General features: G+C 41.5%; 2 protein-coding genes across 7 annotated transcripts; one reads left to right on the forward strand and one right to left on the reverse strand.

Annotated features, from left to right (window-relative positions):
* Window positions 1-19,757: 19,757 nt before the first annotated feature.
* On the forward strand, window positions 19,758-68,590 carry LOC145356842 (nuclear transcription factor Y subunit alpha-like). 6 transcript variants are annotated; one of them, XM_080209770.1, is made up of 11 exons: window positions 19,761-19,897; window positions 42,160-42,289; window positions 42,864-43,004; window positions 44,425-44,556; window positions 49,674-49,767; window positions 52,646-52,812; window positions 54,000-54,173; window positions 55,768-55,860; window positions 57,563-57,605; window positions 63,435-63,478; window positions 65,674-68,590. In XM_080209770.1, exons 2-9 carry the CDS (start codon window positions 42,218-42,220, stop codon window positions 57,581-57,583), a joined length of 894 nt encoding a protein of 297 aa, XP_080065896.1. In that variant the 5' UTR covers window positions 19,761-19,897; window positions 42,160-42,217; the 3' UTR covers window positions 57,584-57,605; window positions 63,435-63,478; window positions 65,674-68,590. The 6 variants fall into 6 exon arrangements, with proteins under 6 accessions (XP_080065899.1, XP_080065893.1, XP_080065896.1 ...); XM_080209772.1 differs by having other exon boundaries at window positions 19,764-19,897; window positions 52,664-52,812; XM_080209773.1 differs by lacking the exon at window positions 42,864-43,004 and having other exon boundaries at window positions 19,758-19,897.
* Window positions 68,591-70,821: 2,231 nt separating this feature from the next.
* Window positions 70,822-94,736, reverse strand: LOC145356976 (ras-related protein Rab-21-like). The gene is made up of 7 exons (XM_080209998.1): window positions 94,327-94,736; window positions 89,089-89,148; window positions 83,864-83,971; window positions 82,132-82,195; window positions 81,949-82,003; window positions 74,922-75,010; window positions 70,822-73,887 (listed from the first exon to the last, which is right to left on the reverse strand). Exons 1-7 carry the CDS (start codon window positions 94,453-94,455, stop codon window positions 73,748-73,750), a joined length of 645 nt encoding a protein of 214 aa, XP_080066124.1. The 5' UTR covers window positions 94,456-94,736; the 3' UTR covers window positions 70,822-73,747.
* Between the last annotated feature and the right edge of the window lie 11,182 nt (window positions 94,737-105,918).

Below are 105,918 nucleotides of genomic sequence, written 5' to 3' on the forward strand. Positions count from 1 at the left end.
AGTCCCCCTGACACTAGGGGGCAATTTATCATGGCCAATCAACATCTTAGGAGAGTGGGAGGAAACCGGAGCACCCAGAGGAAACTCATGCAGACACAGGGAGAACGTGCAAACTCCATACAGACAGTGACCTGAGGTTGGAGTTGAACCCAGGTCCCTAGTGCTGTGAGGCAGCAGTGCTGACCACTATGCCACCATGCTGCTTTCTGTATGGGCTGTTGCACACCCTTCACTACCTTACCCTCGCCCGTTACCCAGGCATGCCTGTTACCATCAGGCAGTGGAGGTCCCCAGTGGAGGTCTCTCTATGTGAAGGTCCTCCCCCTCACCATTTGAGATCTGGGGTGGAGGGGGTTTGCATGCAGCTGTCCTATGCAATAGCAGATTACATCAGTTCATGGACACTAAAATGCCTGTGCCTTTTGCAGTTTTGGAGAGTCTATCCTTTCCTTCCCTAAAGGACATTAGTGAACCAGATGGGTTTTTCCAATAATCAACAATTGATTTGATTAATTTGATTTGATTTAATATTGTCAGATGTATTAACATATGGTGAAAAGTATTGTTTCTTGCACGTTATACAGACAAAGCATACCATTTATAGAAAAGGAAATGAGATAGTGCAGAATGTAGTATTACAGTCATAGCTACGGTGTAGAGAAAGATCAACTTAATGTGAGGTAGATTCATTCAAAAGTCTGATGGCAGCAGGGAAGAAACTGTTCTTGAGTCAGTTGGTCTGTGTCTTCAGACTTTTGTATCATTTTCCTGACGGAAGAAAGTGGAAGAGAGAATGTCCGGGGTGCATGGGGTCCTTAATTATGCTGGCTGCTTTGCTGAGGCAGCGGAAAGTGTAGGCAGAGTTAATGGATGGGAGGATGGTTTGTGTGATGGATTGGGCTACGTCCATGATCTTTTGTACTTTCTTGCAGTCTTGGGCAGAGCAGGAGCTATATCAAGCTGTGACACAGCCAGAAAGAATGCTTTCTATAGTGCACCTGTAAAAGTTAGTGAGAGTTGTAGCAGGCATGCAAATTTCCTTAGTCTTCTAAGAAAGTAGTGGCGTTGGTGGGCTTTCCTAACAATAGTGTCAGCACAGGGGGAACCAGGACAGGTTGCTGGTGATGGTTTTATGGTTTTATTAGTAGACTCTTAATTCCAGATATTTTTTACTAAATTCAAATTCCACCATCTGCCGTGGTGGGATTTGAACCCAGGTCTCCAGAATATCAGACCATAAGATATAGGAGGATAATTAGTCCATTCAGCACATCAAATCTCCTCTGGCATTTGATCATGTCTGATAAATTTCTCAACACCAGGTTAAAGTCCAATAGGTTTATTTGGTAACCTGTTGGACTTTAACCTAGTGTTGTGAGACTTCTTACTGTGCAATGTCACCTAGTCCCAATCCTGGTATCTCCACAGCAAGTTTCTCCACCCCATTCTCCTGCCTTTTCCCCATAACCTTTGACTCCCCCTTACCAATGAAGAACCTGTCTATCCCTGTCTTAAATACACACAATGACCCAGCCTCTACAGCCTTCTGTGGCAAATGAATTTAGCGGAGTTTCTGGATTATGGGATGGGATGGATAGGATAGAGGTGGAGAGGCTCTTCCCGCTCAGAAAGGACAGTAGGGCTAGAGGGCACAGCCTCAAGATAAAGGGGGGGGCGGTTTAGAATGGAGTTGAGGAGGAACTTCTTCACTCAAAGGGTGGTGAATCTCTGGAATTCTCTGCCCGTTGAAGTGGTGGAGGCTGCCTCGTTAAATATACTTAAGACGCTGGTTGATAGGTTTTTGATAGGCAAGGGGATTAAGGGTTATGGGGAGAGGGCGGGAAGGTGGAACTGAGACACGACAGATCAGCGATGATCTTATTGAATGGCGGGGCAGGCTCGAAGGGCTAGGTGGCCTACTCCTGCTCCTATTTCTTATGTTCTTATGTTCTTATTAATAGTCTGGCGATAATACCACTAGGCCATCGTCTCCCCATAAATATGGAAAAGAGTCAACTATAAATTTGGAATAGAAATAACTAACACAAAATGGTGTCACAATTTGGATTTTTAAATATAGTTTTTCTCACAGCAATTTTCTTAAGTGATCCTCATCAGTCTTTGAAGGCCATCACATGACCTGATGCAAGATTTGCATAGCTGCAGTATCCTGCCTGCGTGTTCCTATTTGTCTGATGATTTCAATAATCTCAGTCGCGAACATGAGCATTCCATTTGGAAATTTAAGAAAATGAATTGCTAGGTTTATATTTACAATTTATAGAGCATTCTGAAACAACATTGTAATTAGGCGGTGTTTTACCACAATAATCAATCATGAGCATCCACTGTACAGCCCACGGAGGTTAATTATTCTCTTGAATCGTCTAAAGAAAATGTGAAGATAAACTGACAGCTTTACTACACAAATCTGCTGCAGCCAACAGCTTCTGTTTTCAAAATCCCTCCTGCACAATGCCTTGTTAATGAACATTTCCAATACTAGTCATGATATGTAGAGATTAATTTTCCACAGTAAACCAAGGGCCTGCTTCTAACGCAGTATTTCTCTTTGATGTTACATTTCCAGTCAAGCTTTGACAATATTAATATTCATCATTTTACAATCACCAATACTGGTCTGTGGCTAGCCAAGTTGAGGTCTTCTGGTGCAGTAACAGCACTCCTATCACTGGGCCAGAAGCTCTGGGTTCAAGCCCCATGGATGAAGTGTTCATAATGTGGCCAGCCAGATTGATTATCAGCCTGTAAATCTACCTGATGGCAAGAAGTAGGAGAGGGAAAAACGCAGAAATGTTACAGTACAGCAATAGGCAGTTCTGCCCATCGAGTCTGCACTAGCTCTCTGAATGAGCAATTCCCCAAAGTGCCATTCTCCCCGTAACCCTGGGTATTTTTAGATAACAATCTCATTCCCTTTTCAATGGAACCTGCCTCCACCACACTCTCACGCCTTGCATTCGAGATCGTAACCATTCACTGCATGAAAAAGTTCCTCCTCATGTTGCTTTTGCTTCTTTTCTGTATGGTGGCACAGTGGTTAGCTGTGGTTTGATTCTGGGTTTGATTCACAGCTCGGGTCACTGTCTTTGTGGAGTTTGCACATTCTCCCCGTGTTTGCGCCAGTTTCCTCCAAGTGCTCCGGTCCCCTCCCACAGTCTGAAAGATGAGCTGGCTTGCTGCGTTGGTCATGCTAAATTCTCCCTCAGTGTTACCTGAACAGGCGCCAGTGTGTGGCAACTAGGGCATTTTCACAGTAACTTCATTGCTGTGTTAATTTAAGCCTACCTGTGAAACTAATAAATAAGCTTAAACTTTTAACAATTACTTTAACCTTGTGCCCTCTTGATCTCAAGTTCCCCAGTTAGCCAGACTGCAGGAGGCAATGAAAGTTCCTGCAGCACTTTACCCAGCATGATCATGGACCAATCCAACATAAGTCTGTGGTAGCCAATGCCCTCTTGTAATGTGGTCACCTCCACAAAGCTCTGACCATATAAATGAGCTCAGGATCACAAATGCTTTATTAATTGCTTTAGTAATCTGGCCTGCCACCTTTAAGATTTGTGCAGAAACACCCCAAATGTTTCTCTCTTCTTGCACCCCCTTTATAATTGCGCACCTTAGTATTCGTCACTCCTCATGCTTCTGACCAAAATTCATTACATCATACTTCTCTGCAATTAATTTCATCTGTCATGTGTCTGCCCGTTCCACCAGTCTGGGTCCTGAGGAAAGGTCATCGATCTGTGAAACAAACAGGTCAGAGTTTTGAATGAATATTTGGCTGAGTGCCAAATTCTCTGTCTTCACTTGCAGCGGGGCATGAATGGCTGGAAAATTCTGGTCACTATTTCTCTCTCCACACATGCTGCTTGACTTGTTGAGTATTCTCAGCAGTATTTCACTTCTGTCCCCCAATCTGTCTACATCCTATTGAAGTCCATTACTACCTTCCTCACTGTTTATCAGATTTTGCATGGTCTACAGATTTCAGAATTATGTTCTACGCCCAAAATTCCAAGTCATTAATTTAGATCAAAGTGGTCCAAGTATTGAACCTTAAGGAACCCCAAAGAATGCCTCCACTCTGAGAAATGGTCGTTCAACCACACTCTCTAATTTTGAACCCTTTGCCAATTTTGTATCCATATTGCTACTGCCCCTTTCATCCATTGACTTCACTTTGCTAACAAGCCCGGTACATGTATTTTATCAAATACCTTTTGCAAGTCCATTTATACAACTATAACTGCGCTGCTCTTATCCACTCGCTCTGTTAGCTCATCAAAAACTCAATCAAGTTGGTGAAAAACAATTGCCTTCAATAAATCTGTCTTTTATTAATCCACGTTTGTCCAAGTGGCTGTTAATTTTTTTCCAAGATTATTGCGGACATTGCATGACTGGCCTCTAATTGCCAAGGTTATCTTTTTCCCTGTAAATGAACAAGAATAATGCCTCAATTTTTAAGTTGTCACACTTGTATATGAATCTCTCCATGGCTTCATCCCTCCCTACTTCTGTAACCTCCTTCTGCCCAATAACCTTCCAAGATCTCTGAATACCTTCAATTCTGGCTCTAACATTTGCAGCTGTGTCTATTTGGACCCAAGCCCTGGAATTCCCTCCCAGGCCTCGCCAACTCTGAACTGCTTTAATATGGAGATGCCAGCATTGGACTGGGGTGGGCACAGTAAGAAGTCTCTCAACACCAGGTTAAAGTCCAACAGGTTTATTTGAAATCACAAGCTTTTGGGGTACTGCTTCTTCACCACCTGATGCTCTGAAAGCTCATGATTCCAAATAAACCTGTTGGACTTTAACCTAGTGTTGTAAGACTTCTTACTCTAATGCTTTAATTTTGTTCCAAAAAATCTACCTTTTTGACGAAGCTTGTGGTCACTTTTTCTGACATTCCTTTATGTGGCTTGCTGTCAGAGTTGATCGAAAAAACACTCATGTGAAGAAAGTTGGGATTTTTTACTGCATTAAAGTGCTACATAAATGCAATTTGTTAAGCATTTACACTTCTTTTTGTTGTGCTTGTAACCGACCAGTAAGAATTACGATCCTAATATTTCAAACGAGGCATTTATTTATTAATTAACATTTAATTGCAACGAGGATGCACAATGGAAGGAAAATTAGTTGGGTTCCACAGTAGGATACCAGCCAGGGAACAATGAAAAAATGTTCCCCCAAATCTCACTCTAGATTGCATTATCAACACAATTTTCTGGATGTACATCCTGCAGGTACCTCTCCATAGCTATTTGTAAATAATATGCTGATTCTCTCATGTGGTTTACCAGACTGACATCTCACTTGTAAAAATAAAGCACAGAATGTAGCTTAACTTTAACATTAGATTTTGAACAGACCATCCATGTAGTTTTCTTAATTCTTTCATGCGGATGTTATTGGCTGTCATTTATTACCCATGGTCTGGCGCCTTTTCAGAGTCAACCACATTGCTGTGGGTTTGGAGTCACATGCAAGCCAGACCAATTAAGGATTGGAGAGTTAGTTCCCTGAAGAACATTAACTAATGTCAATCAAATCATGTCATCATTAGAGGTTTTTATTGAATTCAAATTTCACCATCTGCTATGATGGGATTTGAACTCTGATCCCCCGGGTCTCTGGATTCAGTGACAATACCACTATGCCACTGCCCCTGTTTATATAAGAGCTACATAATGCATGAAGAAAAGAAAGGTCTATATTTATGCAGCACTTTTCATGACCTGCAGTCATCACAAAGCACTTTACAGTTATTGAAGGATGTTAGCAATGCAATCACGCTTGACTTGAATATTCCAATACATTTCTGGCCAGCCTCCCACTGTCTACTTAAATTTGAACTCATCCAAAAATGCTGCCCATGACCTTAATCACACCAGATTCCATTCATCCATATCCCTCAGCTTGCTGGCTTCCAGTTAAGCAGCACCTCGATTTAAAAATTCTCATCCTTGTTTTCAATTCTCTCAATAGCCTTGCCCTTCCCTATCTCTGTAATCTCTGCCAACTCAAAAACCCTTGGAGGTACCTGCACCCCTCTAATTCTGGTCTCACAAACAACCCTGAGTTTAATCGCTCCACTATTGGTGGCCAAGCCTTCAACTGGTTAAGTCCTAAGTTCCAGAATTTCTCCATAAACCTCTCAACCTTTCTATCTCTCTTTTTTTCTCCACAAGATTCCTTCAGACCTAGCTCTTTGTACAATTCTGTGATCGTCTGACCCAATATCACCCTATGTGGCTCAGAGTCAAATTTTGTTCTTAAAATTCTCATTTGAATTGTTGTGGAGTTTTTTTAATACATTAAAGGTGCTATATACCCATACAAGTTGTTGCCGCTGTAAAGTAGGAAAAGCAGGTGCCAATTTTGTACACAGCAAGGTTCTACAGCAACAATGTCATAACGCAAAGAAGGGAGGTGCCGATATCTCAAAGAGTGATGGAGGTTTTGTCCAAATCAAGAGTTGGCACAGCTGGGGTTGGGTAGAAATGAAATAATGGAAGTGTGTATAAGGGAACTGCCATTTCATGACCACAAACCATGTGCTTGGGAACGGCACAGATTATGAGAGGTAACTCCCAACACCCTTCTCCCATGCAGGATGAATTCCAGTCAATTCACAAAGTCATTTTTGTTTTAAATTCATTTATAGGATGTGGGCATCCCCGGCTAGGCCAGCATTTATTGCACATCTCTAGCTACCCTTGAGAAAGTGGTGGTGATCTGACTTCTTGAACCGCTGCACCCACATTGCTGTTAGGGAGGGAGCTGCAGGGCTTTGACCCAGCGGCATTGAAGGAACAGCAATATTTTTCCAAGTCAGGATGGAAGTTGTTGATGATGGTCATTGCCTGACATTTGTGTGGTGTGAATGTAACTTGCCACTAGTCAGCCCAAGCCTGGGTATTATACAGGTCTTGCTGCGTTTGGTCACAGACGGCTTCAGTTTCTGAGGAGTCATGAGTGATACTGAAGATTGCGTAGTCATCAGCGAACATATCCAATTCTGACCATATGATGAAAGGAAGGCCATTGATGAAGCAGCTGAAGATAGTTGGGCCCAGGACACTGCCCTGAGGAAGTCTTGCAATGATATCCTGGAGCTGAGATGATTGACTTCCAACCACTACAACCATCTTCCTTTGTACCAGATATGACCAGTGGAAGGATTACCCCTCCAATTCCCTTTGACTCTAGTTTTGCTCCTTGATGCAACCTTGGTACCAAGGACAGTCACTCCCACCTCACCGCTGGAGTTCAGCTCTTCTGTCCATGTTTGAACAATGCCTGTAATGACGCCAGTAGCTGAGTGACCCTGGTGGAACCCAAACTGAGCATCACTGAACAGGCTATTGCTGGGCAAGTTCTGCTTGATAGCACTGTTAATGATCCTACCATCACTCTACTCTTGGCCATCAGTAAAGTGATGGGGCAGTAATTGGCCAGATTGGATTTGTCCTGTTTCCTGTGTGCAAGACATACCTGGGCAATTTTCTATGTTGCCAGGTAGATGTAGCCATACGAGAACAACTTGGCTATGGGGATAGCATATTCTGGAGCATGAATCTTCAAAACTAATGTTGGAATATTGCTACTGCCTTTGCAGTGTCCAGTGCCTTCAGCCATTTACTGCATTGAATTGATGAAGGCTAAGATCTGTAATACTGGGGACCTCTGGAGGAGGTCAAGATGGATTGTGCACTCACACTTCTGATTGAAGATTGGCAATGGTAACAGTTATTGCAGCAAGCAGCCATATTTTTGATGATTGGCTTCTATTTCCTCACAATTTTTTCACAAATCTAAGGCTGTAACCCTGTTCGCTAAATGGTCTGTAGTCACTCCTGCACTTAGATGTCAACGAAACTGAGGACCCAGGCTTGTATCCCACCGTGGTAGATCGTGGAATTTGAATTTAATTTTAAAAATTTGGAATTAAGATTCTGACCTGCTTGCAGTCTATCAGAATCTTATGAAGGACCTAGAAATAAAGTTTCCAATGAAATTTCTCCTTTGAGCTGAGTAGGATAAGAGGAGATATAGTAGCTGCATGTAAAATCATGAAGAGGGGAGGCGATGGCCTAGTGGAATTATCGCTGGAGTATTAATCCTGTATGTTAATACATCTGACAATAGCTAATGTTCTGGGGACCTGGGTTCAAATCTCACCAGGGCAGCTGGTGGAATTTTAATTCAAGAAAAAATATCTGGAATTAAAAATATACTGATGACCATGAAACCATTGTTGATTGTTGAAAAAACCCATTTGGTTCATTAATACCCTTTAGGGAAGGAAATCTGTCCGCCTTACCTGGTCTGACCTACATTTGACTCCAGTGCCACAGCAATGTGGTTAACTCTCAACTGTCCTCTGAAATGGCCCTGCAAGCCACTCAGTTCAAGGGTGACTAGGAGGGAGAGACAATGCCTATGTCCCATAAATGAATAAAACAAAGAGTTTAATTGGAATAAATAATGATAAACTGTTTCCATTGGCTGAAAGCAGTGACCAGAGGGCGCAGATTGAAGATGTTTGGCAGAAAGACCAGAGCCATCTTGAGGAAAAATTATTTTACGCAAATTATGTTTAGGACTTTGGAAGAAATTGCCCGATAGGCTGGTGAAAGACTCAATAGAAGTTTTCAAAAGAGAATTGGAAAAATAGTTGAGGGCAAAGGATATAGATCTCTCCCTTAACGTCAACAAAATGAAGGAGATTGTCATCGACTTCAGGAAGCGTAAAGGAGAACATGCCCCCGACTACATCAACAGGGACGAAGTAGAAAGGGTCGAGAGCTTCAAGTTTTTAGGTGTCTGGATTACCAACAATCTATCCTGGTCCCCCATGCCGACACTATAGTTAAGAAAGAACATAAGAACATAAGAAATAGGAGCAGGAGTAGGCCATCTAGCCCTTCGAGCCTGCCCCGCCATTCAATAAGATCATCGCTGATCTGAAGTGGCTCAGTTCCACTTTCCCGCTTTCTCCCCATAACCCTTTATCCCCTTGCCTACCAAAAACCTTTCTACCCGCGTCTTAAATATATTTAGCGAGGTAGCCTCCACCACTTCAACGGGCAGAGAATTCCAGAGATTCACCACCCTTCAAGTGAAGAAGTTCCTCCTCAACTCCATTCTAAACTGCCCCCCCTTATCTTGAGTCTGTGCCCTCTAGTCCTGCTGTCCTTTCTGAGCAGGAAGAACCTCTCCACCTCTAACCTATCCATCCCTTTCATCATCTTATACATCTCAATAAGATCCCCCCTCATCCTTCTAAACTCTAACAAGTACAAGCCCAGTCTATTCAGCCTCTCTTCATAGCTCAACCCCCTCAACTCCGGTATCAGCCTACTGAACCTCCTCTGCACTCCCTCCAAGGCCAATATATCCTTGCGCAAGTGCGACGACCAAAACTGCACACAGTACTCCAGCTGCGGCCTCACCAGTGCCCTGTACAGTTGCAGCAAGACCTCCCTACTTTTATATTCAATCCCCCTCGCTATGAAGGCCAGCATCCCATTTGCCTTCCTGACCACCTGCTGCACCTGTAGGCTGGGTTTTTGAGACTCATGCACAAGGACCCCCAGGTCCCTCTGCACTGTAGCATGCTGCAGCTTTTCGCCCTGTAAGTAGTAGTCCTTCCTACTATTATTCCTACCAAAGTGGATAACCTCACACTTGCCAACATTGTATTCCATCTGCCAGGTCCTCGTCCACTCGCTCAGCCTATCTAGATCCCTCTGTAGACTTTCTACACCCTCCGCACAATTTGCTGTTCCACTTATCTTTGTGTCATCAGCAAATTTCGACACCTTACATTCGGCTCCCTCCTCCAGATCATCTATATAAATGGTAAATAGCTGAGGCCCCAGCACCGGTCCCTGGGGCACTCCACTAGTCACCAACCGCCAATCTGAATAGCACCCATTGACACCCACTCTCTGCCTCCTATTTGACAGCCAATCCCCTATCCACACTAACACCTTACCCCCAGCTCCATGCCCCCTAACCTTCTGTAACAACCTTTTGTGCGGCCACCAACACCTCTACTTTCTCAGAAGATTGAGGAAATTTGCATGTCAGCTACGACTCTCACCAACTTTTACAGATGTACCATAGAAAACTTTCTTTCTGGTTGTATCACAGCTTGGTATGGCTCCTGCACTGCCCAAGACCGCAAGAAACTACAAAAGATCGTGAATGTACCCAATCCATCACACAAACCAGTTTCCCATCCATTGACTCTGTCTACAGTTCCTGCTGCCTCGGCAAAGCAACCAACATAATTAAGGCCCCCATGCACCCTGAACATTCCCTCTTCACCTTCTTCCGTCAGGAAAAAGATACAAAAGTCTGAGGTCATGTATCAACCGGCTCAAGAACAGCTTCTTCCCTACTGTTGTTAGACTTTTGGATGGACTTACCTTGCATTAAGTTGATCTTTTACTACACCCTAGCTATGACTGTAAAACTACCTTCTGCTCTGCCTTCTCTATAAACAGTATGCTTTGTCTGTATAACGTGCAAGAAACAATACGTTTCACTGTATGTTAATACATCTGACAATAATAAATCAAATCAAAATCAAAATCAAATATAGGGAATGCAAAGAGTGAAACTAACTGGATGGAACTTTGAAAGAGCTGGGGAAAGCTTGATGGGCTGAATGACCTCCTTCTGTCCTATACGATTCTATAATTTCAGGTAACAGGAATGTTGTTCGGAGTTCACTGTCATCCTTTCGGGCATTTTCAGAGAGTGAGTCCAGCAACTTCCACATATATCCCCACAGGCCTTCTGACATAAAAGCCATGGATATACTGAGGAATAATCTAACTTTATCCAACCTGGTGGCTGTAGCTGTAGGAACATCGGAATCTCTTGCACTGCTGTGTTGTAAGTCTGGCTTACCACCGTTCCTTCAATTGTTCCTCTATCAATAATTCATGAAGAGGGAAACCCCCAAGGAGAAGACAGGTTTGCAGCCTTCCTTCTCTCTTTAGAGATATTCTTCAAACGATAAAACTGTCTCACGGGAGACTTGGTAGCTCGGAAACTCCAAGGTAAAGCACTGAGAGAATTTTGACAGAAATGCCAAATCTAGGTACTGTTATGAGCTTCTATTAACAAAGAAATGCATTAATTCATCTTTAAAGTCTCAATGCACTGCCAAAACTCACATTTAACTCAGAGGTATAGAGACACAAAGGAGTCCCTAGTTGGGCAAGCAGCATCTTCAACTTCAGCTCGTCTCCACATCAGGCTCCTTCACTGTAAATCACAATCCAACATAACCTAAAGTCAGCTGACAACATTTTGCGAAGAAGGAGGGGCACGGAAGCTACGGAATGAATCATAGAATCCCTACAGTGCAGAAGGAGGCCTTCTGGCCCATCACGTCTGCACCAACTCTCCAACAGAGCATCTCACCCAGGCCCTATTCCCGTAACCCTACATATTTACCTCACTAATTCCCCTAGCCTTCTTGGGACACTATGGAGCAATTTAGTATGATCAATCAAACTAACATGCACATCTTTGGATTGTGGGAGGAAACCGGAGCACCCAGAGGAAACCCATGCAGTCATGAATGTGCAAACTCCACACAGACAGTAACCTGAAGCCGGAATTGAACCTGGATCCCTGGCGCTGTGAGGCAGCAGTGCAAGCCACTATGCCACCATGCTTACTGGTTGGTTTCTGGTTGTTCCAATTGACCCAGGTGTGCACTGGTTATTCCTGTTAGGATGTGCCTCATTTCAGCTGGTATTTTCCCTTCTGGTTCAGCCTGTCTTGATGTGGAGATGCCGGCATTGGATGGGGGGTAAACACAGTAAGAAGTCACAATACCAGGTTAAAGTCCAACATGTTTATTTGGTAGCAAAGCTACTAGCTTTCAGAGCGCTCACTGCTCCTACAAAGGAGCAGCGGGCGCTCTGAAAGCAAGTCACTTTTGCTACCAAATAAACCTGTTGAACTTTAACCTGGTGTTGTGAGACTTCTTACTCAGCTTGTCTTAGCAGCTGTCCTAGGTTATCACAGTTTTTGTAAGTTAGACAGGGCACAAATAATGAAGTTAGAACTTGTGGAGTTAAATTCCATGTGGACCATAAAATGAATGGGCAAGGGGTGGGGCATGCCTTGCACTGACTAGTCAGTGGGCAACACAAACTGTTTGGAGTTGGGTTTCTCATGAAGCAGTGACGAACTCCCAGCATAAAATATGTTCCACAATAGACAGCTTGCTATCCGTAGCGAGGCGGCGGCGGGGGGGAGCGTGGTAAATGAGGTTGGGCAGTTGAATTAGAAGACCCTGCAGCAACGCTGAGAGATGGGTAGAAGCAATCAGGAGTGAAAGAACCACTCTAAAGCAGCAATCAACATTCTGTGTACAACAGCAAGGTCAATAAATATGGAAGCCTATTGTATGACTTGGTCTTTGTGTTATCCATTTTGTACTCACTTCTTGAGCTGGTTTAGTTCTTGTCACAATATCGCAAGCATATGATTCAATGCTGTCTGAGGCACTTCTGTCTCTTAATGGCTGATTGTAAAATTAGTTTCATTGGTTTTAATGAGCTTTTGTTTAATGCAGAATATTGATTTTTGTAGGTTGAATGATGTTTGACTGCAAATCGTCACTGTGCCATGAACGATAAAGGAAAATCTTCGAGTAATTATTTTCCTCTACTTCTGGATTCTATTAAAGTCAAGAAAGCAAATACAAAAGTTACGTTGTCAGGAACTTTCAGATATACTTCACTGATCTCTATTTGTGGGTATCTAACGTGGCTTCCGAACGGGCATGTCATGGAAACAAAATGCATTAACCATCTTCCTCCTGCTCTTCACAAAATAATTCACCCGCAACTTGCATTCGAATAGCACTTTTAACAGTAGGAAAATATCCCAAGCGCCTCTCAAAAGCACATCAAACAAGAATTGACTCCAAACCAAAGAAGGCAGTATTAAGAGGGGTAACTGAATAATTGTTCAAAGTGGTAGATGTTAAGGAAGGCATTTGGAAAGAGGGAGTGATGGTGGGGTAAAGAGATTTAGGGAGGGAAGTCCAGAGCTTAGGGTGCAGTTTTAAGACCAATGGGTTGATCACCAATGGTGGGGTGAAGGGAATGCGGAACGGACAGCAGGGTGAAGAGAGATTTCTCAGAGATAGGGAAAGAGAATTTTAAATTAGGGGATTGGGAATGTTTTATTAACCACTCTCTCAACCTTCAATGACTAATGCAAATACAAACCAAGATCCCTCTGTTTCTGTGCCCCCTTTAGAATTGTACCTTATATTTTACATTGTTTCCCTATGTTCTTCCTATCAAAATTATTCAGTCCACACGTTTCTACATTGAACTTCATCTACCATCTGTCTGCCCATTCCACCAATCGGTCTATGTCCTTTTGAAGTTCTACACTTTCTCCCTCACAGTTCACAATGCTTCTACCATCTGCAAACTCTGAAATTGTCCCCTGTATTCCAAGTCATTACTATATATCAGGAAACGCAAGATCACAATACTGACACTGTGGATCTCCATTATAAACGTGCTTCAGCAAGAAAATCATCCATTAACAAGTATTTTCAGTTTCCTATCACTCAGACAATTCCGCTTTCAAGTTGCTGTTGTCCCTCTTATTCCATGAACTATAACTTTACTCAGAAGTCTATCCTGTGGCACTGTATCGCTACCTTTAGTTGATTACATCAAATATATCACTGCAACGAAGCCCTGAAATCATTTTGAAATATTGTGTTAAACGACCTAGATTTTGTGATTTTAAAATTGATGGCAGATGACAAATAGCAGTCGATCCTTTTGAGTTTTCTGTTTAGTTTGCAGCACATTTTTGTAATCCGATTGTTTCAGAGTGTGTGGATAGGTAGCGCTTTGCAAGGTTGGAGCTGCCGATAAATTAATTTTTGTAAAATTGTTAAGCAAAATTGGTCATATTCTGACAAGCTAATTTTCTTTTGTAATGGTTTTTCGGATGTAGTCATCGCTGGCAAGGCCAGCATTTATTCTCCATCTTTAATTGCCTTTGAGAAAGTCATGGTGAGTCACCTCCTTGAGACATTGCAATCCATGTTGTGCAGGAACACCCACAGTTCTGGTGGTTGTCCCATTAAGCTTATCTGAATTGCAAGACTTATTCTTTGTTCTTTGTTCCGAAAGAGCATCTTACCTGGACCCACCCTTCTGCTCAATCCCCATAACCCTGCACACTTAGCATGGCTAAATCACCTTACCCGCACATCTTTGGTCTGTGGGTGGAAACCAGAGCACCCGGAGGAAACCCATGTATACACAGGAAGGACAGGCGGCACGATGATTAGTACTGCTGCCTCACAGTGCTAGGTACCCGTGTTCAATTCTGGGCCTTGGGTGATCGTCTATGAAGAGCTTGCATGTCCTTCTCATGTCTGTGAGGGGTTTCTCCAGGTTATCCAGTTTCCTTCTTTTACTGTCCTTTATTTTTCCTTTTTTCCTCCCACTTGTTCCTCCTATTTTATCCCACTTTTCTTACTTTTTCTCCCACTTTGCTTCCCTTTCCCCCTTTTTCTCAATTTTACCTCTCTCCCACCCCCAATTCCCCCTCCCTCCACAGCTTCATCTATCACAGTTTACCCCCTGATTTCAGTTTCTTTGCCGTTTGGCCATTCACACCTTTCATTCTCTCTATGAACTGCCATGAGCACCTCTGCAATTGCAAAAGAACAGATCTTTTAATACAATTATTTCAAAATCATTTCAGGACTTGGGTGAATTGCTAAAACTTGAAATAGCTAATTCAGTTAGGCGTACTCTGTCACTCTTTCTCTGGTAATCTATAGCAGTTTTTAATCTTCAGATACTTATCCAACTCCCTGATGAAAACTGTAGTCCACTCCTCCATTATACCCAACAGCTCTCCCATCACCGTGGCACCTTTCCATGCAATCGCAGAAGGTGCAACACTTGGCCCTTTACCTCTTCCATGCTTACCATCCAAGGGCCCAAACATTCGTTCCAGTGTTTCACTTGCATTTCTGTCAATTTAAACTAGTGCATTCACTGCTCCCAATTTAGTCTCCTCTATATGGGGGAGACCAAACGTGGACTGGGCGATCACTTTGCTGGGCACCTTCAGTCTGTGCGCAATCAGGACCTTGACCTTCCTGTTGCTTGCCATTTTAACGCACGATCCTGCTCCCATGCCCACATGTCTGTCCTTGGCCTGCTATAATTTTTTTTTAAAGCTTATTTATTAGTCACAATAAGGCTTACATTAACACTGCAATGGGTCAGATCTCAAATGACGATGAGACAGAGTATAGCAATGAGGTGGAGAATCTGGTGAACTGGTGCAGCAACAATAATCTCTCCCTCAATGTCAACAAAACGAAGGAGATTGTCATCGACTTCAGGAAGCGTAATGGAGAACATGCCCCTGTCTACATCAATGGGGACAAAGTAGAAAGTATCGAAAGCTTCAAGTTTTTAGGTGTCCAGATCACCAACAAGCTGTCGTGGTCCCCTAACGCCGACACTATAATTAAGAAAGCCCACCAACACATCTTTCTCAGAAGACTAAGGAAATATTTCATGTCAACTACAATTCTCACCAACTTTTACAGATGCACCATAGAAAGAATTCTTTCTGGTTGTATCACAGCTTGTTTTGGTTCCTGCTGTGCCCAAGACCACATGGAACTACAAAAGGTCGTGAATGTAGCCCAATCCATCACCCAAACCAGGCTCTCATCCATTGACTCTGTCTACACTTCCCACTGCCTCGGCAAAGCAGCTAGCATAATTAAGTACCCTATGCATCCTAGACATTGTCTCTTCCATCTTCTTCCATTGGGAAAAAGATACAAAAGTCTGAGGTCACGTATCATCTGACTCAAGAACGGTTTCTTCCCTGCTGCTGTCAGGCTTTTGAATGGACTTACCTTGCATTAAGTTGAGGTTTCTCTACCCTAGCTATGAAAGTAACACTACATTCTGCACTCTTTCGTTTCCTTCTCTTTGAACAGTATGTTTTGTCTGTATAGCGCACAAGTAACAATATTTCTCATTGTATGTTAACAATAAATCAAATCAATTAAGTTACTGTGAAATTCCCTCAGTCGCCACAGTCCTGCGCCTGTTCAGGTAAGCACATCTTTCAGAATGTGGGAGGAAACCAGAGCACTGGAGAAAACCCACGCAGACATGGGGAGAATGTGCAAACTCCATACAGACAGTGACCCAAGCCGGGAATCAAACCTGGGTCCCTGATGCTGTGAAGCAGCAGTGCGAATCACTGTGCTACTGTGAAGCATAATACAAGCTGGAGGAAGAGCAACTCATCTTCCAGCTGGGCACATTACAGCCTTCCAATCTCAACCATCAAATTCAACAGCTTCAGATGATTAGCTGTATCCTATCTCAACGCCTTTGTTTTTATTTGATTTTATTTTTACCTGTTCTCTACTTTTTATTTATTTATTCTCCTCTTAATTATTTTCCCCCATTCTTCTCCCATAATTTATCCCCCTTGTTACCTTTTCTCTCCCTTTGCTTTCTTTTTCCCCATTTCTCAATTTTACCTCTCCCCCATCCAATTCCACCCCCCCCCCATCTTCATGTCACAGTTTACCCTCTGATTTTCGTTTCTCTGCCATTTGGCCATTCACACCTTCTACTCTCCCTATGAACTGCCATTAGCACCTCTGAGCCTTTCCCCTTGTTTTTGTGGCTATGACTCATCTTTCATTCCCTCATCTTACAGCGTAAATATCTCCCACTTTCTATGCCTTTTAGCTTTGATATCTGGACTTGAAACATCAGCTCTTTTCTCGCCTTAAAGATGCTGCAAGACATGCTGAGATTTGTCGCCTTTTTCTTTTTTGATTTTAGGTTCCAGCACGTCTTTTGGACTGTGGGAGGAAACTGGATCATCTGGAGGAAATCCTCATAGACATGGAGAGGACGTGCAGACTCTGCACAGTTATCCGAACTCAGAATTTAACCCAGGTCCCTGCTGCTGTGAGGCAACAGTACTAACCACGGTGCCATCTGTTCTCCCCGTGCCTACATGGGTTTTCTCCGGATGCTCTGGTTTCCTCCCAAAGTCCAAAGATGTACAGATTAGGTGGATTGGATATGCTAAATGCACAGGGTTATGGGGATAGAGCGGAAGGGAGGGTCTGAGCAAGATGCTCATTTGAAACAAAGAACAATACAGCGCACGACCAGGCCCTTCGGTCCACCAAGCCTGCACCGATATATGGTTTATATCCCTCTGTTTGCCTGTCATTCATGTATCTGTTAACATAAGAACATAAGAACATAAGAAATAGGAGCAGGAGTAGGCCATCTAGCCCTTCGAGCCCGCCCCGCCATTCAATAAGATCATGGCTGATCTGTTGTGGCTCAGTTCCACTTTCCCGCCCTCTCCCCATAACCCTTAATCCCCTCTCTTATCAAGAACCCATCAACCCGCTTCTTAAAAATATTTAGCGAGGCAGCCTCCACCACTTCAACGGGCAGAGAATTCCAGAGATTCACCACCCTTTGAGTGAAGAAGTTCCTCCTCAACTCCGTTCTAAACCGCCTCCCCTTTATCTTGAGGCTGTGCCCCCTAGTCCTACTGTCTTTTTTGAGCGGGAAGAGTCTCTCCACCTCTATCCTATCCATCCCATTCATCATCTTATACGTCTCAATGAGATCTCCCCTCATTCTTCTAAACTCTAACGAGTACAAGCCCAGTTTATTCAGCCTCTCCTCATAGCTCAATCCCCTCAACTCCGGTATCAGCCTAGTAAACCTCCTCTGCACTCCCTCCAGGGCCAAAATATCCTTGCGCAGGTGCGGCGCCCAAAACTGCACACAGTACTCCAGCTGCGGCCTCACCAATGCCCTATACAGCTGCAGCAAGACCTCCCTACTTTTATATTCAATCCCCCTCGCTATGAAGGCCAGCATCCCATTCGCCTTCCTGACCACCTGCTGCACCTGAGATTTGGTGTAGTTGATATGGGTTGAATGGCCTCTTTCTGCACTGTACGGATACAATGAGACCAATATTCAACGGTGAAACCTCCCCCATTGTGAGAAACACAGCTCACAGTCAAACAATTTAGTCGAGTCAAGTTCGGAAGGAGCAAGATATTTTATTTACTGTTCTTGCAAGACCGGGTGTCCAAAAAATAGGCACACCTTACATCAGGTTTAAGCAAGTGTTTTATACTATTCTTATAAGCATACTAATCAATTACACAATATGTTGTTCTCCCCTAATTGGTGGTCCCTATCCCATTTATGTGTTGTCATTCCCCTATTGGCTCAAGGTACCCCAAGTTCCCATCCCCTCTACTCCCCTTCTAACCATGTCTCCTGTTATCACAAGAGTGCATGTTTGTAGTGTTGATTTAATGTCCTTACTTGATTAGTCCTTATGGGTACCCATCCGTCTTATCTAAAACTGTTTACATGTCCAGTTCAGACCAGCTGTAATCAATCTTTTGCCAACTTAATCACTGCTGTCCTGACTATCTCAGTGACCTTTTTCCCCTTTAGGGAGTATGCTCAGTTGTAGAAACAACACATCTTGCATACCATTTGTTTTTACAACCTGGACCTTATACATTTCTACAAGATGTGGTGTATGCTTCACTGCACACTACACATCTGGTGTTATTCCTACACCACAGGCAGTCTCTTTATTGTCCCTGACTATTGCTCTGTTAGCAGCAGCGAATTGTATGTCCTGTGTTTGTGACTAAAATCACAGTTGTTCCCATAATGTGGGTTATCAATGTGCCTGACTATATCCAGCCTACCTGACTTTAGGCAATTTTTCTATGGCGTACAGATGTGTTAACAGCATCTTTACAGGTTGGTCACACCATCATTGGGCAAAACAGCCATCACTAGCTCAGAGGAAGGGTCATGGTGACTCAAAACACTGGCTCTATTCTCTCTGATGGGGCGATGCCAGTGTGGGACTGGGATATGCACCATAAGAAGTTTCAGTCTGTTGTTGTGAGACTTCTTACCGCGTTATTCTCTCTCACGACACCAGGTTGAAGTCAAACAGGTTGATTTAGTAGGAAATTTGGTGGCTTTCCCTCAATCTGGATGGCCATAAAACATTAGACAGGGGTCGTGGGTAGAGAGGTGGACTGGTGGTGTTGAGATGGCGGCGTGGGCTCGTTGGGCCGAAGGGCCTGTTTCCCGGGCTGATTTTGTTCTTTGTTTTCTGTACTAGCAAATAAACCAGTTGGACTTTAACCTGGTGTTGTGAAACTTCTTACTGTGTTTACCCCAGTCCAACGCCAGCTTCTCCACATTACTCTCTCTCCACAGATGCAATCAGACCTGCTGAGATTTTGCAGCATTTACTGTTATTGTTGTTCCATTACCAAGATGGCGGCCGCAGAGCTCCCGTCACCAGTCGGTCACGTGCCCATCCAGTGAGCGACCACGTGATCCGCTCGCCGCCCGTCCTCTTCCCCCCCCTCCCGCGGCTGCGCGGTAGTGACTATCTGTCCGCCCGCCCCGCTAGGGCGTCTCCGATGGCTGAGCATGCGCAGTGGACCTTGCCTCCCGGGGGCCGGGCAGCGCATGCGCACAAGGCCTGGCCGGCTCTGGTCGGGACGCGCATGCGCAGTGGGCCTGGTCTGCCCGGGCCAGGTAGCGCATGCGTGGTGGGCCTGGCCTCCCCGGGCCAGGCCGCGCATGCGCGGCGAGCGGTTTCGCCGAGGAGAAGGCCGCTCGCAGTTGGTCGCCATCTTGTGCTGCTGTGTTCCTATTCGCCGCCGGGGCATTGTGTTTAATACCGGAGCCAATCAGAGGGGCAAAAGCGCGGGGTAAGTCCGGCAAATTGCTGCCAACAGGCTGAGAGCTGGAGTTGGACAGGGAAATGGGAGTGAGAAGAGGCAGTGATGCGACGTGGGGGTAGTTTATTCCGTCCTCAGGGATAGGAGAACGGGGAGGGGGGAGAGAGAGAGAAAGCAAATATATTCAAAATTACCCGAGCGAACGAGCGGCAGGAATGGGGTTTGGCGGGAAGCGAGCGCTTTCTTCCTTTCCCCTCCTTCCCGCTCCTCCGGCGTTTCCCCCTCCCTACCAGCGGTTCACCCTTTTGGGTCCGCTTTGCCTCTCGCCCTCCGCGGTCCGCATATCGTCACCCCCTACCCGGTCCGCCTTGGCGCCGCGACCCCCGGAATGGAGTGAGGTGGGGGGGATAAAATGGCGGCCGTGTGGGGTCCCACTGAGGTAAGAGTGGGGGGGAAATCATGTATTCCGCCCTTCCCAATACTCGGGGCACCTTTTTATATGTTGGGGAAAGGGGTGATGTAGATGTTTATCCATGCGGTTATTATCAGAGTAATTTCCTTCGTGATGTTGTTCATGACAAATGATCCTGTTGTGAAATGGCGGGCGGGATTATGGGGGGGTGTCCAAGAATGCAGTGTTACTGTCCTGCCCTCACTTCAACAGATTCTGTCTGTACGCTTGATTGAACTTTTTACCTCCCCCGCCCCCAAGTTGATTCAGATTTTTTTTTTACATTTATCTTCTTAGTGTCACAAGTAGACTTACATTAACACTGCATTGAAGTTACTATGAAAATCCTCACACTCTGACTGACACCTGTTTGGATATACGGAGGGAGAATTTAGCATAGCTCAATGTGCCTAACCAGCACGTTTTTCAGACTGTGGGAAGACACCAGAGGAAACCCACACAGACACGGGAGGAATGTGCACATTCCACACACCGATGCAAGCCAAGAATTGAACTTGCGTCCTTGGCCACTTTGAGACAGTAAGAAGTCTCACAACAACCAGGTTAAAGTCCAACAGATTTATTTGGTCGCAAAAGCCACTCCTTGAGGAGTGCTGACCACTGTGCCACCATGCTGCTGAAAATGTCTAATTGTGCCAGTGGTTAATACCATTTTCCCTTGTTTCTTTGTGCCCCACCCCCCCCAAAAAAACACACACACTCCAAGCCTGTTTCGCCGCCTTTGGGCAGTACCTTCTCCTTCAGTGTCCTGGTTGAGACCCTTCTTAAATGTGAGAAGTGCTATGGTAGTGCATGTTGTAATTGTTTGCAAATAAGAGTTTATCTTCTAAAAACATTACATTTCTGTCTATTAAATGTTGCAAAGTCTAGTAAGAAGTCTCACAACACCAGGTTAAAGTCCAACCAGTTTATTTGATAGTAAACCCACAAGCTTTTGGGGTTTGCCCCTTTGTAAGTTTATCAAATAAACTGATTGGACTTCAACCTGGTGTTGAGACTTCTTACTGTGTTTACCCCAGTCCAACGCCAGCATCTCCACATCGTGACTAGCAAAGTCTAGTCACGGAGATGGGCGGATTGTTCGACTCTTGGTAATATGGAACTTGTGTGCAAGAAAAGCATTAATTTAACGTTTCCAAGTCAAGTTGTTTAATCTTTGCTATTTTAGTTAAATTTGTCAGTAATTCATAGAAGGTTTTTATAGAAGCTTTTTCAGGTGGCAAATTGTTGCTGTTTGGCTGACAAATTGCATTGAAAGTCGTTCTGATATTACTAGTTTGTAATTATGGATGTCTGACTATAATAATTAATCTATTTCCCTATGATTAAGTACCTTCAATGTGAAATATAAATTAATTTTTGAATTACCAATCTTTACAGACTCGTTTACTTTAACAGATTTACGTATTCCTGCTTCCTTTCTGAATCTGAACTTAAAGGTGGTTTGTCCTGTAAAATGTTTAAGCTTTTTCAGAAAAATTCTGCAGTAAATTATCTTCAAAAGCTTATAATTCTGAAGATAAAGTTGGAATTAATTGTTTAAAATACTTAGTGGTCAGATGAAAGATTAAGTTCAGGAATTAAATATAATAAATGTGGTCAGGGATGTGAGAGTAAACTAAACTGAGTTTTTGTTCATAATTTCAATTTCCGATGGATTATATCCTTTCCAATTTGGATAGTTTGAGGAAGGCAGTTTGAACTGTACAGTAATTGAGATGAAGTATTGGTGATAGTGATGTCAGTTTGATATGAACAGATGTCAAACTATTTGTTTAAAAAAAACACTTCCTGCACGTAATTGAAGAATGATCTGTCTGCCAGTAGTTTGGAAGATGCTTTGTTTAATATGATTATTTACCAAAAAAAAGTACTAATGTTAAAACCATGGTTTTGTAACCATGGTGACTTTTAAACTTGTATTTAAAAGTTCACATGAAAAATGAGGGGCCATCAACATCAGCTCTCCTATTTTGCTCTATCCTCCATGTCTCTTGATTTCTTTTAGTATCCAAAAAATTAGTGATCTCTGTCTAGGATTCCCATTATTTGAATTTGACTTCTTTAATCTCTTTAGACTCTTTGAAAATAAACTGATTAGAAGTAATCGAAGCCTGATGGTAATAAAGTGTACTAATAAACTAATATGTTTAAATTTTCATACTTATTATGGATTAATAACGGCATCCATGTTGTTGTATCCTGAACTCCACTTTCCCACCTACTCTAACTTTTCACCCCTTTGTTTATCAATAATCTATCTCCCTCTGCATTAAGAATATTCAAAGACTCTGCTGCCACCACCTTTTTGAGGAAGAGCATTTCAAAGACTTGATTGTCAGAGAAATTCTTCTAATCTGTCTTAATTGGGCACCCCACCCATTTTATTTTTTAAAGTGATCTCTAGATTCTCCCACAAGAGGAAGCATTCTTTTTATATTCACCCTGTCAAAAACCCTCATGGTTTTACAGATTTCAATAAAGTTGTGGATACAAGCTTAGCCTTTCCTCTTCAGACAACCTGCCCATTCCAGGTGTTAGTCTAGTTAGTAAACCGCAACTGCTTCTAATGCAGTTTTGTTAAATAAGGAGACCAAATTGTACACAGTGCTCCAGATGCAGTCTCCTGTGTAACTGCAGCATAATCTCCTACTTTTGTATTTAGTTGCCCTCACAAACAATAACATTTTGTTAGTTTTCCTAATTATTTACTATAGCTATTACTGAGTGCAATTAATACACTAGGGCACCTAGATCCTCCTGTATTTCAAGCTCTGCGATCTCTCACTATTTAGATGACATGCTTTTTTATTCTTCCTGTAAAAATGGATAATTCTGCATTTTTCCACATAATACCCCCTTTGACAGATTTTTACCCACTCGCTTAACCTATCTATATCCATTCCTGTGGCAAACCTCTTGTTACATATTGCCAATCAGCAAATAACCCATTTATGCCTACTGTTCCATTAGCCAATTTGAGATGTTATTTTCCACAGTAGCCTTTAACGTAACACCTTTTCTAATGCCTTCTAGAAATCTAAGTGCAGCACATCCGTCAGTTCTCCTTTTGTCCAAGATTTGCTGTAACGACTGGCAGTGGTAAATGTGAGGTCATCCATTTTGGTAGCAAAATGGACTATTATTTAAATGGTTAAAAAATTGCAGCATGCTGCTTTGCAGAGGGACCTGGGTATCCTTGTCCAAGAATCACAAGGAGTTGATTTGCGGCTGCAACAGGTAATTAAGGCAAATGGAATTTTGCCCTTCATTGTTAGGGGATGGAGTTTAAAAACAGCGAGGTTATGTTGCAGCATATAAGGTGCTGATAAGGCCACACTTGGAGCACTGTGTACCGTTTTGGTCTCCTTAATTGAGAAACAATATATTGGGACTGGAGGGGGTGCAGAGGAGATTCACTAGATTGAGTCTGGAGCTGAGAAGGTTGGCTTATGAGGAGAGACTGAGTACACTGGGGGTATACTCATTGGAATTCAGAAGAATGAGGGCAGATCTTATCGAAACATATAAGCTTATGAAGAGAATAGGTCAGATAGAAGCAGGGAAGTTGTTTCCACTGGCAGGTGAAACTAGAACCAGGTGGAATAGCCTCAAAGTAGGGGGAAGCAGATTTAGGATTGAGTTGAGGAGGAACATCTTCACCCAAAGGGTTGTGAATCTGTGGAATTCCCTGCCCACTGAAGCAGTTGAGGCTATGTGACTGAATGTTTTTAAGGCAAGGATAGATAAATTTTTGAACAGTAAAGGAATTAAGGGTTATGGTGAGCGGGCGGGTAAGTAGAACTGAGTCTGTGAAAGTTCAGCCATGATCTTATTGAATGGCGGAGCAGGCTCGACGGGCCAGGTGGCCTATTCCTGCTCCTAGTTCTTGTAATGTCTTTATAATAGCTCCTAATGTTTTCCTTGCGACAAATGTGAAACTAACAGGCCTGTAGTCTCTGCTTTCTGTCTCCCTTTTTTTTGAATAAATGTTACATTTGCTATTTTCCAGCCAAATGGAGTCTTCCCTGAGTATAGGAAATTTTGGAAATTAAAATTAAAAGCAGTGCATCAACTATCTCACTTTAAGACGCCAGATGAAGCCCTAAGAACTGGGGACTTCTCAGCTGCAACTCCAACAATTTGCTCTGCATCACTTGCCTGGTGACTAAAATTTTTATTCCTCCCTCCCTTCCATTTCCTGATGTATAGCTATTTCTGGAACGTGGTGGAAACCAATGCAAATTACCTGAACAATTCATCTGCCCTCTCCTTATTTCCCTTATTACTTCCGCTCGCCGTATAGGACCAACATTCACTTTGTTAACTCTTTTCATTTTTTTAATATCTAGCAATTTAAAGGTACCTGCCTTATACATAAGGTTATGAGGAGTTTGGTGAATCTCTTAATGTAAAATACCCAGCCTCTGACCTGCTGTAATAGCTCTGTATTGACTACATCCGAACTAACTACATTTGATTTATTATTGTCACTTGTATTAGTATACTGTGAAAAATATTGTTTCTTGCACACTTCAGAGAGAAGGAAAGGAGAGAGTGCAGAATGTAGTGTTACAGGCTTAGCTAGGGTGTAGAGAAAGATCAGCTTAATGCAAGGTAAGTCTGTTCAAAAGTCTGACAGCAGTAGGGAAGAGATAGGATTTGGTTGACACTTCAAAATTAACTGTAAAGAACTTTAGGGAGCCTGAAATTGTGAATTTGCTCTGTAAATACAAGTGTATTTTTCATTAGCGGTTCCAAAATTAAATACTTAAATACAAAATTGCAAAATTGGTGATAGATATTGTAACTCAAAATAGAATTTGTCTAAGTTGCATCTTATCCTTGTTCTGTAACAGAGCAGCTATTTGTGTATTTCTGAAGATCTGTTTGTAATTTAAAATTTAATCTTTTTTTACATGGTTAATTTATGATTGAATCCTCCTATTCTTGTTTCACTGCAGTCAGTAACTTGTTTTCACTCATTCATTCTACAAACAATTTGAAACAATTAATGTAGAAAATCGAATTGTGGAGGCATCTACCTTGTGTGGAAAGTGTACTCCTTTGAAATACGTTCTCTGCCATAATCTGCTGAGTCAAAAAGTAACAACACTTATTTTCTTTTTGATCATTTTTATCAAATGCAAACCAAACTTATAAGAATATTCTTAAAGCAGCCTGTTTTTAAATATAGGAAATTTCTATTGGTCAGTAGTGAGTTGTGCATGTATAAATAAAATCAAGACATTTAAGAACAGGCATAGGTTGTTCACCCCTTTGAAACTGTTTTGTCATTCACTTAGATGGTGGGTGATCTGCACTTCAAATCCTGCTTCAGTGTTTTATAGTGCAGAAAGAGGCCCTCCGCCTATTGTATCTACACCAGCCATCAAGTACCTCTCAAGTCAAATCCTATTTTCCAGAACTTGGTCTGTAGCCTTGTATGCAATGCTGTTTCAAGTGCTCAACTAAATGCTTCTTAAATGGTCAGTGTTCCTGCCTCTATTACCCTCACAGGCAGTGAACTCCTGATTCCTACCACTGTCTGAGTGAAATAGTTTTTCCCTCAAAACTCTTCTGAATCTCCTGAACCAGACCTAAAATCTATGCTCCTGGTTATTGATCCCTCGATTAGGGGGGAAAGTTTCTTCCTATCAGTGTCCCTCATGATTTTGTGCACCTTGATCGGGTTCCCCCTTCAGCCCTCAGCTCTTAGAAAAGCAACCCCAGCCTTTCTTCAAAGTTGAAATGTTCCAGCCCAGGTAACATCCTTTGAATTTCCTCTGCACCCTTTTGGTGCAATCACACTCTTCCTATAATGTGACAACCAAGACTGCACTCAGTACTCTAGCAGTGACCTAATGAATGTTTTATGCAGCTCCATAATAACCTCCCTGCCCTTATATTCTGTATAATGGCTAATAGAGGCAAATATCCCCATATGCTTTCTTGGCCATCTTATCTACGTGCCTGGCTGTCGTCTTGGATCATTGGACATGCACTCCAAGATCCCTCTGGTCCTGTTGGCATCCTGCCATTCATTATGTATTCCCTTGTCTTTTTAGTCTTTACATCAGTTATATTCCATTTGCCACTGTAATCTAAGACTTTCCTCCTGACTGTTTACCACACTACCAATTTTCATGTCATGTGCAAACTTACTGATCATATTCCCCCACATTCATATCTAGATCACTGACGTACACAAACAGCAAGAAACCCAGCACTGATCCCTGCCAGTAGACGCAGGCTTCCAGTTACAAAACAACCTTTGGCCATTGCCCTCTGCAACTTTGCATGCCTTTGATTTCTACTCCTTGATCCCCATTATATGTTAAAAATTTGTTACTCACAGTCTTGTAGATTTTTTTGGCGAAATCCATATTTCTGTTAGCCTTTCGAGGAAAAAGTCCTTCTGGCTTCACTGCCATATGGTTGAGCTGAAATTGCTGAGCTATAATGAAGGAATACCAAAAATGCCCAAATAAATAAATAAATCCCTACAAGTTCATGTACAGGTACAAAAGATAATTATAAAAGCTAACAATGTTGACTTTTCTCCTAAGGAAGGGCTGAAATAAAGGAATGTGATGCTTCAGATTGGACCCTTGGCTATACCCCATCTGGAATACTGTCTTCAGTTGTGGGCACTATACCTCAAAAAAGATCAATTGACCTTGAAACGGATGCAACATAGATATGACACAGGGGTTAAGTTAGGTTAGGACCAATAGCTTAACCTTTCATTCCCTCCAATATAGATACAGCAATAAAAAGATTGAAGTATTCAAAATGATCTTTCTTTCTGCAGTTCCGATAATGTGGTCATGAAGAAAATTTTCCAACTTGTCTTTGAATTTAAAGAGAGCAACCTCACAGTTGTGCATGTTTTTGTGTACTTGGTCTTTCATGTCCCTTTGTAATTTTCTACTCCTTATTCGTGTAAAATATTGTATTTTCTAATTGAGTGTCACTTTTAAACTTAAATAAACCTTCCAAGTCTTGGCCATGGTTCCGTGGTAGCATTCTTTGAGTCAAAATGTTACCTGAGGAAATGTTCCATTTTTAATTAAAATAATAAAATGAAGCCCAGCCTGCCTGTTTTGATGTGTAAAAATCTCATGGCACCACTTGAAGGGGCATGTCCAGGACAATGTGGAGAATGAGAATGTATATCCCTCAACTAATATCTAGGGAAAAAAATGCCTGGTTAGATTCACATGGATGTTGCTGTGTGCAAATTAACTGCCACTTTTCTGCAGATTAATAATCACCAAAATACAAAGGTATTTTGTTGTTTGTAAAGCACTTTGGTTCATGAGCACAAGTTTAATTTCATCAAAGTTATTGAAATACAAGATGAAAAGCTGAGACCCCAGCACTGATTCTGAAGGAACATCATTTGTTCATCCTGTTATTTGGAGGCGTATTCCCTTTATTTCTACTCTTGAGTCCTTATCTGAGGAAGGATGCCCTTGTTATAGAGCGAAGGTTTACCAGGTTGGTTCCTGCAGTGGCAAATGTGTCACATGAGAGACTGAGTTGGTTAGGATTATATTCACTGGAGTTTAGAATCTCATAGAAACTTATCGAATTCTAACAGGGCTAGACAGGGTAGATTCAGAAAGCATGTTCCTGATGCTGGAGGAATCCAGAACTAGGGGTCATAATTTGAGGATAAAGGTTTGTAAACCTTTTAGAACTGAGGTGAGGAGAAATTTCTTCACCCAGAGAGTGATAAATATGTGGCATTCACTACCATAGAATGTAGTTGAGGCCAAAATGTTGTCAAGAAGAAATTAGATATAGCTCTTGGGGCTGAAGGGATCAAGAGAAAGGGGAGGTCAGAATGTTGAATTTGGTGATCAGCCATGATCGTAATGAATGGAGGAACAGGCTTGATGGGCTGAATGGCCTACTCCTGCTTCTAGTTCCTATGTTTTATATCTGTGGGTGGGATTTTACGACAGAAATTCTAAGTGTCTACCTAGTGTGAAAACGAGAGAGTTGCAGATCCATTTCTTGGGCGAGTTTTTATTCTCAATCTTATGCACTTAGTGCATGAAAAAAATAGGCTAGACAGTTTCTAGTTACCAGAGACAGTGGCAGGGCTAAAGTTACCAGCAAGCCTGATCAGGAGATAGGGGGAGCTATTGTGCATGTGCAGACCTCCGTGGCTGTGCATACACAATTGCAACAGCAGAGGGCTGAACAAAAAAACAGACTCAGGCCTCTGCATCAGCTAACTTTAACCAGCCCAGCGCCCTGCCACCAATCGCAACGCAAAGCGGCAGTGAGCCCCCTCTCTGCCCCACTAATGGCAGGCAGGGTTGGCACCCCTGCCCTCCTGATTGGGCACTGCCCCATAACCTCTTCACCCTGCCCACTGGATTGTCAAGGTGCTTGGTGGACATTGCCAAAGTGCCTGGCTGGCAGTCCCCCAGGGCCACTTGACCTCCCTGGGAGTTGGGGTCGGGGGGGGGGGGGGGCTTCAATGGCCTCTGGCTCTACTGGGGAGGACAACACGACTGCTCCGTACTCATGGGGAGTAGCTGTTCTCCTCGCCAGAAAGAACCTTTCCTGGTGAGGCCACAAAGGGAAGTGAGCCTGAATGATTGAATACCGGGGTCACTGAACAGATGCATCTCTACTTAAATAAAATAAATTATTTAGTCTCTCGCCGGAAATAAGCGAGAGGTTGATCCTGCCAGAAATCGGTGCTCGTACGATCATATGAGCTGATTTCTCGCCTCACGCATGATTTTATCAGCTCACTGCCCATCCATGTCCATGGACGAGCCAATAACATCGTGGCCTATGTTTCTATATAAATTTTAGTTATGCAGAAGATGAAAATACCAGCAGAAATAAGTTGACATGCCACAACCCTAAGTCTACATTTTAATCATTTATGGCATCCAAACTCGTGAAAGATTCACTGTCTTCAAAGTGATTGAGTTCAAGCTGACAAAATTTAATTTCACTTCACAACACAACGTATGCCATCAGAGTAACTACCATGTGGCTGTTCTTGAAAAAATATTCCTGTACAAAGCTACATACTGATATTTCAGAAGACCCACAATTAGTGCTTTAATGAAATTCTGTTGCTATGCCTGGATGTGGTGGATTATCAGTATCACAAAGGAGATGTCATATGCAACGTTAATAGGAAATTCTTCTCGTTTCATGTGGATACCAGTGTTCTGAGTGCCTCTTTACAACAGTGCCGGATTGGATATTGAAAACATTGAAAAAGCAATAAATGCAACTAGAAATGAAAATACAATGTGCTGGAAATTTGTTTTACATTTCCACCTTCTGCAGTGTTTTGCTTTTGTCATAATGAAACTCAACTGTATGTTGTAGAACGTAAACAAGAAATATGCAGGTGCCTTCTCTTAGTAAGTATAAAACCAAAGTTTCCTGAAATGCTTGCACCTGTGGATGATGCAAACATTTGTAATAATTTGCAAACTTAATCTTTTTCAGTCTCTTCTGTTTAGTTTTCCTGCGCCTGCAAATTGTTCTGTAACCAGCAGCAGCAATTTGTAAATAATATTTTATATTTCATGAGTGCTCCATTACTAACTAATTAATCAACTTCACATGCATTAACGTGAAATTCATCAACAAACTTATGAAGACTACATTATTTTTGCTGCCCCTGTTTGTACCTTTCTCGTCCACCCCCTGCTGACATCTTGCAAAGACAGAATAGAAAATGCAACAGATACAGGGCAGAATTTGTGTTGCTTGGGGCAGGTGCACACCCGACTCAGAAGCACGTGAAATCATGTGAAAAAATGTTGGGGGTGTGTTCTGATGACAAGAGCACAGACCAGCAATCAGGCAGGCGATTTAGCCCATTAATGGGCCAGGGGGCACAGTGGTTAGCACTGCTGCCTCACAGTGCTGGGATCTGGGTTTGATTCCTGGCTTGGATGACTCTATGGAGTCTGCATGTTTTCCCCATGTCTGCATGAGTTTCCTGTGGGTGCTGTGGTTTCCTCCCACTGTGCAAAAGACATGTTGGTTAGGTGCATTGGCCATGTTAAATGCTCCCTCAGTGTACCCAAACAGGTGTCAGAGTGTGGCGACTAGGATATTTTTACAATAACTGCGCTGCAGTGTTAATGTAAGCCTACTTGTGACACTAATAAATATTTTTTAAAAACCTAAACAGTTAAATGCAATTTAACGTGGTGGGTCGATTCACCAGGCAGCCTTTACGTTTTAGATCCAATCTCAGCCCAGGGTGGGATGAACTATCTGCTGAAATAAAGTCAGAGGTGTTTTAGGACTGAAGTTTATGTTTGAATGTGCTGCCTAGACACTGCATAGTTTTTCCGTTGCTGTTTGTTTTTCATGGGTCAACAGCTTTCTGAGACAGCTCCACAGTGGCAGCCCTCCTAAGGGAGGGCATTGGAAAGGCCAGCTTGCAGTGTCTCTTTTCTCAGCACCCACCTCTTCCTGTCCTCCCTAGCTCAGCCATTTGGAGCCGTTTCACGCTGGCTTCCGTTAATTAGCCAGCCAGCGTGAAATTGCACTTCAGATTCGACTGTGGATGAAGACGTGTTTCGTACCTCCTGAGCCCACCATGCAATTCAGGCCCAAGATTTGGTTAAATAATTCAAATTGAAATCTGTGGACATCTGATTTGGTTTAATTACTACTATGAGTAGTAATTAACTACTAAATTGGTTGTTGCCTGCACCAAGCTGATAAATTAGAAGGAAAATAATCACAAAAAAAACGCTGGTGCAGAGTACTTTAGGCATTCTAAGCACATCGATAAACAGATGCTGTCACCCGTGATGTCTCTTTTTTGCAACAGTTCTTATATTTAATGCATTCGTCAGACCAGAAAGATTCAGACTTTGAACTGGTCACATTTCCACTTGGCTGATGTAAATGCTTTTTAAACAGAAATGATTGACAGGTTACTGATCGTGCCAATAAACAAGTAACATACATTGACACAAACTGGCAGTCAGCAAACAACTACCATTAATTACTTTTTCAAAAAAAATTTTGGAAATTGTTGAAACTACACTAATTACCAGTTTTCTATATTAGTCTGTTTTAGATCAGTGTGTTTTTGTCACACTTGCATGTGTGTCTTGTAGCTTGTCAGCTTAATTTTCATATTTTTAAATAAATGACAAATCAGAATTCCTTAGAGCTTTTCCTTCAATATTTACAAACTTTCTTGTTTCTTTTTGAACATTTGTGCAAATCAAAGCCTAGGGACTGGTATATTATCTTTCGGTCTCTTTCCTACCTTATTATTATCCTCAACCCTTGTCCCCAATATTTTCCAACCCTATTTCCTGTACGTTCACTTTTGGCAACCTCCCCTACCTCATTTACAACTAGCTAGAATTTGGCCCTCCATTTTACAGCTCCCTTTGTTCACCCTGTTCTTGTCTGTCTATTTCCAATTGTCACCTCTTTCAGCACTGACAACCACCTTCATAGTAAAGAGTCCCTACGAATGGATCATTTTCAGGTTGATAGACTAACATAGTACAGGACAGAGATAGAGAATCTGGTGAACTGGTGCAATGACAATAATCTCTCCTTCAATGCCAGCAAAATGAAGGAAATAGTCACCAACTTCAGGAAGCATAATGGATGGCATGCCCCTGTCTGCTTCAATGGGGACAAAGTAGAAATGGTCCAGAGTTTCAAGATTTTAGGTGTCCAGTCACCAACAACCTATCCTGGTCCCTCCATGTGGGCGCTGTAGTTAAGAAAGCCCACCAACGCCTCTACTTTCTCAGGAGACAGAAATCATAGAAAGCATTCTTTCTGGTTATATCACAGCTTGATAGACTCCTGCTCTGTCCAAGACCACAAGAAACTACAAAGGGTCTTGAATGAAGCCCAGTCCATCACTCAAATCAGCCTCCCATCCATTGATATTGTCTACGTTTCTGCTGCCTCAGAAAAGCAGCCAGCGTAATCAAGGACGCCATGCACCATGGATGTACTCTCTTCCGTCAGAAAAAGCATAGAAAGGTCTGAGATCACATACCAGCTGACTCAAAAACAGCTTCTTCCTTGCTGCCATCAGACGTTTCAATAGACCTACCTCACATTAAATTGATGTTTCTCTACACCCTAGTTATGACTGTAACACTACATTCTGCACTGTCTCCTTTCCTTTCCTATGTACAGTATGCTTTGTATAGCATGCAAGAAACAGTACTTTTCACTGTGCATACTAATACGTGTGACAATAAATTAAATCCAATCAAATCAAAAGCTGCATTTGGAGTATAATCTGGGAAAATGTGAGGTTGTCCACTTTGGCAGGATGAACAGAAATGCAGAAAATCGTTTAAATGGGGAGAGACTGCAGAATGATGTGGTAGAAAGGGATCCAGATGCTTTTCTATGCTTGATTGATGCTCTGTAATTACAAAGCTGAAAAAATAAATCTTGTTATTAAGAGTTCCATTACACCGAGGAGGCTTCAAGCTAGTCCACATACAACAACCTGCACTGAAAATTCTGTTCATATTTTGACAGCTGAGACATCCCCTCAGGGCAGCACAGCGACACAGTGGTTAGCACTGCTGTCTCCCAGTGCCAGGGACTTGGGTTTGATTACTGGCTTGGGTCACCATGTGAAGTTTGCACATTCTTCCCATGTTTGAGTGGGTTTCTTCCAGGTGCTCTGGTTTCCTCCCATACTCCAAAGATGTGCTGATTAGGTTGATTGGCCATGCTAAATTGCCCCTTAGTGTCAGGAGGACTAGCTAGGGTTATGGGGATAGGGCCTGGGTGGGATTGTGATTGGTGCAGGCTTGATGGGCCGAATGGCCTCCTTATACACTGTAGGATTCTAGGATTCTAACATTCTTTTTAAAAATATCAATTCGCCCTATCCCTCAATCGTGACAAATCCATTTTGAAAAAAAATCTTGATGCGCACCTTTGCCAAAAACAATTCTTCTTTGGGCTATACCCTATCTGTGTACCATGTTTCATTGATGTTTATCCATTAGTTTTTGAAATATATTTGTAAATGGTGGAATGAACATTATCTCTGCCCACCTTCTGTGATAGAGGTAATTAGAAAGGCAAATAGAATGCTAATTTTCATTGCAAGAGGGATGAAGTATGTAAGTAGTGAAACCTTGCTACGCTACACAGACCTTTAGTGATGCTGCGTACAATTGTTTACAATCGACACAATTCAAAGAACGATCATTATGCTGATTCCTGGGATCAAGATGTGTCTCATGAGGAAAGATTGAGAGGTTGGGGCTATATTCTTTAGAATTTAATGAAGGTTGATCTTACTGAAGCATAAGTATCTAAGGAGCTTGACAAAAGTCGATGCTGAGAGGCTGAAGGGAAAATTTAGACCAAGGAGGCATAGAAGACAAGTGGGGTCCCATTTAAAATAAAAGTGAAGAAGAATTTCTTCTCAGAGGGCCTTCAATCTTTGGAATGCTCTTCCCAGTGATCTGTGGATGCTGGTTCATTGAATATATTCAAGGCTCAATTAGATTTATGATTGACAAGGGGGTTAGGATTTAAGGTCAGGCAGGAATGGCCACAATCAGATTAGACATGATCTTATTGAATGACAGCAGGTTTGGTGGACCAAATGGCCTACTTTTCTTTTTTTTATTATCTTAGTCTGCTATGACCACAGCAGGTGTTATTTTTGAATAAACTGAATCCTAGAGGGATTTTTTTCTTACCAATCATAACCTTGTTTTTGCATTCTGAGAATGAGAAAAAACCACTGATTTGGGTCTGATTTCAGAAGCATGGAATTACAGTATATTTGGGGATTAATGAAAACATAAACACACAAGATTAAAATCACACAGTTTAAAAGGGCCTTAGAAAATATTCCCCAAAAAAACTCACTTGGTCAGAACATACAAGTAAACATCTTCTCAACAAAGCTCCCTTTAAAAATCCAGTAATATCACCCAAGGCAAACGGCAGTCACTTCAGTGACGATGCACCGTTCAACATCTCAAATATCTCCATTCTGCTGTAGTTATCAAAGAATATTCAGAAATTGTACTGCTTTCTGCAACAAAGAATTTCTGGGTTCCTGGGCAGCTTCTTCAGATTTCACACTTTTTCTCAGCACAGAGCTGTTCTCAACTCAGCTCAACGTCTTTCCTTAAATGTCCTTTTCCCTTCCATCTCCAATTCCATTATCCTCAGCACCGCATTGAACTCAACTTTTCCAAAACATAAAAATATTTAATGTTTTTGTCTGATCTCATCTTTTGGGCCAAATAAAAATGAATAACCTTCCCTTGTTTACTATGAAAACCAAATCCTTTGCCCACTTTGAAAATTAGTAACTGAAAAACCAAGTCCTTATCTATTTCCTAATGAACTATCCAAACCCAATCCACTTTAAAATCCTTAAATTTGCTTGCAAATCCACTTCACTATGGCCTCTTATTACAAATGCACGTATATAGCAGCGTTATCCCCTTTATCTCTCAACTCATCCAGACAAGTTATCTCTATTAACCTTTTCCCAGCTTAACTCAATCATTAACACCCAAACAGCCTTCATTACAGACTATTTTTTTTAAATTATCTCTTTCTACCTGTGAAAAGTCACCTTGGGAGTTCTCCAAGCCACCATTCTTAAGCCATGCTCTTTCCTCATTTACATCCTGCTCCTTGATAACAACGTGCACAGATATGGGCCAACTTCCACATGTATTCTGATGACACCCAACTGTATCTGTCATCACTTCTCTTGAGCTCCTCCAATGCGTCTGTGCTGTAAGGTGTGGGGGTTTATGTTGATTGGCCATGCTAAATTGCCCCATAATGTTAGGGGGACTAGCAGGGTAAATACGTGGGTAGGGCCTAGGTGGAATTGTTGTCGATGCAGGCTTTATGGGCCAAATGGCTCCTGCACTGTAGGGATTCTAAGATTGCTAGTTCAGTGTCATCCTGGATGGAGCAGTTTTCAACCATTGGGAAGACTGAATCTGTTGCCTTCATTCTTCACCACCAAATTCTCACCACTGTCTGAAATTGAGCCAGGCTGTTCACAAATTTGAGATTTTAGCTTTGAGTTCAACTTTTAACTCTCTGATGTGATTCCAGGATGGGGTGGTTACTCCTTGGTGCCAGGATCAAGGATGTCACTGAAGGGCTCCAAGATATTTTGAAGAGATTGTGGTTCACACTGGTAACAGCAACATAGTTAGAAAGCGGCATAAGGTCCTGCAACAAGAATTTAGGAAGCTAAGTGGGGACAGGGGTGGTGGGGTAGTAGGTAGGTAGGAAGGAGTTGGTGGCATGTGTTACAGTGGACGTTCAGTAGGGGGTGATACACACTCATAAATAGAAGTAAAACCAAGTCAGTCTGGAAGGCAGAGCAAATACAGGCATGTTATGACACAAGGGAATATAGCAAAGCTGGATTGCAATTATCTTAATGCAAGGAGTCTTGTGGGTAAGGCAGATGAGTTGAGGACATTGATTAACTGGTGGGAGTATGTTATTGCTATCACAGAGACTTAGTTGAAGGAGCAGCAGCTCAATATTCCGGAGTATAGAATTTTCAGGGGAAATGGGGCAGTGTAACAGTGGAGGTGGTGTTGCAATATTGATCAAGGAGTCAATTACTATAGCGAGGAGGGATGATACCTTACCTATTCCTACTTCTTACCTCATCCGTCCATACACTATGTCCATCTATAACAAAATGGATTGTAGTGTACAATTTGGCTCAGCTCCCAATAGTTTCAGAGTGAAGAATGAGTTAGCCAGTCTTGGCCAAAGCAGATGGAAGAGATGTGAGGGGAGCCTGTGGAGAAGGAAGGTAAAATCAGATAAAGTTCCCACCGGCAAGTGCAAATATGTTGATTATTTTTTGGGGATCACATTCAATTCCGTTACAAAACACTTGGAAACTGTATTTGTGTGATGCATTAAGGAATGTCATGAACTATTCAGTATCAGGCAAGATGGAATAAGAGAAGAAAATTGAGAGGGGCAACATTTTTTTGAGAGGTCCCTCTGTTAACTTGCAAAAATTTGAATTCTCCTGGCAAAGAAATTATTGTTATCTGTATTCAGGCTGATGTCTCATTTACTTGCATAGTTTTTTAAAAGAGGGAACCTTGCAAATGCCCTACAGCAGCAAGCTAGTAATAGGCCTCTTATCTCACAGACAGCTGTGTGAGTTGTACCTGCTGTTACTAATGCACTTAATTTAAAAACTAATTTACATGAAATCTGCAATATATGTGTGTGTATGTATATATATAGTACTCTGAGTTATAGATTGCACATCTGAGCAAGTTTGAATGATATGGGTCACATTCCATTGCAATAAATTGCTGCTATTTCAGTCTATAAGATGTACATAAATCATATATGAGCTTACAGTGTAAGTGGTAATTTCAAAATAATGGTCATTTCAGGTCCAAATGTCTATTCTGTTCCTTCCAAGTAGCATTTATCCAGTCAATTTGATCTCTAGTTGAATTACCAACCCTGCCAGTGAAATGTTTTATTAAATAGAAGCAATCTACTTCTAATTATTAGTAGAAATGGAGACTGAAAGAGATTTTTTAAATAGCATACTGGGCTAAAAAAAAAGGAAATTTTACCACACTTGTGCTTGTGTCTTGTTTTCAGAGCTGCGCAGAGTTCCCTCATGTGTTAGGAAGTAAGTACTGCAACAGTCCCACAGTCTTGAAGATCTGAACATAATTAAAATTGTCCCTTTGGAATTAATATTTCAATACAAGTTGCTGATAAACATATCTGCACTTCCTTTCCAACCACTCATTTAGCAATGCACACTGCGATTCAGTAAGGGAACGTTATTTTGTTAAAAAGGTATATGAAGGGAATGTGTATTAATATTTCCAGGACAGTTTTCATTGGAAATCTAATAGACATGAGAGACACAAGTTAAAAATCTAAAGTGGATGCCATTGTGGCCTACTTCCGTTTTCCTCGGTCCTTGTTTTCAATTTCTTCAAACTCTAGATTTGGATAATCCATCCCATACTGACTGCAATTAAAAATGGATATTTAATATTTTTAATCAGTAGTAATGAAGTTTGGAAGCTGCTGAATCAGAACCACTTCGGACCACCTCGAAATTTGCGATCATGAAGGAAGTGGTAAAAGCAACAAAACTTTTGACTGGTTTAATGCTTAACCTTTTATTTGCCTAGATTTCATACATCTTAACAGCAGTGGTGAAGACAACATAGCACCCTAAAAGAAAAATGCTAATGTTAACTTTTATGTTACAAGGAATAACAACATCCTTTGAATGCTAGAAGCGTAAGATTCAGAAATGTCACCTTTTGTGCTTTTGAATTCTCAATTTCTTAAACCTGTTCTGAATGTCCATTCGCTTCTGCAGTGATGAATCACAGTGTTAATCTTCCTGAACTGTCTGGAAATTAGACTCCCAGTCCGCCCTCACCCACAATACTAACAAACTATTGGAAATATATTTAAACCTGAAATCCCACTCAGAATGAGAGGTGAAAGCCTCTAGTTCAAAGGTGAATTTCTTAACACGACAGCTGCAGGTAAGCGAGAATTGGAATGAAGAAAGCTTTCTACTTTTCAAAGTATTGGCAGGGGAGTAGGAGACAAGAATTTAGAAATGGTTGTGATAAATTAGAAATTGCAAATAATCAAGTATGACGAAGTTTGTCAACAAATGGAACAATTTTCATAACTTATTTGCGAAATGCTTTTTGGTGAGTTGAAAGAATCCTGTATGATTGTGAATTACTCTTAGCAAGTTTGCAGATCTTGCCCTCGCCAGTTGTACACTTGTGGTGAAAATAGATTTTTTATTTTATGACACATATATGTTTTACATTGAAGTTAGTAGCTCAAAGTTTATCACTAGAAAGTTCAATCTCATTGGATATCATTTGTCTGTTTTAAGAACCTAAAAAGTTTGATTATTAATCAAATTAGACATTTTCAATTAGTATTAGTAAATGGGTCAGTTGAAATTAATTTCTCTAAGTCATATTGCTTGCAACTGTGGGATGGTATTCATCAGGGATGGAGCAAATGACCTTTATTCCCATAATTGTAAGGAAATGGTGGATCAGTGCAAATTGCGGATTAGAATAGACATTGTAATGGATAACATCATTAAAGTCAAAGTTTATTTATTAGTCACAAGTAAGGCTTACATTACACTGCAATGAAGTTACTGTGAAATTCCCCTCGTCACCAGTTGGTCAACCTGAGCAGGTGATAAATAATATAATTCAGCAGAAGTCTCCACTTCTGAAAGTTTAAAATCAGCCAGGGGTATGTGCTGTGATTTCTTTTCGATGATACCTGATGGAAAATACACTTGCTGTAGATGCTATGTCAGGATGGCCTTAGGCTCAGTAATGACCATTGCATGTTGGGGTCAGCACCTGTTGGGGTCAGTGCACCCAATCAGACTGTGGGAGGAAACCAGAGCACCCAGAGGAGACCCACACAGATATGGGAAGAATGTGCAAACTCCACACAGACAGTGACCCAAGTTGGGAATCAAACCTGGGTCCTTGGTGCTGTGAAGCAGCAGTGCTAACCACTGTGCTGCCCTTATTGCTTTAAAGTTTAACGTAATCAAGATTGTAGATTATAGTATCCTTAATTATCTCAACATCAGAACAAAGCCATGCTTATAACCTCGAGACCTCTGTTCTTTTTTTCTGTTCTTGTGTCGCTAGCTCGAGTGGGCATGGATTGAGATCCATAAGCATAGCCTACGTTTGGAACATTCAAGCATCTGAGGGCTTGGAAAAAAGACTTGTGATGACAGTGAATGTGACATTTCTTTTTATTTGTCGTTGAAATATGTGACATGAGGAAGACTGCATTCATTACCTATTTATAGTTGCTGTGAAAAACCTGTTTTCATGAACAGCTAGCTTCATTGTGAACACGAGTAGTTTACTGATCATGTTAGGTAGACAATTACAGGATTTTTGCGCAACCACAATGAGGGAGAATTGATGTAGATCCAAGTTAGAAATGGTGTATGATTTGATGGGGAAGCTGGAGGTGATAGTATTACATATTTCTGCATTTTCCCTTCTCAGTGGTAAAAAGTTACAGGATTGTGTGGTGCTGTCTAAATAAATTTGCTGAGTTACTGCAATGCATCTTGCAGTTATTACATACTGTATCCACGGCATGTTGGTAGTGGATAGGTTATATATTATGTCCAATGGCAAGGATACACATGAAGCTGGCCGTTCTGTCCTTGAATATATTTGTAGTTATACCCATTCATGTAAGAAATGATTACTCCATTGAATGAAACCTGGTAGATAATAGAAATTTTGAGGATTCAAGTGAGCCATTCAAGAGTACCTAGCCTTTACTGAAATTACCAGTGTTTGTTATGGTTGGTTCAGTTAGGCTTTTGGTCAGTGATGATCCCCAAGCTTGTGAAAGTGGGGGATTTGTGCTGCAATTGAAGGTCAATGCAAATTCGTTGGAGCTGGTAAAAGTCAGCATTTGTTTGGCACTGATGGGAGAGTGACTGCTCTTGACATCAAGACAACATTTGACTGAGTGTTGTATCAAGGAGTCCTGGCAACATAGCTGTGGGAGAAGCTCCCCACTGGTTGGAGTTACATCTATCATAAAGAAAATATATGTGGTTGGTGGAGGCCAACCATCTCAGTCCCATGACATTTCTCTAGAAGTCCTCAGGTTAGTGTTCTACACCCAACTATCTTCAGCTGCTTCATTAATGACCTTCCCACCACCTTAAGATCAGCAGCAAGGACGTTTGCCGATGATTCCACCACTTGCAACTCTTCAGATATTGAAGCAGTTGGTGTCTGGGACAGGATTTGGAAAACGGTCAGGCTTGAGCTTATAAGTGTCAAATAACATTTGTGCTACACAAGTGCAAGATAATGATCATTTCCAACAAAGGAGTATCTTAGCAACCTCCACATGATATTTAATAACATTACCGTTGCTAAATCTCAACTGTCATCTTTCTGGGAACTATCTCTGACCAGAAACTGAACTGGACCAACCATATAAATATTATGGCTACAAGAGTAAGTCAGGAACTGGGAATTCTGCAGTGAATATTTTACGCCCTGACTCCCCAAAGCTAGTTCACCATCTACAAGGCACAAGTCAAGTCTTTGATGGGATGCTGTGTACTCACCTGCTGAGTGCAGGAACTCCAACAGCTCTCAAGAAACTCAGTGCCACCCAGGACAAAGCAGTCCACTTGATCCATGGTTTAAACATTTATTCCCTCCACTACTGAAATACAGTGGCAGTAGTGTGTACTATATGGGGGTCAGTTAGCTTAGTTGGCTGGACAGCTGGTTTGCGATGCAGAGTGAAGCCAACAGCATGGCTTCAATTCCCACAATGACTGAGGTTATTCATGAAAACCTGCCTTCTCAACCTTGTCCCTCACTTGACATGTGATGATCCTCTGGTTAACTCACCACCTGTCAGTTCCCCCTCTCAAAAGGAAGAGCAGCATATGGTCATCTGGTACCATGGCAACTTTATACAGGATGCACTGCAGTAGCTCACCAAGGTTCCTTTAACTGCACCTTCAAATCCGTCACGAATGTCACCTAAAAGGACAAGGCCAGCAGATGCAAGGGAACGCCACAACCTGCAAGATTCCCTCCAAACCACTCATCATTCCTTCACTGTTGCTAGATCAAAATCTTGGAATTCTCTTCCTAAAAGTACTGTCGCTGTACCTATAGTACGTGGATCGCAGCAATTTAAGAAGGTGGTTCACCATCATTTTCTCACAGGCAATTAGTGAAGGGCAACAGATGCTGACTATGCCAGTGATGCCCACATACCATTAATGAATATATAAAAATGATGAATGCCATTTGTCAGCCCAAGCCTGACAAAGGAGGTCACACTATGAAAATGTCCTTTAACCCCCCCATCTCCTTAATATTTTGATTATTAATGGATGCTCAAACTCTGCACAAATTGAAACTTAAATGAAGTCTTGTACAACACCCCCTGGTTTCACTACTGCCACTGTGTTTCAGTAATGGAGGGAATAAATGTTTAAACCATGGATCAAGTGGACTGCATTGAGTTTCTTGAGTGTTGTTGGAGTTCCAGCACTCAGCAGACAAGTACACAGCATCCCATCAAAGACTTGACTTGTGCCTTGTAGATGGTGAACTAGCTTTGGGGAGTCAGGACGTAATCAGTCCAAATCCTGCTGCAAGCTGGCATGGGCTACTTCATTATCTGAGAGGTTTGATTTGAGCTGAACACTGGAATAGTCAATGCACGGACCCAATTCTGGTCTTAGATTGGAAGGAAACTCATTGATGAAGCAGCTGAAGATTTTCAGGTCACGAACACTAGCCTGAGAAACTTGTGCCTGCTTGCCGGCTGACCTTTGACCATGATCACCTTTCTACATGACGACTGTTTAGGCTGGAGGCCTAGGGAAGGAATACAATAGCCAGGAGGTGTTGTACAAGACTTCATTTAAGTTTCAATTTGTGCAGAGTTTGAGCATCCATTAATAATCAAAATATTAAGGAGATGGGGGTGAAAGGACATTTTCGTCGTGTGACCTCCTTTGTCAGGCCCCTTCCCACAATATGTTTGGTTGGGTGCACTTGTGCATATTTATGTATTAAACTCTATCCAACTTGTATCTCACTATCTTGCCTGTCTTACCTACAATATTTTATATTGTAGGTAAGACAGGCAAGATAGTAGGAAACAATATATATAACTGGGTTTTCAAAATGTAATAGAATTTAACTTTATTGCTGTAACTTTCTTTCAGATTTTGTTCAATCTGAACAACATTCTGCCAAGAAGCTTCTTACGTATTCAAGTTAATAATGGAACAGTACACGGCAAATAACAGCAATTCAACTGAACAGATAGTGGTTCAGGGACAGATTCAACAACAGGTATGAATCAAATGGGTCAAATACTTCCATTTGTGCATATGATTTATATTTACGGATTGTACTCTACTGCCAGGATTCAGGTGGAATGTAAGAATAGCCTGCCTTTTTAAAATACTTTTCCCTGTCCTTTCTCTAAATCAACTGCAAGACTAGCTATTTGCTGTATGGCTCATGCTGCCAGTTTGGAATTTGGACAGCATTTACCCTCAGTATTTCTGGATTCCTCTCTTTTGGCTGCTGTGCAGAAACTCCTGCTAGAAGTTGTCTGTCTCAACTTTGATTTAAGGATCAAGTTTGTTTTTGATTTCCTCAAGGATCAAGCCAGCATCCGTTACTTGAAAACTGAGCACTTGGGAGTGGTTAAAGTGGACAACTGTTCCTTCCTTTCATCATGATCAGAACTTTGAGGAGAAAACTGCAAAGGGAAAATAGAACTTCAGATTTTATGATACTGATTGTGACATTGAAAATTATTTGGGTGTTGTATATATGTAATGCATTTTTGTATATGTAAGACAGTACTAATCTATTTTTATCTTTCTGTGTTATCCCTCTCTATTGTTCACTGGTCTAGAGTCAGCCATTAATGGTCCAAGTTAGTGGTGGTCAGCTAATTACTTCCACTGGTCAGCCAATCATGGTTCAGGCAGTACCTACAGGTCAGGGGCAGACAATTATGCAGGTTCCTGTCTCTGGAGGACAAGGTATACAACAGGTCAGCATATAGTTCGTTCTTCTAAAATAATCTCTTTTCTCCTCTCTCTTAATTTCTTTGATTTAGAGATAACATTTCTGTTGTATTGATCTACAAGTATTATTCTTATGTTGTGTATGGGTATACTAAGCTATTCCAATTAGGTTTGATTCCTACCCCATGCTGAGTTGGTCAACCTCAGCAAGTGATAAATAACATAATTCAGTAAAAGTCCCCACTTCTGAAAGTTTAAAATCAGCCGGGGGTATGCTCTGATTGCTTTCTGATGACACCTGACAGAAAACACACTTTCAGTAGATACTATGTCAGAATGGTCTTACGCTGGTTAATGATCATTGCATATTGAATAGCCAAACATTTACTATTCACACATGAAGAATGGTCAGTAAGGTAAAGTCCCATAAGAGGGTTACCACTGTCTGTGTAAGCAAGAGACTGCACTTTCAGGGGAGGATTAAGGAAATTGCTTTGTTTTATATATATAGGCATAATAATGACATCTGAATTGGCTGGAGTGTATTTCCAAACACAGACTGTTATAATAGTTCTTTGATATGATCATTTAATTTTTCGTCATGTCACCTGATAGATTACACGGGCAAGCAGTAACTAACTGCAGTGAACATATTTCTGAACTGTTAGGTTTACTTTGGTTAATAAATTGGCTGTTCCACAAATACATAATTTCGTACCCTGTTAACAACTTCCTTCTATACACCATGTAATAAAATATTCCAAGACATCTCATAAGAGCATTATCAAACAGAATTTCACAATACAATATTTGGACAAGTGAGCAAAAACCTGACCTAAAAGGTAGTTTTTAAGAAGCATCGTGAAGGAAGAGCGACAAGTAAAAGGTATTTGCAGGACTTTGGAAAAGGCGCAAGGGTTTGGGACTGATTGGTGGCTATTCCGGAGAGGCAGCACAGGCACAGTGGAATGGATTAGATGGAACTAAGTTTGTTTTTATTGGGCTATTGACTAGTTAAATTATATTTTTATAAGCATGACTTTGAGTGCCATCCTGAATATTGAGAATTTCAATTTGGAACAATGTGATGATAGATGGGAACTTTGAGGTAAAGGGAATCAGTGAATAAGGCCATCTGCAGCAATGATCTCCTTGACAAACGGAGTGCCTTTTCTTGCTCCATTTAAAAAAATCAATAATCACTGACAGCAAAAGTAGCTCAGTTCACTCTGCTATCCACTAGGGGATCCTGTTAATATATCATTGAGGACCGTATCCTGTAGCTTGCTGTTTGTAAGAGAATTTTTGGTATGATTTGCCAGAAGTGAAGAATTTAAAGGACTGTCCAGTTTATTCTAACCCAGCTTGTTCTAACCCCACAAGAAATGATTGCATCTTCATATAATTTGCAGTCACAAATATGGACTGTTTATGCATTCTTTTTAGATCCAGCTGGTTCAACCAAGTCAACTCCAGCTACAAAGTGGACAGGCTGTTCAGGTTCAGAACCAACAAGGTCAAGCGCAACAAATTATTATTCAACAGCCTCAGGCAGCTGTGACAGCAGGACAAACACAGGTGAGTTACCTTGGTACTGAAAGAGAATTGGATATATACATAAAAAGGAAACATTTGTAGGGCTCTGGGGAATGAGTGGGGCGCTGGGACTAATTGATAGTTACTTAATGAAGCAGTACAGGCAGATTGGACTGAATGGCCACATTCTGTGCCTTATGTTTCTAAAATGTAGTCAGGTGAGGAGGTGGATAGTACAGGAGGTATTTATATTGGGTAGGAATAGGATTGATTATGGAAATGAACTTTTCTCATTCCAAGATTTATTGTGGTTGAACACTAGATGGCATAGAACTGCCAGCTTGCCCAGTCCAGACCCAACAGGTGGTATTACTTTAATAAAACAGCTTTGCATATGCATGCATTTTTTAAAAATTGCAGCATTCAATAAAGTTGACTGCCCACTTTAAAAGAAAGACTTGCATTTATATATATGGTAAATTCAGAAAATCCCAAAGCACTTCACAGCCGATTAAATAACTTCTGAAGTTTCGTCACTGTTGTAATGTAGGAAAGGTTGCAGCTAATGTTGCACATGGCAAGGTGCCACAAACAACAAAGTAATAATCACCAGATAATCAGCTTTAGTGTTTGGTTGGGGGACAAAATATTGGCCATAAGAGGACTCATGTCCATTTCAAAGGGATGGGAGGGCATCTGTTCATCATAAAATCACTACAGTACAAACATCACATTCAACAGTGCACCGATTGTTGGCCTATATTTTGTGCCCAAGTCTTGGCATGGGATTCACACCCACAGAGTGCTACCACTGACCAAGATCCCTGATCATCCTAGAATTAATCCAAATTCTGCTTACTATCCATATTTTAAAAATTCTTTTGTGGGATATGGGATATGGGCATCGTTGGCAAGTATATGTTGTAAAAAGTCTGACAACACCAGGTTTTAGTCCAACCTATTTATTTGATAATATACTCACAAGCTTTCGGGGTTAGTCCCTTCATCAGGTGAATGGAGAGTTCTGGCCTCAGACAGAGCATATAAAGCACAGACAGTTTAGAGATTACTGATTCTATCTGAATCAGTAATCTCTAAACTGTCTGTGCTTTATATGCTCTGTCTGAGGCCAGAACTCTCCATTCACCTGACGAAGGGAGTAACCCCGAAAGCTTGTGAGTATATTATCAAATAAATAGGTTGGACTAAAACCTGGTGTTGTCAGACTTTTTACTGTGTTTACGCCAGTCCAACGCCGGCATACCCACATCAAGTATATGTTCCCCATCCATAACTGCCTTCGAACAGAGTGGCTTGCTAGGTTGTTTCAGAGGGCAGTTAAGAATAAGCCACATTACTGTGGATCTGGAGTCATGTTAGTTTAGAGGGAATTAGTGAATTAGGTGGGTTTTTCAACAATTGGTGATCATTGTCATGGTCACAATTTCTGAGACGTGCTTTATATTTCAGATTTATTAATTGAATTTAAGCTCTACGAGATGCTACAGTGGGATTATGCCCCCAGAACATTAGTCTGGTCTCTGGATTACTAATCCATAAAATTTTAAAGTTTATTGATTTATTATTGTCACAATTGCTTACATTAACACTGCAGTGAGGCAACTGGAAATTCCCTGATCACCACACTCCAGCACTTGTTCAGGTTACTGGGGAAGAATTTAGCGTGGCCAATGCAGTTACCCATTTTTAATTTCTCAGACCTCATTACTTAATTCCTGCTTAGACAAAAGCCAACCCTCTCTTGGAGGTTACAGCATGGAAACAGGCCCTTCAGATGCACTGCTCCATGCCACCCAGTTTTTACCATTTAACCTAATCCTAGTTGCCCATATCTATCTCTCTGTATAAATCTTACCCTTGTAACTGTCTAAGTGCTTTTTAAAAGACAGTTGTACCTGTCTATACTACTTTCTCTGGCAGCTCATTCTAGACACTCGCCACCTTCAGTGTGAAAAAATGGCCCCTCCGGATTCTTTTGTGTCATTTCCCCTCTCATCTTAAACATATGCCCCCTAGTTTTCGACTCCCCTACCTTTAGGAAAAGATGTTCACTACCTTATCTATGCCCTTTATTATTTTATAGCCTTCGATAAAATCATCCCTAAGCCTACTATGCTTCAGGGAAAAAAGAGTCTCAGTCTATTCAACCTTTCCTTATAACTCAAACTCTCAAGTCTTGGTAATATCCTAATAAATCTTTCCTGCATTCTTTCTAGTTTAATAATATCCTTTTCTATAATAGGGTGACCAGAACTGTACACAGTATTCCATGTGTGGCCTTACTAATGTCTTGTACAACTTCAATAAGATATCCCGACTTCTGTATTCAATGTTTTGAGCAATGAAACAAAGCATGCCAAATGCCTTCTTTACCACCCTGTCCACCTGTGACTCCACTTTCAAGGAGCTATGAACCTATACTCCTAGAGCTTTTTATTCTATCACGCTCCCTAACGCTGTACCATTAACTGAGTAAATCCTGCCCTGGTTCAACCTACCAAAATGCATCACCTCGCATTTATCTAAATTTAACTCCATCTGCCATTCATCAACCTACTGGCCCAATTGATCAAGATCCCATTGCAATCCTAGATAACCCTCTTCACTGTCCGTTATGCCAGCAGTCTTGGTGTCAAAATTACCAAACCTATATCCTAAATTCTCATCCAAATCATTGATATAAATGACAAATAACAGTGGACCCAGCATCAATTCCTGAGGCACAACTCTGGTCACAGGCCTCCAGTTTGAAAAACAACCCTCTACAACCACCCTCTAACTTCTGTCACCAAGTCAGTTTTGTATCCAATTGGCTACCTCACCCTGGATCTCGTGAGATTTATGCAACAATCTGCAATACATCGTCAAAGGCCTTGCTAAAGTCCATATAGACAACATCGACTGCATTGTCCTCATCTACCTTGTTGGTTACACCTTCAAAAAATTCAAATCAAATTTATGAGAATTTTTTACTCACAAAGCCATGCTGACTGTCCCTAATCAGTTCTTGCCTCTCTAAATACCTGTAGATCCTGTCTTTAGGAATGTCTTTTAACAACTGACGTACTGCAGTACCACTCTGACTGACTTGAGAGGTGTATGAGTGTGAAAATTGGCAACTCATCATTCCGTTTTCACTTTGTCTCTTTTATATGGAATTACAAATCCAATTGTGCTGCCATATTTTCATATAATAATGAATCATACAGATTTTTAAAATCATTGTTGGTACATGTTGAAACCTTGCCAATACTGACATTATGTTTTGACAATAGTGTTGTTAGCTATCAAGAGTTTTCAGCATCCATCTGTAATGTTGAATCTTAGCTGTTACAATATTAATGCCACTTAAATCTTGTGAATGTTAACCGAAATGACAAAGATAAATACTTAAACTGGTTTCAACCTGATTTTTGTTTTTTTATTTGTTGTCTCTCAGTTTCTATACTTTGGTCTGTTTCTAAACTTTATTCTTATTTATAACGTACTTTTTAAAAATAAACAGCCTTAGGAATGTTAGTTACCTTTTTATCTGAACCATCCAAGTTCTACAGTCTATTTCAAAGATGAGAGTTGGCCTTTTTGTCTGAATGTTTCCAGCTTGACTCAATTAGTATCACTGTCACTTCTGACTTAGTTTCTGGGTTCAGACCCTACCCTAAAATGAGGGGGAAAAAACAGATCTGGCAATACTAGTGAAGAGAGAAACAGAGTTAACATTTCAACTAGTTCTGATGTCCTACTCTAGGTCATGTAAACTTAACTGAGGCTGACACTGTGCAGTGTTGAAGAAATGCTGCACTAGTTTTCAGATGAAACTTTCAGTCATGATGCCCCCCACCCCTTTTTACTGTTAAGTTAGATGGTGAGAATCCCATATTATTATTTGAAAAAGAACAGGGATATTTCTTGGTTTTAAGCCCAACATTTCTCCCTCAGTTGGCACTATTAACAATGTGATTCATCTCACTATCGTTGGTGGGAATTAGTTTTATGTACCAAATAGCTACCACATTTTCCTGCATTTATTGCATTTCAAGGCCAGTCATTTGTATCTGAAACATTTTGGGCTATTTCTGAAAATTGACATATTACAAATTACTTTTTTGATACTAACGCCAAAGGTCATTATTCAACCAGTTACAGTTGCGACCTTTTAAAATTCCGTAAATTGACCGGGTCCCATTATAAGTAAAGTTAAGTTGATCTTTGCCATCTTCAGTTCTCAAAATGTTTCAAACTTATGTTTTAAATGGTGCAAATAGAATGATTACACTAGCAATTGCTTGTCAGAATCTAAAAGCTTTTTTCCCTATCAATCCATTTAGCCTAGATGAATGATATCAGCAGCTTGTGGTGCAGATGGATGAATAGAAACAAAATGTCCTCTAGCACTTTATATTAAATGATGCTATTAGAAGCCAGTCCCAACAATCTTGGAGAAGACCATATTAGAACCATTTCCCAATCCTGTGGTTAAACTTGCAATGGAAAGTGTAATGCAAAGTCAGAGAAGAGTTGAAAAAGATTATGTTGGGTTATTTGATTTATTATTATCACATGTATTAACACACAGTGAAAAGTATTGTTCCTTGCGTGCTAAACAAAGCATATCATCCATAGAGAAGGAAATGAGAGAGTGCAGAATGTAATGTTACAGTTATAGCTAGGGTGCAGAGAAAGATCAATTTAAAGCAAGGTAAGTCCATGCAACAGTCTGACAGCAGCAGGGAAGAAGCTGTGCTTAAGTCGGTAGGTACATGGTACACATGCATATCGGTTGGTGCATGTAAATTTGAATATGATGTGTGCATTGAGATTGAGCCAGAAGAAATTCTTCCAAGTTATTTGCCAGTTTTGATCTACTGTCAGCATAATTACAACATCTCCAATTTCCATCCTACTTATCTGTTTGACTGACCCACTTTCTTCAAACTTCAACATCACTACAACTGGCATCTACAAAGTTATAGCTTTAAATTAAGTTAAAACTGACTATATGCTGTCCATAATACTTGTGTAAGGCTCTCTCCCTGATGCATATTCTGTAGACTATAAAATAAGTTTAAATGTCTGTTTAACTCAGAATAGTGGTAAAATAAAATTTAATTGTTTTCATAATTGAATGTGGTCAACAGCAAATAGTGCAAGGACAGCAGGTGGCACAGACTGCAGAGGGGCAGACAATTGTGTACCAACCAGTTAATGCAGATGGCACCATACTCCAGCAAGGTAAGAGCAAATTTGTTGGAACCTATTTTTTGATATTGATCAGAATGCTATGAGTAAACAGCTTTGACTCGATCAGCTGATCTCCTTCCTCTTTCCTTTCTGTCACTGTATAACTTCTGGTGGGTCTCTTGGCCACATTTCTTTGAATAGCTGTTCATTTGAATTATATGCATTTTTTCCTATAAATGTATTACGAGCTGCTACTGTAAGTAAATGTTAGTTTCTCATGCGTTCTGATAAGAGTGAGCAATCATTAGCACGTACAGGTTCAAAACTGTCATGGCTTATACATACTGGCTCCAATAGTTAGTTGCTTGATATGTGCTTTGAAATGCATTGTATGGCTAGTGGAGTAGTGATTAAAACTATGTTGCTAATGGTTGAATTGGTGATCACTTGTATACTACTTGGTGGAGTACATCTTGATATTCAGAACAGTGTCAACCTTTATATAATTGGAATTGCACTGTTCCCAAGTCAAACAATAAACAGAGCAGGGAAAGAATGCAATTGTGGCTTGAGATTTGATGTTGTCTTTGCTAATGGGGAGAGTTGTTTGATGATCAGAATGGTGGTAAAGTATTGCAAAGCAAGTAGAAAAGGTGGATTTTTATAATATTTAAAATCAGACTTTGAATGTCTTCAAGAAAATCGACAAGAACCTGTTATGCATTTTCGATCACAGGACTATTTGAAAAGAAGGAATAATAAAATCAAAAGATGTGAAGGATAGAAAAGTAAAATTTGATAATCCCTGCTCATTCAAGGACCACCTTCAAAAGTAACACAATTTACTGCAGTCAGTAATGAGAAGCAAAAAGTAAAACAATAAATTTAGGAAAGCAGTTACGGATATTTAGACTACGTCAATTTTTTGGAATTGACAATTAACACTGGCTTTCACACTTTTCACTCCAGTTCATATTGATTAGGAATTTTCCTCAATTGAATATGATGGTCAGTGGCACCCTTAATTTTCATATTGCTTCTGCTCAGCAAACCAAATGGCCAAAGCGTGTTCAGTCTCATCTCTTCAAATGGAATGGGACAGGTTTGCTGTAACTAGGGTTTGGAAACGCAGGAGGCTATAGATGTCATTTTCCAAGAAAGTCCTGTTAATGGTTCTGTGCACAACTGATCCAGTTTGCTGCAACTGTTAGATGTTAATTGAAGCGATGAGCCCTCCTCACCTTTTGCAGCTGCACCTCAACTGTGCCACAGTTTTCCTTCACCCTGCATCTTATTTGAGCGGATTTCCTGGGTACAGCTATTACAGGAAAGTTGATTAGCGAGGAATATATGTACAAACGGAATCTGTCTGATATTCTCATATTAATTGTTTCCAGACTACCCAAAAGCTCCAGGCATAAGAACAAGAAAACCTGCTTCGTTATTCTTGCATCAATGAATGCACTAACGAGTCTCCATTTGTTTGTATGAAGATATCTTGTTATTAACACCTAACAGAGTTTGCTTGCTTTGCATGTTTCTAAATCACACTGAAAATTTGTTACAATAATGAGGCCACCCTTGCAATTGTGGGTGTGTCAAACCAAGATCTCTTTAATACTGCTAGTGTGAAATGCTGATTCGAAGCTGGAAGCTTCCGTACATTTTGGTGGAAGAGGAGAGTTGAAGGACAGACCATGTAGTGTCACGGCTCTTGGCAGCTAGCTCCAGAAAAATACAGCTGGTGAGCAAAAAGTGATTAAAAAGAAAAAGTCACAAGTAGGATTGGGGGGCGAGAAGGTCAGCTTTGTTGTTGTAGCCTCTTTGGACCACGCTAGCACTACAGGATACAGGAAATTGTGCAATGCTAACTATTGGGAGCAGCAGCATTTTGCTCTTCCTCCAGTTCTTATTTAGGAAAAGTTTCAACATTTAGTTGGAATTGTAAAAGTTCAAGCAAAAGATGAAGTGATAAGCATTGACATTTACTGCAGACTATTTAAATGAGTTATATGCATTATTCAGAGCTGCCATTTTGTTATTGGCTAAATATATCTGAATACGATTTAATGTGCTGAGTTAAAGCAACCATGGATCAAGCTTCCTGCAGCAAGCCATTACTCACTTTCCAATATATATATATGTACGGGTATAAACATTTAGTTTAGAAAGCAAAAATCACTCCATTACAAATAGGGCTATTAATTTTAACTTGATAAACTCCAAAGATAAAATACAATGTGTTTCTTTTAATTTGCTTTAAATTTCCACAAAAATTTGTCATGTTCCGTCTCTTCCTCCAGTCCTTTATTGGGTCTTTTCTTTTCAGTAAGGCAAGTAGCCTTTTCAAGGTCTCTACTGTTTTAAATCAAATGATCAATGTGATCAGGGTAACATACCCTCCAGTTCATTTTTTTTCATTTTTCTGTTTAGTTTCTCTTAGTTTAATTTACTAATACGATTCTAAAGCATGAGATTGGAAGCTTACTTCATTTTGATCAAAAATTGCTAAATTTACACTGTCATTTATGACCACAAACTCTGCAAAAAACGCACATGGAGCCCAGATTATGATATTGGATGTTCGCAACAGGATTAAAGCATATTAGCTACGTATTTTAAAATCCGGATCATTTTTTATTTGCTATGTTTTCTGCTTTGCATTACTTTTAGACCAATTTTATTAAAGAAATAAATCTTTCTGTGCCAGTTTGCTTTTACATTTATGCTTTTTACTCAAAATTTGAAAGATATTTGTTGTTTTCTTGAAAAGTGAAGGGATTAATCTTGTTCCTTTCATTTTTCTTTTTCCCTCTGTTCTCTCTTACATCTCTCTGTCTGAATCCTCATCTCTGTTTTCACTCTGCCCTCTTTTTGTTTGTCTCCTTTTTGTCTTCTCTTGTCTTTCTCTTTGTGTTACGTGCTAAAGTTGCAGTCCCTGTTACAGGCATGATCACGATTCCTGCTGCCAGCCTTGCTGGGGCCCAAATTGTCCAGACGGGAGCCAGCACAAGTACCACAAATAGCAGCCAAGGCACTGTAACGGTAACACTACCAGTTGCTGGAAGTATGGTCAATGCGGGTGGTATGGTGATGGTAAGTCTAATTTGTGGCAATCTTCTGAATAGATCACAATGTTTGCAGAATATTTATTCCTACAATCAGAGCAAGGCCTGTTTAAAATAACAAATATCAGATTCTATCCTTGAAACAAATACATTTTGAACCACTGGTTATATTCTAACTTGTGTGACAAAGATGTATCAAGCTGTAAGATGGTAGGATATGAGTTCCTACCCATTGTTCTCTTCTAGTCAACCTAAATAGGCAGTGTACTAAGCAAAGATATAGTGATATTTCAAGTGAAGGCACAGGGGAATTTCAACTATGTTATATATGTTGGCTGTCCTGCTTGCCTTAAAGTAAACCAGACCAGTTATGCGTTATAAGCACAGGCAAGTTGCCCACCCACTGACCCCTTGTTTTCCAGCTTTCTAATTATGAGTAACGTAATGTGAAAAATGTACGTTGCCACATTATCATTAATGTCATCTTCTCTGAAAATCTCTCTTGCATACAGTTGTCATTGTTTCCTACTTCCTGACATCTCTAGTGTCTCTTGGCGTTGTCCATGAAGATATACAGTCTACTCATGAGTTAATACCAGCTTGAGCAAGCTGCTTAAGGCATGACAGTGATGCAGGGTGACTTTCATTTCAGTATTCCAAACATGCGCAGATTAGGTTGATTGACCATGCTGAATTGCCTCTTAGTGTCCCAGGATGTGTGGGTTAGGGGGATTAGTGTGGTAAATATCTGGAGATATGGGAATAGAACCTGGTTAGGATGTTCTATCGGAGAGTCGGTGCAGACTTGATGGGCCGAATGGCCTCCTTCTGCAATGTAGCGATTCTATGATACCATTATCCCAGCAAACCATTGACAGGTGTCCCCAATGGCTGGTTAATATTTTGCCTTGTTGGCATAAATCTACATTTTATCATTTCATAATGCTGTACAGGAAAGCCTCTTGCTATAGCTTCGAGTTTGCTGAGGAAATGGTACTACATTTCTTATAGAATTAACAGGAACACCTCTTGTTTGTGTCACCTAGGCTGTGGTATAATGCAACTCTGAGGTTTGCTGGTTTTCATAGGATACACTAACTTACTAAACCATGGAAGGTATATAGCATACATAACGTTGCAACATTAGTCATCTGTAGTGGCGAGTAAGCTACTGGATCAATTTTTACAATGGCTTTTTTATGATAACTCATGCAGATGGTACCAGGGGCTAGTACAGTTCCAGCTATGCAGAGAATCCCTTTGCCAGGTGCAGAACTACTGGAAGAAGAACCGTTATATGTAAACGCTAAACAATATCATCGAATCTTAAAAAGGCGACAAGCAAGAGCCAAACTAGAGGCAGAAGGCCGAATTCCAAAAGAAAGGAGGGTAAGTAACAAAGCATGATGGTCTCAAAGGGTATGGGGGGAAAGGCAGGATCAGGCTATTAAGTTGGATGATCAGCCATGATCATAATGGAGCAGAGCAGGCTCAAAGGGCCAAATGGCCTCCTCCTGCTCCTATCTTCTATGTCTGCCTTCTTGACGTGAATAAAATTTTACCACAGTCAGTTGTTTTTAACTAAATAACCTTTTTGCGGTGATTTAACTCTGTGGCACATTTTTACTAATGTATGTTCTGGTAACAACGTGTTAATAGTCATATTTTAGAAGACTGGGGGCAAAGCATATTTGGTCTATGCTTTATTTTCTTGCATTTTATGCTTAAATTACCAACTTGAATCTCATTGCAGCTGGAATCTACTTATGTTTGCTTAAAAAGTAATTATCATTTGTTGATAATTTTATTTAATTTACATTTTGAATGCGTGAACAGTGAAACTCTCAGCTCTGTAGAATTATCCAAAAACCATGTTTTAATCTTACATGTTCTAACCACTCAGTGTTAGGCTGAAGTTGACCTGGCACTATACTGTAGCAGAGAGAAATACGTTAACTCTATCCATTTTGCATTGAATCGGGCCTCCTTCCGCACTGTAGGGATCCTGCGGATGTCACAGAAACTGGCCAGTTAGTCCAACTGGTATCTGCTGCCAAATGTGTCCCACGTGAACCTCCTTCCACCTGACATGACCTCCTATTTGTGAGAATTCTCTCCAACCAGCTGCCAATAGGCCAGATTTTCTATGATGTCCCCCTTCTTGTTAAATATGTGTCCAAATGATACCTTGCACTAAAACTAGAAATATGGGAAGGATACAGTTAAAGAGTGATTAGAAGTAAATCCTTTTTATCCGAAACCTTGGTCTCTGCTCCTAGGGAAAATGATTCGAGCCCAAAACACGTTTCTTTAAGTTGGTAAACTAAGCAAGTAACTTGCCAGAAGGGAGAGACAGGGCCCTGCATTGAAGCTGTACAGGGTGCAGGAGGCTGTTTGCCTTTGTCAGTGGGGGGTTGGTTAACCCAGCTAGCTAATGGCTGGCGTATGTTGCAGAATTACACCAATGACATTGCTTCAATCCCTGTACTAGGTGGTTCATGGAGGCCTGCCTTCTTGCGTTGCCTCGTGCTTGATGCAGAGTAGTTCCCCTTGAGCTATGTAACCACTTGTTTATCTCTCATCAAGAGATACCTATGGTCCCTCGTGACTATGGTTAATCATCTGTGTTTGACATACCAAGATCTCACCCACCCAGCCCACAGTCGACAGTTTAAAATACGTATGAATACTTAAATAGCATAATGTGAAAGTAACTATGGATAATTTTAAGTAAATGCATTTTATAATGAGTATAAAAAGGAAGTTAATTTGTGTGACATGACCATCTCTCAAAGAGGCGATGCTCCTGTGTTTTTTCTGTCTTGGGAACGTGGGTTCAGTTATGGTGCGTAAAGACAGCCTGCAAAGCAGAAAATCGACTTCAATCTGCTGGTGTTCAGTGGGCTATTCTTTTGAGTTGAAGTTGTCTTGTTGTAACTAGTTATTTATTGATATATCTGAAGCATTTGTTTCTTTTTTACAGAAATACCTTCACGAGTCACGTCATCGCCACGCAATGCAGCGAAAGCGTGGAGAAGGCGGGCGCTTTTTTTCTCCCAAGGAGGGTGATGAGATTGTAAGTCTTGTTTATCTAGATGAAAGTGTTACGAAACAAAGGTTTATACTCTCCAGCAATGGCTCTCAAACCTCTACTGGCCCACCTAATCAAAAGATTTAGAAAGCCTCTACTTTCTCACTGTCTATACATGTTGACATTGGTAATATTACTTAAACATATTTACTCCTATTGTGACTTTGACCATTTTGAATAGTGTACATGCTGTGTGATTTAAAGTAATTTCTACGGTTCCTAAGTAAATTAAACATCAAGACTTGACAAAGCTTTTCTAAATGATGTGTTGTGTGCTCTTTTTTAAAACTTCCTTTTGCAGGAAATAAACCAATGCCAACTGGCATAGGAATAAACTTTCATTTGGAATATTCAAACTGTATTCATTCAGAATGGCCCATATTATGTTTTACAATTTGAGAATCATTGCTACAAAGGTTGAAGTGAAGAATTTAGCTGTTAGGAAGGAACAGTATGGATTCACATGAAGGTACCATTGCCCATTTACATTGCAGCAGACCCTTATCTGTGGTTCAGTGTTTCTGTAGGGCACATAATCACTTGAATAGACTTATCCCTATAGCTTATCAGACCTTTGCTGCGGCACTATATTTAACAGACCTATACAAATCTGTGAAAGATCATTCTTCTATAGGTAATGATACCCCAGACATTGATCGCTAATGTTACTGTTTTCGAGTATTAAGGCAGGGTGCTTTGTTATAAGCAGGCACTGGCACCAAAAGTATTCAGTGAAACATGATTTAAAAATCTATATTTTGAAGAGGAAGTCTAATTTTCAAGAAGCTCATTATAAATTAGTCTATTAAGAATTTATACCTACCTTGCATCCCTTTGATTTCTGCCAGTTGTGATGTTTATTTTATGTAAACAGTGAAAGTTGAAGTTTTTCCTGGGATGGTTGAGAGGTGCTGGTTTGAAGGCATTGCTGATCCCACCACCAAAAGAATTGAACTCACATTCAATCCTGAATTATCATAGAAGAGTAATTTCAGTTGACATTAGTACAACTCCAACTGTTGGCTACCATACCACCTTAAAGAAGGTACTTCTAAGGTGCCATCCATTCTTGTTAGTTAATCTCACCAGCAAATTTGCAATGGTCTGGCTGATACTAAACCAAAAGATAGGCTGAAACAAAACAGGATAGATCATCTGTAAGGAGGTATGTCCAGGGGTTATTTATAGGTTAGCAGGTACTTGTAAATACTCTGCTTCTCCTGAGGTCAGACAAATAATGTTTTTCTTGAATGTGACATTTGTGATAATTTGCATGACAAGCATTTTTCAAGTTTTTTTTAATGATCAAGACACAGCACAGGATAGAGCAACAAAAAGCTTTTCAAATAAATCATAATTCTTTGTGTGTTGTAATGATGATATACCGTAAAATTTTTATCTAGGCCTACTTTGAAAAGGTGCAATGTAAGCGTCAGGCTCCATTGCTCTGGTAGTTGCTGTCTTAGTATACCCTCTCCGTTCTCCCTGACTTTGGCCTGGGGGTTAAAAACAAAATAAATTGTGTATGCTGTCAACCTGAAATAAAAACTGATAATACTGGAAACATACAGCAGGTCCGTCAGCATCTGAAGTAAAGATAGGTTAGACTTTTGAATAGAGTCCCATCATCAGAATTTGATTATTTTAAGCAATTAAACTTTTTTGATACTTTTTTCTTTTTATAAAGGTCATCTCAGTCAGGCTGTGAAAAGGCGTAAGACAGAGAAAAGGTGAGTAAAACAGCTCATAAATAGAAGGGAGTGTAGTGGAAGATAAATAAACATTTGAGTGGAACCAGCCAAATCTGAAGGCAGAATCTATGATAAAGGGCTATGATTGATCAGAACAATATTAAGTTGTTAAGCACAGAAAGTTCAAGGGATGGGGTTGGTTGTGGCAGTGCACAGGAAGTCAGATTGTACGTTAAATCATGTTGGCATTGTCGAGTAGAAGGGCTACTTGATCAGCACTCGACACATTACAGAGGAGATTGAAAATTTTGGTATTTAAAATAAGGTGTGCTAGTCTTGATGAATTTCATCCAAACCACTGTCTGCCACAAGAGGAAAGCAACGCAGGGAGAAAGGATTTGACAGATGTTGTAATTGCTATGATGGGTTTGAAGAAAAGAAAGACTTTGATTTTATGCAGTACTTTTTACAACCCCAGGCGGTCCCAAAGCACTTTACAGGCAATTAAGTACTTTCTGATTGTGTATTCGCTGTCAGTAGGTAATGCAGCAATCAATTTGCACACAACAAGCTCCCACAAATAGCAATGTGATAATGACCAGCTAATCTTTTTATGATGATTGACGGATAAATACTGACCAGTAACCAAGGATAAACTTGCCAGCTCCTCCACAGAGTAGTGCTATCATCAAAACTCATGATTTTCTGTCTCAGTTTTCCAGGGGGAAATGCCCCTCCAATAATATATTCACTTTTTATCACCTCAGGAGCTCTTCCATGGGTAATTTAATTTTGAAATGTCAGCCATTGCTCAGTGAATAGCATTTTCACTTCTGAATCAGAAGGTTGTGGATTCAAATCCTATTTCAGACCCTTAAGGACACAAACATTGGTGGACATTTTAGTGTAATACTGAGAGGATACTGCACTGTTGAGAGGTGCTGTCTTTTCGATAAGACCAAAGATCCCTGAGTGCTCTTTTAGGTGGATGTATAAAATCCACTAGAAACAAAACTCCTGGCAGGGGACAAAGAATTAATCCAAGCTGGGTGGGAAATTGGACTTGAGATGGTGTGTTTTCACATCAGAAGAAAAAAATACAACTAATTGTGAGCATTCATAGAAAGGAACATATGGAAGTGACTTGGCCCATTGAGTTTACACCAATGAATTCAAATGTTGAACATAGATCCAAATTGAAGAACTATGGAAATAGTTGCTGTGAAATCTCAGCCAGGTTGATGTTTGTACATCTTCCACTGATTCTGAGCATCAATCTTTTACTTAAATGATGGATATTGGAAAGTGTATTTTTTCCCAGGTAAGGGTTGCAAAAATCTTTTTCCATATTTGAAAGCGAGTTACTAGACTTTGTTCTTCCTGTGAAATTAGGTCAGATGGCTTGTTTTAATGTTAAATATTGTTTCACGGAACATGTCACCCAACTCAGCTATTTACAGTGTACTGTGAAGCTGGATCAAGCAGCAGTGAGGGGCTATATTTAGTTATCTATGATTCTTTTAATGTAATTTATTGTGTTTTGATGTCGGATGGAATTCTGATTTTTGTCTCACCTGGAATGACTGGCTGCTATGGATGGAGATTTTATGTGATTCATACAGACACATGACCTCAGTGATGAGCAGGGTCATTATTGAGTGCCTAGTTTCTCCCATCACTGAAGTTTCTTTCTTCTTCAGAGGAAGTTCAGTATCCCTTTGCTTGGTTCCAATATGTGTTTAGCACCACCTGTTTTCTATATAAATTTAGTTCTGTATTGAATAGACTGAAGGTGTGAAAATCTTGCAAGAGCCCAGTATGCAGTCCAGCATATTGCGGTTTAATTGTTAGACCTGGACTACATTATCTTTACCAGGGCAGTAAACAAAAGGCACATATTTTGGTTGGGTTGAGATGTTTTGCTTCCAGCAACTTTGGGCCACTAGAATGAAAAAAAAATTTAAAAATCCCAAACTTGACAGTTCATTAAAGGTTTTTAATTTTTTTTTCATGTGGGCATCACTGGCTAGGCCAGCACTTTTATTGCCCATTCCTAATTCCCCTTGAAAAAGTGGTGGTGAGCTGCCCTCTTGAACCACTACAATCTATATAGTACCATTAGGGAGGAAATTCCTGGATTTTGACCCAGCGACAGTGAAGGAATGGTGATATATTTCTAAGCCAGGATGGTGTGTGCCTTAGAGGGGAAATTTCAGGTGGTGGTATTTCTATGTATCTACTGCCCTTATCCTTCCAGAGATCACAGAATTGAAAGGCAGTGTTGAAGACCGTGGGTGAAGACTAGCATCTCAATGGCAGAGATCAAATAAATTCCACTTTTAACTATTTACATGGATTAAAAGCAGTGCCACAAGTATCTGGTCAACAATCAATTGAAATGGCAAGGTTGAAAATGCAGAGAAATCTAAGGGAAACAAGAGCATATCAGTGTGTCTGGGGAAGAAAGAACAGATTTATTTATCCATGAGAAGACAATGTAGGCTAAAAGAAGCTATGTTATGCTATAAGGGATAATACCAGCACCAAGCTGACACGGCAAGCACAAGTCAAAAATAATGACAACATAAACTATAATTGCCAAAAGAAGCCATGCTACTTGCAAGAGTGGGTTCAGCACATTATTTGGTACATGTTATCGTAATTAAGTCTAGCCTTATTTCAATTCTCAAGAAAGGCTTGCCTTTGAACTGCTAGCGAACTAACATAAATGAGATAAAGAGATATGGGTGGAGAAGCTGATACAATTAGTGAGTGGTAACATGCTTCACATTTAGCTCCACTGAATACTTGGATATGATAGAATTAACCCATGTGAACTCTCCCCAGTCCCACCATTATTTTGTAAGTGCCCAGTTATCACATCCTTTATAATAGATTCTGACATTTTTTCCTGCCACTGAGGCTTACAGGTCTGTAGTTTTCTGTTTTATCTCTCCCTCCTCCATAAGTAGTGGGGTTACTTTTTGTTACTTTCCAGACTGCAGGCATCAGAATTCATAGAATTTTAAAAGATGATCGCCAATGCATCCATCATCTCTTGTGTAACGTCTCCACAGCCATGTCTTTCAACTCTGGGATGTAGACTTTCAACCCTATTATTTCCCTAGCACTACTTTTTTACTAATACTAATTTCTTTTAGGTCCTCTTGGATCTCCACTATTTTATGGAGATTTTTGAAACTTACTCTGTGAAGGTAGATACAAAATATTTGTTGAGTTTCTCTGCCATTTCATTATTACGTAGTAACATAGAGCCCCTACAGTGGAAAAGGAGGCCATTCGGCTCACGAAGTCTGCACTGACCCTTCGACAGAACATTCCACCAAGACCCAGTCCCTGCCCTATTCCTGTAACCCCAAGGTTTTACCATGGCCAATATCCTAACCTAGATATCTTTGGTCATTAAGTGGCAATTCAGTATCGCAAATCCACCTAACTTGCACATCCTTGGACTGTGGAAGGAAACCGATGCACGCGGAAGAAACCTACGCAGACACTGAGAGAACATGCAAACGCCACACAGTCGCCCAAAGCTGGAATTAGACCCAGATCCCTGGCGCTGTGAGGCAGCAGTGCTAACCGCTGTGACACCATGCTGCCCTTATACATTATAAATACTTCATTCTCTGCCTGTGATTGGCCCACATTTGTCTTTACAAACCTTTTCTTTTTTACGTGCCTATAGAAGCTTTGATGGGTATTTTTTATGTTCCTCGCCAGCTTACTTTCATATTTGATTTTCTGTTTCTTTATCAATTGCTCTCCTTCACTAAATTTTAAAATGCTGCCAATCTTCAGACTTGCTACTTTTTTGGCAGTTTTATATGCCTCTTCCTTTGATCTAATAGAATCTTTAACTTCTCTTGTTAGCCGTAATTAAATAATTTTTCTTGCTGGCTCTTTGTACCTTAAAGGGATGTAAATTTGTTTCACATGTTATCATAGTGGAGGAAGGAGGTCTGCTGTGTCACCGTGTTCTTGGCTGCTTTCACATGGCAGCTGCATCACTGTGGGAAAGGTGAGGTGCCTTGCTGCATTATTCTGAATCATGTTGTTAACTAACTGAGCTGTGCAGCACCTACCCTGGTCCATATTATTTTTGCAAAATGCAAAATACGACAGTTCAGGAACTTAAGAGAGATCGGGCTGAATTTGATGTGGATAGCAGTGGTTCTGATGGCAGGCTGGAAAGCCTGGGGCAACTCCACTTCTGCCATTTCTGAGAGATCCGACCCAATTCTTCACCCTCAGGCAAAGGCTTCTGCCCCTTTAAGGACAGATATTTCACCTCCAAAAGCTACCAGCCAGTTTGACGGTTGATAGCTCTTCAGGCAGTGCCGGCAGGAGCAGTGACCACTGCTGGGACTGCACCCAGAACAGAACAGCTTCTTGGACACTGCCCTTAACTAGGTAAATGAGGTCCAGCTTTTCAAGCCCAGTCCAGCAGAGCTTGTTGCGGAGGAGAAGTTATTGGCACAGGGAGGAGTGCCCTTGGGGAGGTCACCACCCCTCAGTGATGAGAAAAAACACTTTAGCCTCCCTAATTTTTCTCTGCGTGGACAGACCATACATGACCTTCCCCACCACTGGGTAAGTTGCAGGCAGAAAGACAATGGGCATTTCATCCCCCACCTTCCCTTCTGATTCTATACATTCCTCATTTCCTACCCATTTCTGTGGACCAGGTTAAATTCCACCCATCCATTGTCTCTGACAGCACCTTTCTTTAAACCTTTCAACAAAATAGTATGTTTTAAAGACTGAGCTGTAAAAGTGCCTCAAAATAGCAAAATACAGGCAATTTGGAATGTGGACTTAAAAGAATAAGGAGAAAAGTCAGAGAGAGATAGCTTAGAATAGGTAAACAGAGTACAAAACGATTGATTTGGCAGCTCCCAACAAACAAAGGGAATGCTACAGGTCCAAAAGGACGCTGGAAGAGGAAATGGAAGAGCTGTGAAGAAAGAGCGTAGAAATGAAGATAGCAGAAAAAGAGCTAAACATCATGTCAAACCTGGTGAGGATGTCAAGAGCACAAATTGTTTGGAGTGATAAAGAGAGAAGATTAGACAGAGAATGTAAAAACCTAGCACAAGTACCATTGAACAACATTGGTGCTAGAAAGACAAAAGGGATCAGAAGAAATTGAAAGGGAAGAGGGAACAGGCTCTCACCCATTGAGCAAATTTGAGGATTTCTTTCTGATAGAAAAAAGAATGTAATTTATTAAAATTGGCAAAATTTGATCGGAAACTGAAAACTAGAGTATTGATATAGACATGCAAATGCTGGAGAGAGAAATCAGTCAAGACAATGCATACAAAACTGCCCATGATAGAGATGATGAATCACATCACATGGCAGCTATGGTGGAGAAAGTGATCATTGAGAAAGCAGAAATAGTTTGAGTTCTGACAAAGGGTTTTTACCCAATGCATTAACCCACAATTTATTTTCAGGACTGACTGATCTGCTGTATATTTCCAACATTGTGTAACTGTTACCTAATTAACCTGGCTTTTTGTCAACTGCATGTTATAAACTTTGTATGCATTAATAATAGAACATGTAGACATGTGAGCATGTATGAAATGCAGTATCGATAAGGGAAAATCCTATCACACGTTTCTTGAGATTATGCAGTTCACCTTGTCACTTTTGAATGTACACAGTAAAAGGGAAAATATCGAAAGCTGTACATAAATCGACAATACAGTTTATTTTCTTCACCCTCAAGTTATATCCTTGTGCGAAATGTAACCCTAAGAATATGTTGAAAACCAGCTCTTACAGTTGTCGCCTGTGATTTCTGTGATATTTATTTGTATATTTATATTTATCCAACAGCCTGAATGATTTCTGGGTAGGCTGTAGAAAAAAACAAAAAAAAGGTAAAGTATTATTCTGTTACATTTTCAGAGTGGTGTAGGGAGTACCACCTTCACCCTGCACTCTGAGATTTTCCTCAACTAAAGTTCCCCTACAGTGTAATTTCAGTCAAGGTGGTATTGACTATAGGCCAAATAGAATGACAAATCTATGTTTATGCACACATTTGAACTTGTTAAAGTCATCAGATTACAGAATCTATCTCTTTGCCTACAGAAACTTATCACATTCACATTTTTGATCTGGAACCCTTATCCAGAATCCACATTAATAACTGCTCACTGCCTCTGATTTGAGGCCGTGCATATAGCATTTAGTAAACTGAAAGACCCAAGTAATCTAGAGAAAAAACAATTTTAGTAAGTGCTTTTTTTTCTTGGTAAACCAACAAGCTGGCACTTAGCAAAATAACACATCTGTAGACCTTTCTCCCTCAGTCAGCGGCCTTGCTTCTGTTTCTTACCTTTTCTGGTCTTGATTGTTGCTGTCTGATCACTGTCCCTGGATGCTATCTCAGCTTGACACCCCACTTAGAAGAAATTGAACAATAATAGTAGCAGCATTTCACGGTACTGCTCACACAAGCTAAACAAAAGGTAAAATACTGCAGACATTGGAAGTCTAAAAGCAAAAGCAGAAAAGGCTGAAAATGATCCACAAGTATTGCAGCATCTGTAGAGTAGCAGAAGTTATTCAATCAACATACCAGGTCACAAATTGTTCTTCAGTCCGAAAGAAGAGTTTTGCACCTGAAACATTGATTTCTGTTTCTTGACAGATGTTTCCTGACCTCAGTATTTCCAACTCTTTCTGCTCTCTGTTTTCACATGTACTGCAGCAGTTTGTTTGTTCCAACAATGTAAACAGTGGTATTGTGTTTGCTAGTGATGCATGGTATCAGCCATCTTGAATATGTTGTGCTGAGATCATTAATAATCCAGCAGATTTTGAGGTATTGGATTGACTTGGATTAATGTGGGTGGGTGATAAAATGGGAGACTTTTATCACAACAGTATTATAAAATATTAATGAAGTGCTTGAAAGTGACAGAAAGCCTCGCAGAGTCTTTTCATTGAGAAGCCAAGATTGACAGCACCCCTATGAAACGCCACTAAGGTTGAAAAGATGTTAGAGAACAGGTGAATGGAACAGTTATTAGGTAATAGGTGAATCCAAGCCTTGATTTTTAAAAAGCTGGAAGATTGTACGGAGGTGGTAGAGAGAGGGGGAGGAAAGTAGTTAACACAGTTTTGATTGCATTACATTAGGAAAACATGATGTCTTGATTGTAACAGTTAAAAAGTAAGGTAGTGAATGCAAGATGATATATGTATGTCTTAGAAAAACTTCAGCGCACTGGCCAGAGTGACACTGATGTAATAAAGAAAGGATAGAAGAGACTTGATAGAGCTGGTGTGCAGTAGTGAGAAATAGTCCACTTATCTGATAACGAGGTATTAAAGCCTTCTGAAGTATGAAAATGTTCAGGCCTTGGACTGACTTAGCTATCATAGAATATTGAGTTCTTAGGGAAGCGGGGGAGTAGTGGGGGGAATGGAATTTGGGACTCCCGGAGGCAGACACAAATGATGGAGATTTGCTAATTCTATTAAGGATCGGAAAAGATGGGCCAAGAAGGATTAACGATAGAGAGATTGAGGTAAAATGTGTTTGCTATTGGTTAGTTTTGCAAGAAGCATGAAAAAGCCTTGAAAGGGAGATTAATGCTGTTAGGTCAAAGAACATAGACTGCGGGAGAAATAGAGGTTGTTTTTAAGTGAGGAACTATAATCAAGAAGATTGATCAAACATAGAATGAAATCTTCAGCTATAGTGGATAAGCATCAATGTGGAGATGACATTATGAAATGGAGCCGAGTAAGTCAGAAGACAAAGTTACAAGGAACCCCTGAGTTAGTAGAAAATGCCAGAGAATTCACTAACAATTACGGCCCAGGTAATGTTATTTCAGAGACATAAACTTGGGACAGATGATCTCTGTAGCTCAGCTTATTCTCTGTCCTTATCCCTTCCCCATGAATAAGCTATTTAGGCCCTTCAATTCAGGAAGAATATACAAATCTGTTGGGAAGCGTTACTTAACTAGTAGTTTTCTGAATCAATTGTTGCATCAAAGTTATTTGAGATACTTTTCAGAGACTAAAATTAATCTTTCTCATTTTCTCTTCTCTGCAGAAACACCAGCAGCAGAATGAAGAAATAGTAGGTCAGGTGATCAGGGTGGCCTAATCTTCTGCCTTATGCAAGTCTTTTGAAAGAAGCACCGGGTCAAATTGATGGCCTCTCTTCTGTCTAGTATTCCTACATTGACTGCCTCACCTGCATTCCTGAAACAGAGCTTTACAACAAAATGGTCTTCTCCAGAGAAAGAAAAAACCTTTCCGTTGCAAATATTTGAGAACTTAGACTAAAAAGATACTGGAGTGTGAATATTAGGGACAAAACCCACTTCAATAGATTAAAAAGTCTTTGGGTAACTATACTAAGTCTAGATGGAGAAAACCAATTTTTGCAACTGCTTTCAGTGGTGATGGTATGTAGTCTAATATTTTGGGATGGGGTGGAGGAGGGGTGGGGGGACCCCTCTTGATGCTTTGTCCACTTTTAGAGAGTTGGCAGAGGTCAGAAGTGTAGTGTTCTATAAATTTATCAAAGACTTCTGGGGTAGGGGTGTTGGGTGGGTAGGGAGGGGAAGATACAAGTGGAATAAAGTTACCTTGTAATGGCTGAGGGAAGGGAGGGGTTTACCTGATTCATTTGGTATGTTATTATGAAACTTAAATGATTTTGTATTTTTTCCAGTGTTTGTTAATTGAGATAATGTACAAGTGCATTTTTTTTAAATTTTCATTGTGTACCCAATGCAAATACTCAGTAAAATGTAGCAGAAACACTGCTTCCTGAGAGACAGTAAACCATTTTGAAAGATAAACAATTTATTTTACAAAGATGGTGGTAAGTTAGATGCAATTTCAGTGCTTAAAATAGGGCTTTAAGGCAGAAAAAAAACAGGGTGACAGAATGTGTTGCAATATAGTAAGTGAGGGCTAACACTTGAGCTGTACCAACCAGATGTTCCAACATTTGATCATTGGTACATACTAAGGTGAGTGATCCCAGCCAGGTGAGCAGTAGACCGTAAACTTGGGCTGTTGAGGTGGTAGGTGAGATCTCAAGACATTAAGGTAGGGTTGCTGCTCCTTGCCATCGTCATGGCTTGTAGAAGGAACAAGTGTCAAGAGAGGATAAGTCACTGACTCCCTCCACAGCTGAATGACATACCATTGTATAGCATCTCAGCCCTTGCATGAAAAACTGACAAATTTGGTTTGATCATAGAAGTGTGCTGCTGGTAATTAGACCATACACGTGTTAGTGCTTTAGGAGACTTTTTAATGGACTGGGGAGATATGTTACAAAAAAATGGTATTTTCAAATTTTTCTCATTTAAAATTGGATTACTCTTCTCCCTTCCCACCTGAGAAAACTGCTGCATGGGTTTTAATCCTATTTTTAAAACAAACACAATACACTGTATGTAGCAGCACACAAATTATATCTAACTATAAAATACCATTTCCTCTAGTGTACTTTGATTGCAAAGTGGAATTTATTTTACTGTTTTGGCATATGCCAGTTACTGCCCTCTAGTTAAGAATATCCTTTTTTAATTGAAAAGGAAGTCTATTGCATTCAAAAGCATCATTTGGCTTACATTTTATTTTTTTCTTTAAAGAAATCCTTTTTCACCCAGGACTTGTATTCAAATCCAGCAGGAAGAAAAGTAAAGTTCAATTTTCCCTTGGGCTCTCAAGCTGTGTTAAAACACAGGACTTTGGTTTCTGAGGATTGGGTTCAAATTGCCTGCTGGATGATGCCAGTCTATTAGAATAAAATCCTGTAACGTCCATGTAGATAAGGAAACAAAGAGCTGCCTTCCAGTGTGTTTGTTCAACATGCTAAAGGAAAAGAACACATGGCAGTCTTTATGTAGCACTTGATCCTGGCCTGGTCCTTCAGTGTGTGTGTTGGAAATGCAGTATTTGTTAAATCCAAGCGAGACAGCAAAAGAGTGTTTCTGTCTACCAGCATGGAACAGATTTCAAATGCAACCTGTAAACTGGATGCAAGTCTCAAAATATAATTCTAAATTAAATGAATTTAGGCATTCAATTGATTCATTTTCTAGTGAGCTCAAGCCCACAAAAAAAATCTTGTGTATTAATTGGCCAACATAAGAACCATTAATGCTGGAATGAAAACATCATAGTTCTATTCCATATGATTCTCCACCAATGGACAATTGATGACAGGCATTAACACAAGTTTCCTCTAAAACAGCCCTGGAAGTTCCAAGCACATGTGAATTCTTCAGTGTTTGGGAAATAAGGCACATTAATATAGTGAGAGGGAAAAAAAGACAAACTGCTGGAAAATCTCTGCAGGTCTGACAATACCTGTGGGGAAGGGAATAGAGCCAACATTGAGTCTGGATGACCCATCCTAGACTCGCAATGTCAGCTGTATTCTCTCTTTGCAGATGCGGTCAGAACTGCTGAGATTTTCCAGCATTTTGTGCTTGTTTTGGATTCCAGCATCTTCAGTGCTCTGCTTTTAATAAAGCAAAGTTCATGAAACACCCCTGCATCCAGCCCACATGTGCTCGACCAGGGCACTAAATTGGAAGGAACTTTGAAATAGCAATCAACCCCACCATCCCCCCCCCAATTTCCAGATTCCTAACACAGTACCTTCCACACACACACACACAAAGAATCAGTCAGATAATTGCCTTTTTACCACCTACTTCGATTAACTTAAACAGTGACTGAGTCACAGAAACTCGGTCTTAAGGGCTTTGAATATCAGGTAGAACATTTTAATTGTTGCAGATATTATAAAAGTTATGCCGATTATAAATATTTCAACCAATGCATTGAAATGAGTGCAACTTTTTGTATATAGGTTACAGATTTATAATTTTTATATACTGCATTTGGTTTATAAGCATGAATCTATGAATTTAGCTGTAGAAAAAGAAGTACTGTGTACGTGGTTCAGCTAATAAAACCTTACCATTTTAGTATTTTAAGATGACTTGTTTACATCTTGATAACCTTTGTTTAGCACACGTGGATAACATGTTAAAGTCTGCTTCCAGCAGTATCTGCTAATGTTGGATTTTTAGTGCAAACTGTATCACTGAAGAATTGGTGTTTTATTTCCAATGGAAACATTTGGAGCAACAAACACTGGGATAACTTTAGGCTGTTGCGATGGTGAGCGAGATCTCAAACATCTATAGCAGCTGGACAGTTAACGGACTTTCAAACATCTGTGTTTGGAGATTCTTATCTACCAATACAAGTCTCAGTCACATTAATGAAACTTTTTTTTGGGAAAACAAACATGTTTGGAATAGTTTCTCTGAAATATCATTGGTACCCAATTGTTGTAACGTTGCTCTGGTGTCTAAAAACTCACCATCACCAGGTTTGACAGTTAATAAACAATGGTTTTTATAAAATGTATTGAAGTCAATTCAAAACAAAATAAATCTCCAAGATAGAATAGTTAAATAAAAACTCCTTTCGTATTAACCGTTTTTCAGGATAGCTTGCTATTCCTGGTCCTGAACTTGTAAATTCAGTTACCTAGGTTCTCAGAGATAGTAAAGAAATTGTCTAATAATTCTCCCATTTTTAAATTTCATTTATGGGATGTGGGTGTTGTAGGCTAGACCAGCAATGTATTGTCCATCCCTAGTTGCTCTTAAGGTGGTGGTGAGCTACCTTGAAGCATCATCATCCATGTGGTGTAGTTACATGCAGTACTGTTAGGGAGGGAGTTCCAGGATATTGATCCAGTGAAAGTGAAGGAATATTTCCCAGTGAGGATGGTAAATAACTTGAAGGGGAGTCTCCAGGTGATTCTGTTCTCAGTTCATGTTAAGTTTCATTAGGTGCAATTGAATCACATTCTAGTCCAGTGATATTAAAAAATATTCAAACCAACTGGCACATCAGGAATTTATCTGTGATTAACAGGGATTATGAGCTTTCATCAAGAAAATTGGTCCTAAACAGGAGAATAAAAGATGTTTTTTTATGGTATTTGAGCAAAGCACATTAGGACAGATTAGTGCACCAAATCAAGTTCTGCTTACCAAATATGGATAGGGATTTCCTCAAACTTTAGGCACTGTTTAAAACAAAACATTGAGGACAGAAAGGAAACATGCTATTTTACAGGTTACTTTATAATAAGCTAAAAGGGTCATCTGGACTTGAAATATCAGCTCTTTTCTCTCCTTACATATGCTGCCAGACCTGCTGAGATTTTCCAGCATTTTCTCTTTTGAACTTACATAGAAATTTAAGGAACTTCCTATTCTGTACTCAAGGAAACAGTATACAGGCTGAAGTCTTTTTGTTGCAAATTTCATAAATTGGGACAAAATTGGTATCCACTCATTGCAAACTGGAGGCCTGTGGCCAGCGGTGTGCCTCAGGGATCAATGCTGGTTCCACTTATTTCTCATTTATATTAATGATTTCAATGAGAACATATAAGGCATGGTTATTAAGTTTGCAGATGACACTAAAATTGGTGGCATAGTGGACAGTGAAGAAAGTTATCTCCAATTGCAACAATCTTGATCAGTTGGGCCAGTGGGCTGACAAATGGCAGATGGAGTTTAATTTAGACAAATGCAAGGTCATGCATTTTGGTACATTGAACCAGGGCAGAACTTTTCAGTTAATGGCAAGGCATTGGGAGAATCACAGAATAAAGATCTAGGGGTGCATGCCAAAAACTCCTTGAAAAAAGTGGAGTCACAGGTGGACAGAGTGGTGAAGAAGGCATTTGACATGCTTGGTTTCATCAGTCAGAACATTAAATACAGGAGTTAGAATGTCTTGAAATTGTACAAGGCCACACTTGGAATACTGTGTGCAATTCTAGTCATCCTATTATAGAAAGATTATTAAACTAGAAAGAGTGCAGAAGAGATTTACTACAATGCTCCCAGGACTTGTTGGATTGAGTTATAAGGAGAGGCTGGATAGACTGGGACTTTCTTCTCTGGAATGTAGGAGGCAATCTTATAGAGGTCTAAAGTAATGAGGGGCACAGACCAGCTAGATAGTCAATATGTTTTCCCAAAAGGTAGGGATGTCGAACACGAGAGGGCATAGATTTAAGGAGAGAGGGGAGAAATACAAAAGTGTGCAAAGGGGCAATTGTTTCACACAGGGTGGTGAGTGTCTGGAACAAGCTGCCAGAGGTAGTAGAGGCAGGTACAATTTTGTCTTTTTAAAAGCATTTAGACAGTTACATGGGTAAAATGGGTATAGGAGGGATATGGGCCAAATGCAGACAATTGGGATCAGCTTACAGGTTTTAAAAACAAAGGTCAGCATGGACAAGTTGGGCCAAAGGGCCTGTTTCTGCACTGTAAACCTCTGATTCTAATGACTCATAGCAGATCTAAAAAATGAATGAAACACAAAATGCATAAACAATATTTTAATAAGAAATTAATCACAAGTGTTTAAATTTCCCAATCAACCATCTATTCTGGGGCAAACCTCTGTAAAAAGCATTATTGCTACATATAATCTGTCCACAACACTAGTGTATTCCTGTTGCCAAAATGTTACCAACATCTACAGGTATGTTTATACAGGATTTCTGCCACAAATTCAAACCTAATAAAAGGAGAGAAAGTGAGGAGGAGGATGTTATTTCCACTTAAGTGCAAGCCCATAAAATGACATTAAACATTACTACTTCCAAATGTACCTCACGTTAGACAAGTTAGTCCACTTATTACTACAGCTGACAAATCTTCAGTGTCCCCATCTTGAACAACTTGGGTGTTCAAGTATTTTGCTTGTTTCACCTGTTGTACATGAAAATCTAGGGATAGAATACAATCCACCTCAAATTGTACAAATATCTCCCATTAAGGTTTGTGCATCAAACTCCATTACAAGCAGTACAGTGAATAAACCTACTGGAGATTGATCCACAGGTTAAAAAAAGTTGACTTTAATTAATGTTGAGCAGTATGATGCTGTGATCTACTTGCCTGAACAGCTAGATTGACCATGATACCAAGAGGAATAAAACAAACTCAAGATGTGAAGTCTGCGGTATTGGAGGGGAAAAAACATTTATACATTAGCTAGTGTTAGTCCTCTCTAAGACAGACAGCAGGTTAGAACTCCATTACTCCCCATGGGAGGAACAAATTGATCTTTGATTTACCACCACTGTAACAATTGGTGCAACACCTTGACTTCACATGTACTTGAATCTTGAATTTCAACCTAAGATTTCAATGGACAAAGCTGAATCATACACAGGATGAACATTTCCTTGCACCAAATCATGCTTGCTAATGCTCCTCCACTCAAATGGGAACGACATCTTGGCTCACTAAACTACTGCATCATATTAGCAAGATAAATATGTTTTCTATTCGGCATGAAATAGCATATGGCTTGGCACTGCAAGTCACACAAAAGAGGGGGGAAAATGTAGAGTGACAAAAACAAAAAAGTTAAAAAACAAAAAATGCACTTGAAAGAAATCAGTGATATTAAACCTGACCTGTTCCAAGGGTGAATTAGTGTGCCTCCCTGAATGTTCAATCCATTTTAAGTTACCCAATGTTAATGAATTAAACCTCAAGCAGCAAATACAGTTAAATCTGAATGGTTACATTTAGCATCAAGTGACTTTGAATAAATACATGTGTTGGGAGACAAGAATCCTATCTAGTCAATACAAGCAGCAAAATGCCCGATCACAAATGCCAGAAATGTTTGTCATGCTGCACGTGAAAAACCTGTTTAGCACATAATTCGGCAAGCTGCACTCATGTAACAGACTCTGAGCTGAGCTTAGAACCTAGTTATTTTTAAATGCTGGCTAAATAGAGGAAACAAACTACAGTAACAATTTAATCCCAAATAGCCAGTGGTTTGAAATTGGATTCGCATTTCTTCAGTTTAAATATTCAATCAAGTCAAAATTATAGTCACCTATTAGGGGAGAGGCAGATTGTTGAGTGTAGGTACTATAATCAGAAATATCCAGTGCACTAAGCATCAATATGGCATTTAATCCACCTTGGCTACTTTCCATTAAGGAAGTTGCTTCATCTATAACTAGGGTGCTATGTTTTGAGTACCCACCACACCTTCAAGTTAAGAGTCACAACAACAACTTGTACCCATACCATTTTCCAGTAACAATATTCCATTTTTATAGCACCCAAAAAAAGTTTGTTCACGAAGTAGACTTATAGGTTAGGTTGAACACACTGCATTGGGCTAGTTTTATAGGAGTCTGCATTGTAGAAGGTGGAGGTCAGAGAAGGTCTAAGCTTACCTTTTTCCACACCAATTAGATTACAGGTCTCAATTGAGTACATGTTAATGGTGTGTAACTCCTTTAAAAGCACAGCGCCAGACATTTCAACAGGAGTGTTAACATTCAAGACTAATTAGCACCAACTCAAGCCATCTCACCAGCAAGTAAAGCAAAGTGACACAGGTGCAATATGTGTTTGCCATGGAACAGTATTTGGTAAGATGTCAGAAATAATCTAGAAAGACATCTGTGAAACTTGTTTTTTTTAAAAAAAGACTGCACTTTGCTAGGCTCCTTGCCTCACCGGCAAGTATTTGGATTGGATTGGGGTGTAGCTGGAGTGCATACTCCAAAGCATGGTTATCTCCTTACATTGAGGAGCACCATGTTATTACATCTTTCCACAGTGTCACATCTCCAGGTAGTGTGCCACCTGCTATGGACAATCTCAAAGGATTACAGTGGAGTTATGTCCAACTGTTGTGATATTGGCTGAATGGCAGATAGAGACAGGATATGTACATGACCATCCGTTCAAAACTAAATGTTGCCTCATGCAACCTTTCCGTTCATCATTCAATCCAATCCCCACAAGAGCATAGGCTTTTTACTTCTGCAGAAGCCATTTTTCCCCCTTTAGATTTATTTTCCTATTTTCTTCTTTATAAATAAGTGCAACTTTTACAGCCAGAAATAGATCTTTGTCCAGCAGCTCGGCTTCAAAGCTTGCATCACCACAAAATGGCACCTCCAGTCAGTTAATCCTACAGCGTTCATTTGTTAATGGAACTCTGGTCACATCCAGTGCTCCAGTGTCACTACAGTCTCAATCTCTGCAAAGTGGCGGGTTTTGTGAGGCTTCTATTTAAGAACCAGAGCAACAGCCTCCATTGCTCAACGGCTGTGGTTCGTCATCAATGATCTGTACACCTCTCCGTGCGTAGGCTGCCCTACTAGGATCGTTCTCTCTTGCTGCTTCCTCAGCTTGGGCAACTTCAAGCATCTCTGAAAAGAGGAGATAAAATGAGACCTTTTAATTAACTGCAAGTACTGACCAAGTCTGTAGGTCAGGAGATCCAGAAGGTTCACAGTGGAAAATGATTTGTATTTATATAGACATTTTCACAACCTCAAGTATTGTTTCAACGATAGAAGGCAATGGTAAGACTGCACCTGGGAGTATTGTACTCAGTTTGGCCTCCTTATTTGAGGAAAGGTGGTTCAGAGAAAATTCACTAGATTGATTCCAGAGATGAGGAGCTTTTCATAGAGATTGAATGAGGGGAGATCAAATTGAGGTATACAGTGATAAAAGATATGTGGAGATGCTGATGTTGGAATGGGGCAAGCACAGTAAGAAGTCTCACTACACCAGGTTAAAGTCCAACAGGTTTATTTGTTAACACAAGCCACAAGCTTTCAGAGCGCTGATCTTTCATCAGGTGAGTGGAAGCTCACCCACTCACCTGATGAAGAGGCAACGCTCTGAAAGCTTGTGCTACCAAATAAACCTGTTGGACTTTAACCTGATGAATGAAGTAAATGCTTCCTCTTATGGGACATTCTGGGACAAGAGATCATAGCCTTAGGATAAAGGGACAGCAAATTTTAAACAGTTGAGGAGAAACTACTCCCAAAAAGGGCTGAGAATCTGTGGAATTCACTACCCCAAAGTGCAGTGGATGCTGTGACAGTGACTACATTGGAGGAGTTAGACAGATGTTTACTTGTAATGCGCTGAAGGGTTATGGAGAGAAGGTAGGAAAATTGGGAAGAGGAACACATCAGCCATGATCGAATCGTGGAGCAGACTCAATGGGCGTATGGCCTAACACTGCTCCTATATTTTATGAGCTGCAGTTACTTTTATAAATAAAAGCAAAATGGCAACTGATTAGTGCATGGAAAGCTCCCATAAACAGTAACATGATCATGGGTCTTTGGCGTAAATCTGTTCATGTCTTTGCTCAATGAATGAGTATTAAATATTGACAAAGATATCACGTTACATAGCCAGAGTTGGAGAAATGCTTACTCACTTTTACAGACATCAAGAAATAATTCCTCAATGCCCTTGTTCACTTTGGCAGAAGTGTGGAAATGCTTCGCTCCTACAGATGCTGCATACCTGTTGGGGGAGGGGATTTATTAAAAGTCAAAAGAGATATTTAACATCCAAAGATCAAACGATCTGGAGGCAAACCATGCAGTTGCATGGTGGATTTGTATCCACAACATTAATCATAGGAGGCGACTACAAGGAAAGTGCACTCACTCTCTACTTAATAACCATCCATTCTTTGCTGCAATATGTGCTCTCTGATAGAGGAGACACGAACATAAACAACAGGAAGAGCACAAGAGGAAGTAAAATGCAAGGCATGCTTCAAAAAGGATCATAGGAACGTGTCTAAAAAATTTGCGTTGGCTTATCAATAGGCAAGGGAGCGATGAGTGAATTCAGGATTCATAAAGAACACAGCATAATGAGAAAGTGAACAAATAAAGGGCATGGCCCTAAAATCCAAAAAAGATCAACAAAAACAGCCAGGTTACATTTGTGTCAACACATTACAGAAAGGACAAAGCTGCTCAGGAGAATGCACAGAGACTTACAAGAATGTTGCCAGGGTTTGAAAATTGCAGTTATGAGGAAAGATTGGATAGACTCGGGTTGTTTTGCTTAGATGAAACTAAGGACCCAACGTATGATCCAGTGGAGGTGCACAAAATTACGAGGGGCCTAAGTAGACAGGAAAGACCAATTTCTCCTAGCTGAAGGGTCAATTACTGGCGTGTGTAGATTTAAGGTGATTGGTAGACGGATTAGAAGCAGCACTAGGGACAAAATCTTTTCACCCAGAGGGTGGTGAGGCCAATATACTCAAAGCATTCAAAAGGTATGTGGATTTACATATAAAAAGTGTTGTAACCCTGCAACACTATGGACCAGGTGCTGGGAAGTGGGTTTAAAATGCAAGGCTAGATTTTTTTGTCCACTGGGTGGCAGTGGTCAGCACCAGGGACCCGGGTTCGATTCCCAGCTTGGGTCATTGTCTCTGCAGAGTCTTCACATTCTCCCCGTGTCTGTGGGTTTCCTCCCACAGTCCAAATGTATTGGTTAGGTGCATTAAGCAATGCTAAATTCTCCCTCAGTGCACCCAAACAGAGGCTGGAGTATGGCGACTAGGTGGATTGTCACAGTAAATTCATTGCAGTGTCAATGTAAGCCTACTTGTAACAATAAATAAACTTGGACTTTAAACTTAAATTCCCCTTTAGTCAGCATAGACATGAGCTGAATGACCTCTGAAGTAATTTTTTTTTTTACATGCTTCTAAAAACAGGGCTAAATATAATGATGATTGACATTTCTTTGCAGCTTAAAGACTAACTCAGCTGCCATGTGGCTCTAAATGATTTAGATTTGCAACTTGAAGACAAACTTCTAACCAGGACAAACGATTTCGGTGATTAGAATGTAGGGTCCTCTTCTATGGTAAACCTCTCAGTCACCAAACAAGGAGGCAAACCATCCAGAGCAGTCAGTACATAGTGTACATAGCAACACACGTGCTTGTTTGGAGAATGACCGTACTTTGGGTGTACATTGATATGAATGGAAACAAGAGGCAAGAAATCAGCATAGATGCCTATTACCAAATTCCTGAAAGTTACGATCTGGGGTCAATGATCAGGCTGGTTGGCCTCCCAGACATCGACTGATGCAATTTTCCATCTCAGCCTTTTGGCCAAAGTGAAGCGCCAGATCATCTCGTCAGCTTGGATCTGGTTTGTCCCTCCGACGGGGACCATGAACTGGGTTCAATTTGAATGTCTTCTTTGATGCAATAAAAATTTGAAAAAAAGAATCAAGACCCTTTCCTCAACAGCTGAATTTGTTAAAGACTGCAAAAGCAGATTGCAAAGCTGAACTTTACCCTACTGCACAGTTTGCTGCTGAAGGCTGGATGGTGTCTAGGCAGAAGCAGCCCAGACACTGGGAAACTACAGATCCCCCTCCCTCTCCCCACCCCAACTGCAACTGAAACCTCCAAACTCGGCATTGATCTGGGTGTCCTGATTTAACATTAAAAACTGCTGCACTTAGTATCAACCTGAATGACTCAATGTCATATTGAGTGCTGTAATTAGGGCAGCTTGGATGGTATAGTGGACTACTTACCCAGAGGCTCAGGCTCATGCACTTTGAGGACGTGGGTTCAAATCTCACCACGGCAGCTGGTGGAATAAAATCCAAATATATGCTGGAATTTTAGCACCCTGCATGCCATGGGAATTAGAGTGGGCAAGGGGTGGACAATGGGAAGGTCCTTTGACCCCAAACAGGATTTTGCAGTTTCAGAACAAGCAAAGCTATAAAATCCCAACCCTAGAATTGCAAGTATTAGTACCACTGAGTATTATTAGTAATGGTGACCATTAAATTATCCATTGCTGCAAAAAAGTATACTTTCATAAAAATCAGAATCATAAAATCAGTGCAGGAGGCCATTTGGCTGATCAAGTCTGCACCAACAACAATCCCATTTAGGCCTTATCCTCGTAACCCCACATATTTACCCAGCTACTTCCCCAACCTACATATCTCGGGACACTAAGGAGCAATTTAACATGGTCAACAACTTAACCTGTACGTACAACAAGAATAGTGCAGCAAAAGGCCCTTCGGCCCACCAAGTCTGTACCAATCACATTGTCCTATCTAGATCAACTGCTTATATCCCTCTATTCCTCGTTTGTTCACGTTTATCAAGATAAGTTTTAAATGTGGCTAATGTAACTGCCTCAAATCACCACACTTGGCAGCGCCTTCACCCCCACACCACAACCTTTTCCCCCTTCCTTGAACTTGGGTCCCCTTGTAATTGTCATTTCTGCCCTGGGAAAAAGCTTCTAACTGTTCACCCTAACTATACCTCTCAATTTTAAGCTTCAGGTCACCCCCTCAGCCTCCGTCCTTCTAGGGAGAATAATTCCAGTTTATTCAATCTCTCCCCATAGCTAATACCCTCCATACCTGGCAACATCCTGGTAAATCTTTTCTGTATCTCTCCAAAGCCTCCACATCATTCTGGTAGTGTGATGACCAGAATTGGACACAGCATTCCAAATGTGGCCTAACCTTCCATTTATATAACTAACAATTTGCCAACTTTTATACTTGATGCCCTGTCCAATGAAGGCAAGCATGCCATATGCTTTCTTCACCACCTTTTCCATCTGTGCTGCCACTTTTAAGGATCTGTGGACCATTACTCCAAGAGTTCTCTGTATTTATGCTCCTGATGGTTCTGCTGTTTATTTTAATGCTCCCACCCAAATTGGATCTTTGGACTGTGGGAGGAAACCAGAACATCTGGAGGAAACCCACAAACATGGGAAGAATGTACCGAGTCATAAGAACATAAGAACATAAGAAATAGGAGCAGGAGTAGGCCATCTGGCCCTTCGAGCCTGCCCCGCCATTCAATAAGATCATGGCTGATCTGTCGTGGCTCAGTTCCACTTTCCCGCCCTCTCCCCATAACCCTTAATCCCCTCTCTTATCAAAAACCCATCAACCCGCTTCTTAAAAATATTTAGCGAGGCAGCCTCCACCACTTCAACGGGCAGAGAATTCCAGAGATTCACCACCCTTTGAGTGAAGAAGTTCCTCCTCAACTCCGTTCTGAACCGCCCCCCCTTTATCTTGAGGCTGTGCCCCCTAGTCCTACTGTCTTTTTTGAGCGGGAAGAGTCTTTCCACCTCTATCCTATCCATCCCATTCATCATCTTATACGTCTCAATGAGATCTCCCCTCATTCTTCTAAACTCTAACGAGTACAAGCCTAGTTTATTCAGCCTCTCCTCATAGCTCAACCCCCTCAACTCCGGTATCAGCCTAGTAAACCTCCTCTGCACTCCCTCCAAGGCCAAAATATCCTTGCGCAGGTGCGGCGCCCAAAACTGCACACAGTACTCCAGCTGCGGCCTCACCAATGCCCTATACAGCTGCAGCAAGACCTCCCTACTTTTATATTCAATCCCCCTCGCTATGAAGGCCAGCATCCCATTTGCCTTCCTGACCACCTGCTGCACCTGCAGGCTGGGTTTTTGCGACTCATGCACAAGGACCCCGAGGTCCCTCTGCACCGTCGCCTGCTGCAGTTTTTCGCCACGTAAGTAATAGTCCTTCCTACCATTCTTCCTACCAAAGTGGACCACCTCACACTTGCCAACATTAAATTCCATTTGCCATTTCCTGGCCCATTCGCCCAGCCTATCTAGATCCTTCTGCAGACTCTCCACACCCTCCACACAATTTGCCTTTCCCCCAATCTTGGTGTCATCAGCAAATTTCGACACCCTACACTCGGTTCCCTCCTCCAGATCATCTATATAAATGGTAAATAGCTGAGGCCCCAGCACCGACCCCTGGGGCACCCCACTAGTCACCAACCGCCAATCCGAATAGCACCCATTGACCCCCACTCTCTGCCTCCTATTTGACAACCAATCCTCTATCCACGCTAACACCCTACCCCCAACTCCATGTCCTCTGACCTTCTGCAGTAACCTCTTGTGAGGTACCTTATCAAACGCCTTCTGAAAATCCAGAAAGACCACATCCACCGGCTCTCCTCTATCCACCGCCCTAGACACATCCTCATAGAACTCCAGTAAATTTGTCAGACACGACTTCCCTTTAATGAAACCGTGTTGCGTCTGCCCTATCAAGCAATTCCCTTCAAGATGCCTCGCAATTTCCTCCTTAATGACGGATTCTAACATTTTACCTACCACAGACGTTAAACTAACCGGCCTGTAAGTCTGCACAGTCACCCAAGCTGGGAATCAAACCCAGGTTACTGGAGCTGAGGCACCGTGCTAACCACTGTGCCATCCTTTTATCATTTCTTTAGGGAAGGAAATCTGCCATCTTTACCCAGTCTAGCCTACATGCGATTCCATGCAATGTGGTTAATTCTTAACGACCCCTCAAGTGATCGAGCAGGAGGCTCAGTTCAAAGGATTATTAGGGATGGTCCAGCCAACATACCATGAAATTTTTTTGTTTTTTTTAGAAGAAAAGCTGACTGACTTCAAAAATAAAGATGTACCTCAGACACTCTTCAGCAGAGGCTTATGTAGCATCAGGAGATTGGGGGATTCTGGAGTTGAATTTCACAAAGGTACCATCATATGGTGCTTTAAGGTTATCATGGATTGACTAACTTGCAGATAATGTTTTTTTTAAAAAAAGTCATTCAGCTGCTACACCAGCACTTATTGCCCTCGAGATGTTGACAGTGAGTGATCAACTTCAACCACTGTAGTCCACGTGGCGTAGGTATACCCATAGTGCTGTTACAGGGAGAGTCTCTTGTTTAATTCATTCATGGGACATGGGCGTCGCTGGCTGGCCACCATGTGTTACCCATTCCTAGTGCTCTGAGCGCAGTTGGGAGTCAACCACATTGATGTGCCTCTGGAGTCACATGTAGACCAGACTAGGTCAAGACAACAGATTTCCTTCCCTAAAAAGGACATTAGTGAACCAGATGGGGGTTTTCCACTCCCCCCTCCAACAAATCAATAATGGCTTCATGGTCATCATTAGATTCTTAATTCCAAATATTTTTAATTGAATTCAAATTCCACCACACCACTAAAATCCCCCCCACCCCATCCACCCCCTTGGGAAAGTGTTCCAGGGTTCTAACCCAGCGACAGTGAAGGTACAGTCATATTTCTAACTAAGTCATATTTCAGACTTCTGTTCAAAATGGAAACTTCACACATTTCAGATTTCTGTTCAAATAGGCCAGTAGTTTTTTTTTTTAAGTACATACTTAGAATTGATGAGTCACCAAAACTGAATCACATCAGCAATTGTTTTGTCTGTCACACATGGATGAACTAAGCTGCTAATTGTAACAATGGGTGACTGTTGGACCAGAGGGAAAAAAAAACCGGATACCTCCTGCAAGATGTTGGGTCGGAGAGGAAGTGCCAATGTGTAATTGAACCCGAGATATGGAGTGTGGCTGGGTCTACAGGAAACCAGGGATAAGAATGATTGAGCTGAGTCAGACGACCAGCATTTGGAGAATAAAGAGGGCAGGGAGGAGGTGTTTAAACAGGCTGATGTGCGAATGGACATTCATGCTGGTTGGAAGCTAACACTTGTTTAACCAAAGGGACAGAGATTACCATGCTATTGCACTCTATCCTGTCCACTGGCCATGCAGCTAACAGCCACACAGGGTGGGGGGGGGGACTGCAAGCCACTACAATAAAAGGCAAAATATCACAGATGCTGGAACTAGAAACAAAAATAAGAGAAGAAAATGCTGAAGAAACGCAACAGGTTTGACAGCATCTGCAGAGGAGAGGGGATACAGCCGAGGCTGATTCAGGATAGCTCACTCAGACTCGAAACACTGGCTCTATTCTCTCTCTCGTGATGTGGAGATGCCAGCGTTGGACTGGGGTAAACACAGTAAGAAGTCTCAACACCAGGTTTAAGTCCAACCGATTTATTTGATAGTAAACTCACTAGCTTTTGAGGTTTGCCCCTTCGACAGATGAATGGAGAGTTCTGGCCTCAGACAGAGCATATAACAGCACAGACAGTTTACAGATTACTGATTAGAATGCGAGTCTTTACAACTAACCTGTGCTCAGTGCTCCTTCCACTCATATTGTTGGCCTCTAAGACTTGAATAGCAGGTTAGTTGTAAAGACACATTCTAATCAGTAATCTGTAAACTGTCTGTGCTGTTATATGCTCTGTCTGAGGCCAGAACTCCATTCATCTGACGAAGGGGCAAACCTCGAAAGCTTTGAGTTTACTTTCAAATAAAATCAGTTGGACTTAAACCTGGTGTTGTCAAACTTCTTACTCTATTCTCTCTCCACAGATGCTGTCAGACCTGCTGAGTTTCTCCAGCCTTTTCTGTAAGTCACCATATTGTATTGGTCTTTGCCAGGGACACAAGGAAAGACCATCACCAATTGGCATCTGGTCAAATTCTGAAGCGAAGACCCGACCGCACTTACGCTTCTGCTTCCTCGACGGACACGTTCCGATCCTTCTCCAGGTCGGTTTTATTTCCTGCAAGTTCAACAAAACGGTCATTATAAACGGTTGCCTCCAGAATCTAATCAGCACCACCAGAAAAGGCAGCAAAAGTTGTAAACTGGTCATAAAACAGGGTGATACAAGTATAGGTGTTCACATACCTACAATACAGAGACAGATTTCACTGCCAAGCATCTTGCGTAGCTCTTTCACCCAGTTCTTCACCTGTAAGGTTTAAAGACATTTTTAAAAAACAGATCTAATGTCACCAACATGAGCTACACTCCAGAAAGTTGAACAGGTGAGTTACTAACAATAATCCATGCTCCACAAAAACCTCCTCTAACACCATCAGAGTATCCTTCCATGCCTTGCTCCCTCATGTTATCTAACTGCCCTTGAATTGCATCAATTACTCCTTGTTGTAGGGAGTTCCACGTTCTAACCACTTGGAAAAAAAACTTTGCTGACCTGAGTTCCTTATTGGATTTACTGGTAATGGCCTTGTATTTCTGGTTTTGGATTCTCCACATGTGGGCATAGCTTTCTCACATCCACATTATCAAACACTTGCAAAACTAATTACCTTTCATCACAGCAGGAAATGTTAATATCTCAATTGTACATTGGTAAACCCCTTCTGTATTGCTGCATGGAAAATCTCTGCTGTATCACCAGTGCATAGAATGCTTCACAAAATGAAGCTTTCTGAAGGCTGCTTGGGTTAATTTTTTTTGCATATTAATAACTGAACATGACTGAATAGCACACTTGCGTCTACATCAGAAGCTTGTAGGTACAAGACAAACTCCAGAAGAGCTGACGTGCCGAACATTATGCCAGCATGCTGGACGAGTACTGCATTCTCATACGCTTGTCACCATCTTTAAAAGGAGAGTAAAGAGTTAATAATCTTCTGGTATAACTCAAGAGAATCATCCCAGGGACACCAACTTTAACCAGCACCAAAGAGAATGCAAATTCGATTCAAGGTGCGAGAGATCTTGTTAGTGGCAATGGGATCTCATTGGCTGTTATATTTCTTTTTGCAACAACCATTACACTAATTCACGCACCACCCACCCACTCCCGTAGGAACAGGATGAGGCCATTCACCCTTTGAGCTTGTTCTATCGTTCCGCTGCATCACAACCGATCTGTACCTCAACTCAGTTTCGACTTCATTCCCAGTGCCTCAGCAAATAAAAATCTATTGATCTTTGGTTTTGAAATCTCAGTTCACCCAAAATCCATAGACTTTTGACAGAAGGCTGTTCAAAATCTCCACTATTTTAACAATGAAAATCGAAATAGTTACAGAACGTATTTAATTTTTTCAATTCACACAATAACACACACAATTATCTTGCCAAGCTTTCCTCTGTAGTGGTGAGTGAATGAAAACAATTTAGTTGGAATTATATACAAAGGAAATTGAAAGACTTGTATTTATATAGACCATTTTATGAACCACCAGATGTCTCAACTTTTTCTCTCGCCAATTATTTTAAGTGTTGTAATGTAGGCAACCAATTTGCACACAGCAAGATCTCACAAACCACAACACGACAATGGCCAGATCATCTGTTTTGGCAAGTGTTTTACAAGCAATATAACCAGGCCAATAGGGCCTCAGTAAGACCACACCTCCTGCAATGCAGCTCTCCCTCGGTACTGCATTGGGATATCAACCTGGACTTTTCTGCTCAAGTCCTGGAGCGGAACTTGAAGCTATAACCTCACGACTCGACTGCGCTACTCACTGCGCCACAGGCAAGAGGGAAAACTGTTCACCCAACAGAAAACAAGTATCCAGATGTACAGGACATGAGTTATGGTTTTCATTTATCCATCAATTGATGCCAAAGTCATTCAGTACGCTAAGTAGCCCACCTTCTGGAATGAGTCTTCATCGGTGATGTCATACACTAATATGGCACCATTTGAATCGCGATAGTAAATGGGGCCCAAGGCATGAAACCGTTCTTGTCCAGCCGTGTCCTGTATAGGGGAGAGAGAATTTCAGATTGAATTTTACAGCACATGAAGCGATTCAGCCCATCATGTCTGCACCAGCTCCAGAACGAGCTATCCAGCAAATTCTATTCTCTAGCCCTATTTCTGTATCTCTCTGCGTTCTTCACTTTCAAACATGCATCCAGCACTCTTTCCAAACCTCCTCTAGAATCTGCCTCCGACCCCCTCTTCCAGGCAACCAATTCCAGCGATAAGCTTCTGGAATGGTTAGCTCAAAAAAACTTCAATTCCCAGTGTGCCCCTCAGTTCAATTATTGTCTCAAGATGGCATGGGAGCAAGGAGACTTCTTGCCAGCTGTACCCAGCATACCTTCTAATTCTATGCTTCTAAAACTTTATTCTAACTCTTAAAACACTCCAACAATGTTTCCCTGCTGCTGTCAGGCTTTTGAATGGACTTGCCTTGCATTAAGTTGATCTTTCGCTACACCTTAGCTATGACTGTAACACTACATTCTGCACTCTCTCATTTCTTTCTCTACGAACGGTACACTTTGTCTACATAGCGCACAAGAAACAACACTTTTCACTATGTTAATACACGTGACAACAATAAATCAATCAAAATTAAAGATGGCATTTCTGCTCCAAAATTAACCATTCAGAACCAAATGCAACAAATATACAGCATTGCATCACTAACCAGAGGAACACAGAGAGGGAGGAAATTATTAACAGATGAAACAGGTCAATTGTTGGCAGGTGACCAGAACTGCAGATTGAAAAGAGTCAGTGGATTTCTGCATTTTACTGTCTGCAACCTCAATTTTTTTTTTGGGGGGGGGGGGGGGGAAAAAGGGGTGAGGCAGGACTGCAAATCCAGGCCAGACTTGAGATACCTCAGAAACTCTACAGTGCAGAGTGAGGCCATTTAGCCCATTGAGTCTGTACCAAGAATCCCACCCTGGCCCTATTCCCATTACCTCATTAGCTCTGCTAATCCCTTTAGCCTATGCATCCTAAGAGGCAATTTAGCATGGCCAATGCACCTAACCACACGTCTTTGGACAGTGTGAGGAAACCCACACAGACATGGGGAGAATGTGCAAACTCCACAGAGACAGTGACCCAAGTCAAGAATCAAACCCAGGTCCCTGGAGCTGAGAGGCAGCAGTGCTAACCACTGTGCCACCCCACCTCTAGGGAGTTTTTGAAGATCTTCAAGAACTCCACCCATTATTGGAGGAGTTCCTGGTTAGTATCCCCGCCTGCCACGTTGGTGGGGGGGGCGGGGGGGAGAGGAAACAGGGTTCAATTTCCTGACAGGGAGCTGAGACATTGTTCAGGGTTGGTCCAGCAGTGAAGGTGTGCTGTTTTGGGGGTGGCGCAGTGGTTACTGCCTCAAATGTTGGGGTTCAACTCCAACCTTGGGTGACACTGTGGAGTTTGCACATTCTCCCTATGTCTGCATGGGTTTCCTCCCACACAAAAATGTACAGGTTAGGTATATTTGCCATGCTAAGTTGGCTCTTAGTGTAGATCGGGGGATTAGTGGGGTAAATGTGTGGGGTTAGGAATAGGGCTGGGGTTGATGCTCCGTTGGAGAGTAGGTGCAGACTTGATGGGCCAAATTCCCCCCCCCTCCTCCACTGTAGGGATCCTATGGATTACCTACCAGCTAAGAGCAAAACCAAGCACCATGAGAGATGGACTGGCCATTTCCAGCCACCTTCAACATCAAATCAAATTGGCTCAGAGGACCTCTTTACTGGAGCATGTTTAGGCTTCTCCATTGGGGCAAGTCACCCTGTCACGCCATTATGGATACAAATTCCTGGTCCTCATTATAAAAAGTGTCGCATCCATGGTTATTTGGATAAGGACAAGGTACATTGGCTGACTAAGTACCTCCAGACTTACCACCACCACCCCAACCCCACAATGGTTTAAACATTACATACATCGCTTCAACCACCTGTCCTGGTCCCTCCACACCGACACCATAGTTAGGAAAACCCACAAACGCCTCTACTTTCTCAGGAGGCTAAGGAAAGTTGGCATGCTGGTAAGACTCTCACCAACTTTACAGATGCACCACAGAGAGCATTCTATCCAGTTGTATCACAGCTTGGTATTGCTCCCGTTCCGTCCAAAACCGCAAGCAACTGCAAACAGTTGTGAACGAAGCCAGTCCATCACACAAACCAGCTTCCCATCCACTGACTGTCTACACTTCCCACTGCCTTGGAAAAACAGCTAGTATAATCAAGAGCTGCCAGGCACCCTGGACATGCTCTCTTCCATCAGGAACAGAGTACAAAAAGGTGGAGGACATGTACCAACCAACTCAAGAACAGCTTCTTTCCTGCTACCAGACTTTTATATGGACCTACCTCGTGGTAAGCTGATCTTTCTCTACACCCTAGCTCTGTAACACTACTTTATGCACCCTTCCCTTTCCTTCTCTATGAACAGAATGCTTTGTATAGCGTGCAGAATAAAATATTTTTCATTGTATACTAATACATGTGACAACACTAAATCAAATCAGAGCATTTCTTCTGGGGATTTAATCCCCTTTTAAAACAGGTTGAGATCACAATTTCAAAATGGATTTTGAGTAAGAGTTGTTGGAAAGGAGTTATTGCCCAAACAGAGCTTGCAATAAGTGGATCCCATTTCAATTACAGAAGTGGACACGTCGCCTGACCCCAGCAATGTGGAGATGCTGGCATTGGACAGTAAGAAGTCTCACAACGCCAGTTAAAGTCTGACATGTTTAAAAGTTTATGTATTTGTCATAAGTAGGCTTACATTCAGTAATGAAGTTACTGAGAAAAGCCCTAGTTGCCACACTCCGGCACCTGTTTGGATACACTGAGGGAGAATTTAACACGGCCAATCCACCTAACCAGCACATCTTTAGCCTGAAAGAAGGAAACCAAAGGATCACCATGCAGACACAGGGAGAATGTGCAAACTCCACACAGACAGTGGCCCAAGCTGGGAATCCAACCGGGGTCCCTGGTACTGTGAGGCAGCAGTACTAACTACTTATTTGGAATCATGACCTTTCAGAGCGTTGCTCCTTCATCAGGTGAGCAGAGAGGTAAGTTTTACAAACACGGCATATATAGGCAAAGACACAATTGCAAGATAATGGTTAGAATGCGAGTCTTTACAGGTAATCAAGTCCTTACACCCCAGCTGTAATCTGATCTCAGCATTTAGACAGCCCACTGACACAGCCTCTTGTTGATTGACTGCTGGAATTCAGTCAAGCTTGGTGACCACTGCCACCAGCACAATCCATACTGGCTGCTGGTCAGGTAGAAAGGCAAGCTTTAGCAATGAGAGTTCAATGCCATCAAGATACTTCCAGCAAGCTAGAAAGGGCAATGAAAAAATAAAAACAAACCGATGGCAGCATCTTCTACTTCAGCCAGATTCGACCAAAGTCAGACTGCAAAACAGTTTTAGTTCAGATTTTTGCCATTATGGGAATCCACCCAATTTATAATTTTCTGCTCACACAAACAGAAAATAACCTGAAAATCTCAGCAAGTCTGACACCATCCAGGGAGACAGAATAGAGCCAATGTATTGAGTCTGGATAATTCTTTGTCAGAGTTATCTGCTGTTTTATTAAAATTCCACTCAAGCTTCATTGCAAATTGCTTAAATCAGTAGTATCACCTGCCTGGGAATTTTTCAGTGTCCCTTGTATCGCAACATGTTAAATATTCATCAGTTTAATCACAGGGTTATGATTGAATCATTCAGTAGGAAATATTCATTCACAGGGTCATTGGCTAGGCCATATTTAAAGTTTATTTATTAGTGTCTCGAGTAAGGCTTACATTAACACTAATGAAATTAGTGTTAAAATCCCCTGGTCGCCACACTCTTACGCCTGTTCAGGTACACTGAGGGAGAATTTAGCACAATCAATCCACCTAACCAGCATGCCCTCCAAACTCTGGGACAAAACTGGAGGAAACCCACATGGACACAAGTTAAAATTTTATTTATTAGTGACTAGTAAACTTCATATTAATGAAGTTACTGTGAAAATCCCCCAGTTGCCACGTTCTAGTGCTTGTTCAGGTACACTGAGGAACAATTTAGCATGGCCAATCCACCTAACCCACACATCTTTGGACTGTGGGAGGAAACCAGAGAAAACCCACACAGACATGGGGAGTACGTGCAGACTACAAACAGACAGTGAACCAAGCCAGTAATCAAAGCCTGATCCCTGGCACTGAGAGACAGCCATGCTAACCATGGTGCCACCCATAACCAACTGCCTTGGAGAGTGCGTTGGGGATCTGCCACCTTGATCCATGTGGAATATTCACTCAGTACTGAAAGGATCCCAGGATTTTGACCCAGTGACAGTGAAAAAACGGCGATATAACTCCAAGTCAGGATGGTGCGCAATTTGGAGGGGAACTTGTAGTTGGTGGTGTTCCCAAACATCATCTTCCCTCATTCCTCTAGGTGGGAGAAGTCACAGGCTTGAAAGGTGCTTTCAAAGACCTTTATCCAATGGAACCTAACACACTGAAGCAACCCCCATTACTATCTTACTGGGAAAAATAGAATCAAATCAGTGCCTGTACTGTCCAATGTATTCGTAACCCATGGTACTAACCATTCAGCTCTACAACAATATTAATTTAGTAATTAGTGTCACAAGTAGGCTTACATCAACATAAATGAAGTTACTGTGAAAATCCTCCAGTTACCACACTCCCGCACCTGTTTGGGTACACTGAGGGAAAATTTAGTATGGCCAATGCACCTAACCAACACATCTTTCAGACTGTGGGAGGAAACCAGAGCACCTGGAGGAACATGCAGACTCTGCATTAGACAATGACCCAAACCAGGAATTGAACCCGGTCCGTGGCACTGAGAGACAGCAGTGCTAACCACCATGAAGATATTGAAACAGCAGCTTAATGGCAATTGCAGGGGCTGTCCATAGCTCCAGTGAGCCTCAGTCATCTCTTACTGGTGCACTGAGACTTGTCACAGGCACAAATTGTACAAATGTTATGAACATCCTATTACCATTTCAAAGAAAAGAGCAGTCAACACCAGTGAAAACGCTTCTCAGAGAGAGAGTTACTCACCCATATCGAAAGATTCACCCGCTTCCCACTGATGTTCAATTTCTTCGTCAAGAAAGAGGCCTAAAAATGAGAAAAAATATTTAAACAATTGAGTCACACCAGCCCAAATGCCAGAAAGTTAATATCCGGCTTCCTTTCTATTAAGAAAAAACACATAAAACCTTAACTGTGTTTATTTGTCACAACTGAAGTGAAGTTACTATGAAAAATCCCTTATTCACCACACTCCGGCACCTGTTCGGGTACACTGAGGGAGAATTTAGCATGGCCAATGCCCCCATGCAGCATGCCTTCTGGACTGAGGGGGGAAACTGGAGCACCCAGAGGAAACTCACGCAGACATGGGGAGAAAGTGCAAACTCCACACAGACAGTGACCCAAGCTGCAAATCGAACCCAGGTCCCTGGCGCTGCGAGGCAGCATTGCTAACCCCTGTGCCATCTGACCAATGGCCAGCTGACATGAAAAATGTGATTCTTACTTTATAGACGCTCTCCCTCCAAATTAAATCAAGGGAATCAATTCACTATTTTAAAATTGACCACAATCTTGTGTCACCAGAATTTTAAACAAATTATGGCATGCCCAGTTATAAACGACACTTGGGGAGCAGTGTGAAGCCAAGTTAATGGAAGGGCATTATATATATATATATATATAAAATCTGGGTTTAGAAACTGGGCCAAAGCTCACTGGAAAGAAGGGTGAATCAAACAAAAAAAGGTTCAAAAGGTCCAGGTATCCAGAGAGTAACGAACTTGAGATTCCTCAGGAGTGCTTCGTTCAACTAGAATGTGGGAGTTACCAAAAAATTCAGAACGAGATCTTGACTTAAGATAACTAAGAACATCAGCCTATAGGAGAAAAGATTGGATCACAAGAGATTTCTCTATTAAGCTTTTTGTCCACGAGGCTTCATTGCAAATAATATACCTAGTATCCAAGATCCACCACTTCCTAACGATGGATCACATCCAAAAAACATGAAACAGTTCTGCTCCCTCCGGCCCTTTTAATGTTTCACTCATGGGATGAGCATCACTCAAGGCCAACATTTATTATCCACGCCCTGCTCCCAGAATTTCTGTCCATCCCTCACTCACAAACGACTATTTATTGTACCCCTGAAGCATGTTGGAATGTTCTTCGTTAAAAGGAGCTATCTAAACAAAAAACTTTGTTGTGGCATTGCAGAGGCTCTTTTCTCTGGGAGAGAGAACGCAGGGGAGGGCCTGATTAAGTATTGTTAGATAGGACACTCAAAAAGGGTGATGCTTACACTGGTGAGTGGGATAAATGCTAAGAGCCATAAACAGTGTAGGCTAAGCTGTGCCCACAGTCAGGAAATTCACACCCAAGCCAAGTTAGCTCCTTTGAAATTAATGTGCCCCACAAGAAGAATTTAAATGGCCCATACACAACAGAACAAAGGAGGTGGTGCTGGCCATCAGTACATGATCTCATCGCAAACGGCAACTCAGGAGGAAGTTCTCCACCTAAAGAATGAATAGAACGTGGACACAATGGTGGCACAGTAGTTAGTACTGCTGCCTCAGTGCCAGGGAGCCAGATGAATTCAATTCTGGCCTCAGGTGACTGTATGGAGTGTGCACATTCTCCCCATGTCTGGGTGGGTTTTCTCAGTGTTCCAGTTTCCTCCCACATTCCAAAGATTTGCAGGCTAGGTGGATTGGCCACAGTAAATTGCCCCTTAATGTCCCAAGATGTGTATGTTAGATGGATTAGCCATGATAAATGTGTGGGATTACAGGGATAGGGTGGGCAGAAGGCCTGGGTAAGATACTTTAGAGTTTATTATTAGTCACAAGTAGGCTTATATTAACACTGCACTGAAGTGACTGTGAAAAGCCAATTGTCACCACACTCCAGCACCTGTTCAGGTACACCGAGGGAGAATTTAGCATGGCTAATGCATTTAACCAGCACGTCTTTCAGACTTGGGGGGCGGGGGGAGGAAGAAAGAGAGGAAAGAACTGGAGCACCCGGAGGATACCCATGCAGACACGGAGAACATGTTGACTCCACACAGACAGTGACCCAAGCTGGGAATCAAACCCGGGTCCCTGGTGCTGAGAGACAACAGTGCTAATCACTGTGCCACCGTACTTTGAGTCTCCACCAACCACTCTCAATGGGCTGAATGGCCTCTTCTGCACTAAGGATTTTGTAATTCTATGACTCCCAGAAGGATGTAACTTAAGGTGAATGGCACCAATGTCATGATGGAAAAGTAGATTAACATGAAGGAAAAAGGAATAGAAGGAAATGTTGATGAAGGATTGGTGAACAGGGTTGGGAGGAGACTGGAATATAAACAGGAGCACGGACCCAGTGACCAGTTGCTGTGCTGTAATTTCTATACGATTGAGAATGTCAAATGAATATTATAGTGCATTAATTATATCAGGGGTGTCATGTATGTCACTATGCTAACAAGCTAATTACTGCTTTCTCCCAAGGATTATTTCTGCTGCATGTTTTAGACAGAACATGAACACGCTGCTTACTGGACCTGGATGGAAGAAATTCAATATAAAATTACCAGGAACAAAACACTCTTCCCCAAATCCATGGGAAGTAGAAAAATCTTTGCCACACATCTTCCACTATCCTTGAGACACCATTCCATTCTCTCAATCGTGCTGTACCAATAATTCCTTCTCTGGGGGAAGGGGGGGCCTTGCATTTCAACAACTTGCATTTGTATAGCACCTTTCACATGAAGTGCTCTTTGAAGTGCAGTTGTTGTAGTTTAGAAGTACTGTCAACCAAACCATGGCTGACACCTTGCTTTCCATTGCACAGGAATTGTATTGCAGCTGAGACCAAGCAGCCTCTAATATATATTGGTATCAAGCACATTTTACTGATCATTTCATTTCCTTCACCCATCAAATCCAAATCCGTCTAAGACAGTCCAACAACTCACTGCTTTGGAACAAGTTGATGCTCCTTAAATAAGCTTCTGTCAAAGAAGTCAGGACCATCGTACATGCACTCCAATATAACTGCTTGCATAAAAAGTGGGTCTACTTTCAAACCTTCATTGGATTTGGCATCATTCCATTCCCTTTGATGCAACACAAGTCCCAAACTTAACTCTGGATAGGTCAACTTACACAAGACATGGGGAGAAATTTTTCTGTCCATGGAAATCGTAGCAGGGGGTGGACCACTCAAAGGTCCATTTGATCTCGGGCAGGATTTTCTGGTTTTGGGGTGAGGGCAGCTGAACAATCCCACCCATGGTACCCGTCACTGCATCTGTGACATCTGAGAAAATTCATGAAAGATTTCTGTCCTGCCTAATCAAAACCTGACTACTCAGCTCACACTTCCATCACAAGGAATTCGGAGGCTGATGCTGGACAGGAAACAAGGCCTCAAAGATTGGAACAGGTCAGGGGCATAAATATACGCTCTTTAAACACAGCTCTAACCAGGTTACATGCTATCTGTAACCATAGAAATGTTACCACACAGAAGGCAGCTATTCCGCCCATCCAGTCTGTACTAGCCAAACATTAAAACCTAGGCGCCCATTCTAATCCCACTTTTCAGTGGCCGCCCTTGCAAATTGTAACATTTTAATGTTTCCAGATACCTTTCAAGGCTGGGTTTTCAGGCAAGGCAAATATCAGTTTATGGGAAGACTATGGCCTAATGGTATTATTCTATTAATCCAGAAACTCAGCTAATGTTCTGGTGACCACAGCATAGGATGAAATTTGAATCCAAATTTTAAAAAAAAAATCTGAAATTAAGAATCTTGGGACTGTGAAACCATTGTCAGAGAAACCTATCCGATTCACTAATGTCCTTTAGCAAAGGAAATCTGCCGTCCTTACCTGGTCTGGCCTACACGTGACCCCAGAGCCACAGCAATGTGGTTGAATCTCAACTGCCCTCGGGCAACAAATGCTGGCCCAGCCAGCGATGCCCACGTCCCACAAATTATTTTAAAAAGTTTAAGGGGAATCACGTTGGACTCGAAACCAAATTCTGCTTCTCTCGCCACAGTTCAGTCTGTCAGTTCCTAAACTGAAACCTCAATCTTCCCCAGGCAAGGATTTCCCCTTGGACCACGTGTACAAGACACGATACTAATGACAGACACTCTTACCCACAGTCCTGAGCATGGGAGAAACTGCTGCATTTAAAAAAAAAACACTAACTTTGACCAAAATAAAACAATTAGACTTGAGAAGCCTTCTGTCTCAAATCAAATTCCCTACAACTAGAAATAAAATAAGATAACTGAATTAATGGGAATAAACAGACCAAAATAGATGTAATTACATTAGCAAAGCTGCACAGTTCATAACTAAATTAATGTTCCTTCAGGATTATAAATCTTTTCCATCATAAACAATATATTTATATAACATTTTAATACAATTCCAGACATTTTAATGTAATTCCAGTCACATTAACAATGGGCTTTACTGCAAGTTCTTCGCTGGACTTCTCAGAATTGGGTAGAGAACTTGAGAGGTAAGTTCCAAACAGACCTTTCAGGCAAGTGGGATACAGCACAAGCACAAAGTCGGGGTCCCTGGCAGTTCAGAGTAGACAGCCCAGTAATAACTTCCCGGCTGGCGGAGTAAGCCCCTCACATCAGTGCACACAACCTCCACGATTGCGAATTGTCAATGTTGACATATCGCACCGGAACGGACAAAAAAAAACAAATAAACTAAGTGACAAGAGAGAAATCCGTTATCCGTGCCCCTCCCTGTGTCAAAACCCGAGAGCAGTCAATATAAAAATCAGCTGTTTTAAGTAACGTGTGCCATTTGGCAATGAACTGACACTGTGGAACCAGCCAGTCTCCGAGTATCCTCTCTACAAAAATAAAAAAGGTTCAGAAATATTTCCATTAAGAATAAGACCTGTTGTTAAAAGTTCTCAAAATAAGAGATAATCGCTTCGGTAATCTAAGAAAGAGAAATTAAAACAATTTACAAGATTGGTTTGTTTGGGAGAAAAACAACAAATACTGTAGATTATTTCCAAGCGCTGCCCAGAAAAAAAAAACACGTTTTAAAAATTTTAATTAAAATCTTGTCACTGTCAGACGCGACAATGTATCAAGGCAATAGCATCCAATTATGTATCAAAGCAACAGTATCTAATTATCAATGTATCGATGCAACAGTATCAATGTGTCGAGTATCAGGACACTGGGCTTTGTAACTTAGAACAGAGCCCACTCACCTGTAAGGTGGTGATATGCTTGTCGCTAAACTTGTTCTCACAGTATCTTAACACCAGGGAGGTCTTACCCACACATCCTTCCCCCAGTAGCACTACTTTGAAGCAGTAACTGGTAGCAGCTGCCGCCATACTAGCAGGAGAAACGCTGGCTTTGCAGAAGGAAGTCTCATCAGAACAAGGGGAGGGATTCAGGGTGGGTTTTTTTTAAATATTATTATTTTCTGTTGACGCTGAGACCGCTGCAGTCCACACCACCCCACACTTTGTCCTTCAGTTTCCTTCTCAGCTGGCGTTAAGCAAATTGCGACAGAACATTTTAAGATGGCGCTTTCCTCTTTTTTTCCTCTCTCCCCAGCCCAGGGAGGGATCAGCTGATGTGCAGAGAGGGCAATAAATGCGGCAGTACCACACCCCCACCTCTCTCTCCAGCTCTGACAGTCCCTATCACATGGGGCAGGGAGGGGGGAGGAGACACAAACTCAGCTGGGAAAGAGTTCTCCTTATTCCCGCACAGGCTTTTTACTCAGCAACTTTACACATTACTTATATCCCCAGATTGGTCGCCTAACTAAATGATTCAAATCCCACTAGAAAGAATAAAAAAAATCTGGATGATTCGGAAACTTGCAAATTGCCATCAAAGCTTTATTAGCCATCCTTTAGGAGAGGGAAATCTGGTCTGGTCTCCAGACCTGTAGCAATCTGGTTAACTCCTAGCTGCCTCTGTAATGAGCTATTGATTCCAATAGCTCACCAACGCCTTCTCAATAAAAGCGTCATAGGGATGAGCAATAAACGCTAGCCACATGCAGATGAATCGGAGTGGTGAATAAAGCCCATCTAGTTTTTAACTTTTACAATCCCATCGCTGCTTTTGGAATCACTCAACGTGAATGGAGGCCATTCGGCCCATTGTAGCTATGCGGATTCTTGGAATCCAATCAGTTCCACTCCTCTGTAATTAACCCCCAGCCCTATGAATTTACCCATTTCAGATACTAATCCAATCCGCTTTTAAAAATTCCTATTTTCACCACCCTACCAGGCAACACATTCCGTTATCAGGGGAATTTCACAGTAACTTCATTGCAGTGTTAATATAAGCCTTGCTTGTGATTAATAAATAAACTTTATCATGGCGACTTGCTGCTTGTGAGCTCTGTCGTATTGGTTCCAGTTTATTGAGGTGGCCAGCACCACCAGCTAAGTTCTAAATTTCAGTTTATTTGTCAGTGTTACAAGTAGGCTTCCGTTAATACTGCAATGAAGTTACTGTGAAAATCCCCTAGTCACCGCACTCCAGCCGCTGTTCGTGTAATTAAGGGGGAATTTAATACGGCCAATCCATTTAACCAGTGCATCTTTCAGAGCATGAGAGGAAACCCATGCAGACATGGGGAGAATGTGCAGACTCCGTACAGACAGTGACCCAAACCGGGAATCGAACCCGGATCCCTGGCGCTGTGAGGTAGCAGTGCTCACCACTGTGTGGCCCACATAGTGCCCCATGTTGGGAAGGCTGCTTGCACAGGTGAGGATATGCCTAACATTGGGGCAAGTATGTAGATGGAGTGGGAGTGTGGCATCATTGGAAAATATTGAGGCTGAGGTAGAGTATCTGGATGTTTTGCCTGAGCTCTGAGTATCGATGGCTACCTAGGGGTACAGCGTATTGAGCATCCTGAGAGGTTAATGGTACATCTGGCACAAGGTCATTTGATGGTGGGTTCACTGGAGTTGCCCACTTGTGTGAAGTCATTAGTTTATTGTGGAACTGCATACAGGTCCTTGAGGCCAGATTCAGTTCATTGACATTCCTGACCACCTGCACTTATTCCCCTTACAGGCATTCCTTGAGGGCCCCCCCCCCAACTCCCTTGGAAACATGGTCTCTCACATTCAGTCCACCTCCACTTCTAAGACCTCCAGTGCTGTATTGATGAATCTAGCAGCCCCTTCTCTTTCCTCTACTGTTTCACTTTTGCACTTGCTGCATGCAACCAATGCCAGCAGAAGCTTCTTTCCGTTGAATGTGGCTTCCATTTTAAAGGGACAGACTGCCTTTAAGAGGAGCAGGCTGGTTGAATCAGACGGAAAAAAAGATGTCACCTTTGATTCTTTTGCCAACCACTTTAATTATCTGTGCCCCTTGGTCCTTCACAGTTCCACCGATGGGAATAGTTTCTCTTTATCAAAACCTGTCCAGACTTTGAATGTCTCTGTTAAATCTACTCTTAACCTTCCTACCTCAAAGGAGAAACACATTAGCTTTTCCTTGTCACTGAAGGCCCTCATCCCTAGAAACATTTTCATAAATCTTTCCTGCACTCTCTTTAAAGTCTTCCTAAAGAACTTCCTGCCGTGTCTGCATGGGTTTCCACCAGGTGCCCCAGAAGGCATTTGATAAGGTGCCATGTCAAAGGTTATTGCAGAAAATAAAATCTCATGGTGTAAAGGTAAGATAAAAGATCATCTAGCCAACAGAAAACAGAGAGTATACATAAATGGGTCATTTTCTGGTAGGCCAAGATATAATGAGTGGTGTGCCACAGGGACTTGGATGAAGGGGCCAAAGGTATGGTTGTGAAATTTGCTGATGATGCAAAGATAGGGAGGAAGGTAAGTCATAATGAGTACTTAAGGGAGCTACGAAGGGATATAGATACGTTAAGTTAGTGGGCAAAGAACTGGCAAATGGACTATAATGTAGGAAAATTGTCTACTTCAGAGGCAAGAATAAAAAAGAAGCAAATTATCTGAATGGTGAGAGACTGCAGAGCTCTGAGATACAGAGAGATCTGGGTGTCCCAGTGCATGGATTGCAGAAGATTAGTATGCAGTTATAGCAAGTAATTAGGAACACAAAGAGAACGTTATTGTTTATTGCGAGGCGAGTTGAACACAAAAGTAGGGAGGTTATGCTTCAGTTGTACAGGGAACTGGTCAGACTACATCTGGAGTACTCTGTACAGTATTGGTCTCCTTACTAAGGAAGGATGTAAATACATTGGAAGCAGTTCAGAGTAGGTTTACTAGACTAATATCAGGAATGGGTGGGTTGTCTTATGAGGAAAGGTTGGATAGGCTGGGCTTGTATCCATTGGATTTTAGAAGAGTAAGAGGCAACTTGACTGAAACATAAAAATCCTGAGGGTTCTTGACAGGGTGGACGTGGCGAGGATGCTTCCTCTTGTCAGAGAATCTAAAACTAGGAATCATTGTTTAAAAAGAAGGGATCACCCATTTAATACAGAGATGAGGAGAATTTGTTTCTCTCGGGGTCTTGAGTTTTGGAACTCTCTTCCTCAAAAAGCAGTGGAAGCAGAGTCTTTGACTATTGTTAAGGTGGAGCCAGATAGAGGGAGGCAATGGCCTAGTGGTATTAATGCTTGACTATTAATCCAGGCATTCAGCTAATGTTCTGGGAACCCGGGTTCGAATTCCACCAAGGCAGATGGTGGAATTTGAATTCAGTAAAAAAAACTAATATTGAGAATCTACTGATGACCGTGAAACCATTGTCGATTGTTGGAAAAACCCATCTGGTTCACTAATGCCCTTTAGGGAAGGAAATCTACCGTCTTTACTTGGTCTGACCTACGTATGACTCCAGAACCACATCAGTGTGATTGATTCTCAACTGCACTCGAGCAATTAGGGATGGGCAATAAATGCTGCCTCAGCCAGCGATGCCCAGATCCCACAAATGAATAAAAAAATCTTGATTAACAAGGGGGGGGAGGGGTGAAAGGTTATCGGCAAAAGGTAGAGTATGGAATTGAGGTTACAATCAGATCAACCATGGAGCAGGCTCGAGGGGCCAAGTGGCTTACTCATGTTCTTAATTTGTATGTTTGTATGTACCACTCTATCTTCCCCTCCAGTCTGAGAAAGAACTCTCCATCACTACTCTCCATTTTCTGTCCATTGGCCAATTTTTTATCCATGCTGCTAGCGTCCCTTTGATCCCCTGGGCTTTAATTTTGCTGATGAGTTTATTATGTGGTGTTTTGTCGGATGCCTTTTGGAAGCCTATATTCATAGCATCACCTCTGTGTTACTATTTTATGAGATTTGTATTGAAATGGAGCTCAGCCTTTTATTTCAGAGTCTCACTGTCACTGCCTCTAGTTCACACATCTGATGCTGCCGCACCTCCCTATATCCCCAAGCTATGAAGTCAATTACCGGTGACACAGTCCCCAGTTGTTGTACAATAAACACAACTAGAATTGTAATCCAGCAGGAACAGAGTCAATACCACTCCTCCCCCCATTCAGCAACTGCATCTCTTTTCTCAGCTTACTTCCTGATTGGAAAATAAAAATACTGCCTTTTCAGACAAAATGTGTTTGCTTTGGATAAACTTTACCAATATTTTCAAGATTATGATAAATATTTCCTCCCTTTCAAAACCATCACCATCCACCTCACCCCCACACCAGCTCAAACAATCCAGCCCCAACTCCATTGTTCCTCAAAGTTATCACTGCATCTTCAGCATCCCCGGGGTGTTTGAATGTGTCATTGTTTCCAAAATTCATGTCAATTTTCCTGCAGCTCCATGTTTGGATCAGGCTTCAGACCATAGACCTGAAACCACTCACATCAAAGCCACAAATAACACTTTATTTTAAAAGTTTGATTTATTATTGTCATGTATTAACACACGGTGAAAAGTATTGTTTCTTGTGCACTATACAGTCAAAGCATACCGTTCACAGAGAAGGAAAGGAGAGGGTGCAGAATGGAATGTTACAGTCATAGCTAGGGTGTAGAGAAAAGTCAACTTAATATATAGTAGGTCCATTCAAAAGCCTGATGGCAGCAGGGAAGGAGCTGTTCTTGAGTCGGTTGGTACGTGACCTCATACTTTTGTATCTTTATCCCGATGGAAGAAGGTGGAAGAGAGAATGTCCAGGGTGCACAAGGTCTTTAATTATGCTGGTTGCTTTTCCGAGACAGTGGGAAGTGTAGACAGAGTCAATGGATGGGGGGCTAGTTTGCGCAATGTACTGGGCTTCATTCATGATCCTTCGTAGTTTCTCGTGGTCTTGGACAGAACAGGCAGTGATGCATCTGGAAAGGATGCTTTCAATGATGCACCCATAAAAATTGGTGGGAGTCATTGTGGACTTACTAAATTTTCTTAATCTCCTGAGAAAGTAGCGGCGTTGGTGGACTTTCTTAACTATAGCATCGGCACGGGAGTACCAGGACAGGCTGCTGGCATCTAATTTTGTCCGATCATCAGAGCACAAGAAATCAAAGTGGGAATAGACTATTTAGCCAGTTGAGATTCCTGCACCATTCAATCTGGTCGATCTCTTGCCTCAATTCCATTTTCCTATCTGCTTCTCAATTCCTTTTGATTCCTTGAGAGACCAAGGGCCAGATTTTCCAGCTGTTCATGCCAGTGGGATCTTCTGGCCCTGCCAATGGTGCAGCCACGCCACAGATTTCATGCTGGTGAGGGGTGAATTCAATGAGAAACACCTTTGACAATGGTGGGACCAACAGATCCCACCGCCAGCCAATTGCGTGCCACCTGCCACCGCCTCGAACCATGCAGTGAGTTGCTCAGAAAATCCTGCCCCAAAGGTCTGTCCATCTCACTTCGAAATGTATTCGTCCACAAACATCTGGGATAGAAAATTCCAAAGATTCACAGCTCTTCATATGAAGAGGTTTCTTGTCATCTAAAGAATCTTAAATTGTTCCTTAATGCCCCATGTTCTAAATTCCACAGCCGTGGGAAACAACCCCTCAACCCCTTCTGAACCTTGCATGTTTCGAAGAAGTTATCTCTCATCCTTCTAAACTCCAGAGAGTATGGTCTAGTTTACTCAGCCTCTTGGCCTAAGACCACCCACTCATTCCCAGCCACCCCTCTAGTGAACTTTTGCTGTGCTTTCTCCAATGAAAATCTATCATTTCTTGAATATGGAGATCAATGGATGACTGTCTTGTGTGACATTCTTTTGTCCATTGTTTTAAAGTTTATTTATTAGTCACAAGTAAGACTTACATTAACGCTGCAATGAAGTTACTGTGAAATTCCCCTCGTTGCCACCCTCCAATGCCTGTTCAGGTAGATGGAGGGAGAATTTAGCATGGCCAATGTACCTAATGTGAATGTGGGAGGAAGACAGAACTCTCGGAGGAAACCCACACAGACACAGGGAGAATGTGCAGACTCTACACAGACAGTGATCCAAGTCAGGAACCAAACCGGGATCCCTGGCCTTCTGAGGCAACAGTGCTAACCACTGTGCTGCCATGTCACCCACGATGCAGAAACTGATAGACATTCAAACTTACAAAATACTGAAAGACCTGGATAGAGTGGACTTGGGGAGGATGCTTACATCAGTAAGAAAGACTAGGATCTGAGGGCACAGCCTCAGAGTAAAGGGACCACCTTTTCAAACTGATATGAGGAGATATTTCTTCAATCAGAAGATGACGAACCTCTAGACTTCATTGCTGTGGAGGTCAGGTCATTGAATGTATTTAAGACAGAGACAGATAGGTTTTTGATTGGTAAGGGGATCAAATGTTCAGGGGAAAAGCCAGGAGAATGGGGTTGAGAAACAAATCAACCATGATTGAATGGCCCGATTCTGTTCCTATATATTATGGACATTAGTTAATTAAAATAGTTGAGAAAGGTAAGCCATAGGAATATATTAAATGTACATCAAACGATAGCAACATGACTTCTTTTTACGTGTTTCTTTTAGATTTTTGAATGTTAAAGTGATTCAGTGATAACATTTCTCACCTCTCAGTCAGAACATTTTGGGTTAAAGTCCCACTCCAGATACTCAGCCACCTAATCTAAATTGACCCTTCAGTTCCATACTGAGAGTGTGTTGCCCAGCTGGAGCTGTTGGATTAGGTGTTGAACAAGGCTCCGTTTGCCTCCTCAGGGCGGGTGTGAAGGGTCTCGTGGCAGCATTCAAGGCTCAGCAGCTGCTTCCAGGCCAACGTTTGCCTCTCAATCAAAGTCATTAAAAGCTGATTCTCCACTTACTCATGTCATTGCTGTTTGTGGTACTTACTGTGTGTGTGTATTGTCTATCGCATTTGTCTACATCATAATATTTGGTGTAATAACAAGTGCTAGGGGACATCCTGAGGCCACAAGAGCCACAGAAGAGCAGCATTAGGACAACCAGCCTTTCAAACCTGTTTTGCCAGTGATTGTTTTATGGGTAACCTGTACCGTACCACAACTTCACTTCCCGACCTTGGTTCCTCATCCCATTATTCTCATTGCATTTTAAGCAATTCTGCATCCTTGCTTTACTTTTGTCACTATTCACAGAAAGCTCATCTTTGGGTAACACAGTGGTTAGCACTGCTGCTTCACGGTGCCAAGGAATCGGGTTCGATTCCCGGTTTGGGTCACTGTCGGTGTGGAGTTTGCATGTTCTCCCTGTGCCTGCGTGGGTTTCTAAACTGTCTGTGCTTTATATGCTCTGTCTGGGGCCAGAACTCTCCATTCACCTGACGAAGAGGGTGTCCCTAGAAAGCTTGTGAGTATATTATCAAATAAATAGGTTGGACTAAAACCTGGTGTTGTCAGACTTTTTACTGGGTTTCCTCCCACAGTCTGAAAGGCGTGCTGGTTAGGTGCATTGGCTGTGCTGAATTCTCCCTCAGTGTACCCAAATGGGCGCCAGAATGTGGCGACTTGCGGATTTTCACAGTAATTTCATTGCAGTGTTAATGTAAGCCTACTTGTGCTCTAGTTTCCTCCCACAGCCCAAAGGTGTGTAGGTTAGGTGGATTGGCCTTGCTAAATTGCCCCTTAGTGTCCAAAGATATGTAGGCTACATGGATTGGCTGTGATAAATTGCCCCTTAGTGTCCAAAGATATGTAGGCTACATGGATTGGCCATGATAAGTTGCCCCTTAGTGTCCAAAGATATGTAGGTTGCGTGGATTGGCCGTGGTAAAATGTGTAGGGTTGCGGAGCTAGGGTGGAGGCCTGGGTAAGAGAGTTGGTGCAGATTCGATGGGCCAAATGGCCTCCTTCTGCACTGTCGGGATTCTATGTCCCTTCATCTAATTACCTTCCTAGTCTGATTTAGGAATGTATCATTCCCTCACCGTCAGACAGCCTTTTTAATCTCAGGAACTCGGGACAAGTCAAGTGCATTGAGATCAATCAGGGGACGTGTTGGTAATCCTGGAATCTCCAAGTGGATTATTCCGAGGCTTTTAAAGAAAGTTTGCTTGTTGTTTACTTCTAAAGCTGGACAAAGACATTTAGATTTTCCGCTGCGCCGGATGTTAGTGAAAGTAAAGACAACTCAGGCACAAAGGCATGGGTACCAATCAAAGATGCCAATTTATTGGGATTTAATTGTTACGCTACAATACAGTCCATGAAGAAAGGGATGAGTTCGCGCAGGATATTCAGCATCCTGACCATTACTCAGTTTGAAGTCTTTGCTTGTTTAGACCCAAGGATAGAGTCTGACCCTTTGACCTGAGCCAGAAAACCCTGTACCACGTACATGAAGCATATGTTCTGCAGAATGTTTCTCCCAGCCTACAGACATTCCACGGATTTTCGAGTTAGGAGTTCCCCAGGAGGGTCTTTAAAGTTGAGCAGCCGCCAGAGAGAGGAATAATTATCAAGGCGAATGGGGGAAACAGAATAATTAAGGATTAACATGTCAAACCTAACATGGTTGGTAGTTTATATATTTCCATTTTAGGTCCATTTATTTCAGTGAATACAATACAGGAGGAACATTCAACTCTTTAGCACCAGACACTTGTCCTTTGCTGTGGACAACAGCTGGAATGGAAAATTCAGGCAGAGAATCGTAGAACCCCTACGTGCAGGAGGAGGCCATTCGGCCCATCAAGTCTATACCGACCATATCCCACCCAGGCCTTATTCCGGTAACCCCACACGTTTACCCTGCTAATCCCCCTGACACTAAGGGTCAATTCAGCATGGCCAATCAACCTAACCGGCACATCTTTCAGACTGTGGGAGGAAACCGGAGCACCCGGGGAAACCCACGCAGACACGGGGAGAACGTGCAAACTTTGCACAGACAGTGACCCAAGGCTGGAATTGAACCCGGGTCCCTGTGCTGTGAGGCAGCAGTGCTAACCAGTGTGCCACTGTGCCAGAAGAAACAGTTATGTCCACATGCTTGTGCTTATCGATTGGAAATAACTTATGTTTAATCTATTGATTTTGCATCATCTTTAAAGTTTGTTTATAGCTGAATACTGATATCTAGATCTGAACAGAGTAGTCTCTGTAGTTGGATCCACAACACTGGATTTAAATTAATTTTTGTGTGCAGACTGTCATTCCTCTGAGAATCTCCAGTAGTTAAATTTCTTCCATGTGTGGAATGTTGACCAGACGAGAGTCACTTATGGTCTGTAAAGAAAGAAGCAACATATCAATTCTCCTCATTCAGATCAAATCATCACAAATCCCAACAGTGCAGAAGGAGGCCATTCAGCCCATTGAGTGCACACCGAATCTTTGACAGAGCATCTGACCCAGGCCCCACCCTCTGCCATTAGTATCCTATCCCCGTAACCCCACACACCTATCCTGCTAATCCCCCAAACCTACACATCCTTGGACATTTGGGGGCAATTTAGCATGGCCAATCGACCTAACCTGCACATCCTTTGAGTGTGGGAGGAAGCAGGAGCACCCGAAGAAACCCATGCAGACATGGGGAGAACATGCAAACCTTGCACAGGCAGTCGTCCGAGGTTGGAATCGAATCCCGGGTCCCTGGTGCTGTGAGACAGGCAGTGCTAACCACTGTGCCATCTGTAACGTTCTGTTCTGGAGTACCTGTTCCTCTCACTGTATCTGTATGGATGAAAGCCTTATCCCTGCCTTTGTTACTTCTAGACTGTTCCAACTATCTGCTTGATGGTCTTCCATCTTCCACCCTACATAAACTTGCGCTCATACCAAAATCTCTGCCATCCATACTTTAATTCACCTCACCTGTATTTTGAACAAAGCCAGCCAGCGATGCCTTTGACCCACAAATGAATTTAAAAAATGTCATTTGGCCATTGAGTCTACACCAACCACAATCCCACCCAGGCCCTATCCCCATAATCCCATGCATTTGCCCTAGCCAGTCCCCTTGACACTAAGGGGCAATTTAGCATGGCCAATCCACCATTTGGCTACACAGCTGGTTGTTGATGCAGAGCAACATCAACAATTCCCATACCAGCTGAGGTTATTTGTGAAGATCCCAGCTTCTCAATCTTGTCCCTCGCCTGAAGCGTGTTGATCCTCAGGTCAAATCACAACCAGTGGCTGCCTACGGTCATCTGGGACCATGGCGAATTTATAGGGTTGTGGAATGGGACTGGGGAGCAGTGGGGAAACTGAGTTGTTCTGTGATTCCAAAGTGAGAAACACTGCTAAAGCTTTAGTCCTATTCTTTTCCCTAAATTCAAAAACTGAGGAACTCTTTTTCTCCCTCAATACCTACAATTCAAAAGCTTCAACAATCCAAGGTTCACCTTACATTGTGGACTCACTTAGGCTTCACAAATCAAGAGTAAAGTTGTGTCGTGGACAAATGGCTTAGTTGCATGAACTGCCAAAATCATTCCATGGTACTTGTCATTATTTTGCAAAAATCCCATTATAACAAAGAAAGATTTTGTGTCGACATTGCATCATTCATAGATCAAGTCTTTCCAAGGCCTTTACAACAAAAGTACTTTTGAATCTGCCATTGTTACACTGTGAGACAGCCAATTCGCACACAACAAGTTCCAAAAACAAAATGAGATAAATAGAAACAGAAAATGCTGGGTAAGCACAGCACGGTGGCACAGCGGTTAGCACTGTGGTTCACAGCACCAAGGACCTGGGTTCGATTTCCGGATTGGGGCACTCTCTATGTGGAGTTTGCACATTCTCCTCGTGTCTGTGTGGGTTTCCTCCCACATTCTGAAAGATGTGCTGGTTCGGTGCATTGACCCGAACAGGCGCTGGAGTGTGGCGACTCGGGGATTTTCACAGTAACTTCACTGCAGTGTTAATGTCAGCCTTACTTGTGACAAATAAATAAACTGTTTAAAAAAAAAACTTTTGGAAGGTCTGGCAGCATCTGTGGAGAGTTACTGGTCGGAACTCTCCCACCTCGCCCGCCACGGAATCGCGCGGGTGAGAACCCGACAACAGAAATCTCAGTTGACCTCGGGTGGGAATTTCTGGTCTCATCCGAGTGGGGTCATAAAATCCCACCCAATGTTTCAGATCAAAATGATCATTCTGCTTATCGGGCATTTTCGGTTTTTATTTCTGGTTTGCAGCATCCGCAGTATTTTGCATTTTTATTAGATTGAGATAAATGATGAGTTAATCTGAGTTCGGTGTTATTTGAGGGATATCCTATCAGCCAGGGTGGCAGAGAGAACTTCCCTGCCCTTCTTCCAATACTGGCATGGGATATTACACATCTACATCCGCAAGTGTAGGAGGCTCCTGGGTTTAAAGTTTCGATGCAGGGTTGCCAGCGTTGGACTGGGGTGGGCACAGTAAGAAGCCTCACAACACCAGGT

This window comes from Carcharhinus amblyrhynchos, chromosome 22 (genome assembly GCF_965287045.1).
Source record: "Carcharhinus amblyrhynchos chromosome 22, sCarAmb.v2.hapA, whole genome shotgun sequence".
In the NCBI taxonomy this organism is placed as follows: Eukaryota; Metazoa; Chordata; class Chondrichthyes; order Carcharhiniformes; family Carcharhinidae; genus Carcharhinus; species Carcharhinus amblyrhynchos.

Excerpts from the sequence above, each read along its gene's own strand:
- LOC145356842 (XM_080209767.1), top strand. The coding sequence starts at position 42,218 with ATGGAACAGTACACGGCAAATAACAGCAATTCAACTGAACAGATAGTG. Across the intron at positions 49,768-52,645 it reads TGGCACCATACTCCAGCAAG|TTGCAGTCCCTGTTACAGGC; the intron begins GTAAGAGCAAAT and ends TACGTGCTAAAG. Across the intron at positions 52,813-53,999 it reads ATGCGGGTGGTATGGTGATG|ATGGTACCAGGGGCTAGTAC; the intron begins GTAAGTCTAATT and ends TAACTCATGCAG.
- LOC145356976 (XM_080209998.1), bottom strand. The coding sequence starts at position 94,455 with ATGGCGGCAGCTGCTACCAGTTACTGCTTCAAAGTAGTGCTACTGGGG. Across the intron at positions 89,149-94,326 it reads AGCATATCACCACCTTACAG|GCCTCTTTCTTGACGAAGAA; the intron begins GTGAGTGGGCTC and ends TCTCATTTTTAG. Across the intron at positions 75,011-81,948 it reads TCCGTCGAGGAAGCAGAAGC|GTATGCAGCATCTGTAGGAG; the intron begins GTAAGTGCGGTC and ends CTCCCCCAACAG.